Source organism: Prinia subflava, chromosome 8, assembly GCF_021018805.1.
Source record: "Prinia subflava isolate CZ2003 ecotype Zambia chromosome 8, Cam_Psub_1.2, whole genome shotgun sequence".
Lineage (NCBI taxonomy): Eukaryota > Metazoa > Chordata > Aves > Passeriformes > Cisticolidae > Prinia > Prinia subflava.
The window spans coordinates 36,726,480-36,864,966 of record NC_086254.1 but is presented as its reverse complement, the minus strand read 5'-3'; the positions used below and the strand labels follow the sequence as shown (position 1 = coordinate 36,864,966).

General features: G+C 44.9%; 4 protein-coding genes and 1 non-coding gene across 12 annotated transcripts; 2 read left to right on the top strand and 3 right to left on the bottom strand.

Moving 5' to 3' along the window:
• Positions 1–22,205: 22,205 nt before the first annotated feature.
• On the bottom strand, positions 22,206–36,187 carry NFS1 (NFS1 cysteine desulfurase). The gene is made up of 13 exons (XM_063404801.1): positions 36,023–36,187; positions 35,833–35,900; positions 34,968–35,084; positions 33,535–33,618; positions 33,079–33,231; positions 32,053–32,146; positions 29,414–29,548; positions 28,048–28,205; positions 26,544–26,649; positions 26,291–26,372; positions 24,850–24,933; positions 24,631–24,720; positions 22,206–23,978 (listed from the first exon to the last, which is right to left on the bottom strand). Exons 1-13 carry the CDS (start codon positions 36,147–36,149, stop codon positions 23,915–23,917), a joined length of 1,362 nt encoding a protein of 453 aa, XP_063260871.1. The 5' UTR covers positions 36,150–36,187; the 3' UTR covers positions 22,206–23,914.
• ROMO1 (reactive oxygen species modulator 1) lies at positions 36,168–38,708 on the top strand. Of its 2 annotated transcripts, none has more exons than XM_063404802.1 (3): positions 36,168–36,265; positions 36,811–36,941; positions 38,517–38,708. In XM_063404802.1, the coding sequence occupies exons 2-3, from the start codon at positions 36,811–36,813 to the stop codon at positions 38,623–38,625; spliced, it is 240 nt and encodes a 79-aa protein (XP_063260872.1). In that variant the 5' UTR covers positions 36,168–36,265; the 3' UTR covers positions 38,626–38,708. The 2 variants fall into 2 exon arrangements, with proteins under 2 accessions (XP_063260872.1, XP_063260873.1); XM_063404803.1 differs by lacking the exon at positions 36,168–36,265 and adding an exon at positions 36,293–36,449.
• A 1,464-nt stretch (positions 38,709–40,172) lies between these two features.
• Positions 40,173–70,588, bottom strand: RBM39 (RNA binding motif protein 39). Of its 6 annotated transcripts, none has more exons than XM_063404799.1 (19): positions 70,295–70,587; positions 67,074–67,136; positions 66,778–66,850; positions 65,177–65,226; positions 62,039–62,233; positions 58,137–58,516; positions 57,175–57,240; positions 57,015–57,068; positions 55,504–55,621; positions 54,761–54,913; positions 54,090–54,227; positions 52,487–52,552; positions 51,274–51,478; positions 50,976–51,053; positions 45,416–45,448; positions 44,278–44,353; positions 44,022–44,127; positions 41,254–41,332; positions 40,173–41,164 (listed from the first exon to the last, which is right to left on the bottom strand). In XM_063404799.1, exons 6-19 carry the CDS (start codon positions 58,394–58,396, stop codon positions 41,064–41,066), a joined length of 1,533 nt encoding a protein of 510 aa, XP_063260869.1. In that variant the 5' UTR covers positions 58,397–58,516; positions 62,039–62,233; positions 65,177–65,226; positions 66,778–66,850; positions 67,074–67,136; positions 70,295–70,587; the 3' UTR covers positions 40,173–41,063. The 6 variants fall into 6 exon arrangements, 5 of the variants coding, with proteins under 5 accessions (XP_063260869.1, XP_063260870.1, XP_063260866.1 ...); XM_063404800.1 differs by having other exon boundaries at positions 57,015–57,065; XM_063404796.1 differs by lacking the exons at positions 58,137–58,516; positions 66,778–66,850.
• A 2,121-nt stretch (positions 70,589–72,709) lies between these two features.
• Positions 72,710–72,781, bottom strand: TRNAE-UUC (transfer RNA glutamic acid (anticodon UUC)). Its single transcript has one exon. It is a non-coding gene; the product is annotated as a tRNA-Glu (tRNA).
• An 8,189-nt stretch (positions 72,782–80,970) lies between these two features.
• LOC134554265 (rho GTPase-activating protein 39-like) lies at positions 80,971–137,973 on the top strand. 2 transcript variants are annotated; one of them, XM_063404795.1, is made up of 11 exons: positions 80,981–81,126; positions 101,942–102,119; positions 109,596–109,967; positions 119,188–120,496; positions 123,071–123,617; positions 124,896–124,976; positions 131,935–132,008; positions 133,422–133,621; positions 134,601–134,692; positions 135,199–135,368; positions 135,789–137,973. In XM_063404795.1, the coding sequence occupies exons 3-11, from the start codon at positions 109,639–109,641 to the stop codon at positions 135,981–135,983; spliced, it is 2,997 nt and encodes a 998-aa protein (XP_063260865.1). In that variant the 5' UTR covers positions 80,981–81,126; positions 101,942–102,119; positions 109,596–109,638; the 3' UTR covers positions 135,984–137,973. The 2 variants fall into 2 exon arrangements, with proteins under 2 accessions (XP_063260863.1, XP_063260865.1); XM_063404793.1 differs by lacking the exon at positions 101,942–102,119 and having other exon boundaries at positions 80,971–81,126.
• Positions 137,974–138,487: the final 514 nt, after the last annotated feature.

The window sequence follows — 138,487 nt, the reverse complement described above, 5'->3', positions numbered from 1 at the left end:
ATAACAAAACAATAATAACTTATCAACAATATTTGTTATCATATCAGTAAATTCACGTTCTGTACTCAATATATCAGTAATAACTATCTCAGAGAGCTGAGATAACATTTGAGGTATGCCTTAATTCACCGGTGTCCCGGCTAGCCCCAGGTGGCACACCAGTGCTGTGCCAGGAGTGGGGAACTGCCTCGGCGTCAGATTTGCCATAGGCAGACCCTTACAGCCACCAGCTCTAGGACACTCTAGGCACCATCACGGAGCAGGTAAAGGAGGAGGAGCAGGCTCTCGGTCTGAGGTTCTAGCAGGATTGGTGTATTGCTGAAGGGTTCAGGAGCTGAAAAGAGCCACCAGCAGGGGTGAACACGATTTTTAAATAGGGATGGAACAGTGGGTGGACACAACGGCATAATCAATCAAAGTCTGACAGAGGAGGACTGCCAGGGAGGGGTTCTCACAATCTCTAACCAATGGGATAGTGAAGGGGGTGGATACAATCTAAACTGGTTAATGGGGGAAAAGTTAAAAGGCATAATACACTCATAAGGTGAAGCTTTCACCCTGAAACCCATGGGGGCACTAAAGGGAGAGTGGAGTGGGATCACAGGAAGAAACCTCTGTTATGAGACATCTTGTCCAAATTCCTCTCAACTTTGGGGCAACAGTGTTCTGTGCAAAGCTTCACAGAGTGAGGATGGGCTGGCCTGCACTGCCTGCCTGCTCTTCCAAGAGAAGAGTGAAGCACACTGGAGCTATTCAGGTCCCGTGTCTTCAGAAGTCTAGGCAGGCTGGAAGCAGCAAGGCAGGGGAGGGCAGTAATGGTGGACAGTGAGGACAGAATGACGAGCCCAGCCAGCCTAACCATGAGCATCGTCCCCGCTGACAAGGAGGGTGGCATTGAAGACGCTTGCGCTGACCCTGCAGATGGAAACAGAGGAGCTGGAGGAGGCAAAGGAAGCTGTCTGCAGCTGAGAATCTTCCGCGGCCACTCACAATTCAGAGAAATCTCAGCTGCTGGTAGAAGCCTTCATAGAAGGCACAATCAGTTTTCTTAGTGAGCCAATTTCACAGTTCGGAAACCTGTCTCAATGGCCTGCCTGCCTAGGCAGTTGTTTGCTTCCAGATTGCAAACATTAGCTTTGTTGGATACCGTCCCAAGCCAGCTCTCGGGCCAGCTCCACTACTCGGGGGTCATAGAGGACAATAGCTCTTCAGAAACACTCAGGGAAAAAAATGCTTATCTCTCAAGGGGAGGTAGAGGCAGACTTCAGTTCTTCAGTTTTAGCTGCAACGAACATCAAGGTCACCATATATCGTTACATTATTTGGGACAGCTGAAATATCGATATAGAAAACTTCAGTCTTCTTTGAGGGCATATAGCGAAAGTTTATTAAAAGGCACATCCTTTTTATACAGCAGTTGGGTACAGTTGAATATGATTGGTCATTTAGGACAACACCTATTTGTAAACATCTTTGCAAGTACAAAGTTGGAAAAACAGCAGGCGCAAAGGATTAGAAATTGTTTGGAATATCTTTTCACAGATCCCCCAGAGCATATGCCTGGGAAAGTATCTGACTTGCTTTCTCACAAGCTGCCTGATGCCTTAAGGAGTTCTTTGACCAATGTCAGCTCCCACAGTTCTCCTTTATCTAGTTCTTGCAGTCTTGGTATTCTGTTTCTCAGCTTCTTCTTTCTTATCTTAGAGCAGTTTATGTCTTAGTAACCTTAATGAATTCCAGAGGGTTCTGATAAGAATGACTAAAAACAGTTTGTCTGGAGCACACTGTGGCCTAAGCTGTTCAAATATATTGCTACAATTTCCCCTTCTTCCTCCAACAGCCAAACCCTCTTTACTGTATTTTCTACCAAGTGGGTTACCAATTTTATTATGCATGGAATAATCCAAAGCAATAAAATAATGACTAATAGTAATAACAAAGTTCCCTTTATGATATCTTTTAACCATCTATCGATTCCCCATCCCTCAAACCATTCATCCAAACCCAAATCATTCACAGTCAACTTCTTCATCGTGTAAATGTTTGAGTTTCCTGTGAATGGATGCAGAATGGTCAGAGAGGTTCATTGTCTTGGTTTGGAAAGACAGGTATTTGTCAGGGAAAACTGGAGTTTCCCTTGGAATGGAGAATATAAAACCCCCTCCTGTGGAACTGAATTTTATTGAAAAGGTAAGCTCTGGCTCATCCCTGGAAAGTGTATGGTTTATCCCAAGTCTGTAACCTCCCTGCAGTATCGTGTTTCTGTAACTCTATTGGCTGAAGAATCTTACCGTGCCCATTTCGAAGCTCCCTGTTAAGAGTGCAGGGAGAAGCAGGTGCGCTCTCTTTGCCCTGGCGACCTCTGGAGGCTCTGTCCCTTTCCCTTTCCCTCTCCCCTCTCCCTCGTCCACCTCCTCTCCCTCAGTAACCATGCCACCTTCCTGAGGTTGAACTCCAAATAAATCCTCATCTCATCAGCACCTCACCAGCTGTCTAGAGTCTCCTTGCCTGCCAGCATGCGAACACCCATGACCCTAGGACCCGGGGGGCTCCCAGGGAACCTTCCCCAGGGACCCCCCCCCCAAAATCTAAACCACAACACCCTCCCTCCAAATTATTACAATTTTGCAATTAGGAGCTTTCAGGCAAAAAATAATAACAGTTCTTTACTAGGAATATTAAATATTACAAATGCAGTAATACAAAAAAAACCACAAGCAAGCAAACAAATGAAAGTCCTAGAAAACCTTGACAGAGTCAGGAATATGACCTGACACCCTGTTGTCAGGGTGCTGGAAGCAGTCCAAATAAGTCCTCCTGGAGTGGCGGATGTGGTTCTGTTGAAGTAGAGATGATCCTGTAAACAGGTTCAGTGGTGGTGAGATGAGTCTGGTCTTCCTCTGGGAATCCAGTGGAAAAGGGGATGTCTGGGGTCTCTGTGTCCTCATTTTTATCTGAGTAGGGAATAGTTGGCTCCTCCCCACTGGGTGGAGCATCTCACAATGAGATGATGTAATGTGTCATGTCATTGGTGAGCCTTAAAGGCCCATTAACAGAAGATATCCCCCAGAGGGTGGACAAAGTTGATGAAAGAGATAAGAAACACTGCCCCACCTGGTTTTAACAGCTGGTCTATTATCAGAAGGCATCTGCCCCTCTCCCCCCTGGAGTTATAAGAGATAAAGAAAAAAGAAACCATCTCCCAGCTGCTTTCTACAGATGAAATTGAGTACACTTTTTTTTTTGGTTACATAACCCGAGACATTCATGCAACACATTCCTTCAAAATCCTCACACCCATGCGTATGCGCTAATAGCAAAACTCTATAGCAGCTCTATTTTGCAGTGTGCTGTGTCTAATAGTATCTACATCAGTGAGCATCTGATTTTAAATAGCTGAAGTTACATTTGCTTGACTGTCTAGCATCTCAACTTATTAAGCGTAGCCAAAGCTTGTGCAGCAGCCACACCTGGATTAAGGAATGATGCTATTATTCATGCTGGAGTGCCCCAAAACTCTACCTGATTGTCACAATCAGGTCTCATGCTTGTGATTGCTCTTTTAGTTCTCTTGCTATGTTCCGCTCTCCAAATTGTTGGGTTCAGCACCTCGCATATGGTAGGGGCAAACATGGTTAGTTTCCCTAAATAACAAGGCCCACTAAACGAATTACTTGGAATTGCAGGCCATGCCCTATCTCCACAGGTTGAAAATACACCTGGTGGAAGCATTCTTACAGTCACATTTTCACCTGCACTTCCAGGATAAGTCCACTTGTGGCAATATTTAGTCACATTCTGATGTTAAAACAATTTGCATCTTATTAAGGCTATTACAGGTTATGTATTAAATATGGGACAAGATCCATAAAGAACTGATTACAATCAACAAAACCTTTTAAATCCAATCATGTCACTAACACAGGGTCTTGCAGCATGAGAAAAATAATGTCCAATATCTCTAGGGGAAATTGGGATAAATGACCATTGTTTTAAAGTCCAAAAAGTTGAGACTCAGGAGAGAGTCCATTAGCTGGAAATGTTGATCTTGACATTACAGAATGTCTTTTTGGAAGCCTGGAACATGGAATAGCTGAAGAAGGTTAGTAGGAACACTGGACCATGATGATGTTGTAAGGCTTTTGTTGACAAGTTTCTAACTCTCCAGACACAGCCATTCTCAGGCAGTCCTACTTTTGCTCCTGTTCTGCTTATGAAGTCTGGGTGGTGGTGAAGTCATTTCTCTTCTCACTGGGCCTCATTTTCTCAGAGGCAATTGATGTCTGACCAAATGAATAGATGACTGCTTTTAACCTGTTGATAATAAAAACACATGCATATTTTCTTTTTAAGTTAATGAATCAATTTGGCTTTGCTGTTGTACACTCAATTGGGATTTAATGATATTTTTCCCAAATTTTTAATGTAAATATTGCATTATTCAAAATGATTTGTTGTCTTAATCTTTAATGTAACTATTGCATTATTTGACCATTCTTAAGGAGTTAAATTCCCTCTTTTTTTTTGTTTTTTTTTTTACAATGAGATGCATGTGTTTTGTTATGAATATGAAGGGAACATTAGAACAGAAAAATATATGTAGTGAAACCAGAAACTTACAGCAATTAGGAATAATTCAAATACAACAATCAGGAATATTTCAGATAACAGACATAATAATTAACACATGTGAAATTGGGTAATTAGCAATCTGTGAAATACTGTATCATCATCCCAGAGTCTGCAAAAAGCTGATAAACCTCAAATCAGTGAAGAATTGAATAATCATCTCTAGAAAATTATTCCCAAATTCACTTCAAAAATAGGTCCAGCTGTCATATCAATCTGTTCAAATTGTTAAGTCAAAGTGATTTCAGTATTGTTTTGATGCAGAAAACACCTGGGTCTGTTGGCAAATTTCTCATTCAGGTAGAGTTAAAGTAATAAGGTACTGTATTTGCTGCTTTCTATCTCTCCAGCAGCTGAAAAACTTTAAAAAACTAGAATTCAGTCAGAAAACAAAAATAACTTTAAAAAACCTATATCAACATGTTTTCAAGGCATACAAACAGAATACGTAAAGCTTCATTAAACAGAGTTTCTGTAAACAGTCAGAAACCACTCCACACTGGACGGGGCAGGGAGGGGGGTGGCTATGCTGCCAGCAGGAAAAAGGACAGGGAGGGGAAAGAAAAGGGAAATTTCGGCCACTGCCATCTTGGAGCTGCTGCAGGGGGGAAAGGTAAAAACAAACGCCGCCGCGTTGTACTCACATCCGTAGAGATTAGATTCTTAACTCTGCAGTGACCAGGCAGCAGTGGAAGTGGAAGCCATGCAGACCCGTTGTGGCTCACTCAGCTCGGCCCTCCCATGGCTGCTGCATCCCCATTTCCCCCCAAACACCTGCAGTAGAAAAGCAGAGGGGAAAAAGCAACACAGAAATGTCTCTAAAGACCGCATGTAGCAAAAGGGGGGAAAACACCGAAAACAAAATACAGAAAAGGTTGAAAAGACACAAAGCGCTTGTGGCTCCCACCTCCCAGCCCATAGCCTGCGGAGCTCTGTGGAGAGGGGCCACCAATCCAGGAGCCCGCTCTGACAGACCGATGGCTCTGTTGAAAAGCCAGCACAGCTAGACCAAGAGGGAATGGCACTGGAACTTTCAGCTCTGGAAAAGAGTTGTGTTGCAGGAAATGTGGTGCGCTCCCTTCTGTCGGAGCTGCTTTCTCCGGAAAGCTGGGGTCTCCGATCCTCACTGCCAGTACAGTCCAGAGGATTGGGACTACCAACGTTCTGCATGTGAATACCCGCATTCTGCATGTGAATACCCGCATTCTACATTTGAATACGGGCTATAGGTAAGCCAAGGTGAGTCAGAGGCAAGGGAGGCAGCAGGGGGTATATGTGGCCTCCTGCTGCTATTGTTAACTCTTCAGGGCACCCTGTAGGTAGTCCTGTTGCCAGCAAAGGAAGCGACACATCTGCCTTTTTCTCTGATTCTGCAGGCTGTGGAGCCGGCACGGGATTTTGCTCCACAAAACACCTGCTGAGCCTGTAACTCTGGCTCCGGTGGTGCAGACAGTAAAGACAATGTAACAGGTTCCTCTCCGCCAAAAAATTCTCCTGCAAATATTGGGAATGCAGCCACAGGGTCGTCTGGCTCTAAAGTGGCCACTGCTCCTGCCACAGCTGTTTTTTTCTACTTTTAACTGTCTTTTAACCATAATTATTATCTTCCACACTGTGCTAAGTCCCTTGGTTTCTTTTGACCCATTGCTCACAGCATCCCAGAGAGCTACTCCCAGCCTTTCCCACTCAAGGGTGTCGAATACACTCCTGGAGGTGGCAAAAAATCCTCTCTCCTGACCCCATTTCAGTAATCTTTTTTAAGACCTTTGGGTCATATTTAACTGCTCTCTTAGAGATGTGATAAATGATGTGGGATAATTTGTGTTTATAATGTATGTATAATGTGAAAAATGTGAGATGATTAATTCATGTTCTTATGATAAACTGGAAATTATAAAGCTGTATAAATTTATATCAGGTAAAAGTCTATGCTTCAGGAGGTTTCTGCAGCAGATGGTGAAACTGAGCACCCTGAAAATCAGGCGTCTCCATTCAGAAGGGAACAAAAGACTTTGCAGCCTTCTCAAGTATTGGGAGGGGACCTGTTGAGATGAGCCGGTATCAGCAACTCACACCTCGGGAGCCACTTTCACAGACCATCAAACAATATCACCCATATCTCGAACATTCATCAACTATAAGGATCCATAAAAACTGAATATTAACACATGGACTTGGGAGGGGAGCTCTTTTTCAATCTGACCGGAGATGAATTTGGGTTTGAATAGCTAACCAAGAAACAAAGGGAAGTATGGGGAAATATTGCCAGAGGCAGAATAAAGAGTATAAAAACCAAGCCTCGAACATGGCAAATTTGTGAACCCAGCTAGAGACACCGGCTGCCAGGTCCTGTGTCTCTGGGGTCACCCTTGGCTCAACTTTTCCCGGGAGAACTTCTGTCAAGTAAGTTTCGCTGTTTGTGGGGTTCGTATTGTTTTGTTTTTATTGTTTGAAATTGTTATAATTTGATTCTAAATTTTGTAATTTGGATGTTAATAAACCAAACTATTGAATTTGGCAATAAATTTGTCCTGGCGTTTATAACAATTTTGACGCCCAACAGCGGGGCCAGTTTTGAATATTCTACGGATCCCTGCTTCTGACCGGGGGGCGCCCCGCCGTAAAAAGCGGCCTGGCAGAGCGGGTAAGTCCGGAAGAACGAACTGGCTTTACGAACCCAGAACCCACAACAGCGAAGGGATTAGGCATTAGGACAAGCTAGCTTGGGGGGGGCTCGGGAACTCAGCAGGGGTTTTCCCCTGGAACCGCGGTATTGTTTCACTCGTAAAAATCTAAGTGCATGAAGAATCCACGCAGGAAAAGGACCGTAAGTATAGCGTGGTTGAGTGGGGGTGACCAAGTGCTTGAGAACGTGTATGTGCGTGTGAGTGTGTGTGAATGAGACGTGATTCATCACGAAGCGAGAGCGGACCTTAAGGTCGCGTTTCCGCTGCTCCCGCGAGGGACACGGCCGACCGACGGGGAAGCGATTGGAACGCGTGATATTTCGCTTCGTGTGTGAGTGTTACCCGACGGGGTGGGGGGAGGTCACCAGGGGGTCCTGAAGGAAAGAGGACGTCCCTTTTTGAGTTCGGGGACGAGTAAGCCTTCTTGACCGCGACCAGGTGGGGTCGGTCAATTTTTTCGGTGGCGGTTACAGAGCCCCGCGGTTAACCGAACATCCACGGAACGGTCATCCGTTGGATCATTAAGTTAACGGCATCGAGTTCGGAAACTCGGGATTTAATTTTTGGTATCCCATAACTTCTGTGCCACGGGGAGTATGGGATCAGATCTCAGCAGAGATCGGGAGGATTCCTTAAGGGAAACCTCAGCGAGGGCTGCTCTGGAAATCCCCCGGAAAAGTCCATTAGGAAAGTTGTTGCAGGGTTGGCAAGAATGCCCAGTTAGGAGAGGAGCATCTAAAGATCGGATGATTTATTTGTGTATGAATGTTTGGGGAGGAAAGGAGATAGGACCTAATCTTATATGGCCTGTGTTTGGTACGTTTGACGAATGGGCGTGGGAAGCTCTGTGGGAACATGTAGCGAAGAAGAAAAGGAGAGAATTTGAGGAATTGGCATATGTTCTGTTATGGTATGAGGTACGAGTAAAGTTGTATTCTGAGGAAAGGGAAACACGGAATGAACTGGACTACGGGATAAACTTCTCTCACGGCTCGGTGGCCCCCGTCCTGCCAGCCCCTACCCCTACCCCTTCCTCCTCCCCGGCCTTCTCAGTGGCAGAGTTAGCACTGCCATCCGAGACCCATGCGGAGCCCCGAGCTCAGCGGCCACTCCAGAAACCTCCCTCCCGTTCAAGGAGATTCCTGAGAGGGAATCCTGCCCCCCTTTCTGGTCCTGACCCCGCACCTCGGCCACCGACGCTAAACTATGGAGAAAAAAAGAAGAAGGGTAAGAAAACGAAGGGTGGAAGAATAAACCAGACAGGTATACACCAGTTAGAGCCCTGGCTAAAACCAGGACCCCCGAAGGAGATCTTGAAGAGCCCGGGAGGGATTCAGGGTGGGACAGTTGGTGTGAGAGCAAGAACAGCCCGGGAGGAAAAATGGGGAAAAAGAAGCATTCCCGTAAAAAATTTGACAGTAGAGCAAAACAGAAATTACCAAAGGTGAATTGGAATGTATTAGAGGATAACTAGTGGTGTTGGGAAGCGTGCAAATTAGAAACGCGAGAATTCACGTGAGTCTGCAAAAGGAGGAAAAGATAGAAAAGGGATTAAAAGGAATCTTGCTTACTCTTTTCCTTGGTGGTGGTAGATCTTTTACTTCAGGCTGAATACATTTTGGAGACTCCCTAGAGTTGTGTATTTTGCTTTAAGAGTTTTTTTTCTCCTGGACGAGATCAGCGGAGTTTTTTTTTTCTTCCTCTTTTCACTAACGTGGGAATGGAACGAAACCCGCCCCTTCCCGCAAGCGGCAGGGCGAGTCAGTCCATGGTTGCCAGGAGACGAAGGAAAGCGGCAGTTTTAAAGTGACTAGGCGAGGCTGCCTGGGGCAGAAAACCGCCCTGTAAGGCGAAATAGGAAGCAAAAATGGATAAAAGTATTGAGAGAAGAGACCAAGAATGAGAGCTATACTTATGCGTGGGAAATACTTAGGTGTTTGTTCTTGAAAAGCTGAAAATATATCTTCTTTTTGGTTACCTGTCCACTGCATGCGAGGATTTTGTGCAAATCAAAATGTTGATAGTATGGTGTATGTAGCTCGTCTATGTTTGAAACAATTGCTACATTTTGAATTCGGATTGTTAGCTTGAGCAGGAATATGGCATTTGTGTTGGCAGACAGTGTACTGCAAGGGTTTTGTGTGTTTCAGTTTTTCTTTCAAAAGGTTGAAGCATGTGGCCGGTGGAGTCCAAATTAAAGCGGCTGTTGAGAGGCAGGAAACTAAATCTTTCTGTCGAGATAGTGTTAGGATGGTAATTGGAGTCAGGATTCTAGTATTAAGTTGGGAAAGTGGTATAATTCTCTGTGTTGGTAGTTATAGGATTTTTCTTTATTCTTTGCAGTTCCTATTCTGTATGTATTTTATCTGGTTGGGAACCAGGATTCTTAATTTTAATTATTGGCTCCTTAGAAGGAGATGGTTTGTGTTGTCCCTTTGATATTATGTCTTCTTACTTGCTCCTCAATTTGGAGGATGTGAACCTTGAGGTTGCCCTGGTGCCTGTGTTTTCAGGGGTGGAGAGTAAGTGATGTATGAGAGGCAGTATTTTGTCACCGGTGTTAAGTTTGGTTGGTGTTTGCTTGTGGTCCTTCGAGCCATGTATTTAGGTTTAATAATACGCAAGAATGGATAGCAAATACAGGAGCTTTGCTTTGGGAATTAGGCATAAGTTATCTCGAGTTGCTTGCTAAAAGAGGCTAAGTTTGTGAAGTTTTTTTTGGACTGAGGTAAAAAGCAGTAGTGTTAATGTTCTGACAATTGCACTAGATAAAGCTATCTGATTACCGGGGCCTGAAGTTTACAGTGACTCCTGGCTTTAGAAAACTTTTCTGAGTCTTAAGTTCCGAATTTAAGTAATGCATGGTTTATTACAGAGTATTTTGATGCATTTTAATCATAGCTTTTGATGCCTTCCATCTAAAACAGATGAATTAGTCCTGTTGTTTTATCCACTTCCTATGATAAAAGCTAAAGGAGATCAGACCCTCAACAAAGTTACCACTCTGATGCCCCTTGTCTATTATATATATATATCCTGAGAATATTCTATAAGTGGTGAAGGAATAAGTTCTGCTCTTTGTAATATTTTCTTCTATTTGGTGTGCCTTTTTTTTCTGTCTTGTTAAAATACTCCCCCAGAATTATGGGTGAGGTCTTAAGTTTCTCTCTTAATTTGTATTAGGTACAAATTTTGCTTAAAGTTATCCTTTATTAAGTTGTACTGCTCACTGATTGTTTGAATTGGCTCCCTGATGAAGTGAAGAAGTCACTTCAGCTACTGCTGCAGGATTGTATCTTGCCACGCTGAAATAGGGGTCTGCAGCTGATCCTGTCTGTGAGAAATGGTTTGTAGACGGATCTGCACGAGTAGTTGACGGAAACTGCCCCGGTATATTAACCGGGAGTTCCAGCTTTTCGTGGATGTTAGCAATCACACGGCGTATGGAGTTCTTACACAGGAGTGGGCGGGAGCCAGGAAACCGGTGGGGTATGTTTCAAATTTATTAGTTAGAACTCCGTACTGCTGCGGCTCGAAACCCCGCCCAGTTTCTGTCCTGGGGAGGATCTGAGGAGTGTAGTCACAATTGCTACGAGGCAGTGGAATTACAAACCAAAATAAGAAGTGTCGCCATCAAGTTAACAGCAGAGCTGAAAGGTCCGATAGTACTTCTGGAATTGTGTTAATTTTGCTGATCATTAGGGGTGGCTGAAGCAAGGGTGAGAAGCAGTTGTGAAGGCAGATGCTTCTTGGAGGCTGAGTGAGAATGGCCATGGCAGGGTGCACATCGAAAATAGGGACAGAAGGTAGTCCCATTGTCTCACTCAAGTTGCTTCCTTCTTTTGGCTGTGTGTATCTGAGAATGTGCTGAGTAGGGGTCTGGAATATAAATTTGTAGTTCAGTTAATTAGCAGAAGTGCAGACTCATTGCACTGAGACTGTAGAAACTGAGTGAGGATGTGTGTAACCTTAACAGCTGATTGTCCTGGAAACTGCTGTTGTCACAGAGCATTGTAGGATACTGGGTTTTATGAATGTTTGTCTGTATACCAAATCACTCTGAATGTGCTGAGTTTGGTTCTTGAAATAAGCCCAAATTGTTTGTGCTTGTCTATGATTTTTTAACTGAATTTTTCTTTAAAAAGCTAAAACCTGTGTTAATGCTATGGGATTTGGAGTAGTCTTAGTGTTTATTGTTTACTCGCTATATATCCAGTGGACATTGTCAGAAGTATTGGTAGAATGTAAAAAGAACTGTTTGTATGTTTCAGTATAAACCTCGTTTAATAAGAAGTAAAATTCTCTTTCTGTTAATTTTAATTTTTCCTGTAACAGTACAAGAAGTTTTTTTTTGAATTTTGTATTGAGTTCTTTAAATTCTAGATAAGGAATTAAATCATTCTTGGGTGAAAAGAAGATTTTGAGTCGTATGAAGAATTGTAAATTATTCTGTATAAAAGGGGATGAGTGAATTATGAGCTAGAAAACTCATTCAAATATTCAGATTGTCTGAATAATAGTCGTAGCATGTTTTCTTCCTGTAAGGTATTTCCGGAGATACCTAGATCTGAATTGATAAATTTAATTTGAAGCCAGCTGTGAGAGAGCTTCAAGATGTTAATTTATAAAATCAGGTAGATTCTGGAAAAAGAGCGTTTTTTTGTTCATGTGACAAAGGTGTAGTCTGTGCTAACCCCTCAGTTTTGGAGGGTTCCCCTGTTTTGTTTTTAACAGGTGTTAGTACGGAAGAACATCAGGAAAGGTGAATCCGGAGCTCCAGAAATTTAAAGAGAAGGAACTCCACCCCCAGGATATCAGAAACAAATGGCAGAAGAAATATCCATGTGCTGCTCTGAACCTGGATGCCCCTGCAATCCATATATCCATTTCAAATGCAATTATTGTCTTGAAATTTGGGTGGTGCACTGCAAGTGGGGGTGGAGGCCGCTGGGGTTATGCCACAGGTGTTCTGAGGAAGAACAGACTCTGACTATGCGATTCTTAGACTGTGCCACACGTTTGGGATTGATAGAACCAGATTATCCCGGGTGGTATTCAATACACGAAAAAAGGGGTTAAAGGGAAAATTGGATCTAAAGGCCCAAGTGTTAGCCACTGAGTGCCGTAGAACTAAGGTAGTGCCGTGTGTGGCAGAGCAAGTAAAGTAATCTCGGTGGGGAGCTTTTAAAAGGAGGTATGCTGTCCGAACCACCCCGAGGGTCCGAGCAGAGAGCCCCTGCTGTCGCGAAGAGAAAAACTTCCCCGTTGTTCGGTTGCTACCCGACAGACGCTGGGCCAGACAGAGGGAAGCTTCTGCGGATCACTCTAGGGAGTGTGAACCAGGCTGTGCGCTCGGTGAAGGGCCAGCCCTGTGACATATGGCTCCTCAGAAAAGGTTACCCCTGTTAAGACACAAGTAACTGGCTGGCACTCAAAGGCAGTCAGGGACATGGGAATTGGAAAGATAGAAGAAAAGCAGAAAAGGCAAACATGGTTCAAGAATCGCTGGTGAGGTGTTTCTTCAAGGAATGAGAAACTCAAGAGAGGAATTTTAAGTAGATTTAAAGAAAAATCTAAAATGATGACGATGCGAACATGAATTAAATGGTTAACAAAAGAAAAGAAATGGGGGAATTGTGAAAAATGTGAGATGATTAATTCATGTTCTTATGATAAACTGGAAATTATAAAGCTGTATAAATTTATATCAGGTAAAAGTCTATGCTTCAGGAGGTTTCTGCAGCAGATGGTGAAACTGAGCACCCTGAAAATCAGGCGTCTCCATTCAGAAGGGAACAAAAGACTTTGCAGCCTTCTCAAGTATTGGGAGGGGACCTGTTGAGATGAGCTGGTATCAGCAACTCACACCTCGGGAGCCACTTTCACAGACCATCAAACAATATCACCCATATCTCGAACATTCATCAACTATAAGGATCCATAAAAACTGAATATTAACACATGGACTTGGGAGGGGAGCTCTTTTTCAATCCAACCGGAGACGAATTTGGGTTTGAATAGCTAACCAAGAAACAAAGGGAAGTATGGGGAAATATTGCCAGAGGCAGAATAAAGAGTATAAAAACCAAGCCTCGAACATGGCAAATTCGTGAACCCAGCTAGAGACACCGGCTGCCAGGTCCTGTGTCTCTGGGGTCACCCTTGGCTCAACTTTTCCCGGGAGAACTTCTGTCAAGTAAGTTTCGCTGTTTGTGGGGTTCGTATTGTTTTGTTTTTATTGTTTGAAATTGTTATAATTTGATTCTAAATTTTGTAATTTGGATGTTAATAAACCAAACTATTGAATTTGGCAATAAATTTGTCCTGGCGTTTATAACATATAATATAAATCAAGTTATGCCCTTTGGAATAAATGGTAAAATCATACAAGGCTGGGGGGAGGAGGGTAGACTGATTCAGGAACTGGGGAACAACCGGATTTACAAAAGAAAAGGAGAGGGGATTCGAGGCAGAGATGGGATTGCGAACGACCCAACTGTTATGAACAAATTTTCTGGTCGGGAAGAGCTGTGCCATCCCTGTCCTAGCCCCCATAGCGAGACAGCTCCATCCCCCCAGAGAAAAATGCTGAGCACCCATTAGCATATTAAATGAATTCTGAGCACTGAGAATGCAACCCCCTCCTCCTCCCAATTTGTGCCGTCACCCAGCCTTTTAGAAAAATGGAGGTTTTTCCTTTTGCAGAGAACCCCATAGCTGGGGTGAGGCTGCTGTCCCTCGAAAGCGGCTGACCCCTTCCCGGCTAGGCTAGATGTAGCCCCACACCCCAGCAAGTTTGAAGACAAAGGAAAGCTGCCGATGGCATTCTACTACCTCATTAAAATGGGAAAAGGAGCAGCTCCTGCCTAGATTGCCCTAGATTGTTCACTGTAACTACCTTTTCAGCAGGGATACCCTCTGCCCAACCAGGACAAATGCATATGCATTTGTATATGCAAATAAAACCGACCCTGTGAATCCTGGGAAGGTTTTTTTAGAGGAACTGCACCCAAAGATGAGAAGCTAGATGCAAAAGAAGAGAATTAGAGGGTGCCCTGGCCAAGGAAGGAGTGGATGCACCCCCTGGCTTGGTTTGAAGATTCACCATAACCTATGAGGAGTCTGAATGGAATGGGAACTAGCCAGCTGAAGTGACAATGGGAAACTCTTGTTTTTCCCTGAGGGTAAAGAGCTGACTCTGTACTCCAGTGACAGATTCTCCACTGCTCTGCCTTCTGATGGTTGATCAGAGAGAGCTTCTAGCTGTTCTTGTGGAGACAAGGACTCGGCACCTACTGCGGGCAGCTGAGTGAAGATCCGCAACAGTACCTGCTCCGTCGGATCACCACAGCAGCGTGAAAAACTCCGACTGGACTCTGCAATCCTGCTGATGACTTTAATAAATAGCTGATCACTTTAATAAAGAGCTGAATATTAATAAAGGCATATGCCCTGTTCTTTTCACAACCATTACCACCAAAATGGGCCTTGCTTCGCCATCAGGGACATGCATCTCAATATTCATCTCCCCACTGAAGGACTATTCAATGGACCAAACAGCAAAGATGAATCCCCATGAATATGAAGGAAAACTGAAGGGACAAAGAAAGCATGAAGTAATGCTCTGTCCTGCTAAAAGAACTGTATAAAAACTGGGCTCATGGAACTGAAACCGTGAACAGGGGGAGCTGCAGTGCGATAGCGGCCGTAGCTAAGGTTCACCCAGTGCTGATCCCGGAACTCGACACTGATTCTTTGATGGCTTATCAGAAATTCTGTCCATTTATTTTTCTAAAATTAATAAAATAATTTATTATTTTGGAATTGGCTCGGCATTTATTACAGAGAGAATAAGCTGGTGGCAATTTAGTGTGGCCTGTTCTTCTTTTGACAGTGTCTTTCCCATCCTCCCAGCTCCCTGGCCGTCACTTTTTGTGGTGTACCCATTGCAGCATATGCATATTTTTTCTGGAGACTGTTTCCTTTGAGCTTTCTTTCTCCAGAGTCCATGGAGCTGTCCTCCAACTCTTCCCCATCGCGGTCCCGCCATGGCAGTCTCTGACCAGGGCCTCCTGCCTTTTCACTCAGCAGTACCCCTTTTCAGAGTTCAAAGAGTCCTGTCTGTTTCATTTTCTCGGCGTTCATCACGTCATGGTCACCAGCATGTGGAAGCTCAGGACTTCTGGATAACCAACCAATATGATTAAGCAGAAGCCATTTATTGTTTACATTAAGCTATATTTATGCATTCTAAACTACTGTTCATGGGATCACACGTTACTTGATTGTCCTCTGTCTTGTCCATGCATTCAGCATTCACGTTTCAGGAAATATGATCGGTTACAGTCCCGTGCTTCGTGGCTCTCCTTTATCTAGTTCTTGCAGTCTTGGTATTCTTTTTCTCAGCTTCTTCTTTCTTATTTTAGAACAGTTTTTATGTCTTAGTAACCTTGACAAATTCCAGAGGGTTCTGATAAGAATGACTAAAGATGGTTTGGCTGGAGCACACTGTGGCCTAAGCTGTTCAAACACATTGCTATACCTCTCCTCATTGTCTCCTCTACACAAGGAAGTTGACATTCGCTGTATTCCATGAACCTCCTGGATTGCCTGTGCCCTGCTGGGTTCTCCCCCTAGCAGATGTCAGGGTGGTTGAATTCTCCCATGAAAACTGAGCTTGTAAACATGAGGCCATCCCTATTTGTCTGTGATGACCCTCATTTGCTCATCTTTATGGTCAGGTGGCCTGTAGCAGACCCCCACTGTGATGTGACCTGTTCCTGCCCTCCAATTAAACCTGACTCCTGAACTCTCAGTCAGGTCCTCATTCATTCCCAGGTGGAGTTCCGTGCACTCCTGCTGGTCATTGGCATAGAGAGCAACATAGAGAGCCTCTCTTCTCCCTTGCCTGTGTCCTTCCATTCCAAACCTCCAGTCACAAGAGTCATCCCAACACATCTCCCTGTTGCTAATAAGATCACCGCCCTCCAAGCACATGGACAGTTCTAACTGAAATATTCACTTTAGATGCCTTTGCTTTTTTCACTGGGTAAAGGGCAGAGCCTTGAGGAGTGGGGGGATCAGCCCAGGACCTGTCCTTCAGGGATTCTCTGAGTATAGCAAATGGGAGAGTTCCCAGCTCTGAGAGGCCTCAGCACAGGGAGGTCACCACAGCCCAGGAGAGCCCCAAGGGTGTCACTCAGGGCCACTGTTTACAGGGCCACAAGGGATGGGCTTTAATCACAACAGTGTTTCATCCTGGCCCCACTTCAGGTCAGGAACTGTCTTTGAAAGTGGGAGAACAAGAATATTATGCCATTCAGGAAAAAAAGTTTCCAAGGCTGTTCATTAAAAAAAAAAAGGCAAAACAATGAGCAGGAGCTCATTGGACAGCATCTATTCCTGGAGCAGTGTTTCTGATAAGCTCAAGAGGAGCTGAACCCAAAGGCTGTTCAAGGCCAAGGCCTAGTGAGCATTTTTCAGATCATGGTGCAGCCTGGGGTGGGGGATGATGCATCTCCATAAAATGGCATCCAACTGGTAAGAGTTGGATAGACTGAGGTTCCCATCCCCCAAAGGCTTTAACTGCATTCATTGAGGTACAGCTAGATGTTTATCCTTGGCATGACTTTATTCTGTCATGGGGGAAGTAACTTGTCTTAGTTTGAAAGACAGGTGTCTGCTAGGGAGGGGCAGGGCCTCCCTAGAGATGGAGAATTCAAATCCCCTCCCTCCAAATTATTCTAATTTAGAAAATTAAAGGGGCATTCAGGCAGAGGTATGGGGATAGGAGTAACAGTTCTTTACTGGTATATATGACAAAACAACAAACAAACAACTACAGCATTAATAATAAACAGAACCAGGAACCTTGAGGGGCTTTGTGAAACAAAGCCCCGGGCAGTCTGAACTTGGTGCCCCTGCAGGACTCTGAGAGCACCAGGCTGGAGCAGTGGAAAATCCCGGGCTGATGGATGAGCTATACCTAAAGTTCTGCAGCGGTAGCTGGAACGACAGGGATGTCTCAGCAGGGCAGGGGCAGTGTGGGGCCACAGAGTAGCAGAAAGCCTCAAAGCAGCACCGAAGAAGCGGCAGTAGAGGGACAGAGCTGGCCCAGCTCCAGCAGGGCAGGAGGAAGTGAGCTCAGAATCCCTGGGCACACGAGCAGATGATGGTAGATTTCCCAGGACCAGACGTGGTGGTGACAGTGAACTCCTCCTGCAGCAAGCAGCAGCCTGACCGTCCTCTCTCCGATGCCGAGAGCAAGAGCCAGTGTAGCTGCCCCTCACCCCTGTCCTTTACCTGCCCCCAAACCTCATGGTATCTTTTCCCCTCCGAGAGAAAACTCCCAGAGACCAAAAAAAACAAAAGGTGTAGCCCGGTGCTACACTCTACTTTGACCACTATTTTTTTTCCTCAAGCAGCCATAAGTACTCAGTAGTTAATTTCCTGGCAACTTATGGGGAAAAAATATGTAGGAAAAAATGAAATCTAACCCCCAGCGTAGCTGGACTTCACATTTTTCCTCATCTTGTCCTATAAACATTTCAAATAAACATTTGTTGTCACAGTACAACTAGTCTGTAGCTGCACAGATAAATCTGGCTGTAATAAGAAACCCAGTTTGGCTCTCCTAGTTCAATAAACAAGTCCCTAGGTGAACAATCATAGGATAGATTTAAACTCAGAGACTTCAACCAACCCCTTCCAACCCTAAATGCAGATGTATCATTGGCCAGGGAGTTGGGTGGTGTTTTAAGACCCAGACCACTCAGTGTCCAGATCCAGGAATTTTGAATTCCCTGTATAAGAAGTTTCCGAACAATAAAACAGGCTTTTTGTCTTACGATCAAGAGGACTCAAGTCATGATTTCTGTCTCCAAGCTACTGCATGTAACACATGGTGTCCCTCTGTGCGAACGACAGCCATACTGTGAGCAGAGCAGAGGGAGACAGAACAGCCCATTAGGCTGTATAAAAATATGGCGGCGTGAAGAGCCACCAAAATGGTGTGAAGAGCCGACCAGAGCATGCATGAAGAGCTGCAAACCAGCAAAAAGCTGGAAATAATTAGGAAGTGTGTGAGCAGAGCTGTCCAAAATATACAGCAAGCAGAGCTGTTTCACAGTGGAAAGCTGCAAAAATCCAGATTCCTCTTTGTAAATACCCCTGGTAAGTAGAAAACGGTACCAAAGATATAAAAGGATGGGTTTCATATGGTTTTTGTGGGACCAGAAGAAAACCCCATCATCAAGATATGGATTCTCATTTCACCTAAATGGGGAGTAAAGTATATGCAGTAGGCATTGCTAGCCTTGCTGGCATGGTCTGGGAACCACGGACTGAACATTATAAAGCCCTGGAAAATTGTTTTGGACTTGCTGGGCTGGTTGGAAGCTGAGCAGGATGCAGAGACAGTGGTAAAGATGCCGCGGAAACCACCCACCAAAATGCTGGCCAGGGATGTGGAGCAGGGCAGAGTGGTGGGTGAAAAACTGAGGGGGGAGGAGCTGTTATTTGCCAGAGCTCCCCTGCTGCCACCGGCACCAGGTCCACCCTTGGAGTGCCCAGGTCTGGCCACACCCCAGCTACAGGGACCATCTTTGGGCTCTGTGCCTCACAACACACCGTAGAGACAGCCTGCTGAAAAACCGCAACATGGTGGATGCCACATGGAGCAAGTCACTCACCCAAGATGGCATTCACCACGTGGCACAGGAGGTACCTTCTCAAGACGCTAGAGTACACATGCCAGAGGCTGGAAGAGAAGCTGGCACGCCTGCTGCCGGAGCCATCCCGGCACTGCGCTCACCCGCGCTGTGCGTGGAGCTGCCAGCGCCTGGGGCTGTGGGCTGCCGCATACCGCTGCATCTGCAGTTGGGACTCAAGAAGCCCAGGAAAAACCGAGGCAACCAGCACCTCACTCAGCACCCAAGAGAGTGGGAGACCCAGCTGGCGTGAGCGGCACCCAAGACTGTGGGACATCACATCGTGCTGGATGCGAGTGGCCCCAGACACCAGCAGAGCAAGGCAGAGGCAGAGGCAGAGACAGCAGGACAGGGGCGGGGCACGCAGAACCGCGGTACGAGAACATGGCCCTGGCGCCAGCAGTGCCATTCCCTGTCCCCCTACACGCGGCAGGATTTGCCTGGTAAGGCAAGGCTGCCATCTTGTGGGCTGGGAAAGCCTTACGAGCTGCTCCCAGCGCTACTACCCCCAAGCCCCGCTGCTCCCCGCACAGCCCACCGCAGCACACCATCCTAGAGGCAGCCCCAAGCAGCCCCCCTCCCACACCAGGACCCGGGAGCAGGGCATAGGCAGGATGGCCATGGGGAGTGGCAGGTGCCCTCCCAGCCACTGCAGCCTGCCACAGCCCATTCACCCCTGGCAATCCAAGTGTCCAGCATACAAAAAAAGTCCAAAAAAGACTACCCACAGAATTAAGACCTGTTAAAAACTCTTTTGGTAATGTTTTCAATAATTGGACACAACAAATAGTTGGCTTAAAAACAGATACCCATTCTAATGTTGGTTTCTAGGTACTTTCAACAATTTTAGTCCTATCAATACTAAACTATTTTCTTTTCAAATGTGCATTGACCTTTAAATATAATGCTGTGTAATATTTAAGGATTTTAGTTTAATTTAATAATTTTCTTCTGTATAAAATTCGCAATAATTTTCTAGGCTGTTTTTACCCTCCAAAGAAAAAAGAAGCATCCAAGTATTTACTTTCTTCTTCCAAAAATCCTATAATTTCAGTTAAGAGACTTCAAAATTCAAATTAAGTTTTGTTCTTAGTCATCTAAAACTGTGGAAGTATTTTACCTAGCTGAAAACAGGGAGATGATTCCTTTAATGGTTTTAAGTTGGTTTTTTTGTAACAAGGAGGTAAATATTGCTTTCGAAAGAGTTATATATATGTGTGCATAGTTGTAGTTACTTACAAGTTATTTATATATATCATTAGTTATTTAGTTAAAGATAGATAACAAAACCCAGGTGTTCCATGAATTATTACTGAAAGATTTCTTTTAAGGATATGATAGGGAACCCCACCCAGTCTGGGTCTCAGCTCTGGCCAAGCTGTCACCTTGACTGGCGGGAGAGGTGTGCTATCAAGCCCAGGTGTTTCTGTGCTAAAGATGAAAGCAAGGCACTTCGACTAGTTGATTTGACTTTGCAAAAGCTGAACCCCTTTTCCTTTAAGATAAACATGAAGGCCTCGTTGTGAAAAGGAGGCTCCTCAGTGATAGTAGACCCTAGGTGATAGTAAAGCATATAAGCAGTTTGAAGTTTTACCTTATTAATTTTGCTCAAAGGTCCATGTTTTGTTCCTGTTATAATTGTTAAAATAAAAAAAAAAGGAAGATGTGGGGAACAAAACAGAGAGTATAATGGAACTGATAAAGGAGCCTAGTATCTTAGGCCTGAACTGTGGGAGAGATAAAGGCTCCCTGGGGTAGAAGTGACCAAGAAACATGTGGTGAAACTTTGTAATGATTATCAAGTGACTGATGTCATAAAGAATGTATAACCAATGAGAAATCATTACCAAAAATAGAACTCTATATAAAGTGCCATACAAGAAAAACCCTATTTAAATGCCTTGTATGCTCAATAAATTTGGCTTCTGATCAGAACTCTGAATGTCCTCGTCTCTCAGTTGCTGATAGGGAGAAATGTGAAGTAAATGTGCACCTCCCTCAGGGGTCTTGGGTGCTCTCAAGTTTTTCAATCAATTCACAACATAACCTAGCAAGCCAATAGCTTGTTAGAAGCAGAAGACTGTCAGTCGTAAGACAATTTACCCACCACCCTACTTGAACCCCAAAACCCAAACATTTGGGAGACATCAGTGGCAGAAGGATGTGTGTTTTTAATTGAAATGGTTTTGAATTGAATTATTTACTGGCTTTAGTATTAAATTGTAACTTTATAACTTCTAAGCAGTTAACCTGAGACATGCTAGCCTAAAGGATTGTGATATTGATAATTTTCACCTAACAGCTCATAGAGGTGAGTGCTACAGCTCCAGTGATACATGGGAAACATGGCTAACTGGGAGAGCTAGATTTGTCAAACTGAGTAGAATGCCTCATTCAAATTAGACTCATGCTATTTTTATCATCCTGTCTCCAAGGTGCCTGCAAGAAGGATAACAAAGAACACTTTGCAATTTTTAATAAAACAGAAAAAGAGGAATTGTCACGGTACAGCCAATCTGTAGCTGCACAGATAAATCTGGCTATAATAAGAAACTAAATTGGGCTCTCCTAGTTCAATAAACAAGTCCCTAGGTGAACAATCATGGGATAGGTTTAAACTCAAAGACCTCAACAGATCCCTTCCAACCCTAAATGCAGATATATCATTGGCCAGGGAGCTGGGTAGTGTCAAGACCTAGACCAATCAGCATCTAGATCCGGGAGTTTTGAACTCCTTATATAAGAAGGTTCCAAGCAAAACAGGCTGTTTGTCTTATGATCAAGAGAACTTGAGTCATGATTTATGTCTCCAACCTATGACCCCAGGTAACAATTTTTTACTAGTATGAATGAGTTTCCCTAACCTTTGTATGCAGAATTTTAATTTTAAATCTTATCAAATGAGGTGGTCAGAATCTACAAGAATTGAGACTCCCTTTTTTCAAAATAACCACAATTTAAGCTATTCAAGTTAAAAAACCAGTAGCTCAGATCAGGCTTTGATTTTGAGAAGAATGACTCTTCAAAAGTCAAATGTCGCCTCAATGACAGCAAACTTCTAACAGTGTTGGCAGAAATGTTTACCCTTGTCTGTTGCCTAATTAAAGCTGCAATTCAGCAACTTACTGATTGTCCTGCATGGTTCACCCAAAAAGGTGCATCGAAAAAGACTGACAGTAGCCAAGTTTAATTCTTATCTGTATTTTTTTATCATTTTCAAAACACAAAGAACAATTCATAAACATATTTCTAAAACATGCTAGGAAAGCATGTTATCACATGCTTAATCCAGAAAATACATATGGCCCAAGGATGAAAAAGAGTACATACAACACCGCTAAAACATATTTATGCATATGGTAGTTTAAAAATGTGATGAAATATAAGATGCCAGCACTACAATATAAAAATTGCTAAAGCTAGTCATTTCAAATAGAACCAAGGATTAGCTTCGCATTACAAACAACTAAATCTGTCCTTAGTAACAAAAAACAAACAAGCTTCTGTAACACAATATGTCTTGTGAGATTCAGCTTCAGCTTTTACATGACACAGTTGATCCTCAGGATAAATTCCATCCCAAACTGAAGGTGAACATATTGTCTATGGAGTATACCAAATTCAGCAGTTAACACAGCATCCATCAATCAACATCCTAATTTGAGAGCTCTTTGTTTATGCACTGGAAAAAAGGCACTTTGCTGTACAGGGTTCAGTTTCTTACTGGAAAGACCACCAAAGGTAAGAAAGGAGAAACACTCATAGGAATGAATCTCATCAAACCCTTTTTAACAGATACTACCCCCAGCATGTGCAGGGAATGGACTGCCATGCAAATCTCTGGTCAGACAGTACAGTCTGTGAGACAAAGACAACTTCAGTGCCACGTGTTCTTATCTCCAGACAAAATATACTGGCTGAGCTGGGCAGACTCCTTGCAGCAACAGAAACCAAGGGCCCATAGGCAAACCAAATAACAGCAAAGGTCTCAGAACAAGGGGAGAAAAAAAAAAACCCAAGAAAAAAAACCCCAAACCCCAGACTGCCTTAAGACATTGCACTGTATTGCTCTCCCCACCACCTCTACCACTCATGCTCCCACCAAACTGGTGCTGCCACCACAGCTGACATATTCTGCCTATCCCCTCCCCCAGTCATTCAAGTCTTCTTTCCTCACTGAGAAAAAATTGCATGGAAAAAACCCAATGGAGGGGACAGCAAACTGCATCACGATTGTATCATAAACTCTAAAACACAGAAGAATCTTTTGGATTAATGCACACATGCACAAAAAAACAAGGAAAATGGGCCAAAAATACTCAATTTCAGAAAAAAAAATTTATCTATACATACAACTTATCTGTGAAGGCACATAGCCACACTGAGGCATCCCTTTCCTCTAGAGATCCAAGTGTCCTCCTATCTGAGAATTTCTTGCAGAAATTTAAGAGGCAAACACATTTAAGAGGCAAAACCCAGCTGATGTTCAGGATACTCACCTCAAACAGAACAAATTGGCAACAGGTCTGTGCTGCAAACACAACAGTGACTTGGGATGAGTTACACCGAGAAGCAACCTCTTGCCAGAATTCACTGGCCTGGAAGTTAACACACTGATTTAAATTTTCATCAGAAAATACATTTCTGAATAAATTACTTTTTACCATAAATTCCTCTGTGTCAATAGAAAAACTGTGGGTGTCACATTAGCCTGCCTTTCTCCATGATAAAAACTAGTTTCATTTTTGCTTCTTAGATTTTGTGGTCTGAAAGGGTAGTTCTCTGGTCAAATTGCAAGTGTCAGAAAACAGAAGTGCTGCATAATTTGCTCAAGATTGTACAGAAAAATGCATTTTAATCCATATCTAGTCCATGGATAGCAATGTTCTGTCAGTGCTGAGTCCATTTAATGCTTTTGAGGTCAATTCCATCCTGCACCATTTCCCAGAGAGGGCTGTAAAGAAAACAAGAAAACTGAGGGCTAGCTAAAATGCACAGGACATCATCAACAGTAACTAAATAGATTTTTATCTATTGATAAAATGAATGACACAAGGAATTAGGAGATATCTATCTGCCTGTCCTTGCCTTCTGGAAGTTAGTGAGCTTCAGGTGGTCAGCCCTCAACTGTGTTCTCAAGCAAAAATACAAGAGATGACAGGGTAGCTGCTCCACCTCATTTTCTGTTCCTACTTTCAGCATAATGCACTGGTGTCTTTGAGACTGAACCCTTGCATTTTCACTGTCCAGTTTAATCACCAGTCTTTCAGTTTCACCAGAATAAAACAACTTATCAAAACATTAACTCAGTAATACCGTCTCTGGCTTAAAATCTCCTAGGTACTGCCCTATGTGCCTACCCCACTCACATTCTTTCTCTGATAAAGGCCAGGATCTGGGAAAAGGTTTGGTGTCAGGTTTGTTTTCTTAGAAATTTGTCACTAATGTTAAAGCAGGCTCCTACCCACTTGGGGGACACTGTTGCTGATATAGAGAAACACCATCACATTTCTGAAGTAAACAATTACTTTCAACTAAATAAGTCAAATTGTTCCCATGATTATCACACCTAAGAAGTCTTTGCATTCAACTAAACAGCATCTCACCTCATTTCCCTCAGCCTCTTCACATGCTGTATGCACTTCTGCACTGTATAATCCACTTCTTCTTCTGTAGTGAAACGACCAATACCAAACCTAAACCAAAACAAAATTATTAAGGAAATGAATAACAAGCATATGGACTGGGTGGAAAAAAAAATCTACCATTTATTTTTATCAGGAAAGAAATATATTTCGAAGCATTAGAGAGACCACACCGCACACCTTATAGACGAGTGAGCCAAGTCTTCATCTGTTCCAATTGCCCGCAAAACATAAGAAGGCTCCAGAGAGGCTGATGTGCAAGCACTGGGAAAGGCAAGGCAGAAAAATGTCAGACTTGCTTAATCTCCTCCAACAAAGAGCAGGTCACTTTCCTCTTTACAACACCCTGTATCAGCTTCCCCAGCCTCCTAGAAACCACAAGTGAATACAAGCAAGTAAAGTGATATTTCTGCTACTGAAGAAAAAAGAATACAAGAAGCAGGCATTATCAAGAAACGAGAGTAATAAATTAGGAGCATAACAAAAGGAGAGAGAACACAGATAATAGACAAGAATAAACATAGAGGCAGCGGGAATGCAGATTAAGAGGCAGTTGAAGTAGAGGCTGTGAAAAAAAGACAGACAAACTATTGAGAGAAGGTAACACACCAAGAACACAGAAGAAAAAAAAAATGCTTCACAAGTTGCTGATTGGCAGCAGAACAAATAGATGAAAAACAGTGCACAGAGGGATCCAGAGCAAGATGACTGCAGTTATCAATAGAACTTCCACTTTACAGCAGTATATATATATAACAGAATTGGTTACATGCTGTGACTCAGTTTTTACAAGTAGCAACATTCCATGCCAACTGGAGAGCTGTAAGCAGCTCCCCAGTGCACAAAGAAGAGACTCAGAAGAGATCTTCACATTAAGAAGTGTTTGGCTTCAGGGACAGTCATGTGGAGACTTGTTCTTCCTGCTCATAGTGCCAACCAGTTTCTAATTAGGATATGCTGACCGCTTTGTTCTCAAAGGTGAAGGAAGGAGAGGAGGGAATTACACTCCATTCATTTAATGATGAACATCAGGTTTGTCTTGGTAACTGAAATATTACTTGTCACTCCTGTAATCAGGAGAGCTCCATAAAAGCACATGCACTATTCTTTCTTGCTTTTGCATTTAACACAGGAACTATGTGTTAAATAGTTTATCACAGAGCTGACTGAGCTTATTTAATTCAGATACATGCTAAGCCTCACTAATTGCAGTTAAAATCTGCCAAAGGACAGAAGCTGTTCAAATCTTGGTGGCCTTTAGAATGAAAGTGTCACCAGTACAAGTCAAGGCTACTCAAATAACCAGTTTGCAAGGCTAGGAGGTAGGAATTTCTGGGTTAGTTTTTGTGGTTTTGTGGGGGTCTTTTTGTTAGGATATTTTTGGTTGGTTTTTGTTTAGTTTTGTTTGTTGTGTTTTTCTTCCAGGATAAGTAAATTTGACCTTCAGTTGAAACATGTCACTTAAACATCACTGTAGAATGTAATCAATGCCAGGCTGACTCATTAACTGAATATGCAAATATGGGGCACAGAGGAGACTACTAGTTAGATTTTAACTTCATTAGCAGATGCTATTTTCTCTCAAAAATACACTGCTATCCCTCCCATACATTCCACATACCTTCCTGAGGACAGAGCCACATCTTTCAGAGCCATCAGAAGACTCTCCCCTTCCACATATGCAAAAGATAAATTGATGCATCCTACATACAAATAAATGAAATAGAAAAAAGAATCCATCAACTAAAATCTCAGGCAAATTGTCCCCTGCAAGGTAGGACTTGCATCATGTGCTCAAGTGCATTTTTCAGCCATAGCCATTAACACCAAGGAGACAGACAGTACTGGTGGGTTCAGAATTTTGTATGAGTTACCTGGATAGCGATGCTCTCGATCTCCATTCATCACCACATCAGGAACTTCACTCATTATTTTTGTAACCAGTCGTTCTGCCAGTTGTGAGATTCGCTTATGGTCATACTAGCAGAGAAACCAGAAAAGACACAAATAATAAACAGTATACAGTCTGACCTCACTCAAACTGCTTTGTGTCACCAGCTGCAAGCAGAATTCAGTAACTGGGTTTGGCCAGACAAGGTAAAGAACACAGCTGAAACTTAAACTGTCAAACTTTGCCTGCTCTTGACACTGTTTTAAAAGAGAATAACCCCTTGACTCCTAACTAGCTCCATCTTCACAAATGTTTCAAACCATTCAGAAATATCTATGTACATGAGCTGCCAAACTGACTTTCATAAAAGCACTTAGTTCTTTGGATTTAAAGACAAGTTGGGCAATGCAGAAGATGATGCATTTTATACAAGAAAGGGCACCTAGTATGGCAAGTGCCTCTTATTTCCCAGGAGCTCTCTAACTGTACCACAGAAAGACATGGACTTGCAAATTACTATGAACTCAGATTTTACAATAAGTAACCTGCACGGTGATGAGCAGTGTCTTTTTCTAGACTGAAGAATGAGGTCACTTATACCAAGAAAGCAGTAAGGTCTGGGATCAACTTTGGCACACAGAACTGGCCACATGCACACATGCAATTCATGCTTGTTTACACCTGAAAAAGTTAAAAGAAAACCAGGCTAGCTCCAACACCAGTTGGTTTTAAATTGCCATAGCTCTGTCAGGCAAGGAGGAGAATCCAGATCTGAGGCTTGTGCAGAATTCAGACTTTGCAGGCTTCCTAGCCTCAACTTCCATAACCACACAGCTCAGATGGTGGAATTCTGCCTGTCTACTGGAAAGAAGCTTGATCCTTTGGGTGCAGACATGTGGCCTATGCATCCCATTGTCACTGTAAGTATTTTTACATTCCAGCCGTAAAGAAGGCATTGGTGCCCACAAATCAAAGCAGCAGCATACAGAGGCTCAGACCTAGCAAGCAAACTTTACTGTCCAAGCTAGGAAAAAGGAAAATAAATTCTTAGTTGCAAAGCTGTAGTAAACTTGAAGTTATACTTAATAGGTACAATACATATAATAACAGACTGGGAAGTCTTATATTTTCAATATACATTACATAAACATGACAGTCATTTCAAAGATGCTGCTAATACATATGTGCATAATGGAGAAGTAAATACAAGGACATAAAAGCCATATTTCACTAAAACTGACTGTCAATTGTAGCCTTGTTGTAGAAAACTATGACTCAGACCACTTCAAGAAGAAAGAAACTTTAGAAAGAACTTACAATTACCCAAAAACATCCCTTAAGTTCTCAAAACAATCACTTAATGCTAAATCATGAGAATCAAATTTAATTCAGTTACATGGATGCTAAAAGACCTAAGGAATCCAAGACCTAAACGGCACTGTTATACTATTTTCTGGAACCCAGGACAAGTATCTTGTAGCACATACCTCCATCTCTTGCTGTGCCACTTCACATGCTGCCCCCAGTCCCACTGCTAGAGGTGTAGGCACAGTCCCAGACCGCAGTCCTCTCTCCTGGCCTCCCCCACTCTGCAGGGGTTCTAGCCTGACACGTGGGCGGCGGCGAACATAGAGAGCACCAACCCCTTGGAAGCAAGGAAAGCTGTTTTACCATATGCCTAGAGTTCTGAAATTATGAACAGTGACTCCAAGCTTTGGTAACATTCCTTATTTCCACAGCAAACACACACGTGGACACTTAACTGGAGAAAAATAAAGTGAACAAGTTCAGTATTATTTTCTAGGAAATGGTGTTTGTCGCCAGTGACCATGTTCAGGCTCACAGAGGTTCAGCCATGGGACTCAGCTTCTTCCACTCTGCTTCAGTCACTCAAGGACTCAGCTCCTCCCTTCCTTAGTACAATTCCCGTACACAACTAAAGTTCAGCCCCTTGCATGAAGTTTTTATGTGCATTCACTAATGTTCTCTTACTGACTTCCAAATTCTTTCCCTGGATTACTAGGCCAGCACCGGTCCCAGGAGTCCTTTCCCTTTCTTCTCATTAGAAAGACTCATTAGTGGCAGAAATTTTCAGCAGGTGGATTAAATGAGCCAGTTTTGCTACTCAGTCAATTTAATGGTCTACTCTCCTCACCTAGAAACCAAATTTTCATGTCTTCAAGAGCCCTGGTACACTTAAGGAGTGACTGTCACCACAAGAAGGACAGTTACAACTTCCAGGCATAACAAATGGTGAAAATGTCATCTGTCCAAAATTGCTGGTTGAAAACTTAGATCCTGTCCAGAAATAATGACTTCAGCTCTCAGCATAACTCACACAGCAAAAAAAATATTGAAAAATAAGAATTTTGGCTTTTGTTTCCGAATAGCACACATATACAGCAAATCTGGTTTCTGGCTCACTAACACCCATTGTCACAAACCAAATGGACCTTGGCAATAATAATAGCTGGATTTTTAGTATTTGTGAGTCAACTAGAAAATGCATAGCTGGATATTAACGAAGTGACTTCATTTCAATCATTGCAGCATCAGTTCTGCTTCACACCAAGCAGATGACTCCTGAAAACCCCACTGATGTAATGCTGCCACCATTATACAACACTGTTTCTTCCTTCAGTGATGCCACCTCAACCCACCTAGCATGGAAGATCCACCCACCACAGCTCTATGCTGGCAGCAGTGCCTGAGCTACTCTGAAGTGTGTCAAACACCACTCGGAACCGTTTTCTACACCTTAAGTAATTGACACTATATGACTTCACACCTTGAGTAGTTGTCTTAAGGTAGGTATGGAAACAACAATTCCCTATAAAGCGCTTCAGTGAGTACCTTTGGGCCCATAAATTTTATGGCCACTGATGCTCATTAGGTCAATTTTCATGTTGTTGACGTCCATAGGAATTTTACCAATTGCTTGCGCAGCATCTGTGTGGAAGAAAACCTGATGTGCACGGCAGATCTCGCCTGTAATAAAAACACCAAACCAAAACCAGATTATCTTAACTAACTGCTATGAACCCAAAGATTCCACCGATGGATCTAAAGTATTGGTGAATGTAAAATAACAGCAAGTTATTGAGGTATCTGGAGTGACAAAGGCAGAAATTTGGGCTGGGTTGTTTCTTTTACAGTGAAGTGGCTAAAGCTGTGCACGGGCTACTGTAGCTGATGCCTTGGCACAGGTTTAGGCAGGTAAGACTACAGTAAATTTCTTCAGTTGAGAAGTTAAAAAGTCTTCTACTGTTAGAATTGAGATTATTTCCAAACCCACACCTAACAAGTTTAAGAACAAATGGTTGCATGAAATATCAAAGTCTCCACACAGGAATGACTCCACAGCTGGACAAAATTGTTTTTTCTTGGTTCTTTTTCTTCTCAACATCCAGTACAAGCCATTCTTCCTTTCAAGTTTGTATTTGCCATGTATTTTTATGTAATTTCCTCTATTTTCCAAGTTTTCAAATTCTCAGCTTCAAAAACATTCTCAGAATTGTGACACACACACTTGTTACTACCACCTGAGGTCAGTTGAGCCTGTCACCAGGCTAAAATATATGAAGGAACAAAATAATGTATTGTTCATGGGCAGCAAATATAACTATTATTTATTTTTGTCATCAAAAAAATCACAATGCATCTTCCACAGAATCTGCACAGCTGCATCCGAGACCACTCCTCTGCACAAGAGGTTCAACATGTTACTTCACAGGATAAGTAACTCTCCTGTGGTCCAGCATGGTCAGGCCACAGGCAATACCAGGCCACAGGCCACATGGTGACAGGCCCTCAGGCTCCCTCTGCAAGGCCTTAGGCCTGGCCTGTTGCATCTGTTATCAAGGTGTTACAAGAACATACTGGGGGAACTAGAGCTGGCATTTAAACATGGGACATATTAAGGACCTTGACAATATAAGCACAGGAGGAAAAGAAGAAACAGAGCCTTGAAAAACCTTGGCAAAAATGCTGCTTTCAGTTTAATGAAGAAAGAAATGCAGCAGCTAAGCAAGAAGAATACCTTCTTGGGTGCATAACAAGATGCCTGCCACAGCCTAAGAAAACAATACCCTATGGAGTATGTACTCCAGAGCAGAGCCAAAGCCAAAATATTGTCTAAAAACTCAAATATCTTATGAAATGATGTCTTGAATACAAGGGTATGCTGGTTTTGGCTGGGGTAGAGCTAACTTTTTTTACAGTGGCTAGTATAGGGCTGTGTTTTGGATTTGTGCTGAACACAGGAGTGATAACACAGAAATGTTTCTGATATTGCTAACCAGGGCTTGCACAGAGCCAAGGCCTCTTCTGCCCCTTGTACAGCCATGCTGGCAAGGCAGCTGGGGGTACATGGGAGGCTGGGAGGAGACACAGCCAGGATAGGTGACTCAAACTTCTCAAATGGATATTTCAGACTGTATGACATGTGGTACACTTGGAGTATAGAAAGCTGGGAGGAAGAAGGTAGAAGGGGAAGATGTCTGGAGTGATGGTATTTGTCTTCGCAAGTCACCACTGCGTGGGATGGGGGCCTGCTCTCCTGGAGGTGGATGAACACCTGCCTGCCCATAGGAAGCAGTACATAATTCTTTGGTTTTCCTTGCTTGTGTGCATGTTTTTTGCTTTCCATACTAAACTGTCTTTATCTCAGCCCATGAGTTTCCAACTGTATCCCAGATCCTGCTGCTGGGGGATTGAGCAAACAGCTGCAAGGTGCCGGGTTGCCAGCTGGGGTGAAACCAGGACAGAAGGAGTATGTGTATGTTTTGCTACTGTCACAGGAAACTTTATCAACAAATCCTCTGGGATCCAGGGACCTGGAGGATCATCAGGGAGGCACCCGCTCACCCTGGGTGCTCCAACACTGTGGTTCTCCAGGGTCTCCCTTCATCTGCTCTGAGGTTCCTGTCACCTCACCTGCCAGCTCAGAGCCTGGCTCACCCTCTCCCTGCCTCGTGTTCCGGAAGCACAGCTCTTCAGTGGCCTTTTGGCCTCCAAAGGAGTTGTTCACAACTATATACGACACACTGGGGGAAGGATTGTCCAAGTGTGCTACCCACCATCCTCTCCCACTTCAAATCCTGCACATTTCTCCTCTTAAACACTAATAGTGCTCAATAAATCATAGTACATAAACTCAATTTTTCCCACTTATTCTGTACAATTTTTTCATCCATCATACAAGCCATAGAATTGCAGCTTGTATGTATCCATCCAGAGCAATGATTGCTGCAATGCTCACCATAAAGGTACTCAATTTGATTCTCATTTCCCTTTTGAAATCAGTTTTTATTTGGGACAGCATTATTATTTATTTATATTACACTTTTTATTTTGAAAATTTTATGTTATTATTTGTTCCTTAGATATTTTACACCTGATCTTTTCCATCAGTACCATTTGGGAACGAAAATATTAATTAAAATGAAGCAGAAGCAACCTTAGCTGGCATCTAGAAGCCACAGTGTACTTACCAATGTCATGAATTGGCTGCTTTACTCCTATTTCATTATTTACAGTCATTACAGAAACCAAACTTGTATCTGGCTGGAATGCAGCCTCCAGCTCCTGGTGAAAGATTCAGTGAAACAACAGTTGTGACTAACAGAGGAGCAAGATTCCTGTGCACATCTTCAATTTATCAGCAACTCAACCACCAGTCCCTCATTTGCAACAAACACCTGACAAACCCCAGGGGTTCTGACAAACAGCCCTGGGGAGAACACTAACCCATGTGAACATTAAATGCCTGTAGAAGAGGAGTGAATCAACTGCATTTCTGCATGTTCTAACCCTTTGATGCACCTGCCACCCCACTTGATTTAATAATATGTCTGAACATGTTTTGCTATATCCCGTAAATTTCTCTGAACTATTTTCTTTAATGAATTAACCACCCACAGAACAGCTTAAGCCTCTTTTAGCCAAGGTAAGGCTGGCTGTAAAGGAACCGCTCTTTATACAAAAGTCACTTCACACCTGCAGCAATATGCTCAGAAAACACGACTCATTAGTGTGCCCACAGGCAGATCCATTGGTCCAATCACACACATCACAACCCTTCTTGGCAAGTGAGGGACTGGGAATAAAACTGTTGTTTCCCTGTGCTACAGGATGTCAATGATTAACTAAAAACATACAACTTCTAAATCTCAGGGCTGCAGCCAGTACAGAAGGGCTGGCTCATGGACAGCCATAGCATGTACTCTAATCACTGAAACAATGCCTCAAATACTGGGCTTCTTAAAGGGTACACAACAGCTCCACCTGCACAGCAGCAGCTGAATGGTGGGATAGGAGGCAGATGTTCTGGTTGAGAAAAAGTGTAGGACACCAGAAAGAACAGAAAATCCTTCTCCAGATCTAACTACAATTCTCATTCTACTTTGTGGCATTTATCATCCTTTCCTCTTTTTCATCTAGAGGACACAAGGTTTTGAGCATCAATTTGAAACAAAAACCTCTTTTATTTTTAGTTTCTTCTGTCAATAACAACTTACCTTCAGATCTATGAGCCCATTCTTTTTAACAGGTAGATACGTGACGCGAAAACCTTCTGTTTCCAGGGAACGACAAGAATCCAACACACACTTGTGCTCTGTTTGCGTAGTAATGATATGCTTTTTTCTGGATTTATAGAACCTTGCAACACCCTGTCAGGCACAGTCCATGAAAAAGAAATTAAAGATTTTAATTACATAAGTGGAAGTGTTGTACTCGATGTATGCAAGACAAGCATCACATATTTTACAATGCCCTCAAAATCATGTCCTGGGCACAAGGATGTTCATTCACGTATTCCCTCTACATATGTAACAGAGTATCACAAAAAGTAAATCCAGAAATGCAAATATGTTATACTCCAACATATTAACATTTAAATTGTTGAGAGATGCATACAGTTCTTAAATACATAATTTTAACATAATAAATAACAATCAGTATAAAACTTTTACCTTAATTGCCATATTATTAGATTCTGTTGCACCGCTGGTGAATATAATTTCCCGTGAATCAGCTCCTATTAAATCTGCAACTTGCTGTTTAAAAGAAATACAAATTTGACTTGTTAAGAAAACATACAATGAATTCACTACAGCAAAATACATGAGAAATGTTTTCAAGAATACTCCCTTGAACTTAAAAAGGATTATAGCTGGTACCTATCAAAGTAATGCTACAAATAGTCCAAATATCTGCATTATAAAATACACAAGGAATCCACAGTCATTAGGAGTGGTATTAAGCATTAATCTGTTATAAAAGAAATAAAAACTTAAGTAGACAAAAGTCCATTACATATTACTTCAACGAAAATACAAACACCCCTACCTAAGATAAGAAGAATGATAAAACACGGAGTTAGTCCAATGACTGCAGCAACATGCTTGTGACTCCAGGAAACCAAAAATACTGAGGCACTTTTAAGTATTAGTTTCTGCCATTTCAGTTGCTCTAATCTCACTGTTGGAGCAAGTGCTGGCTTCTGCACCTGGGACTGGACAACACTGAGTGTGCAGACAGATTGCGGAACAAGAGGCTGGAAAGCAGCACCACAGAAAGAGACCTGGGAGTTTGGGCTGAGGGCAGTGGAACAGGAGCCAGCAGTGCCCTGGTAGGCCCAAAGGCCAGCCCTGCCCCAGGAGACATCAGGCCCAGCATTGCTGACCAAATGAGGGGCGATTGTCCTGCTCTGCTCTGCGCTGGGGTGGCCTCCCTTGAGTCCTGGGGGCAATATGGAACAAATCTATATAAGGCTATGAAGTTATTGGAGAACACCCAGAGGAGAGCCATGAAATGGTTAAGGGCCTAAAGGAGAGTCTGTAAAACAAACAGCTGAGGTCACTTGGTTTTTTCAGTCTGAAGAGGAAACTGAGGTCAGACCTCACTGCGAGGGGCAGAAGAGAGGCAGCTCTCTGCTCTTGGTGACCAGTGACAGGGCCTGAGGGAACAGATGTTATTAGGAAAATTAGGAATTTAATTTGTGTTATTAGGAAAATATTATAGGCTGGATATTAGGAAAGAAGTTTTTTACCCAGAGGGTGGCCAGGCACTGGAACAGGCTCCCCAGGGAAGTGCTTACAGCCTTAAGCCTGTCATAGTTCAAGGAGTGTTTGGACAATGTTTTCAGGTACGTGGTGTGATTGTTGTGGTATCCTGTGCAGGCCCAGAGTTGGACTTGATGATCCTTGTGGGTCCCTTCCATCTTCAAATATTCTATGATTCTCTCTTTTCCTGCAATAAATCTACTAAAGTACAGCTAACCAAAGAAGAAGCTGCTAAATCCAGCCCACAGAGAGCAGGGTTTATTTTTGTTTTAGGTTCTTTTGACCCTGAATTTCCCCAGCAGCATGAAAACCAACACAACCATGGAGAGACAAAGACTCACCCGCCTCGCATTCTCCATGGCAGCCTCACTCTCCCAGCCGTAGGCGTGGGTCCTGGAGTGGGGGTTGCCATAGTAGGCTGTTAGGTATGGGAGCATGCTATCCAGGACTCTGGGATCCTGTGGAACACAAACCATCCAGCCTTAAAAAAGGAGAAGGGAAGCCATATCTGCTCTCTCTGGACATGCCCCCTTGCCACAGGATCAGCAGCACTTCTGTTGCAGTGTCTTGCTTTAGCTTAGGCTGGACCTTGAAAACTTGAGGCTATTACATGTTACAGGTAACACAAGTATTCAGCAATTATGTTCTGTGCATGTAACCCTGATCTGCACTGAAGGTCAAAGAAGAACAGCATCATTTTAAAAAACGGAATCAGAGAACGGTTTGGGTTGGAAGAGATTTTAAAGCTTATCTTGTTCCACGCCCCTGCCAAGGAGAGAGACAACTTCCACTAGATCAAGTTGCTCCAAACCCCATCCAATCTGGCCTTTCTTTTAAGCAGAAAAAAGACAAGGTCTTAAAATGTCAAGAAAAATGTCAGATCAGTATTTTGGTTGAATTCACTTCCTGCTTCTCGCAACTGTCCCCACTCCCGCAGGGCTCGGTGCAAGCCCCTTGGCGGCTCTGCCACGCTCCCGCTCTGCTGCGCTGGGGCTGCCTATCCAGGGGGCTGCCCGGCGGATCAACAGCTCTTCCGGGGGATGCCCAGACTACCCTGTGGTGACAGGAACAGCCTGTGCCGCTACAGACGGCGCCGAACGCCACCTCTGTCCCCCATGGTAGTTCGGGACACACGCGCCCCCTCGGGCGAGAGAACCGGGAGGGTGGTTCCTCTGCTCCGCTTCCCATGCTCGGTGCGGCCCTTACCAGCGGGGTGGTGGCCTGGACATCCATGTAAAGCGGCCGAGGAGCACCGCTGCCATCGCTGGTTCGCCCTGAGTGGAAAAGAGAAGGAAAGTTGCTGTCAGGGGCCGGCAGTAAGCGTTGCGGGGGGGGGGGGGGGGGGGGGGGTGGCTGTCCTTGGCTGGACCGGAGCTCTGCCCGACTGCGACCTTACCCGGTCCCGGTCCCGGTCCCGGTCTCGGTGCCGGTCCTGATCCCGATGCCGGTCTCGTTGCCCCCGCCCGCAGCCGCCGCGGGGCTCGTTCTCCCCCCAGGGCCGCCAAGCGTCGCCACAGCAGCATGGCGCGCGCCGGTCACAGCGCAGGCGTGCCCGCCTCTTCCTGTACGTCATGGCGCGTGCCGGAAGCGGGGCCCAGACAGGCGGAGGCTCGGTGCGGCCTAGCGAGATACGGAAGAGGTACGGGAGGCGTACGGGCGAGGCGGGGGTCCGGGAACAAGGCGTGCCGGGGCGCTGGTGAGGTGAAGCGCGCGTGAGGACTCTAGTTCGCCCCCCAGAGCTCTTGCTGAGATGATGGCCACCGGTCCCTGGGAGGCGACGGCCTGAACGTCTGCGCTGAGTCCCCGTCCTGGCCTCAGTCCCCGTAAGGATGGGTTCGCTCTCCGTTCCTCTGCCTCCGAGACCGGCGGCAGCCGGGAAGGACGGGCCAGCAGAGGAGGCTCGATCAGGTGCCGCGTGCCCTGCTCACTAGGGACTGAGAGCACACAGGGTGAGGCCCCGAAACAGCCTCGGCAGCCACAGCGGCGCTCGCTGGAGTTGTTGAGGGGAAACGAGGCCGTCGTTCTCTCCTTGTCCTTCCTACCTGACAGGCAAGGAGACAAGCCTGGGAGCCAGCACAGCCTCTAGCTCTGCACTGCATGGGGCTGCTTACCAGGCCAGTTTGGTTATAGAAGTCTGTTAGACAAAGCAGTAAATCGATGTGGGTATTGTTCTTTCTTTTTTAGATGCCTGTGACCGTGGGCCCATATGGGCAGTCGCAGCCCAGCTGCTTTGACAGAATAAAGATGGGTTTCATGATGGGCTTTGCAGTGGGGATGGCTGCAGGAGCACTGTTCGGCACATTTTCCTGCCTCAGGTACGCCAAGGAAATGGCTTCCACAGACAGCTGGTAACAGGGTGATAGCTATAGAGAAATGGTCCTGCTGTGAGGTTGAGAGGGGATTGGGTCTGGTCCTGTGCCAGTCCCATGAGTGGAACTTTGTGAGTCCAGCTACTGCAGTAAGCCCTGGCCTCCAGCAGGTGAGTCTGGTGCTGGAAGGGTGTCACCTCTGGGTGCCCTGTGTGCCAGGAGGTCAGAGTTTCACAGACCTTTTCTTGCCTCTTGTAAGGGAGATTCATTGGGAAGCTGAGGTTGTGGAGGATCAGCTCCAGGAGGAACTGGATGAATTGTTTGTGCAGATGCATGTGCAGCCCTCTCATGGCCCTAAAGCTTCCTGAGCTGCTCTTTAAGCTCTCAGTGTCTACATCATAGTCCCTTTGCGTGTCCCATGCCCTGCACAGAGGCAGTTACCCAACTGACCCTGAGTCTGGCAGGAGTGTGGGTAGAGCCATGGCCAGCATAGGCACAGTCCTACTGTGCAATGGAGAGGGGCAATATTCCACCTTCCCCTATGGCTTGCCATCATGCTGACATGAAAACAAACTGTGCTTGCTGCTCTGTGTTTGCTCTGGCACTGCTGACTGGCCTTGCACATAATCTATGATAAATAGTCACTGAAGTCAGCTCTTTCATGCTTTGCAGAGCTCTTTCTGTTTGATAGTTTTTACCTGTGATCAAACATGGGCAATGATTTGGTAGCGAGGTGAAGGAGGAAAAGGCAAAAATCCTAATCCAGTGGGAATTTGAAGTTTTCTAATCTCTCTCAGTTTCCAGAGGGTAAGCAGCCATTATGATGGCAGGCAATATGTATTGTGGGCATTTAGAAGAACCAGTGAGAGTGGTTCTGTCGTACTTGAATGACACAGCTACAGTACTTCTGCTGTTCCATTTTTGAGGGAAAATCTCGTGTTTTAAGAATGAAATACATGAAATTCCTTAGACCCTAAAGTCACGGCAGTGCTAAAAAGCCAAATATTAGAGGAGATTCTTGAGACAGAACAATTCTTTTTATTTTAGCCTGACCTCAGGTAAGTGAAAACTGGAGAACAGAAACACCTTTTGAAGTTTCTAGCCCTCTTTGATGTCCCATATTAAAAACACAGAGTCAGTAGTAAGTAGAAAGTTAATTTTATGTTTGTGATATTAAAAAGAATGCCACTGCAGCTAGAGAGGATGGTAGTACAATAGCTCAGACAATTCTTTTTGTACTCTGGCAAATTAAATACTTGGACAGCATTTTTTTTCCCATATTAAGGGTATTTGGGAGACCAGGATGCAAAGCAGTTCCTGCTAAAGGTATGGCAGGAAGGTTCCACTGCAGGAAAAAATACACATGGACCATTGGTGAGGGTCACCCAAGAGCTGCTGCACTAGCACAGGGCACTGAGCCAGTCTCTGAGGAGGCAAAAGCTGTGCAATTGCACAGATTTAGACTGAAGAAGTGTTCAGTTTGCAGTCATGAGCTGATAGTCTGAAGATGTTTTCTGCTGCATGTCTGTGACCTGTCAGGTTTCAGTTTTTATATAATCCCTGTGGTTTTTTTTATCTCAGGATTGGCATGAGAGGACGAGAGCTGATGGGTGGAGTTGGCAAAACGATGATGCAAAGCGGTGGGACGTTTGGGACGTTCATGGCCATTGGTATGGGAATACGCTGCTAATCTGGAGTTTGGGAATTATCCCAGAGTGTCCCCACCCAGCCATTCCTCCACTGTACAATAATAAAATCTTTAGATACCTGGAAGTGAGAGCTCTTAATGAAACAGCACAGTTCTACCCTCTGTGCCCTGCTGATTGAAAGCATGCTTTTTATAAAATTTCTTTCTTCCCATCTTAGTCCCAAAACAATGAAAATTAATAATCATTTTTACTACATTAAAGTTCCTGTTTCACAGGTATAAGTACACCACTCAAGTTTCTCTCTTTAGCACTTGGGCAACTCACATTGCCCATGTGCATGTGGAGCTGTTCCGCTCCTTCATGCATTCCTGATTCTAGGAAAGTTATATGGTGGGTACTTCAGATTAATAATCAAATTTCTGTTATCTTGTAAAAATAGGTGGGTTGAACCTGGTCCCATTTCTGAGTTCCAAGTGTCACAGGGCAGATGTCCTCAGCAGCGTAAGGGACCCTAGGATTCAGGCAGGTCCCATGAGCTGTGCTCCCAGAAGCAGAGCCTTTTGTTACATTCTGGTTCAGCGGGCCTACAAGGTGGTCAGTGCTTCCCCAGGAGAGCAGGGGTATGGATCCCTCCTGCTTCTCACCAGCCTCAGCACTGCCTACAGCTGACCCAGGAAAGGGTTCTTGGTATTACAGTCTTCCATTACTTGCCTTTTGAAACAAGGCCTCTCTCTGCTCCTTTAGTTCTGTGTAAGGACACATGAGCAGCAGCACTACCTCAACTGGCAGCTGTACAGCCTGGATCTGGTACAACTGCCTTTTCCCCAATTTTTGAAACAGAAACACAAATTCGCCACTCAAAGCTTGTTCTCAGATGAAGCACACCTAGAGACTACCTCTACTTCTTCAGCTGTATTACTGTTCCCAGGATCCTGCTGTATTCCCAGCCCCTCCCCACCTTTTCCTTTTGGTTCCTCCCTGTCCCTTGATTAACGACAGGCCTTTGCCTTGCTGCAGCTCAAGCACAGCTACAGGCCCAGGGGCTGCAGAGCAGGTTCTCTCCCCACAATACCACAGGAACACCAGCACCATAGGTGCCTGCCCCACCATTGCCCACAGTGAGGAGTGTTCTGTTCTCCCTACTGTCTGCGCCTTGGTCTTTTCTTAGTGGTTAAAAAGGCCAGGGAGATGGGACGGGGTAGAAAGGACTAAGCACAGGTGCGGACTCCCTCTAGAAACCAAATTGAAAACCAACATAACTGGTCTCCTCCAGCCCCAGGACTCTTTAACATTTGTGAAGGGTGGGAGTGGAAGTGAGCAGGAGGGTTCATCTCTAGACTGAACCTTAAGCATGTCTGAGGAGGGTAAGAGTTGTGCCCAGATCCTCAGCAACCACGCCGACACTGCACAGAGGGCTGGGAACAGCTCCTACATGTACTCTGTGCACACGGTGTTCCACGGCTACCTGCTGCATAGAGTGCAGCAGCATCTCAGACACTGCATTGCACAGCATCTATCACCTCCACACCTAAGCACACACTGCTTAAGTCAAACTGGGAAAGCAGAGAAATAAAGCTTCTTGAATGCCTTTTTAAAGAGAATTTTATTTGAGTGGTTCTTACAAAGATTGTTGCAATATGAAAGTCTTTGATAGAAATATCAAGCTGTCTTGTCAAACACACTGAAGTAACCCAAAAATATATTTCAGAGCTCACAGAGCTTAAAAAGAGCAAAGATTATATGCAACCAGAACAAAACACATTTCTGTATTTCCTACCAATTTTCAGACTTGGCTGAAATCTTCAGCTCTGCCCAACTGCGCACATGGAAACTCACCCGGAAATGCAGAGATGTTTTGTTTGGAAACTTAGACACACCTCACAGTATTTACAAAGAAACTTTTACAGATACAATAATCAAAAGTTACCATCAAGAAATAAAACCCTTCAATCCTCCTATTCTTACTAATTATTCAGCTCAAAGCAAGCTGAGTAGCTGTCTGCAGTCAGCATTCAGTAGCTTTTTGGACTTTCCATTTATACAAAAACACTAAATACGTCCCTTCATCCAGTCTCTCTGATACTACCCTTGAGCAGATCACCCACATTTAGTGAAATGTAAAATGTTTTTGCTGCATTAAAAGAAAGGCTCGTGAAACATTAAAAATGTCATTATGTTCCATCTGCCTTTTAAAGAGTACTTGTTATCTATGAACTACTTCTCAGTTCCTACAGATCACCTTTGTCAATGTACAGGAATTACAAGGCAGAACAAGAAGTCAACAGCTTTGTATACAGTGGAAATGGCTAGTTAGGGAGAATGAACACACTGCATTTCTGCTTACTTCATTTTATTTTTAAAGATAGCAGGAAGTGTACACAAAATGACATTAAATCCTTTCCTTTAGTTTTATCTAAATAAAAGATAACTCAATCTTCCTCCAAAAAATACCTATGTACAAAACTGACTAAATTATTCTTCATCGTCGAACAGGAACCAGTAGTTGGGTGGCAGTCATAGAGTCTGGGAAAAGGCTGTGGTATGTTGGAAGAGGTACATACGCTGCTGTAATCATTTTACCTAATCCCAAGAGGAAAAAAAGTAAAAATCAGTGTTTGGTAATTTCTGTAATGGATGACTAAATGTGGGCATGTACATGCAACACTCACCTGCAAACCACCTCCCATGCAAAGCATTGACAGCCGCGATGGCAGCAGCAATGGAGGGACATTTAACATACACATTGCCCTGTAAGACAGAATAGTGCAGCCCGTGAGGAGTCAGAGACACTTCCCCAACACTGTTCCTCAGCCAAACCTGGACCTGGCTGTGACAAGGGCACACCTCCTCCACTGGGCACCCACTGGCAATAATCAATAGCACAGGATGAGCACAAGAGAAGTGGACAGTGGTACTGGCAGGCACTACTCCACTGTGGCAGTTACTACAGCATTCAATTTTTCTAAATAGGATTTTTCAAGACAGCCCAAACATGCATTTGACTGGCAGTCACTGAGCCATGGATGGCTGATCTGCTCCTGAGAGCCTTTTAGAGAGAGGATCTAAAGGCTCCTAGTCATTAACACCACGTGAAAGAGAAGAGCACAAGGGGCCTGGCTGCCCCAAGGCAGCCCAGCTGCCAAGGCCTACAAGCCACTAATCTCAACCACATATGCTTCATTTAACATGCAAGCTCACAGCCTGGATTCCACAAGAACAAAGCACTCCCCACTCCCCTAGATGGAAAGGACAAGCAGCATTTCAAGGGAGACTGATACCATAAAAATTCTCCTACATAACCATCAGCATTGTCTCTCTTTATTTGAACAAGAAAGAACTGAGGCAATAGGAAAATCCCATCCCAGCAGAGCAGAAGAGCCTGATATAGTTCCCAAGATCAATGACAGACTGAACTTCACCAGAAACATCTGAAGTTTCCCATCTGCAAATCAAGTACTGTGACTCCTTATTAAAGAGAACTGCAAGAGTCACATCCAACAACTCCAAGACACACAGATGCCCACAGTAATGTGTGGCTTTCATCTGGCTGCCTACTTAGAAACAGACCATCAGTAATATCCAAGAAGATCAATTCTAGCTGGAACAGATTTTTTTAGGATAATAGTATATTCAAAAACAAACTTCAGCTTTCCTTAGCAGCTTTAGTCAGCCTTATTAACTCTTCCCACTGCAATCTAACTCATTCCTTTGTCATGGGGTGAACCTGAGCTTAGGGGCTGGTGATTAAGGCACTAAATAATCAATTAACACACACAGCCTTGCTCTCAGCCTCCCCTTGCAAAGGCACCCAAGCTGCTTAAATGCCCAAATGAAGTGCAGGAACACAAAGCTGTGGTTTTCCTTAACACCCAGCAGCACAGGTAGGCACAGTACATGAGCCATGCACTCAGCCGGGACTGCAACTGTTTCATCCACAACAAATCACACTGTCATAAGCCAACTCCTGACAGCCTCTTCAGCATGGAAGTCTGTCTGTGACAGAGCCCTGAAGGTGCCCAGAATCTAAGCCTGGAAAACAGAATGACACAATGGAAACTGTATCAGTGGGTATTTTATATCTTGGTCACTGCTGTGCTACTATGACAAAACAGATTTCATTTTTTATGAAACATTAATTCATTACATAGCAGCATGTAGTTTCTTCTTTTAAATCTACCTGCTATTGTGAAACAATTTTGCAGCTCCGTGCGCTCAGAACCTGTATGAGGTACCTTGACAGCTGTATTTTTGGGGGTGGTGGTTCTTTGGGGGGTTGTGTAGTGATTTTTTGTTTGGTTGTTGGGATTGGTTTTTGGAGGTAGGAAGTGTTCTGGGTTCTTGGTTCTTTTGGGTTTTTTTCCTGTCAAAGAACACCTCGTTTTCTCTAAATAACACACACATTGTTGGCAAGGTTTCTGCCTCTCATCAGTCCAATGGTCCAAGATCACAGCTGTGATCTTGAAGATTACAAGATGCCAGGTAAGGCAGCATGTTGTTTTATGTGCTAGACTGCAGCTCCTATCTAACCTCTCTGTAACCTACATGAAAGGGTTTCAGGTGACATTGGGGCAGCTGCACAAGACAGCAATGGTTAGTGAGTGCCAAGTGGATCTCGACGGCAGAACAATCCCACCTAAGCACACCGACAGGAACATGGGTTTCAGTCTTGTACCTTAGCATGGAACACAAGAGGACACTTTTAGGGTCTGATGGATAGAAATTAACCCAACTGTGAAACCATCTGAAAACGGAACTTCTATTTGGGCTGTGAATTCTTTTAAAAAAGGGCTCAAGATAGTTTATCTATTTACAGACCTTCCAGAGTGTATACATTCTAAGAGCTGAAATACAGAGAAGAGGTAACTAGTCTGGGGATTATGTAAACAAGGCAAAGTTAGAAGAAAAATATATTCACCAGTTTAGGACGCAGGCATGAATCTTGAATTGAGTCAGCAGCAGCAGTCTTTTTCTTCCCTGTTCTAACTACAGGCCCTCAGACTGCCCACTGCAAGTCTTTTAATGTCATGAGTGATCACAACCGTGTTTAAGCATGGGATGAGGCACACATTTACCTGTACACCGTAATTCTGTTGGAGCAAGAGCCCTTTCTGCTGAAGCCTGTGCTCTAAAAAGAGGAAACTGAAGTCCCTTGACATGTGGAAAAGGCACAGTTTAAGGGACATGGCAGACACCTGAACTGGTCACTGCTCTTCTACAGGAACTTCAGCTGGGTAAACAGCACCAGAAAGCTGCTTGTACATGTATCCAAGTTACACACAAGGATTCACAATAGGAGGGAACCACCTACATTCTGCACAAACCAAGAATTTAGGTACAGTTTAGGAAAAGCCCCATATTTGTAATGCTCCCCCTAAAAAAAGAGAGCAAGAGAACTCCTAACATCTGCTCAGTGTGTGTCCCCCAGAAGCAGGCATACCTGAGCTGAGTTTTTGTCAACGTAGATGTGGATAACTCCTCCATGTTTGTTACATTCCTCAATCACATCATCTTTAATTTCTGTGTCCCAGCCAGCTTCTTCTTCACTGTACAGGGAAGGAAAAACAGGAGAGAGATATCATTCAGACAAAATCTAACCCCAAAACCCATTAAACACAATCCTGCAACATTCTGATTTCTTTGTTATATGTTAAAGTCATTGACAAATGCCAAACAGACAATTACAAATCACTTACGTTTGAGGATTAAACATGTTGGAAAGCTGGAAGCACTGTGTTGCAAGTGGTTGCACAGAAGCAGCTGCAGCCAAAACTGTTGTAATGGAAAAAAAAACCCATCAGCATATGTACGAAGCCACTATGCATAGTTCTAATTTATTCAGCATAATAGAAACAGCTCTGACTAAACAGAAATTGAAGGCAGAGAAGCAAAACTCAGAACTAGACACTACTGATGATAGATACATTTCAAGTGATCAATACAAAAACCAGCACATTATGAATCACAGTTGAAGCTGAAAAGTGAAAATATAATTATGTACATTGATTTGGGCAGATTTTCTATTTAAACATTAAAAGGCATGCATCTTCATTTGCATCTAAAATGTCTGCCTGAGTTGTATGTCAGCAGCACCTGTAATGTTTTGCTTGTCATGGAAGCCGGGCAGCAACTCAGGACAGCCCTACCCCAGCTGACTGCACAGCAAAGGACAGACACCTTGGGGAATTCTTAAAACCTGTTGTAAGTATGTTGAATTATGCTTCACAAGCGTACCTGCACTTTCATTCCTTGAAAATATAGATTGTACGAAATATCTGACAACTGAAATTGCTCTTTCCCTATAACTGTGAAATTACTACTTGTCATTTATTGCTGCTCATCACCCTAGTAACATTGTATTAAACACTGTCCCACAGGCTGCCCTTCTAGAGGCTTCAGGCTTCTGTCAATGGAGCTGCAGTAACAGCCCCCTTCCCCATACACTTCAGACATTAAGGGTTGTGCAGTCAGACAATGAGCAACTCAGAGACAGTAAACCCAAACTCCTGATTCTCAAATGACCCCTTTAAGGCAGGGAGAACACTCCTACCCAACCACAAATACCAGCCCACACTGGTTTTCTTGGATTAGCACATGGCTGGGGAATGTTACCAACACTGGAGAAAAATGCTACAAAGAATTTTCAGATAAAAAAAAAAAAAAAAAAAAAAAAAAAAAAAAAAAATTTCAATCACAGCATGATTCCCCACAGACCAGTCAACTAACAGTACACAGTTTCTCAAGTATGGGCAAACCCTATACCAGAACCATTTCCCCTACAGACACCTGAAATAAAACCCACTAGGTTAAAAGTCAAATCAAATGCTAGTTTACCTTCATTCTGCTGAGACAGTCTCGTTTGTAAATCTAAAGAAAAATACAGAGAAGTTCATTAGTATGCTTGCTAGCATCACAATATCATTACCTGCCAGCCAGGTTGTTCAGTTTGTATTTCTGTGGTTAAGAGCTTATTCCAGTATTACTGTTCCTCTCTAGTTTTAAGTAGTTTCACTAATTTCAACTTCTCTACTGGAATATTCTGTACTTGACAGATTCCAAGACCACAAAGCATTTTAAAGAGAAGCAATACCTTAAAAGGAGACATGACCATGTCCTTTAATTCAATGTATCATTCCCAACTTGCTTTTGCTGTGATTACATATTTTACTCCATGAGAAAAAATAATTGCAACAATTCTGACACACATTAGAGGTCTGACATCTTTACTACCAGAAAGCAGTTAAGCATACAGCTATCCAAACCTGACATTCTTAAAGCAGTTATTGAATTTCAATTTAAGCAGAATAGAGCTTCATCTTGCTTTCTTGATAGGCTTCATCTTGCTATCCTTTCATATAGGTGGCATAATGATACAAGTAACTTCGGTATTTTTCAAATTCAAAACGTTTTTAAGTTCAGAACATGTAATTTGCCTAGAAAACATTATCTACTTGTTTAACAACATACACTTGTCTCAATTCAAAGTGACGAGAGCAAACAAATACCGATTTTCTAGCCATTTCCAAGTACACGATTTCAATACCTGACATTTTTGAACTAACAGAAAACCTCAGAATTCAAGAACTGTAAGCATAAGCCCCTTCAATCATGGTTCCATTTAAGAGACACTAGATGTGAGAAGACTGAAGCAAACCATCACCTTAATTCACTCACTCAGCATATACCAAAGTGATGAGCTTCCAAGCTTACCTGGAAATACCTGAAGGCACCACGTATCAACATACTTTTCCCCTTTCTAATAAAACTTCATCCACAACACTGAAGAACCAACAGGAATAAGTATTTTTTCTCTAGATTTTCCTCATGTGCTTTTTCAAGTGCCTTGCAGATAAGAATACATACCAAGGACCATACTGAATGAAAAGCAAGAGCTGGAAGGAGCAAGGCTCTGAAGGCTGAGTTGTAAACACAACTGGCTGTGTTTGGCACGTTCTCCATCCAGATCTGAACACAAAGTCTCACCTCCACAGAATGAGAACTATCACAATAGCAAAGGCTGCCTTAGCCTGTATTCTCTGCAAAAACTGATTTGTTTTGGCCGTATCTGTAACTAATTGCCTAGTTAAGTAATACTCAGACTCTTTTGAAAAAAAGGCGTTTTAAAGAAATCTGCAAATATCTGAATATGTGAAAATATCTCTCAATTTAGATGGGGACAGACAATTTTTCCGCTGCGATTCCAATCCATCATGTCCAGCTGAAGTTGTCCACGTGGGCCAGCCTGGGGCTCTACAGCCAAATGCTCCAGAATTCCTGCACCTAACATGGTAAATCTGTACATATCATCAATGCAAATTCTGTCCGGGGCCAACTAAGATCTAAAAACAGCAAAGTCAGCTACCACTGTCTTGTGCAATGGTTTCGCAGGTTAATTATTTATCACCTTTGAAACATAACCAGATCTTTTTATCAGCTAACTGGATTCTCTTGTTGCAAATGACTGAAGAACAGTCCTTTCCTCTCACTTCTAAAATTACTCAGAATTAAGAAATTCACTGTCACTCTTCACTGTCATGTTTGCCTACACACAGTTTTAAACAGTATGTAGAAACTGAAATTAATACATCTATCAAATTTGGATCAAAGCAACTTTTCAGTATGTTTTTATGTATCACTTGTAAGAGCAGCAAGCTTAGCATGATGGGAGTACATGTTTAGTGTACAGAGGAAGTAGAAATACAGACATGTCCAAAGCATTTTGTGTCTTGAAATCAAAAGTTTATTTTGAAATCCAGATGGCTTTAAACAGGCCAAAGCCTGCCAAGTATTGCCCTGTGTCACAAGTCATTACTCAGAACAGAGATCAAATGGAGGTCCAGGACAGTAATACCTATCTTTTCCTCTTTTGCAGCACACCATCTCAATTTTTTCCATAAACAGGTAACTCCTTTCACAACTCCTTTGTCCCACAAAGCATTAGAAGAACGCTTTAAAATTTTAAATTTCATATGTTCAGAAAGAGAACAGGGAGTACACAGCTGCAACTGTTCAGCTTCAAATTCTTTTTCCCGCTGGAATTTTCTCCACAGGAATAATGGCCAAATTCTAAAGTGTCTCCTAAAACTAATTCTTTACCTTCCCTACTTCAGTCTGATTGACTGCCTCTTGATCATGGATTACGGGAAGTGTTTGTGGATGCATACATCACACCTCAGATGCTCAAGGTGTACTTGCCTCTAGGAACACAGTTGATATTTTAACAATACATCATGCTGCCAGGTCATGTATCTGGCACTCATGAACTGAATTATTTAGATATTTTTCTCCTCCTTGGCCATTCTTCCACTGCTAAGCTCCCAGACTATGTGACTGGAATTCACCTCTGAAGAGGTGAACAATATACAACACCCCAAGAATTTCCTGTCAACAGCACCTATGCATTTATTCACCTCATTCCTACTGCTGAACATTTTCATTCATGTAAATATTACACAAGACCAGCCCAGTATCTGAACTTTGGCCTTAACAGCAGCCTCCAACTTTCCAAGCTTTCACCTACAAAAAAATCATTCTCTCTGAACCAGCCTCTTGACACACCTTGTACTTCCTATATTCCCACTTCTCCAGTTTAATAATTTCCAAATGACAGGAGTCTAAAGATCAGCAAGAGACTGCTCCTCCTCTGCCCAGAAAAGGGAGGTTTGTCAAAGACTGTTGGTCTTTAAATGCAGTTTCTGACAGTATGCTATACTTTCACAATATTCTCCAGTTTACCCTTCTTTAGTATGACTTCTGAAGGAGCAAGGTCTAGTCAGTAATGGGACCAGAATCTGGCCAGACATTGTTCTTCCTTTCTTCCTTCTTAACTGTACATAATTTAGAGTTACATGTTTCAGCTATATACCGTATTATGGACTTAAAATGTTTACTGACAATATCAGAGATGAGACCTTATGTTTCACATATGTATCCCATCACTCATTTCATGGGAGTTTTACTCCTTTGAACAGTTTACATTAGCTTCTTACTTTTAGCTTTGTTTCTACCTTGGGAGCAATTTTCTTTTTTTTTTTTACGTTTGAACTACATATTCCTAGCTTACCTTCCTTAAATTCCAACTTTATGACCAGTATCCCCACTACAAACCGAGCAACGAAATACACAGAAACATCTTAGGAGTAGTTTTTCATTCACCTGAGTCCCACTTCCTTTTTTTTTTTTTTTCCTTCAAGAGTTGATAAAACTTCATCTATTGCTTTCATGACTTTTACAATGTCTAACTCAATCTGACTGTTGGCAGACAATTATTAATTATCTTTTTATCTGTTTCCCAAACTAAAAATACTGTTTTATTATCAGTCCTTTTTCCTATTCTTCATAGGCCGTGTGGTCATTTCTTTTTTCTTTTGAGGTAGCTTATCACCCAGGTTTAGTGTGGCGTTCACACTAACACGACTTTTTCTTTCTGTAGAACACAGATCCAACAAAGCATTAGAAAAGTGAAACACAAGAAATTTTTCACATCCTGCCTGTTTTAACACCCAAGTTGCTCAGACTAAATGACACAATTGCCCTGTGTCTTTAACTGTCAGTTACACCTGTTTCTGTATCCTTCCATTTAAATGTGAGCAACTCATGATCCCTCAAGTCAATGGTAATTTCTATTCTCATCCACAGAATCTTCATTACTTACCAAATTGAGTTTAAAATAGCATCCCCTCTTCATGAGTCAGTGAGTGTTTGATGAAGAAATTTGTCGGATACCACATCCAGGAATATCTGGGCCCCACCATTATTACTAGCAATTCTTCTCCAATCTGTATCGGGGAAGTTAAAGTCTCCCACAATGACATAATTCCTGGTAGTAATTTTCTCTAACAAGAGTAAAGAGATCTTTAATCCATAATCAAATCTCACTTTGGGGATAGCTCATGACTCTAATGGCAGCAAAAAGCTTTATCTTTTTCCAAAGTTACTTAAGTTGCATGTCTGCATTATTCCTTTTGTACAATACAAGTGAAAGGAACAGTGCTACCCTACCACCTTTATTTCTACAGTTGCTAAACTTGCTAACACCTGTATTCAGTCTCATCATTTATTTCTCCGCAGCCATGTTTTCTCATGCCGATTCCATACTACATGAACCATTCAGCTGCGTCAAACATTTCTGGCCATGTTCTTGGTTTAGCGAGCTTGGATTTTTTTGACCTTCTTTGTTTCAAATGCAGGGGAGGAAAATGACCAGTATTTTTTTAAAACACTGTTCTAATTTCTAATTGCCTGCATGTGTTTCCACTAGACTGCCACACCACTTTATAATCTGCATTAATGTTGATCTAACTTCAGTGGTGGTTATCTTTCCTTCTCCTTCTGGACTAGGTACACTTTTTCCTCTCCACTGTACATTTTTCACCCTTTGCAAACAGACAATTGACATTTTTCTGTCACTGGCCAGTTCCTTTTCCTTCCAGGGGCATATGTCTAGAACAACTCCATTATACTCTTCTAGCAATTGTCTACAGCTTCCTATGAATGCTCCTCTTAAGACTGCACCTGACCCTCAGTAATATGATTCAGGCCTATCTTTTAAAGTCTGAATCATTTCCATCACAAGCTCTGCTGGAAGGCAAACAACAACGCCACCTTTTTTTGGTACTTTCCTGACACTTCCCACCCATTCCAGCATCAGGTTATTTGTGACTTTCAGGTCTTTTCTACTGCTATGACTGCTTCATATCCTTTGTTCACAGTATTAATCAAAAGTAGCAAAAAAAAGTAACCTTCAGGGAGATTACTCACTGCTCTAGTACTCAAGACCCCATGAATCATTTGTTTTCCAGGTTTTCAGGTCAGCTATGAACTAAGCAGCAGCAATCATATCCCTCAGCCTCATTCCAGCATACCCACCTGCAGATCATACATACAACTATCACCAAATCCAAGCAACGCACACATATTCCCTGACATAAAATGCCTTTCCTCACAAGGATGTACACTGTAAAAACACTGCTGCCACCTTTGTGATGCATCCTCCATAAAGTCCTAATAATGTTCCTGCCCCTTGTACAGCTCTGTTTTCCCAAAGAGGTCGATCCCCTTCCAATTCTGAGCCTGCCATCTTTAACAGTCAACACTTACACTGCAGTAAAACATACAAATCCCCACTAGCACAGAGAATAGTGAAGAGATAAAGGTCTGGGATGAAAAACAGCATATTTGGAAAAAATATGCAAAGAGAATCACACCCATCCAAATTGTGATATACTGTCAGTACTTATTTGCTTACGGATTTGAAGTGTTCTACAGCTTGTAAAACATGCTGCAATACCTGTATTCTCATTTTAAAAGACCAAAAAACATAGTTAAGTACCTCCTGTCTCAAGATTATAAAGTAATTTTAAAAAATACATATATATAGGTCATAATTTCTTACCTGTCACAGCTCCAAAGGCCAAAGATCCACTCATCTGCAGAGCCTGCTGTGCAGCTGGAGGAATCTGCAAACCAGTACCTGGAATAGAACACAGAAAGACCTTGGACCCTTTCACTCAGTCAGCGATGCAGTAACAGAAGTATCAGAAATTTTCCTGTTGTCAGAAGATAAAAAATAACAGGCATATAAAAATGTCATACGCTTACGCTAACAGTTCTGTGGAGTGTTTTAATTTAAATTCTGCAAACTTCTTCATACATCAGCATTATCCAACATTGTTATCCAACACTGCACACACCTTCTGCAAGTCTTGCCATCAGCTGAAGGCGACCAGTTGTTCCCAAGTCAATTCCAGTCCGTTCCAACTCATCACTATCCAAAAATGAGCTAGCACTGGAAGCATCAGTACGCTCAGTTACGTGTCCAACTTTCATTGGCCTCCCAGCCAGTTCAAATCCATTGAGTTGTTCCAGGGCCTTTTTGGCACACTCAGAGTCTGAGAACTGTAGATTGGAAAAACACAAATTCAGTAATACTTGCCTACAGGATTCAGCAACGCTTCTACTGTATGTAATATCCACAATTAGGCAAATAGGAGAAACTCTAAGATAACAGCAACAAGCTAATGTAAATGTGCTTGGTATTTTTCATTTAAACCAAACACAGGCGTATTTTGGTATTTACCTTCTCATAGTTAGGTACTATATATTTAAATATATTGTTGAAATTACAGCATCTAGACACTGCCATCAACAGAAGTCATGGCTGTGGTTCTCTTTTGAGAGTGACACTCAATTCCTCTGCAACCATACAACTGCTATGGTATTACTGGTTATTCCTAACAGATGTTCTGCTTTATGCTGCGAAACATCAAAAGAAACATACAAGCATTTTATCAGTGTTAAAACCGTCAAGTATGAACTATATAGTAAGTTTGGTTTCATTTGTGTCCACATGCCAGAGGTCCCAGCCGAGACTTTTTTCCCCATGACAAATTGCCAGGTCAGTCAAGAAACTCAAGTTCACAAAACTGTGTACCTGAGGGTAAAGAGGAAAGATGTTTTCAACTGAAAGTTTCAGCCTCTAAAATTTTATTTCCCCTAAAAAGCTCAAATTCAATTATTTTCAGCTATAAAGAACACCAGTCTTTACTAGTGCCTTTGCCTGCAGAAGATAGCACTTGCGTTTGCAGGCACTGACTACAGAGGAAACTATTCCCATGTAAACACATTCATTGCTTATTCACAATACCCAGACAACTGTCAGAAACAAAGAAAAAAGCCGGTGCTGCATCCTGCAACATGACACTTCTAAAATGGGATATACAGAGTTATCAAGTAGCAATTTAGTAGTTCCTATTCCTATGTAACAAATTTATGTTTAATTTGTTTAGATTGCTACTATATAACCATCTAGATATACACAGGAAGGCTCATATATAGAGATATTCTCCTACACGGGAAGGTTACACTCAGAAATTGTCTTAAGAAACCCCACAATTCTAGTCATACCGTAATGAATCCATATCCCTTTGAGCGTCCGGTTTCACTGTCCATCATGAGCTGAATACTTTCAATCTAAAGATAAGAATAAAGCTATTTATTATCAGACATTTTGGAACAAGCCCCAAGATACCAGAACACAATATGAAAACAGTCCAAGTCAAATACACATACATGAATGGGAAACTATTATTTTTTAAAAGTAGTTTCTCATTCCTTCCTCATTTCAAAATAAGTATACAGTCAGCTCAATAGGCACTTGGATAATAAGACAGAAGCAGGTAAATATAATGGTTTTGAGCTCATCTACAGGTAGAGGCTTGGTCCCAATGCAGAATTCTAGCAAAATGAGCAGGCATACATGATCAGATTGTAACTGAAACATACTGATCATGGCACCTCACATGCTGAGAAACTCTGTTTTACAAACTAAGAAAAGCAGTATGCATGACTGATTTAAGAAAAAGCTGCGTATTTTAGTAACTATTGGTACATGGAAACTCCTAGAAGTTTATAGCTACTGAATTTAGAACACATCACTGAGTTACCCATTAGCCATAAAGCAGCATTTGGAAGGACTGGAGTATACAGAATAAGAAGGAAAGCTCTTCACAGGTCTCCCATACAAGCCTCCTAAACTACCTTAATCCTACTGCCAGACCCTGATGGCAAAAAAAACCCAAAAAACAAACCCAAACCACCAGAAGAGCAACCACATGGATTGAAATTTAATCAACTGTAGCAATTTTCCAGGGGTTTGCACAAGAGATTTAAAGGGATATTCATACTGAGTCTAAATAAAGCATGTGAAAAGCATTGCTATTACCTGTATGAGGCAGAGTTCATATCCAAAGACAGTAGGCAAAAACCTCAAACATTAACAGACCTCTTTTCACCCATTAAGAAGCATATCGAATATCTAACTTTTCCCCTGTCTAAATGATATATATCCCAGCACAGTAGGGCTAACATACTGTGACTCCACAGGAAACTTCAGGTTGTATCTGCTCACTTCCATATTTTTCTCTCCATAAACTTATTACTGTGCTGAATCCTGCTGCCTCAATGCTCAGGAGGTAAGAATGGGCCCAAGTCAGAGTTGTAAAGGACACACTGCCAGTTCATGGTCTTAACATCAGCTAAAGCTGCTGCAAAAAGTCATCAGAAACAGATGGTAGATAGTACTATTCTCAGAGACCTCAGCCCCAGTTCTGTGTTTTGTGCTTTAACACATGAAATGGGGCTTCCATTCACAATCCTGGAAAGGAAAGATACTACAAGTTGCCAGAGAAGGACATAACAGAGAATTTTTGTCTGGTTTCAAGGGTTTTTTATCCTGTTCTCTTATTTTAGGTATTCATTTAATTCTGAACTTTCTAAGACCTGCTGTTCAAATCCACTGGATATCAGCACAAATCCAGTTCTCATCTGCTCTCCACGATTATCCACATACCTAGGCCCGTGGATGCATAGGCAGAGCAGTGCAAGAAAGCCACAAGTGTTTTGAGTGTGAGTATGAAGCTGAACTATCTTCAGACGCTGCAAGTGCTCTACAACTAAGCTAGGGTTTCAAATAAACTATTCTAATACAACATGCCAAACTGAAGTTTACCCTGCCAAATGGCTCAAAGATTCCTCGAAGCATATCTTCAGTTATGTTGAAGTGTAATGATCCCACATAGAGCCTCATAGGACCAGCACTGCCCTTCTGCAGATTATTTGCCATTGCTGCTGCTCTGTTTTTTTCTGCCTAAGGAGAAAATAAAAATTCACCTTCAATAAGAAATTAATAAAAATTCCTAACATAAGAAGTAAGTATCTCTCAGACCCAAACTAGAAGATTCACCAAACATGCAGAAGCTGCTGCATGATCTGCTGTCTGTTCATCAGACTTGAACTTAAAAGCTACAAAACCCAAGACTGTGACCAAGTACACAGATAAGAGATTCCAAAAGCCTTCAAACTGAACTTCATGCAGAATTCTGGCTTCTACCTAGTAAATTATCTGGAAAGCACACACATAATATAGCCTTTACTTCTGTAACACTATGAACAATTTCTTTACTATTACTTGCTTAAGATCTGTATTTTCTTAATGCCTTTACACAACTTTGAATCTCTTATCTATGGGAAACAAAAGTCCATTATCACTAGGCTTAAATAATCATCGTTGTTAAGGTTTTCCAAACATTCAGTGGTAACCAAATTTTCAAACATTAAGTTTCTCATCAAGATACAGGAGGCATAACTGCATAAATAAAAATTAGGTTTACAATTCCTTACCTGTGATGCCTGTACTATGATAGGTACACCCAGGACTCTCTGTCCAGTCAGTCCTATTGCCAGGGGGACTGAACTAACATCAACAAATTCAACGTAAGCAATTCCCTTTGAACGTCTGGAATTTCTATCCGAAATCATTCGCACGTCACGAACCTGAAAGACAAGAATAGAGATGAAAATACTTTTAGACAGAAAGGAAAAAACCTAATGTAGCCTATTCCTCAGACACGTATTAATACTGAGATTTATTTGCTAAGCCAACAGCTTTAATTCTACAGCAGCATACACCTTTTTTTAACAAACATATTCCAGAGGCAATCCAGCATTAAAGCTGCAGTTTTGTTTTTGTATATGACAGAACTTGCAGCACTCTAATGGTTTACACCAGAGCCTTACAGCTGATAGAACAAATAAAGTTTTTCCAACTTAGTTACATGAATTTTCAAATTACACTATAACTGACAGACCTATCTGAAAAAATAAGAAAATATGAAAAATTAAGTCAGAATTGCGTCAACACGTTCTGTCTCACATCACATGAACAATGAACTACTGAGAAACTACATTTTCGTGTTCAAAGCTTTTAATAATTACTTCATCACTAATCCCTATTTGCACAGGTATAGGAAGCTCCAGAAAGCCACATGCTTACCATTCTGAAAAAAATACTGAACCTATACTCAAGTTGTACTAGGACAGCTTGAGCCAGAATTCAGAGTGATTTTAACCTCCCTATCAATTACCTTCCCTACTGTAGAGAAAAATTCTTCCAGGTCTCTTGGTCGAATTCTTGCAGCCAACTGCATACAGAACACTGTGCGAGCATCCCTCTCTTCAGGGGTAAGATTATCAATAGGTTCTCTGCAAAGAGTAAAGTTCAGTTAGAAAAATCAACAGAATTAAGATTACTCATCTCTGGACCACACATGAAACATTAAACAATCAGTATTTCACAGTCTGATGGGAAAAAAAATGCCTGCTGTATTAAAAAAAAGGCAGAGTTAAGAACTGAAGGGAATACTAAATATTAACATGGTAAAGTTATAACAGGACTAAGTACCTTATTTCAACTGTGAGTATCAAATATGACTGGAAAATTCCATTTTATGTGCAGAAGCATAAACTAAACAGAGGTACCATTTTGCTACTGTCCAGAACTGGCACCAGCTACCACTATAGAGCTTGCATGTTCTTTTCGTCAAAAAGATGGAAGGACAAGAACACAAAGGCAAACAGGGTGAACTAGCACAGACCGGCTGTGCAAATGCTCAGAACAAGTAGGCTAGGCTAGGCTTTGCCAACTCTCATCCTGCATTTACCCAGTCACCTTCGAATCACTACAGCTACCACATAAAACAAGACTGACATCCATGTAAATAGAACCCCCAGTCCTCATTTCATAGATTCAGCTTGCTAACCCATAAAGAAGTATGAATAGTCAATTATTTGATCCTTGACACATTAAGAACTAGAATAATTTTATTTAATACTGAATTGTTAGCTGAAATAAAATGCACCATAATGCATTTTTAATACTTTAACATGTTAAAGCTTCAAATCTAAACAAATCGGACTTGTACTCAAGTACAAGTTACACAAGAAGTAGCACAGTGGATCCTGGACTGAGTTTCCAGCCATGTAGTATGTATTTTTATTAAAATAATCACATAGATATTAATCACAGAGAAAACACAATAAAAATTTAAACCAAATTATCTCAGTAAGTATGTGTCAGTCATTGAAAAACAAAACGAGATTGGTTAAATTTAACTGCATTAATGTGAGAGAATAATCTGATTAGCAGCTATGTAAATCCTATTCCCTTAAATAAGAAGCCCAATGGATAAGCAGCTCCAGACTGCAGAGGCATATAGCCTCACAACAAATAACACAAATAAATACCAGACAGCAAAACAAAGCATTTGTACTCTCCCATTCCATACTCTAAACTACTAAGTACAACTTAGCAGAAAAGCTAATTTAAATCACCATTAATGGGGAAAAGATTGAGAATACAGAAACACAAAAAACAAATCAAGACTTGTTTTGCAAACTGATATTATTTACAACCGTTTATGACATGAGAGAAAGCAACATGATCAATGCTCTTCTCTCACTGGCTTTCTGAATGAATTCCAGCATCACTTAATGAGTGTAAGCTGGAGAGCAAGTAGTCATACATTCATCATCGCTTTTCCAACTTCAACTGGACAAAAACAAACAAATCCAATCACACGTAAAGAGTCATACATACCTAACAGGGCTTTTGTCTTTTCTGAAAGGACTTTTGCTTCTGGAGCGACGTCTGCTAAAAAGAAAGATCAAGGAGATTATAACAAAATCTTCCAATATACCACCCCTGGTTCTAAACAAAACCTATGAATGGTGCAATGAAAAACAGAAAAGTCAAAAACCTTAATTTGATGCTGTGAGGCAGACCAATCTTCCCTCTGATGGCACTGTTGAATTTTGGGCCAGAACTATGGCAGAAGAAAAGATAAGACACCTGAGTACTTGAATTCAAGATTTCTGTACTCACATTACACTGCAAGTGCTCACCCACCCTTGCGTCTGAACTTGTCAGCATTTCCATTAGCAGCACCCACAGCATGCATAAGATTATAAATTGGTTATCAATACATGCAACACTTCAGACCATAAGGCACCGAATATGATCCCCTCGCACTTTCACCTGCATCACAAAATCCCAGAATACACAGGACTCTTCCATGAGCCAGTCAGTCACGGCACATTTGTATGTGCAAACTATTCCAAGCTACAGTTCCTGTTATAACCATTTTCACCTGTTTTTTTGTCCACATGCAAGTTCTACATACTGATGACTGCAAAGCATAATATTCATGGCCTGGAACTCAGCCTCAGAGCTGTATGTCAAGTGATGCTGCCAGGATTACTTTTTTAAGCATAACATTTCCAAATCAGAAGTTCCATGAAATTTAAAGTGCAAGAGCAAACTAAAGTGGCTCCATGCAGACACCTGCAAGAGACACACTTATTAATGTTGTCTCGGTTCTCACCACTGAAGTGCTGCAAATATGTAAATGAGACTTCCTTAAAATTCCTAATGGCCATCAAACCACAGAAGCAGTGAACCCAGCAGCCAGCTGTATACAGACACGTAACCACAAAAGGAATCCAATCTCTTGACTGAATTGAATTTAATACTCCAGGCATCACAGAGTCTGCTAGATCAAATTGTAATCTGCCCTGTGCTTCCATGTTAAGGACAGTCCTCTTGCTAGTTAATGGGGTACCCAGGAACAAACTGTGACACACACAGTAAGATTCATCCTATCATGTTCTCCCTGAATTTGATCTCCTGGTAGAGAGTTGTTCAAAAGGCAAAGAACAACACCTGTTAACATTCTTCCTGTATCTCCACCAAGCGCAGAGGCACTGCTGCACAGACTGAACGCTGTGCACTGGGCTTTGGCTTTCCATCTGTACACAATTGATTCTGCTGTGGCTACAAATTGATGTGTAACACCCTGAAAGACACGGCGGGCTGAAGATATTAAGTAGTCTTTCACTAAATCCATTTGGCCACGCAATTTGTCTGAAAAACGTCTTCTTGCTCCTCAGTGGAGCAGTAATGCTTATAGTTAAACTCAGCATCCACCACAAGAAGGAGGATGCCCATTTTTAAACATGTCATGACACAGGTGGAAGTAGTGGGCCAAGATCCAAAATCGTGCTGGCCAGGTTAAAGCAAGGGAAATATGGCCCTGTACAACACTGGAAAAAAAATAAAGAAAAAGACCATTTAGAAACTACTTATTAAGAGAAGATAACTACTTATTAAGAGAAAATAAGACATAAAACACAGGCAACATGTTGAGACAAGATCACTATTGATCAAAACCAGACTTTTTTTGCCTAGAATAAATTACTCCATTTCCTGCTCAAGTCCAGACAAATTATTGCTGGGACTGTCCATTCAGGGTCTTCAGTATCTGTGGCACAACTGCCAAATCTGCATCTGGAAATACTGGTACTAATTTCAGAAGTCACCTTCTTATCACACATGGGATTACCTTGCACCTTCACATCTGACGTAAAACATGGTGCTCTCCATTTCAATGCAAATACAGCCAGACAAACCAATTACAGCGACTCGAGAATACTAACATGCAGACCAACTAAACAATAATAAATAATTAAGATGGTGAGTTTTCAAGGAAATGGTTAAAGAAATATTTTAAGTATTTGTCTAAACCTAATGAATAAGAAAACCAAAACACAAACAACTGAGAAGTAACAGTTTTCAAATACATGCACAAAGCGGGAAGGGGGGGGGGGGGGAGGGAAGAGAAAAAAAGGCCAGGGGAAACCCACCACAACTCCAAAAATCTCCATTTTCACTCTTGACTAGTACTATTTTATTTACAGAACTCCATGAGGGCAACACTAAGAAACCCCAGACCACTGGAACAGACCAAACAGAAAGCTGCCTAGGGCAAGGTGAGAGCCCAAATTACCTTCTCAAAATCCCTTTTCAATAGTATTCTCAATAGTGTTTTTCTAAGGAGACTTGCTTGTAAAGCTGTAGATCTCAAGTAAAGATTCTTCTTTGCTTCTATTGTCTCTACAATTGTTGCCCAGTTCCTGCTAACCTGTATGGAAGCACCATGTCATAAGCCATTAATCTCTATGTCTAAGGAGTCACCTTCTTTGTAAGCCAAAGACCCGTGTGCAGCCAAAGCACACACTTTCACAAAACCTACGTGATGCCACGTGGCCCAACAACGGTCAGGTCAGAAGACAGCCTGCAAATTATCAGCTTCTGCGTGTTCATTCACATTCAAGACTCTGACAAACAATGTCGGACAAGGCAAACTTTGGCTAACAAAGTCCAACAGAATCACAAGGAACTTCCAGTCATCATTGTAATAAACCTGTTTTCCTAACAGCTTTGTCTAAATTCTTGGTTTCAGAACAGAAATAGGATGGTCTAAATGACTTCTACTGTGTGTTAGCAGCAGCTGGGATTTGCCCAACATAATAAACAAGACCACTCAGTCAAGTTCTTTCTCCTAAGAGATCTAATGATTGATATGATACACCTATGTAACATTCAAGGGACAACATATGTGAAAATAACACGAGAAAAAAACCCCTGTGAACACTAAGCAGTGCAGTCACCTAATTTTAACCTAATTTTTAAAAATTCAAAGCATTTAACCACAATTTCAAGCCTAAAGTGAGAAACTCAAGGTTTGAGCCTCTCTGTGGCACTCTCTTCTCCTTTTCTTTCAGAAGTACCTATACTAAACTTTTTTCTCACTATTGCTGAGATGCCTCCTAACTGCTCCCAGTCCCAAAACCATCTCAGTTTACAGATACCAGCTTGAAAATGAGCTTTTATAAAGCTCATGAGAAAGACCACAAGGAGGACAAAGAATAAAAATAAGATAAAATAGAAGCCATAAAGCAATTTGATCTGCATGCTGCAGTCAGCAACAACCCTGTCAGCAGTAACTCCAACCCAGAATCACCGGAATAGCCCCACAAGGAGAGATTCTAGAAATAAATTCTCCAGCCAGAAAGAGTACTCTGACAATAAGTGTCAGGATAGCAAAACAGACTCCTTGCAACTACTTACCTTTCCGGCATAACATATCTCAATTCATTAAAACAGGCATGGGTTATTGTAGTAACATCAATATTTTCAACCTCTACTTGCAGAAATTATTTTGGAAGACCAAAACACTGGAACTCCCAAATTTCTCCAGGTGGAAAACTTTCTCACCCAGTGACAACAAGAAAAACAAAGAATAAAACCCTTCAACATGGCTGGAACCATGCAGCAACTCCCAACTACAAGACGAGACAAAAGACATCCTCTCCACACAACACTGCACTGGAGGGAAGGAGACCAGCAGGCTCCATATACAGAAGGCTGAAGTGTTTGATCAAGGTCCTCTATACCTTGAGCCACAACAGTGGCATTGGCATAACCCAACCAGCTACTGTAATCTTACAGGTGCCAAAGAGTTGTAGGGAAACAACTCCTCACTGCTGAAATCTACAGCTGAAGCCCAGAGCAGTGTACAGAGGCTCTGAAGCAGGGCTGATATATTCTGATCCCCACATACATAGGACTGATGATGCACAAGATGCCACTGCACCTTAGAGGACCCAGGAACTGCAATAGGTTTTCACACTGAAAATGTCAGCATCCAGGCGACTTAGCACAAAGTGAGATCCTGAGACCTCAGGAGGTTTTGTTTGCAGTCCTTGAGAACAAAAAGCCCCAAGAGAAACATTCATGTGCACAAAACTGCGCAAGCCTACAATTTATAAGAAGGTAAATGTCTGCTGCTCTAACATCTTGAGAGATTTCTGTATCATGGATGGCATTACATGTCATGATTAAAAAAATACATCCTTTACAAATGCCTTCTTTTTACATGATCTTGCATTCCAAGATTTGACAACAGTTGAGATGAGACCCAGACAACAGCATAGACAAAGAGCAGCCTCAGGCAATCAATGACAGTCAAGTACACCATCCAGTTCGAACTGTGTTTCTGCAGAGAGGCAGTGGGAAGCAAAAGGGAGAGCTGCAGTACAAACAATCAGAAATTATACTAATGAAAAAACATCTTTTGAGAATTGATTTACAAATGCCTAGAACTACCTGTTGCTGAAGTTCTATGAAGCTAAATATCTGAGAGGAACAAAAGAGTTCTTGTCAGCCTCTAAACAAGTCTGAGAAAAAAAAGCAGGGCAAATATGCAACACATGGGCACTGCTAACACAAGATGCTCCCAGTATGGATGCATAAACATGGAGTATGTTTTTGTGAATATCCATTTATGAAGGTAATGTTCAAGAACAGCAAGACAGTAAAACTCTCTAGTAATACAAAAAAATAAAAGAAGTATGACCCTGTAACCAAATTAAAAGATTACTATTTGTTTTCTGACCATTAAACCACCAAGTTCATATACTAAAAATAGTTAGGACATGGAGAGAATTTGGTTGATACATTGATTTTTTGATAAACTCTGTTTTCCAGTCAGCTGTTCACATTCTTTCACTTGCTTTCCCATGTTAGGCTAAGAATGAAAACTAGAAGAGGAATATTACTGTCCTCCTCTTTTTCACTCTATTTCTTGACATTCTTCAACCTTAACCTCTCACCTTCTTTTGTATGATAATTATGGACCAATCTAGAAAGCAGAGTGTCAAACTTTAACCTTTCACATTATAACACTGAAGCAGCACACATGCAATTCTGAACAAATAACCTACTAGGGACTTCTATAGCGGCCTCTGAATCTGCGATCTCTGCTTCTAGACCGGCTGCGTCTGCGTTCTTTGCTTCTGCTCCGTTTCCTTTCCCGGCTTCTGCTCTTTTTCCGTTCCCGATCTCGGCTCCGTTTGCGTTCCTTACTTCTGCTCCTCTTTCTCTCATGGCTTCGACTTCGGCTCTTGCTCTTTTTCCTCCTGACAAAAAAGAAGCATAACTTCAGTTGCACACATAATTCAGTGTTATTTACCCCACATTCCACAGTTCCTCTGATGTCACAGACATTGACAGGGAAAGTTTCGACCTGCTGGTACTTATACTTCTTTTGTTAAATGGGTGGCTAAGCATGTCACCAATCTTCTACCATAAGCCACATGAAGCCTGCAACAGCACATCTTCATTTTAAATTTTTTAATGGCCAGAGAATGCTTTCAGAAGAGCAGAAGAACTAGAAACCCATTTCCTGTGTTAGACCTAGTACATAGCAGTTGCAGTACTTCATGTGGCATTCAAACACACTTGAAACACAGAGCTTCATGATTCTAAGAACAAATTATATAGCAAAGTAAAACAAAACACAACAAAAATAGAAAAGAAGAGGCAAGTCTGGGGGAAAGGAAGGTTGCTTCCCATTAATACTCTCAGGCAATAATATTTTACATGCTGCTTTAAGAGTTTAGCTTCCTATTCCTACCTGCTATTCCTACTCATAAGCCACTTGCTTTTTAAGTCTATGGCTTGCGTTTTGGGGCAAACTGGTTCTGGTTTGGGGCAAACTGCAGATTTTTGTAACTTTACCAATTTACTTCAAAAATTGAATCTTATAAAACCTATATGTCAATTATACATCATATTTGAAAAAGAGTGAGCAACTGTTCCATTATTGATTTGGATTGTTCACAATTTTTTTCCATCTCAGCCTCAGACCACCAAGGAGTGGTGGTCTCCTTAGAGTATCCTAGTTTCTAAAATATATCTGTAGGTATACATAAGGCACGTTAAACAGATGCTCAAGCCATTACCTAATATAGCAAAATAATCAACTTTGCTGCTAAACTTTAAAAGTTCAAAACACCCTTTGTCACTAATCTTTCATCTTCCTCCTTATGGGCCTTCTGATTGCATATATCATCTTTTCTCAACACGGTCACTCACACTCTCAAAAACTCCTCTAAAAAAGGGCATGTGGATTACAAAAAGTTAATCCCTGTGGCTTTCTATGGCTATGTATAAACTAAAACTTCTAGTTAGTTTCAATTTCTGATATTAAAAAATCTCTCACCTACCATATCTAACTGAGCCTAATTACTAATAGCTTTTGCTCTGAAATCTCCACCTAGGAAGGCCCATTCAAACTATCTTAGTATTTACCTCTGAAGACAAATATTTGGCAATTACACTTTAAACACTAGAACATTTCTTTTTTTTTCTTATTTGTCACAGGCCATTAGTTTCTTTAACATTTTTGTATGGACACAGAAGATGCTGCATCAAAACCTGGTATTCAGAAGCTTCACAATTTCTGATAGTTCTCTATTTCTGGGTGGTGTCATCAGCATCACTTAACCACATTTCCTGCTGAAATACAGTTTGTGATGGTTAGGCACACACTGTCCCTCTCCTCTAGGATCCATAATTTACCAACATTTCCCCAAGATATAACCCTAAAACACTCACTATTAAAATAGCTCTGAAAAACACTCCCTGGAGCTCACTATACTGGCCAGTACCAGTAACTAATAACCGCAGCCACTGTTCACCAATGACAACAGCTATTCCCTAACCAACAGAAGGAACCTGCTTTGCAGGCAAGGACTCCCAGCAGTCCAGATCCATGCTCTGCTTTCAAGTCTCAATTGAGCTGGATCTACAGAGCAGACATCTAGTAAAAACACAGATCCTTAATTCTTCCAATTAGTAAAATGGACATTCAAGTATGATTTCACACTTACTACAAGTTGCACTTTTTTTTTTAAGTTGCTGATGTTTGCTGTGGATTTTCCTGACAGTTTTAATCTTATTTCAGTATTTGCCCAACTGAAGGAGATAAAATACCATTTGGACACAATTTATTGTTTTAAAGCGAAGCAAGAAGTCTTGTAAACTCCACATACACCTTTGTCTTCTGTAAAAGAGTACACTATCACACATCACAAAGTACTTCTTAAAAGATTATAGGGAACAAGAACTGTATCAAAATGAACTTTTAAGGCTTAAAAATATTGATAGCAGCTGCTTTTGATGGGGTTGTAGAGGTCTCAGTATTTAGCATGAAAATTATTTTCACAGTATTATTTAGAACACAAGTAAAAGGTATGATCAATTTTAGATAATTTGATTCCAACCTAAGTCTGGCCTTGGAATGGGATTAATTTTCCCAAATATTTATGGACCTGAGAAGAAACTTTCTTTGGAGTACTTCAGCATGTCAACTGCATGATTTCAGAAGGTGACAACAGCATACATGCTTACCTCAGTGCACTTCTGTAATACACAGCTAACTTGTTGCTGTTTAGTCAACTACCAACTTCGTAATTGTTCTTTTTACATCAATTACCCCTTCATCAAATGATGCTTGTAAGGTAAGGAACTTATTTTACAGACTTAAAAACTTTTTGGGTATCAGCAGGTGTTCGCACCCTAGAATTATGCTTCCTGAACAAGGTGGACTTGTACTCTTGTTTTGTAAAAAACTTAAAATATAAATTTAGATGTTTTCAAAAGGCAAGGATGAGGAGAATAGAGCAAGGCGATTCAACACCCTCTACCTTTTCAAGAAAGCACCAGTGTCTTTACCTACTTTTAACTGCTCCAAATCACAATTTCACAATTCTACAACAAATAATTTTTAAAATGCAAAATCCATTGCACAGTTAAAGTAACAAAAAGAATTTAAATATGCTGAACATACCACGTCTGTATTTTTATCTGATGCTACATGAATGTTTCCGCAATTTTGATTACATCAGTTGCAAAGGGTATTAACTACACTCTCAAACAAAAGAAAATTTCCAAATAGCTGCAAACTGCATATACCAAGCTTTTTCAAATTATTTCCTTAAACACTACTGACATGGATTCACAAGTTCACAAAAATCAGCAGCCTCTACCCAAGTGTAGGAAACTGAGAAAATACTTACTTCTTGCTGCGTTCTTCATGGCCATTGGCACTGCTCAATTTGTTCTCATCCTAAGCAGGGTTGATAGAAGAACATCGTGAGGACGAAGCGGAAATATTTCAAGTGGTCAAAGGGTAATGGGAATAGGAATAAGAAAATAAAAAACAAAAATTTTAATACTAAATTACTTGTTTACAGTTTAATGTGGAAAGCTTTAGAAAATTTAAGTAGGCATGTTTTACCACTTTGCTGCTTAAATTTAAGTCATACAATTACAAAATACAAGACTTACATCATTTAAAAGTGTGCATTAAATTGTAGATACTTCCTTACATGTTTTAGAGAGCAAGTTATCCTGTAGAATTCAGCACTCAAGTGGCTAAATGTTATTTCTATAAAATTTAAGAGGAAGTCTGAGGTGTTTGTGAGCCCCTCTGATTAGTACCAAGGCTATATCTCTGCCTAAGCCCCGTGGCTACACTAGCAGCCAGCCACTATGGATTTCCTGTGACCGATGCCATTCCCGAGATCTTCACTCATTTTCGTTGAAGGGTTGTAAGAGCTTGATGTCACCTCTGTCACACATCTCGCCCTGAAGCAAACAGGGATTCACACTGCTTTAGTAACGTCGACTCCCAAGAAAGCCATCAATAATCCACCAGTCCAGCCTAAACATTCCCTATTTCCATACCTGTTTACATGGAAAATATCCATGTTAAGCCAGGACACAAGAATTTTAACAAAACAGTTCACAAATTTCTCTTCAAGATGTAAATGTAACTGCTAAATATTACATAAACTAAATAGACCACTTAAAACTTACAAATGCTCATCCAAAATTCATGACACGGTTGTAATGAACACTGCAAAACAGACTAACAATAGCTGCTATATAACTTATACACTGACTTTACAGTGTAATCACATTGGTTACATCAAAAGTACAATTCCTAGGCAACTTAAACTTATATACATTTCTTTCAAAATCGGTGCTAAATCATGCAGTCTGTTAACACTTCACCACCACCTGGTGGAAAACAAAAAAAGACAGTATTCATTTGCTGCTGGTTTAAGTGAAAGACATCACTAAGCTAAATGATAAAAATTTCACAGAAAAATTGACATTTCCTAATTAAACAACTAAGACAGAAGAATACAAGAGCTTATATCAGAATGACACTGAGACTGTGATACTGTCTTTTACTTGCTAAGAACATTCTATTCAGGGATCCAAGAATTTCTGTAAAATCGTTCGCTCAGCAATCGATTTTCATCTGCCCTGTTGAAAGATTAACCGCCAGCAGCCTCCTGCATTAAAAGCAAGTCCCACTCTTCTCACACTGAGCAGATTGTTCAAATATTTACTTGCTGTGGGACTGGTGAAAAGGTTATTCTTGGAACCCTGCTGTTTTTCCAAAGCACTGCATTCACCTTGTTGCTATACCAAACTAGACTTCACAATTTTAGAGGAAAAGTTTTAGGATTTTGGTTTCTGGGGGTTGTTTTGGTTTTGTTTAGATGGTTTTTGGTGGATTTCTTTTGTTTTGTTTTGATTGTGTTTGGTGGATTTTTTTTTTTAACCTAGGGGACCACGGTACAGCGATACGTCACTCAATTACTACCTTATGATTGACAGTTCACACTGGAATCAAAGGTGAATTCATGGGAGTAGAGGTGAGATATCGTTAGGCAAGTCTACAAAGAGAGATAGATGGGCATTTATTCATCACGCTGAAGTGAAACTACTGCACAATATAATTACATTAACAGAATATATTAACTTGAAAGTTACATGTAATGTATGTCCAATAAGATAAATCATGAGGGCTCCAGGGATGTTAGTTTACAGTTCAGCAGTAGTTTCATGGATAATGCTAAATTAAGGTGAACAGGACCTCACTGGCACATTTTTTCTCACCTTCTTGTAAGGAGCTTCAAGCATTGCTTCAATATCAATATCATCAGCCATTTTTCAGGACACCTGAAAGAAGAAGCAAATTCCACCTGAGTTGGAAAACACCCTTGCACTTTATATTCCAAAAGCTTTTATTTAAGCGGACATCACTGCATTGGCTCAAATTCACAAAACAGTATTTTGCTGGTTATTACCAACAAAAACTGGAATGAAGTTTTGCACTGTGAAATGATAATGAATGTGTGCAAAGTAATTATAGCTGCAAACAACAAAATGTGATTGAACACCATTAGCCAGAGGAAACCCCAGAGGTATTCCACCAATTTCTTTCAAAACAAAGAGCACGGCATATTTATGACACAGAAACGCAGCTCTGGTGGCCATCTTGAGAAGTGCTAGAGCTTGAGCAAAGGACAATGAACAATCAGGCAAACATGTTAACAGCTCCTAGCCTTTGCCACCATCCTTTACCAATTTCAGCATGTGGACATCAAGGTGCCTTAAGAAATGCAGCCTCCTGCATAACAGGGGTCATCGGAAAATGGTTATGATTCCAGCACTAAGAGCTACTAAAGCATACACAAAGTCCATCCAGTCTGGAACTTCAGGCCTCAAAACAAAAAGATCCACCACACTACGTAACACTTGACATTTTGGGTCTAGCTACTCCTCTTATTTTCCAGTTTCAACTCCTTTATATAATTTTATGTTCACTATACTCTGAATCACTTTGACACTTGATTTCCTCTCCCTATGCAGCTTTGCTATTAAGCACCTCTTAAATCTCTTGGCATTAAACTTAGCTATACAACTTCTTCAAATCTCTTGGCTGAAGTTTCTCTTCTTTTTCTTTCTTAAGCTCAAGAATGGCCAGTCCTCTAGATCCAAGTCTGACAGCCCAACACCAAGGATTTGTATGTGCACAATAAAATGGATTTTTAATCATACAGGTTAGTTCTTGCACCTTGACTACAGGCACTGTTGCAGAACTGTGCTGTCTAAAGCCCTGGGCAGAACAATGAAAATGCTCAAACTTGTCAAGATCCTTTACACTGGTCACTTAAAATGTCGTAATTGAAACTATTTTACCAGAGCTGCAGCACATCAGACCCTGGCTCAAGGATACATTCCAGAAAAAAACACCATCCTCAAAAGCAGGATCACAACACTGGAAGCTCACACTCAATTACTTAACTGAGGCACATTAACCTCATTTTCTGATTATTACCTGTTGGGCTATAGTGCTATCACTTACAGATATGTCTGTACTTCCTTTAAGTGTAATGGCTCAATTTTACTTCTTACTACCGTATTTATAGTCAGCTTTTCAAGACATCTATATACATCGCACGTGATTTAACTCACAGCTGTTATACCAGTATGACATAGAAATTGCACATCAGTGTAATTAAGGGCCATGAAAAAGTCAAATCCAGAATTCTACAAAAAGAATTCCCACCGGTGACAACTCCCACCCAAAATTACATTTTCAGATGTGTAATTTAGCCAGCTACACTTGGGGAGAAATTCTTCATCCTGAAGAGGAGTGGCCATAATAGGGACCATCAAATCCTGAATGGCATGGAAAAGAGCAGAGAATGACTACCACTGCATTCACCTAAATAATGAGTGAATGAACTATCATCCAGTGGATTCAAAACAATGGTCATTATTCACAAAGCATTTAGCCATTGAATTCACTGCTGAAGGGCACTGTAGATCCTAACAAAGAAAAAGAAGCACATGTAATCTTAAAAAAAAAGAACAAAAAAACAAAAAAAACCAACCAAACAAACAAAAAAAGTTTAAAGAAAATGGTTTTCATTAAGCAAAGGCTTGCCTCGTGACCCTGAACCACAGCTAACTGACAACTAAGGGCACAAAGAGAGAACTGTCAATTCGTGACTGCATTGTGCATTCTTTTTTTGGCATTTACTGCTGGCCACCATCACTGACAATCTCCTGAGCTGCCTGGACCTTTGGCCTCACCTCAGCAACCTGTACCCTTTGTACTCTTTACAAAACACTTCCACTGGCACAACACCATGTTAACAGAGTACCTTCTCTCTCTGTGTAACACAGTCCTGTTATTAGCCCTGCAATGCATACATGTAATGCCACATATAAAGTTGAAACTATTTTTTGAAAAAAACAAACGAAAACTCATAATAATTTCAAATTACAAAGAAGTCCTGACAGATTTTCAAGTATCTTTTATTAAACACCGACGCTCCAAATAATTTTCCTAAAAGTCTTTCAGCTTTCTCAGAAAAGCTACGTATGACAATCTGGTTTGTAGAAGGGGCAAAAAATAACAAAACCACCCAAACAAGCAAACAAAAAAACACCAACAAAAAACCATCTCAAACCACTAAAACAAGAAAGGAATGAACTACATTTCGAACTTTGTGGATCTAAAGAAAACGTAAAGGGACAGAAAATTTACTGCAACCGAGTTCGTCACTATTTTGAAAAAAAACACTCTCTTTGTGCTGTACTGCATTACATAAAAGGAACTTTAAAAGTTCTCGTTCTCAAAAATATTTGTTTTAGAAATCCAGTGAATGACAATTCGACACGTTTTGCTTGTAGTGTCCTGGAAAAGCACCATAAAACTTTAAGGGGTACTCCGACGCCTCAGAAGGGGAGCTCGCCTCTTAGCAGGACCCATATGTCTGCAGGCAGGTCCCCAGCCAGAATTTCCACACGCTCCTGACACAATCGAGCGGAGTGAATTCGGTTTCTCAGAAACAGTGATGCCCAACGTTGCCTGCTCCGCCGTGGCTGCCCTCCCACCTCGCTCTTTCCAAAGACCTCCACTCCCGCCCGCCTGCAGCGGCCAGTGCTGCCCTTTCCGCCCGTCTTCCAGCGCCCCGTCTTCCAGCGCAACCAGCCCCGTAGCCGCTCCCGCCCGGTCCGTCTGCACCAGCGCCATCGCGGGAAACGGGGAGGGGGGGGGCTGGACGGGGGGAGCCGGGGCGGGGCAGCGCCATGCCGGGGGCAGCCGGGCCTGCTCGCGACGTGGCCACGGGAATAACCGAACTGCACGGGGCCAGGCCGAAGATGGACGGGCGCTCTGGCCCCGGTGAGTGGCAGAGCGGCCCGGCGGGCAGGGCCGAGGTGGCCATGGCGGCGGGAGAGGCGCAGACGCCCAGGCCGCAGCACTCCCCGGACCAGGCTGCCGTTCGCCCGGCGGCGGGGCCCGGAGCTCACCCGCGAGTTACCTGCGCCGCGGGCAGTGCGATCCTTGCTAGGGCCCCGAGGTCCGGCAGCGGCGGCTCCGGCGTCACTGCGCTGGCGGTGGGGAATGGGCCCGAGGGCTCAAGTACCTTCTCCAGGCGTCTGAATCTTAAATGGACGGCGGCGCTCAGGCAGCCCCGGGGAGCAGGCGACCAGGGACGGCGAGGGGCGGCCAGGGGCGGCGCGGCCGTGAGTCGGTCCCGATGCCGGTCTGGCCCTGTCTATGGCTCCGCGGCTGCTCCCGAAATGGCGCCCGGCCGCTCGCGGCTCCGCGCACGCACAGGGGTGACCAGCGCACCTCGCAGGGGCTCTCGCGAGATGCACGGCCAAACAAGCCCCTGCACTCCCGGGCTCGCCGCCTCTCGCGAGATATCGCGCCCGGAAGCAGTGGCTCAAATGGTCGCGAGATTTGTATAGACAGGTGGGCTTGTCACGCGCCTTTGCGCTCTCGCGAGGGCTCGCACGCCCGCCCAACGCCCGGCGGGAGGGGCCGAGGGGGGAGGCTGGGGCCGCTGTGGTGGCGTTGCGACTGCGTCCAGGGCCCGGGGCTCAGCGGGACTGCTGCAGCAATCCCGAGGCGCGGATGCCTGCGGGCTTGTGGAACTCCGATGCGTTCGGAGGAGCGGTTCCTTCCCTGGCTCTGAAGAGCCGTGTCCCAGATCCTTCAGAACATTCTGAGCCCCATGCCCAGACCTTGTCATAGGCTCTTGCTTTCCAGCAAACTAAAGTGGATTAGATTATGACATCGACAGGACGGTGAAGTTACTGTGTTCCTTCACCGGAGATTGTGCTGACGTGATTGTTTAATAGGGTCTGTGGTCTGATCTTCGGTCATTTGGGTGAGGACTTTATGTGGTTCAGTCAGATTAACAATGTCGGAAGGTGTTCGGCCTTACCCTTCTGCCAGAGACTGCACCTCCGTTCATGGGCCAGCAGGGTCTTGCAGATTTTTTAACCACTTCAATCTCAAGTAAAGCGATCTGTCAATGACCTGCCCTTCTGGTGCAGCTTTTGGCCCAAGCCACTGCAGATTGCTGGAGCCTTAAAGCTGGAAGTTTAACTCAGAAATGAAGTAGTGTTTTATGATGAAAGCCCCTCTTGTCTCATTAACAGTGCTTTGTTTCCTTCAGAGCTCACAGAATGGCTCCTTTGTATTTAAATTTAATAATACATAGTAAGTTTGGGGCAATTGTTCAAGGTAGGATGGATAACATTAAGTGTGTTTCCTACTGGAATCAGCATGAAATAAATTGTTCCTGGAGAACTTTAGGTTATTTTGTTGTTGTTCTACTAATCTGCAACAATGTAGAGAGAAATTCTAAACAAACTCTGCCTCCTGAAATGGTAATTTTTCTGAAAATCCCAGGCTACTGTCTCATTTAATGTAATTTCTAGCAAAGTTTCTGAAATGTTAATAGCAGAAAATGATCCTGGGGCCCTTGCCCAGAGTATCCAAGTCTTTCTAAGATGAAGTGGTCAACTAGTATACTTTGGAATTTTTAGGAAAAACGATCTGTTTAAAATTAAAAACAAAGCATGATGATAATAGGGTTTTTTCAAACCTAATAATTTCTGTACAATTTGGTTGTAAATAAAATTACTAGTCTTCTCACAGACAAAACAAGGTTTATTGTATTTGTTCTCATGCACTGTTTTGGCTGCCTGTCCCTTATCCCTCAGCTTTCAGTCAGCCACCACGTCTGGTCTAACCACCTCCATGTTCCTTGTTCCCTCATCTATTAATTGTGACTGAAGTATGTGCATAGGCACATTGGTGGATTTACTTAAGGTTTTTCTCTGTCATCATTTGCCTATGGAGCCAGGCTCTGGAAGGAGTACATAGACATGGGGTTTTTTTTGTCTACTCTACTAACACACTCCTTGCCCTTGGCTGGTTCCCAGGCAGTGTGGGAGAAAGGACGCACCCCCACGCTTGCAGTACTCACAGAGAGGGTGAAGGTGGCTAATGAGGGGTCTGGAGTAGCAAATAGCTTCACAAGCTGCATGTCCAGCGCTGTTAGCAGACTCATTAGCGTATCATAGCAATGCCCTGGCCCATTGGCTGTCGACGTTCAGCTCCACAGGATTGTTGGTGTGGTCACTACCCACTTGGCTGGATTCACCTCTGGAGCTGAGGGGAAGCTCTCAGTAACACACTTCCAAAAAATGTTTTTTTGTTTGTGGGATGGCTTGAAACGGAGGAGAGACTGGCCCTGCAATGCTGGGGCCTAATGCAGACGTATCGCTGGTGTTCCTTCCTCTAAACCTGGCTCTGTACGCGCCCCGGGGCGCCAGGGTTGAGGGCGGGAGTTTGTTTGTATTTGTAGGGGTAGGAGGGATCACGCAGACTTAACAACCAAAACGCAAGTTGGCGAACGAAATGAAAAACGCATCCTGCGTTCCCACACCGGGAGTCGAACCCGGGCCGCCTGGGTGAAAACCAGGAATCCTAACCGCTAGACCATGTGGGACTGCATGGTGAAAGTGGCTGCCTGCAGCAACTACTTGCTACATTGCTTCGTTCCCGCACTGTGTCCTGGCCGTCCTGTTTTCTCTCTGCACTGCCTGCCCACGCTGCCCGCTGCTCTCTGCCCCCTGCACGCTGACCACTGTTCAGTAGTCGCTGACCTCAGCCCTCACCGTTAGTCAGGATCTGGGAGTGAGGTAAGGCACGCAGGGCCACTCCCTCACTTAGTTAAAAGATGAGGTTGGTGGTTGACAAAACTAGAGAAGTAAGAAATGACTAATAGGAAGATGAACAAATTAAGTCCAGCCTAAAAAGGCACAGAAACTTGGTAACAGCCACCGATGTGCTCCAAAACAAATTTGAGCAACCACAAAAGCAGGCAGAACAACTGCACTACCCGGTTTGCCTGAGAACAACCTTAATCAGACACTGGTACAAGGCAGGTAACAGGTGGCACACTGCAGTAGCTGGCCATGGATGTGCAGGAAGAACTGACTATTGAGCATGTGGAGGAGTAATGTTGGATGTTGAAGAAACTTCAGAATCAATGTGCCTGAACCATTTTAATCTTCCAAGATGTAACACTTTCCCTATATGTAGAAAATTCACACCTAAATAGGCAAAGGAGAGAATTAGGACTAATGTAATGAACAGTAGTGGTGACAGTGATGTATTTAGGAAGTCAGAGTGGCTACCAAGGCAGAAAACATAATTATAAACAGTGTCCAGTTACCCCCACACCGAGTGAGTAAATGTCACATCAGCATATCATATGGTTGCTATCTTTAGATACCAAAGGCTTGATTTTTGGAGCAGCTGGTTGGAGAACATAAAAGAAGCAAAGGTTTAATGCTGAGCTGTGTGAGGGGCTATTAGATCATGCATAGCAGTGAGTATAATGTATTTAATCTGGTGACATTGAAAGAACAACATCAACGAATTCCTCCCTCAAGAGCTTATTGAGAATGAATAAACCAAAAGGATAACATGGTTGTAAGAAGCATGGAGTTTCTAAAATTACTCAGAACCACTGTATCACCACAAAGAAAAAACTATGGCTACAAAGCACCACAAAAAAGGCTATGGAAATATTAAAATACCCTTCAAAACGTGGAGATGGTGTAGACCATGTCCATATACCAGCAGAGAAAATCCTAAATAGGTTATAAACTATCAAATTAATCTGACAGTAACTACACAACGTAGATTTGGGCAGATTCTGTTTCCTTGCATGGATCCCAACTGCAGCCGACTGACCTCCATGAGGTTGCTAAAGACATGGGCAAGGACTGGCTTGCTGATGGCCAAAGGACCCAGCTTTTTTGGCACGCAATAATCTTAGTCCGTCTCTGACATGAGGAGGCAATTTGCTCCCCAGGGACTTGACACCACTGGTGGAGGGATTTGAGCTTCTTCCATGTCCTCAGCTTCTCTTCTAGTTTTAGTACTGGATGAATCTCTTTCTCCTTCCAGAAGGCCTGGTGATATGTCAATATGAGCAGCAATGCCAGCATCTATGCACCTCCACTTTTGCTTGCTTAGGAATTGCATGTGAGAGAAGGGTGAAGGTTTTCCTTTGTCAAACATCCCTGAAGATGGGGACCTGGGGGAGGCAGAACTTCAGCTTCATTTCAGCTGGCCATGCTCGTGCTGTTATCTCATCTGCCTGTGAAGCTCTTCTCAGGGCCCCAAGAACAGTAACAAGCCCTTAGGCCAGCCTCACTTAGGGCTTGCAGGCCCAGCCATGCCCAGGAACCCCAGTTCAGATTAGCCCTGGACCCTCAGTCCCCATATGAGATGTGCTTGTCTCTAGGGCACCAATTGCCTGATCTGCAGCCTGCCTGCCTGACCTAACCTCAGCTCTGCCTTGTTACTACAGACCTGACATGGGTCTGTCCCTGGTCACCATCACCTCATGCTGATCCCAACCTGCAGACTGACTGTCCAGGTTGACCTCAGACCTGCCTCATCCCTATGAGCTACTCAACAGCCTGGGCTGCCCATGAGACACGGCCTCCTGCAGATGTGCTATTCTGGGGGTCTACCTGTGGGCTGCATGGGGTGGTCCCCTGAGACACTGCTCTGGTGTAATCCCAAGTGTCTTCTGTCTCCTCTAACAGCAGCTGTTTACAATGAGCAGCCTTAGAGGAACATGGACAGAGATGCACAAGTTCAAGCTGTCAGCACCCAGCCTGAGTTCACAGCACTCAAATTAAAATATAAGAATCTATTGAGTTGATGTGCTTAGTAGATCTCTGAGATGTTTAAAAAACTAGCAAAGAACTGCTTTCAAAGGGGTTTGCCTAAAGCTGAATACCTGCATGCTGAGAGGAACTCAGCTTGCCTGACAGAGTCAGTGCAGCCCAGGACATTGAGCCCTGCAATACTGACAGTAACAGGTTTGGAAACTTCACTTTCCCCTGCAGTTACATGGTAATGCAAAGAATTTGTTGATGTTCCCACGAAGTTCAGCAGGAAGATGGCGGGTCCTCAAACCCTTGACTGTATGAGAAAGAATACCAGATAAAGAGTTATAACCTACTTCTAGTGCTCATTATAGGATTTCTGGTTTCAGTACATATTAGTAAGCAGGTGATGTGCAGGCAGAGCTCAAGAAAATACCTGAGAGCAAGAGGGATTGAATTTTAAAAAATGAAATCTTTTTTATTTTATTGAAATGATACAGTAAGAAATAACAACATGCAAAAATTTCAGTTGAGGACACCTATAAACAACAAAATGGAAGTTTGTGTATGTGTGTGTGTTAGTAAAGAGGAACAGGAATAATGGGATGAAGCTGAGAAAACTTAGGCAAAACAACTTGGTGGGATTTCAGATGAATGTCTGAATGGTCACCTAAGAGACAACAAGGCCAGAAAGAAATACTCCCAGTGGCTACTCTACTCATTCTCATCCCAGTGCTTGCCAGATCATCCATCAGTCCAATACAGGTTCCTAACTGTCAAAACATCACTCACTTTTGTTCCATGCCAGTTTAATGAGCTGATGCAGTTCACCCAAGCTCAGATGAACACCAGAATCAGGACTCAGAGCAACAAGAGAAGCAGGACTTGTTGCATGGGGGGCCCTTGGCTCAGATCAGCCATTTCGCCCACTGCACCCTTCTTTCTTATCCAAGGGCATGTCAGCATTGTATCTAATGCCCTTCCCCTCTTGGCAGCTCTCCTCTCAAAGGACACAACTCTCCTTTGCTGTGGGGAGATGTTACCCCTGCTATATAATGCCATGGCTGTGTCAGTAGCCAGGGAGCCACGGCAACAGGGAAGATGGCAAAAACCTTCCCTGTATGTTTTTACTCACAATCTGTTTTGGAAAGCAGGAGGGGAAACAAAGAGCATTTGCTGCTCCATCTGTTTCCATGTCCCATGCTGCACGGTTGGGTTACAGCCAGCTGCTGCATTGCCAAGCAGTAATGCGATAGCACTGCTGCGTACTCTGCAAAGGAGCTAAAGATGGTAAGGCAGAAAAAATTAGGACAGGATGATTTTTAAAAAGCCCCATTGCAGAACACCTGGCTAGTTATATAAATTTACATCATGCCTGGTACAAAAAAAACCCCAAAACACAACAACCTGCTGATTGGTGCTTAAAAACATGTACTTTTACAAACAGTCAAATATCTTCAACTATCTTTTTCCAAAGGACTGTCCTGGACCATTCAATATCATCATCTTCACAAAACAGACAGGATTAATGAAGAACAGGGATCTTTTTTCCTCATACTTTCTAAGACCATTTGGCAGAGAGATGTCTCACAGTACATAATCCAAGGAACTTCAGCCATCAACACCTGCACCCAAGTCAGCCTGGCTCCATTCAATAAGGTCTTTGAGACACAAGATATAAGGTGTCTGTGCTGAAATACTGGGGAAATCACCACATATGTCTGCCCAGCTCGAACCTCTAGCTCCCTGATATGGAGTTATAGACGTGTTGGTTAAGAGGGGCCTTTGGTGACATTAGCCCAAACTCTTGCTTGAAGTAAGACCATCACCAATACTAGATCAGGTAAACCATGGCTTTGCATAGCCAAACCCTGAAAATCTCCAAGAACAGAGATCTCATCACCCATCTGAGTGAACTGTGCCCACCAATCAGCCCAGCACTTTATCTTTGTTGCAGCAAAGAGCTCCCCATGGTGAGCCCCTATGTAAACATTTGTAGGAACATCTAGGCAGTAGTTTGACCTGTTTAACACAGGGCTTTCACAGAATGTCTTCTGGCTCCCTCATCACAAGAGCACACTGAGCTGCTCCTGCTCCTGGCCCTCCTTCCAGCCATGGGGGCTTGGAGTGCTGTCTGCAGGAGAGGATTACAGGTGAGCTGGAGGCAAGGTGACAGCACAACAGCTCCAGACTCACCATGCAAGAGGAGCAGACAGTTTGGTGTCAGTAACCAGGGTCAGCTAGGGTCGAGTGACTGCTGACCCAGTGAGTGGACCTTGGCACAAGCTTCATTGCAGTACAGCTGAAGTGAGGTCTAGGCTGAGGACCTGAGCTCAAATGCAGCTCAGGAGTAGCACGGGGAATCCTCAGTTAAGCATCTCCCAACTCATCCTCCCACCATTTGCTGGTGCCCTAGAAGGTGGATCCAAGGCTGTAGCTGCACTGGGGCAGTGCTGGTTGTAAGCCTAACCACACAGACCTTGCCAAGCATTTTAGGCATCTACTGCCAGTATCACCAGTCTCTCAACAAAGGGTTGTCAGACCTGACTGGAGCTGTTACTCCCCTCCTTGCTGGACGTGGAGACAGTTACTGTGGGTCTGGTGCTGGACTGGTTCCAAGCTGTGCAACCCACTTGGTAAACACAGGGAGACCAAGGGCAGCGCCTGCTGGACAAACCTCAAGGGCAATGTTCTGGCTGCGCTCACACCTGTAGTATATCTTCACAGGGATTGCCACATCTCTCCATTAGCCTGGGACATACGAGCAGGACAGCAGCACTGCAATACTAAGCCCACCATAGCTTTAGCATCACTGGTTCTTCCACACCCCCACATGAGGAAGACCTCTCATACCAGGACCTCCACCTGCCATTTCCTGATGTGGAGCACACTGCAACTGTTTGACCAAGTATGAGCATCAGATGACCAGCTTTACGAAAGGGTTACAACTCCAAATACAGTTACTTCCACTTGGGAGCAGTATCTGAGGAACAATTTGAGCATGATCTCAGGGAGCTGCCCCATTTTGCAGTTCTGCAGTGACAATTACACAGTATATCCTACAGCCAAGAACAGGCATCAACAAGATGATTTGGCCTGGAAACATTGATTGTACATCTCTTACCTCATCTTACAGTAGTCTGGTGTTCACAGCCTTACAATTTATGAATGCTGTTTCTTCATTTATTAGCAAAAGAACCAGGGCCCTCTGTTCTCAGAGACACTGCAATGTCTTTTCCATGCTCTCAAGTTACTTCACATTCACCTCCTGCTGCCACTTTTGGTGTGTTGATAACAGCTCTTGTGATTAGTGGACTTGATCTCCCAAGTATGTGTTACGGTGACTCACCTTTATCTCTGGAAGAGAAATGCCTTGTGTTATTGCACCAGGTTCCACTAGCAGTTTTCCTCAGCCCTTGACTGAGCTGTGAAAGGCTCTGAAAAAGTTCCCACAAAGGAAGCTTTTCCTTTAGCTGCTTCATTTTTCCTGTCTGGGATTACTCACCCCTCCCTGAGTCACTTTGTGCAGAGCTGGCTTTTGTGCCAGATAATTGAACCCCTATCACCCATCTTTCCTTCTCCAGCAGTGGGGATCTCTGCTCCCAAGAGTGTCCTTGATGTCAGCAGGTACATGACCCTCCTCTAGTGGGGAGGCTCTGCCGTCAAGGTGGCTTCCTTGCTCTGCATTCTGATGCCCTCCTGCTGTGTGACTTTGTGCAGGTCAGCACGGAGCTGCCAGCTCATGAGTGGGACTAATCTGAGATGTCATGTCAGTCTGTCCTTTGTGTCCTTGAGAGCCTCCAGTTTGCCCGTTTTGGTCTAAAGAGAGATGGGATATCTTAGTGCAGAATAACATCCCAAGAATTTGAGCTGCAGCAGCCAAGCGATGATGTTTAGGTTCTTCAGCAAGGCTGCCAGAGGTGGAAAACAGCCTATACATTATCATCAAACCCTGAAATATGCAAAATAAAATGAGAACATTGGGAAAAAAAAAATTGTCTGGTCCCTCCTGCAGCAAACTTCCCACTTACTGTGTCAGGGCACTCATTTTTGGGGGCCCCAAAGTTGGGGTTTCTGAAATCTCCCATGTCAAGCTGTTAAAATTCTTACACAGTAAGTCTGTGTCTACAGAAGCCCTTGAACAGAGACTATGAGGCTGCTATAAGCATTTTCTCAGTATTACTATTCCCCTGAGGACACATATAGCCTGTATTGGGAAAGGTAAGCAATTATCTGCATCTCCACAAGGAGGGATGCCAATTTATTCATGGTAGAGCTACACCAGCAAATTTTTGTTCTCAACGCAGGCCTGGTTCAACTCTTCCTTTCCTTCCCTGCCAGCCTGTGCCTCAGTTCCTAAACTTTGCAGTCCCACAGAACTCAGCTTCTCTGGCCTGCTTTCCCAAAGCACCTCAGGCATCTCCAGCAGCTTCACAGCCCCTGTGGGGGCCCCATTCGCCAGCGGCCCCCGGCTGCAGGCACACACTCTCCTCCCCTCTGCCCGCCCCCTCCCCACCCCGTAAGCACAGTGCAACTGTGTGACCAGCTCACAAGAGCAGCGGCCATGATCTCACTGTCTCTCTATTTGCTATTTTAAAATGCAGTTGGACTTTCATGGGAGTCTTCAGAATAAGTTACCCTCAAGTTCTCAATAGGCCAAAATGCCATTTACAAGAGAGTGTGCAGTGTTGCACTGGGTGGGACCCTGACCATTGGCTTGCATGGGGTCATTAATAAGCTGAATGGACTCATTTCTTACTGTTGCAGACATTTGGTCCCTAGTGTGGCATGGGCCTCAAATCACTCTGTTAGTGGCAAAATCCACCAAATATCTGTCAAGTCTTGTGCCCCCAGTTATTGGGTCTGAGGAATCCGGGAAACTGAACCCCCAGGATTTGCCTCTAGATGGGATTGTTCCTATTCTGGAATAACAGGATTCCATAAAAGATTCCTTGGGAGTAGTGCCACATTGCAGCAATGACTGAAATAGCAGGAGCTCTTCTGTGCCACCATGCCAAATGATGTACTCCAAAACAGTGGCTGACAGAAGCTGCCCTAGCAGGGTTGACCTTTAGAGCACGGCTTGTTTATTCAGACTACTTATACTGGCAGAGGAACAGGACTCTACTTTTTCTTTAGGTCTCTGAACCTATGCTGTTTGTATGCTGCTGGTGGATCTGTGCACCTGCTAGAGACACAGAACCTGATGTTCCTGCTCAGCTTTGACCAGTCTGTTATGTGCTCAGGATAGAGAAGAAACAGAAAGTCCATAAAATCTGCCCAGACAAAGTTGCTAGGGCAAAAACCAGAACACATCTGGGCAAACCGAGAGCATGGCAGCTTTACAGCTCGGGCTGACCCAAATGTCCGCACCCTCCCACCTGGAAGCAAGGACAGACAGCTCAGCATACAGCATGGGTAAAGGAACTTTCCTCTCTCGGTGCTCTAGGCTAGTTCAAGTCTCTCCTGCCGCTTTCCATCCACGCTCTTGGAGGATGTCGGGAGCAGCAGAGGGCAGAGCAGAACCAATAAAGCCCCATGTGCCCAGAGAGGCGGGAGGCAGCGTCTGTGGAGCACGGTCCACCGGGGCAGCTGTGATACAGCGACGTGCACAGTCTGTACCTGGGGCCCGCAACAACAGCGCTGCCAAGGGTCCCCAAGGCGAGAGCAGGATGTAACCTGCCTGACCACGGTTTTCCTCATAAAACGGGCCACGACCGCTGACTTTTGCAATTGACCTGTAGCTCAAATAAAGCTTCAGCGGCTCCAAAACAGATGTCCCGGCTCGGCTTCCACTCTCCTTGTTTTCCACTCTTCGGGCCGGAGCTCCGCGACGCCAAGGTTCGGTGGACTCGATCCGGTTCCGAAGCGGCCGGACCCGCCACCAGAGGCTACCCCCGACCCGCAGCTCCGCCACTACCGCCAGCCTCTTCTGTCGCAGACCGTTCCGTTCCGTTCCGTTCCGTTCCGTTCCGTTCCGCCCCGCCCCGCCCCGCCCCGCCCCGCCCCGCCCCGCCCCGCCCCGTCCCGGCACAGCAGCTCCCGGCAGAGGGACCCGGGGAGCGGCCGGGGGTCCCTGGTCGGGCCGCACCGCCCCCGGGCGGGGCCGGGATCGGGTTTCACATCCTGCCCCGATCGCGGGCAGAGCGGCCATGGCGGAGAGGTAAGTGCGGCCGCTGCACACCTGTTGAGCGGCGAGAGAGGAGAAAGAGGCGTTGCCGCTCCTGGGGCAGTGGGCCTGGGCAGGGGCCGGGAGCCACCCCCGGCTCTGGTGGACGCGGGGTTGGGCAAGCCGATGCAGCAGGTGAAATGCAGCTCGGCCGTGCCGAGCCGAGCCGCCAGACTCGTGTGGGGCAGTGATCTCGGGCCGCCTCCCGCCGCACCGGGCTGTCTGTGGGGGGAACTCTCTCTCGCACCGTTCTAGCTCCCGCCAGGGCCGCCACCTGGGGCCGAGACTGTGCTGTTTGCGGCCTCCGAGCAAGGCCGGTGGCCGTGGGCTCGGCTGAACGGAGCCGACTCGGCCCTGGCTCGGAGTGCTCCCTCCTGCCCGGTGCCGGCGCCTTCCCGGAGGCTGCGGCCGGGCTCTGTCGGGCGCCTCGCAGGGGCGGCTTGTCGGGAGCACACCATGGCTTTGTGTCCGTTCCAGCCCGGGCTCGCTGGCACTGGGCTGGGTACTCCCGTAGCTTGCTCTCTTTCGCTTAAAAACTAAGTGCTTTTACAGAATGACAGTGAAAGTACTGTCGGGCGTGGCTGTTGTGTTGTGACCGAGAGAGGGTTCTGTACTCTCCTGGAAGTGGGTAGGGAGCCAGGATCACCTGTTGGTAGTGAAAATGGAGGGCCAGGTAGCTAGGCCAGTTTCCCAGGCTGCATCCGGCTTCCGACAAACGCAGGCAGATTTTACGGCTCCAATGAATAACCCCATTGAAGGAGAATTCCTCCTGGTCTCTGCACCTGGGATCATCGGCCAGAAGTGGTTAAATTAGGTTTGGTTATGCCTGGAGGAACGTGCAGAACCTGGCAGAGGCGCCATCCTCACTGTTGCTGATGCCAGTTGCTGTTGTGCTGGTTTGCCAGTGGGTTTTTTTCATCCTAGGTTAAAAACTTGACTAATATAAAATTCTTGCAGTATGACTCTCTCCAAGGGTACCAGATTTCAGCTGGATTCTCATTCTTGTTTGGTGGAGGAGAGCTGCACTGGCATTTTGCTCAGTGCCTCGTTGACGATGTAAGGTGTTTGGAATAATTTTTTATTTCTCTTGGATTTGAAGTTGTTTTATTTGTTTTTTGTTCTGTGTCTCCTGCAGCAGACCAGGGTTTGAGTTAGTCTGTAAGAAGCGTCTTGTGAAGGGATAGCAAATCCTATTGAAGGTGGCCCTAGAATACCAGAATTCAGCCAAAGCAAAATGATGAGCACAGCAGCATTCTCTCATTTTGCCAGCAGCAGCAACTCACAGCAGCTGCCTCAGCCTCCCTGCTTGTGACAGCCAAAGGTGCTTGGAGATCAACACTGCAGGTTCCTCATTTTGGGGTAAACTCTAAAACCTTACAAAATCTTGTGGATTTGAGGCTATCGTTCCACTAGCAGGTGCAGAGTACAGAGCTTGTGCTAGATTTCACTGTATTTTACCTATGTATCCCTGACTGACTAACTCATTAGTGCTTTTGAGTTTGGTTTTTGCTGGGTTGATGAGACAATTCTTCCTATCATTTGGATGGAGGCCATTTGGAGGTATGATGAGATCCCAGCAGATTACAGGAATGCAGATTCAGAAGCCGGGATTTTGGTCAGATAGTTCACATGCCTTCTGTATTCACAACAGGTTTGCCTAGCTGAAACAGATGTCTTGGCCTTAGCTAGGAGAACATAAGCTACAGTGAGATCTCAGTCCACAGGTCTGGTGCATTTTGAATTTTATGGATTTTATAGTTGTCTTTGTGATGCTAAAGTCTGCTTTCAGCCTGATGCTGACTGGATTTGCAGCAGAAATCCTCATGAGAGACATGCATGCGTAATATGCCATGCAGAACAGGGCTCACAGAGTGCTACCCTGCTTTAGGAACACACAAAAAAAGCCTCCCATTCAACTGATTTACTCGATTTCTAGAAAATGTAATGTGCTGTGGTGCAAAAATGAAAGGAGAGCCTGGGATTCCTGTAGTGAGCTGCCTATTGGGTAAGAAAATCTTGTGGATTTCATTGTTTTGGTGTCTGAGCTTTAAGGCATTTTAAAAATCTTTTTTGCCATTCTTTTGGGTCTGCCTTCTCAGGAGTGGGGTAACTCCCTGATAGCAATCAGGTAAAGTTTTGTAAACCAGGGAACAAGGGTTTTTTTCCCCTTACAGTCATGAAGGAAGAATTATTGTTGAGGGACTGTGGGAAGAGCTTTAAGATACATAGAATCAACTTTAATGGAATTACTTCTGTAATTAAAGGTAACAAAGCAGAAACAGCTATAGGATTCTGACTTCTTTGGCCCATGAGGGTGAGTTGTTTTTTTCCGCTGGCAGTCCCATTTAATAAATACTCATATTCATTAACTCTTTTTTTGAAGTCATGTGTGTCATATCTATATTTCCTGATAGGTAAATGCTTTAGTAATGATACTACTTGGTTGCCATTTTACTTATGGAGAAGAAAGCTTTTCAGTTTGGACCTGCTGTTTTAGCAGCATGTTTTTGGCTGTTTGAATTAAACAGCCACAGGATGAGTGCAGGGGGAGATCTTCCAGCCCAGAAGATACTTAAGAACCCAGAAATACTTAAGGTTGCTGAAGTCATGTTAGCTGAGTGGAAGGACTGGGAATGATACTGAATATGCTTGTTCAGCAAGAAACCTGCTGTTCTGGCTGGCTATTTTAATTTGATTAATAGAAAGTATAAGGGATTGATGCTTTTTGTTGTGATTACAATGATTACTCTTAATTTTGTTATTGAATCTTGAGTTATTTTAGTATAGTTTGTTGGTTTTAGTTAATTCAGGTTAATTCAGGCTTTGTGTTTGCATGAATACCGGTTTCCATGTTTTTTTGCAACGTTAATTTAGGAGTGAGTGAAAACTTGGACACTTCATCAGCCTGCCCTGAGCTGCTGATGGCCTCTGTGTGTCTGAACTCAGCCGTGGCTTTGCAGCAGAGGGGTCTTCTGGTTTCGGCAGGGCATCCAAGCCTCTCACTGTTGTGCAGTGCAGAGCCCTCCACATCCTCTGAACTGGGTCTGTGTGTCCTGTTCTGGATTACCCTCTTCTTAGCTGGCTTAAATAAGGCCATGAATAAACATCCTCTCTGTAGCTAACTTTGACTGCAGGACAAGCCTGTGTCCCGCAGCGGGTCATCACACTCTTGTCTGCTGGATGAGCCTTTTCCTTGGATGGGCTGGATTGTGGTAGTTCATTTGGCAGTAAACGACCTGGGATAGCAAAGGTCTCTGTTAGCTCTGTAAAATCAGTGGAAATAAATGCAGGTGGGCGAGGTTATCAGCAAGCCTGACCTGTGTCGTACACTCACTCCTGTCATCACCACTCCTGTAAACATACCGCTGAGCTGGTAAGCTTACCAAGGAAGTTTCTTTGGAATGAAGTGGTTTAGAAGTGACTGACTTTTAAGTGAAGCTAGGAGTTTGTTTTCCTCCAGTAGCTCTTCTGGCAGAAGCAGAAGAGGGGCTGTAGAGGACAAGGTGGTTGTCTTGTCTGCTGTCACTGCCGAAACCTTTTTAAGCTGCTTCCATCAGCAGGCCCAGCATGGCCCAAAGCTAGCTCCTAAGGGGCTAAGCCTTCCAGTGTTTGACTATGCAGATAAAGCTTGGTCTTTGGTAAATGCCTTCAGACATATTAGAGTCTTCTGATGGAAACTAAACAGAAGTTCAAAGGAAAGGAGTGTTTTCTCCTTCTTGTAGTCTTTTTCCAGCGTTTCCGTTCCTGCTGTACTCCCCAAATGGCTTTCTCAGTGGATGATGCAATTAGGAGGAGATCCTTGCAAGCTTTCAGCAAATAGATAGGTCAGAAATTGAAATGTTCCATTTAGGCTCTTTCAGTCCTTTCCAAGTGGAGTGCAACTCTTTGTGCCTTGTTGTGAAGTGTATATGCTTGTGTTTCTATAAAAAGTCCCTCAGGCAGATTGAAATAGTTCAGGAAGTGCCTCTTATTTGTAATAAAAAGAAGTTCCAGAACAGGCACTGGGATTTGGTTTTAGCTGGATTCATAGAAGGTTTCTGAGTTCTGCTGTCATTACTTACATATTTGATGTTAATTCCTGCCTTTGACAAGGAAGGCCGTTCCCATGTAGGAAAGACAGCTTTAATGAACAAATAATTTCATGTGCTTTTAAGTAGCTCAGCCATGAGTATCCATTGAATCAAGCTGTCTGTTTGATGGGTTTTATACTTTTCATGAGGAAGAGTAATCTGCTTTGGACAGTTTCTTAAAGCAGTCAGTTCTTGGAGTGGCAGGAAGACTAAAGTAGCAGCTATGGGGTCCATCTGGCTCATACATCTGAAAGACACACGGTAGGCCAAGAGAAAATTCTTTTGCATTTGGTTTTTGTCTCATGGGATAATGGAAATAACATTATTTGGCATATATTCTCTCATACTAACTACTGTTCCAAGAGTTTGAGGTTACTGCTATAAGGATTAAGTGTTTTTTTTTATTTCCAGTTAAGTGTAGCCTAGTAAATTCCAGTGTAGCTGGTGTCAGCTATCTTCCAGCTACTCTCCTAAGCTTTTTTCTTTTTGCGTTGTCAGCTGCCATTTTTTGGTTATGCAACTCACACAGCCAAGAGATATTTGGAAAACTTAAAATGAGGATGCTGGAGGTCCAGATTGTTTGCTTGCAGCAAGGCATGGGAAAGGGAAAGGACTCTGTGATTCCCAGGCTGAGTGCTGGCATGGCAAGGAGACATGACCTCCTCCTGTTACATGCTTCAGGCAAAAAGAAGGGGCTTGAGATGGACAATTACCAGCGTTAGAAAATTCTTCCTGAAAAAAACACACTGACAGACCAAAGTGCTGGAGATGCTGAGTTTTATGGTTTTTTGTTTTGGTTTTTTTTTTTTCAAGATCCTCTGTCTCTTTGTACTTTAGGTCTTAAATGAAATTCCAGCAAGGGGTCTATGCTGCATAGTGCTAGAACTTCTGAAACAAAGAGGTCTTAATAAAATTATTTGCTGACATCTTCATAAACCACCAGAGGTAAATAGTAGTCTGGTTTTACAAGGAGGGTGTATTTTCTTACCCCTCTTGTGCCTAGCTTGTATTGTATTCTGCTTGTGCCCAGCTCCCTGAGCCATGCTCTTGCTGCACTTTGCTTTCTCCAGTGGCAAGTGCTTTGACATGGGTGAAGTGAACAGGGGAGCACCCTGTGCTCCCCAGACTTGCTGAGTGTTCCTGTTTCAACTTGAAGCAGAGCAGTCCTGGGCCTCTCTAAACCAATCTTTTTCTTAGCTGCAGGGTTTATGATCTACCAAAACCAAATAAGCTGAGCAGGAAGGGTCCCCCACACAAACCTGTGCTAGGTTCACTTGAGTATGTAACTTTGCAGCCGTGCATGGCAGCTGTGGGACGCTGCCATAAGGCACTTGCTATGACAGATGGGGCTGTTTCTTACCTGGACAAACAAGGTTGCTGCTTTTTGGCTGGAAACCTGTTATAGAGGCAGAAAAGAGTCAGTGTAGTGGGATTTTGTGTCATCATGGACATCATGAACTTGTGGCCCAGGGCCAGGTGCATTGTAGCAGGGATAGCCTCTTTGTTCTGTAGATCTGTTTTTTCTGTTTGCTTTTGCTTGTGTCATTCATCCGGGAAAAAATAAACAAAGAGGCTTACTGTCTCCATCACTTGTGTTACCAAGAAAATCTCTGCACAATGCTGCCTGATGAGCTGAGACTGAGCTCAGTAAATCCCCTTTAACCACATGGAGTTCATCTGTCTTGGGTTTTTCTGACTCTGAGGCAGAACAATGTGTTGTTTACAAGCAGCCAGGGCTCAGGTTAGAAGGATGAATCGGTGTAAAATACTTTCAGTCACAAAGGAAGGTCAGAGCAAAACTTACAGGAGACTTTATAGCTGAATAATTAAATACAGGCCCAGGGAATGCAGTGGATGAGCTGTGCTGTGTAGTCTTGCTTGGAAAGGTTCCTCTGCACTGACGGGAGTGGCTGACTCACATATTGTTGGAACCCCAACCTGCCCACTGGTCCTGGCCACCTCACCTGCTCCAGCACCTGCTTCTCATGCCCCTGCTAATCTATTGGCGCAGTTGTACCCCACCACGTAGTCTTATCTGCTCTAGGCTTGCCCCTCTATGCTGTTGGTGCCATGTGGGAAATATCAAGTGCCAGGTTGTTTCCAGACATGGAGTAAACTGCGGGTGGCCACTGTGATCTAGGCACTGTGTCTTCCATAAAGGTGTTTAAATAGTAACCCAAGGTTCAGCTGTTAGTTTCAACATGGTCAATTTGCTGTAAAGTGATAAATGCCATATACGGTCCTCTTCTGGTCCTGCACCCATTTCTTCCTTGTGTACATTGTAATTCTTTGATAGTCCTTTGTTATCTACAGCTATCCAGCTGTGTATCAACTATGTTGTTTAGCTCTTCTTGGCTCCCTGAATTGAGTAGTTATGTTTGGGATTTTTTTAGTAGACCTTTTAAGTATTGTTCTAAGCTAGGGTGAGAGGAGAAGCTCTAAGTGTTTTATGAATTCTTGATCATCACCGATTGACATGAAGTGAAGCAAAGAGGGATAGTGAAATAGCTGTGAGCTGAGGTGCAGAGCCTGGAGTGTAGCCTCCATGAGGAATGTTTAATGTAGGCCTGAGGACAGATGTGTAGCATGTTGTAATGGGGAGGTATATTATCTTAGCAATTTATACCCTTGTAATACAATGAATAATCTGGCTGGGATGTGGCTGAGTTGTATTTAATCAGCCCAGTAAAAAGAGTGTGAAGGAAGTAGCATTGGGGCTTAGAGGGCAACTTTGTGCTTGAGTTTGTGCTCTTGGGCTTTCATCTGCAGTCCTGAGTTAGAGTACAAATGGCCAGAGAACTGCAGTTTTGGCTTGGAAACTGCTTAAGGAGCTTGCCCCTGAAGTAATCTACTCTAATTTTCATTAAATTTTTAATGAGATTTTTTAAATCTCTAAAAATAACAGTGAAAAGCAAATATGCTCCTTTTTGTACAGAGGGTTTAGAAGCTGCTGAGGAAATACCTGATGGTGGAATGACAATCCAGCCCAAGTTCAGTAAAGCTGTCATTTGAGATTAGTCTAAAACATGGGTTTAAGATTCTGGAGACTTCCAAAGTAGAAGTCTGTTTTCAGATGGCAATAAGCAGAAAAAATAAGAAAGACAGTGATGATCTGAAGGTGAATCTGTGGAGCCAGCTTTGAATGTAATGCTGTTGAAGTGACTTTGGCCTTGAATTCAAAACCCCGCTACAGGAGGGAGGCTGGCAGAGAGATATTGTGGGCAGAGCTTTAGTGGGGACACTTCTTTGGATTGATTTTGTTCTTGAAACAGGAAAGACTGTATGAATTTGACAGTGAGGGACATATCAGTGATTTCAGCCTCTCTGGCTCGCCATAACTTCCCTAGGAAGGTGGCCTCTCGATGTCCAATGGCATCTCCCCATCAGCCATCCAATGCTCTAACAGCTGAGCACTTGTGTGCTTAAACTTTGTCTTGGAGGGATGAAATCACTCGCTGTTTTCTCTTTAGATAAACAAAGCTGCTGCTGAGCTGTAAGAGCTGTCTGTGCATGGGGAAAAGCTTTTTGGTAACCTGGTATTCAGTGAAGTTGTACTTGCTGCAGAGCTACAGGGAAATTTCACCTTGGGCTGCTTTGTCCACCCTGCTCTTCCTGGAGCAGGAAGCAAAGACTTCAGGTGGAAAAGAGTGAACAGCATGGTGATGACCATATGGTTTAGCTTAAAATGCAAAAATTAACATCTTCCAGTAGCTGTTGTTCCCATCCCTGCCTGGCCTGGATGGCTTGAGTGGGGTGAGCTGAGCTCAAAGGTGTTGATTTTGAGCTTCTTTGAAGTCTCACTGGGGAGGAGCAAAGTTTTCTATTTTAGAGTGTCTCCCGATACAACGTGCATCTTGTACTCTGGATGGGAAATAAAACAGCCACTGCAGCTGGCCCAGATGGCTCTGTTCCCCTGGTCTTGCCAGGGCATGTGGCACCAACTCCGAAGTGGAGTTGGGCCCCCAGGAATGGCCCATGGTGGACCCTTGGCACAAGCAAAGGAGGGCATGCAGTTAATTCCTATTGCCTTCCTCAAGCCTCTGCTGTTTGCAATGGTAGCCATTTCTTCAAGGAAGACATGCGAGTAGTCAGAGAACAGGCAGGTTTGTCATGGAACTTCCAGCAGTGCAGCTTTCTTGCCCTTCAGATTCCATCTGGACCTGGCTTAAACCCAGAGGTTTTACTGACTGCAAAAATTTGAGGGACCTTACATGAATTAAGAGTATTCCCCAGAAGTTACCATTTTGAGTCTGTTTCTTAAGGTAGGAACTTGTACTGCTTTGCCTATAGGTCTATGGCTGTAAACCCTCCTGAATGGTGTGACTGTTTGCCCTGGGAAAGGCAAATGTGAACTGTGGCATAAAGAGCTTTAACAGAGTGTTAAAGCTCTTTAACTTTAGCAGAGTGTCTCTGCTAGAGCTTGGATTGCTCTGTTGGTCCTCAGGGAAGTGCAGCCTGTCATTAGGATAGGTAGTTTGTGGGCCCATGGACAGAAAGCAATATCGGGGTGGCTGACTGTGAAAACTTGGTGCTGCTACAGGGCACATTCAGCCAGCCCATTCTTGGATGCAGCTGTGTCACAGCAGAGCTCTCTGTGCTGCTTAAGATACAGGACAGTATTTGGCTTCATCTTTCAGCTTCACACCTGCTAAGCTGTGAGAGAAGATGAGAAAAGGAATGAACTGGGAGTTGCAGTCCTCATTTTTACTGTGCTTTGGGCAAGAATTTATCCATGTTTTATTTTTTAGATTAAAACCTGTTGCTGACTGAACTTGTTTTGCAGTTTGTTAGCCATTGGGCCCAGCCTCTTGTCTCTTGCACATCTCCTACCAAGGTCCTCCTGGCCTCAGCCTTGGCTATAGCTCTGCACTCAGTTGTGCTGAAAATAAACAAGGGAGAAGGTCCAAGCTGTGGCAGTTCCTTGGAAGGGAAATGCTCTTGGAGGGTGCTGGTCTCCTGGAATCTTGGCTGCCCTTTGATGTCATCCCGTATTCCTCCCAGGAAGGAGAAGCCTTGACCCCTCTACCCATCACCTGGTGGGTACCTCAGGAGGTGCTTTGTGTAACATGTTTCCAGCTGAAAAAACATCTAGTTTTGGGTATTTCCAGTTTTCTGAAGACTGTGAAAACTCAGTACATGTGTGCCAAATACTTACAATAATGCAAAGCCTGGAGTTATGATGGAGTCTTTATGACTGACAGCATAAAAATAAAATAAATGAGACTTGTCTGCCTGGCCCCAGAGCTGGTGTTTACTCCTGAGTCTGCTAAAAAGGGGCTGTCTGCTGTCTTGTAAGAGAAATGAGATCTGTTCCTTGGCTAAAGAAGAGCTGATAGGAACAGTGGTGGCATGGAAATTATTTAGTGATGACATTACCAGCTCCGAAGAAATGGATACCTCCACCAAGAACAGATTTTTTGTTTGGACTTTTAAAGAGAGACACAAAAAAGGGGAAATGTGCAGGGGAAAGAAGGACAGTGGAATGAGAAGGATGTTTACCAAAAAGGGGAAGCTATATCCAAGCAAGACCAAAAAACCTATTTCAGCAATTACATGTAAAATCAAAATAAGGTGGGCTAGATTAAGACTTTTGAGGAGTGACTTTACCAAATATGATTAACTTTCAAATGCATCCGAAGCCCTTTGGAAACTGGCAGCAGAAGAGATTAAAGTGTGAGAAGGACAGAAGATAAATCTATCACAAAAAAATCTAAACTATTTTTGGCCATCTTGACTCCTGTGGAGAAACTTTGTAAACTACAAGCTTGCTACAGAAGAACTGTCTAAAAAGTTGTCTTGCATTGAACATCAGTAGAAAAAGCTTTAGAGCAAATAGAGGAACTGATAAGAAACTAAGGAACAGATAGCATTTACTCAAGAGTGCTAAAGGATCTTAAATCTGAAATTGCTGAGATACTTTTATGTGTATCCTGCTGCTAAAGTGCCCTTGTTATCACATAAATTTGTGGTGGCAAATGCAGTGGCATTTTTAAAAGTTGAGAGTCTTGAGGAAGTTGGGGAAGTAGCTCAGTATTTGTCCAGGTGCGCTGCTAGGTGTCTTGGTTTGAAAGACAGATATCTGCTAGGAAGGGGGCAGGACCTCCCTAGAGATGGAGAATTCAAATCCCCTCCCTCCAAATTATTCCAATTAAAAAAAAATTAAAGGAGCTTTCAGACAGAGGTATGGGGGTAGGAATAACAGTTCTTTACTAGTATATATGACAAAATGACAAACAAACAACAACTACAGCATCAATAATAAACAGAACCAAGAACCTTGAGGGCTTTCTTTTACAAAAGCCCAGAGCAGTTTGATCTGGGTGCCCCTGCAGGACTCCGAGAGGCCGAACTGGAAGGAAGGAAAAGTCCCGGGCTGGTGGATGAGATGAGGAGCTCTGCGCTGGCAGCTGGAGCAGCAGGGGTGTCCCGGCAGGGCTGGGCAGTGCAGGGCTACAGAGTAGCAGGAGAGCCTCAAAGCTCCGAAGAAGCAGCGGCGGTGGGGGGAGAGGCTGGAGAAAGCGAGCTCAGGATTCCTGGGTACAGGAGCAGATGACGATAGATTTCTGAGGATGAGGCAGAGGCAGAGGGCAGCCTGACCATCCTCCTCGGCGCTGAGAGCAAGAGTGCCTCCCCCTTCCCCAGATCTGTCTTTTTGCCTTTCCCAAAGCTCATCATCTCTCCCCTCTGAGGGACACTCCCAGGGACTCAAAAACAATAGGTGTAGCCTTGTGCTGCCATATCCCTCAAGTACTCCTTTTGTTCTGACTAAGTAGTCATCAAGGCCTCTTGGAAACTTATGGGAAAAAATTCTGTGAGAAGAAAAAAAAAACAAATCTAACCCCCAACACTGGGGAAGGGCTGTGAGGAATAGTTAGGGTTCTATGGACTATTTGGTCTGACCCCTGTGCCTAAATCTCTGCAATGAAGAACAAGTTTATCTTGTTCATCAAGACATCTTCTTTTGAAGGCATGGCCAAGCACAGCTGCTAGGAGCAGTGTTAGCAGAGCTATTGTGAAGGCAAGCCCTGCCTCTGCTTCATGGACCTGCTGGAGGTGAATGAGTATGCTGGGAGCACAGCCATTAGGCCTCATGTATCTGTGTTTTCAGACAGCCTTTTGCAAGTTTGTCTGCCAAAGGCTTTTAAGAGAGTCACCGCGGGCAGGGAGGATCTTGTTATGGACCGAGACCTGCTGAAAGCATAGACTGCAAAGGGTAGGGCTTACTGGTAATTTTCCAGCCTACTGAAGTCAGCAGCAAGGCCCAAGAAACTGGTGCTGTGAGTATTTTGCACCTTATGGGTAACCTCAGGTGTAGAGGGGTGCAGTGACATTCCCAGGTTTGCAGAGGATCCTCAATTCCTTCAGTGGGTTGAATAGCTCACCGAAGCTGAGGAAATCCATAAGAACCTCACAGAACTGAGGAAGTGGACTAATATGTGACAGATAAGCTTCAGTGTAGGAAGACATGATGAACAGGGAAAAATTACTTGTACTGGGGTACTCAGCCTGGAACTAGTGGTTATAGCTTGAGAAGGAGCTTGGAGTTATTGACAGTTCTCTGAAATCATCAGTTCTGTCTGTGATGTTAGCCAAAGAAACCAATCAGTTTTGGTCACCATCAGCAAGGGAGTTAATACCAAAGCAGAGGGCATCAATTTGATCCTCTCTAACACTTTGTTCATGTCTTGGAGGCTGCATGCTGTTCTGATTTCTGCACTGTGAGAAGGCCAGTGGTGTTAGAAAGACTGCAGTGAAGATAAATAAAATTACTAAGGGACAGAGCAGCTGCATGGTATGCAAAGTCATGAAGGTTTAAATTTAAAAGATGGGGACAGTGTTTCCCCTTTTTATGGATTAGTTGAGTTTTTTCTACCAAGTCTTGTGGCCCTAGAACTATAGGCACTTCATGAAACCTAGAGGAGATTGGTTTATAGCAGATAGGAGGAAGGCCATATATTTTACACGATCTGTGATGAACTTCTGATTTCAGTGTTCTTGAGGGTCGTGGATGCAAAAGACATCATCAGGTTGAAAAAGTATTTGGGTAAACTTATAGACAGCCAGTCTGAAATAGTTACTAGGAAGAACAGCCAGCCATGTGCCTTTACCATCTGAAATACACATGTGGATTCCTGAGCAGTGAGGGAGAAGATGGAGAAAGGGCATGACTAGGCTTATGTGTTTTGCTTAACAAATCTATTTTAGTGTCTCACCTGTAGGCAAAATGGAAGGGGCACTTAGTTTTACCAAAGGTGCATGTCTTATGCTCTTCAAAGTTTCTAGAAACCAGTATTAAGTGGGAACATGAATGGCTATGACATGTTAGGGAAGAGCCAATATGGCTTTTATAGACCTACACTGAGCTATGTGACTCCACTGGTACTTGGAAGGTGTTTCCAAGTACATGGCACGGGTGATCAGGTGGGGTGGTCTAGTAGACCTCACTGAAATATTTCAGCACAGGGCATCAAGGAGAAGTTCATCATGGGTGAATAAATGATTAAAACATGGCTGTAAAGATGAGGAGTACAGAGGAGGAAAGTCCTGGTGGAGCCAAGCTGGGATCTCTGCTGCTCACGGTGTTTGTACCTGATCTAGAAATGGGGATGAAAGTAGTGGCTGGGGAAGAGCAGATGAGGGAAGAAATCCTGAGCACTGAAATTCAGGAATGAGTTGAGGGTAACAGGTGGTTCTGGAAAGTATTAGCACCCTGTGTATGCTCCGTGCTTGGCAGTGCTGCAAGATGGGAAGAGGAGGCTGGGAACTGCAAAGAGGGAAGCAAAGGACAGAACAGCACAACACTATTGTGGTCTGCTGCCATGTTGGATATTGAATGTGAGGTCATCCCATCCTGGATGAGGCCTTGCTTTAAGTGCTTCTACAGTTTTTTGCTCTTATTTTTTTTATCAGTAAAAAATACTATGTATTGGGTACATAGTATTTGGCAGATGAAGACTGTCTAGATGGATATCAAATAAAAAGGCCAAGTTGAATGTGGTCTCGGTTTCTGCCCCAATCCATCAACCATGCCATTGCAGAAGGACCAAGAGTGGTGCCTGCTTTGATGTCTTCCTGAATTTGTCTGTTTTTTGCTGTCTTCCTTGCCACTGCTGAAAGTGAAAAGCTCTGTTTTGGACTAAACACAAGCTAATAAATGTCTGGGTTTTGGTGGGAGAAAACAAAAGGAACTTGTTATGGGCACCAAATCAAGACATGTATTGTTCTCACCCCTCTGTTCACTGTTACCATGTATAGCAATTACTGCCATGGCAACACATATTTTCATGAACCAGCCAACCAGCCAAGATCTTCCAGGGCTGCAACATAACTTCAGATACTTGCTCATTGTGATGCTATTAATAACTGTGCTCCCCCACCACCACCCCATCGTAGCCAGGAAGCTGCTTCTTCCTTATGTACCAAGTGCAAGGAATAAGCTCCTTTTAAATCAATTGTGGGGAGAAGTGACACTGCGGATTTCCTGTATTTTTTTTGTCTGGAGATCCTGTCTAGTGCTGCCAGCTCTGCAGCCACCCACTGAGCTGAGCTGTCTCTTTTGTGCCATTTATAAGAAAGTGAAGTGTCAATTTTCTTTTTAATTAATTTTCTTTTTCTTTTGTTTTTTTCTTTTCTCGCCTTTCTTTAAACCAGGACAGACAGATGACACATATTTACTCCTCCAGCTATGCAAAGTAGCTTAACTGTTTATTTCAGATTGACTTGGTCAAGGGAAGAACCTGGCACAAATCAAACATAATCTGGGCCAGGTTCTGGTCTACATAATTTCTTTACTTATCTCCTGGTTATTTAAGCAAGAGAAACCCTGAGTATTTAAAATTGCAGCTCAAACTGTTCTTGGCACTAGTTGAACTTATGTGCATAGCATGCCTGCATGAATCTCCTCTGAATTGGAACTGTGTCAAAAATACCATCACCAGGGTGGTGTTTTGGCTCTTTTTAAGGAGCTGTGAAAAAGGTGAAACCTGGGCTTTTTCTTAAGATGGTGGTTCCACTTGAGCCTGAGCATCTGTGAAGGGCTGCAGTGGGTTCAAACTAGGGTCATGAGTCTGTCCCCAGCTCTGGTTCTGGGTGTACATAAGTCACAGCTGCAGTACTCCAGTTTCATCCCTCCAGAGGAAGGAGTAGTTTCGCCAGACTAGTCTCCTCTGCTTCAGGGAGTTCACTTTTTTTCTTCTGAAGTGTAGCTATTAACTGTAAAAGCTCCCTCCCCTTCCTCACCAACTTGAAAGTTTTTTTGCCAGTCTTGAAACTTACAGCTTTGGATATCGCTGTCTTTGATGTTACATTTTCCCTGATATCCCTGACCTGCTGGATTGATAGCCCTACTGTCATTAACTGAGAGAAAAAGATATAGTGAAAACAGGGAATTCTTTATCCTAGCAACATCCTTGGGGAGGCTGAAGAAATGAGCATATGCTCTGCAAAAGGTTTGTCCAAAGCAAGGAGTAATTGTGATGTCCACATGTGACTGCATCCTTCTTTTATTACTGGTCTCTCCATTTCTTGGGAGAGTCTGTTCAAGGTAATACCTCCAGAGGTGCTGCCAAGGGCTAAGTTTTCCTGGGGAGACAGCTGCAGCCCAGCTGTTTTTTCCTGGGTGTTATAAATGCCAATCCAATTTTCTAATTGAAATATGATTTGGTTTATTAAAAATCAAATTACAGAATTATCGGTAAAATCAACAAGCGGAGTTACGGTGACGATAACTGGGGATCGTCAGAGGGTGAACTGGAAAGCAGCCTCTATCGCACTGCAGTCCGCCAGTGTTCACGAATTGGCCCCGTCTGGGGTCCAGGTTTTATACAGTTTATTTTGCCCCTGGCATAAGATTTCCCCACAGTTCTTTGTTTGCCGTAGGACTGCTGAATGAGGTTTCCTATGGGAGGGAGAAGTGTCAATTTCTTTCTCAGGTGGGGGAATGGAAGATGAAATTTTTGAATGGACAGGCCTTCCACTCCAGTGATCAGCAAGGTGGTGAAGCTCTGATGACTCTGCTGCCTCTGGGAGGAGAACTGATTGCTTATCTTAATGTGTCCTGCCACAGTTCGTCAATTTGTGTCTGGCTGGAACTAAGGTTACATTCCACATAACATATTTACAGTTTGTATTTATGATTTAACATACTATAATCCATAAGAACACGAATTAACCCACTAGATTTATCACACTGGGCATCTTCAAGACTGAGACTTTCTGAGAGCCTTTGGTGATTGACAGTTATTTGCCACAAACTGCCTTGTGGACTCTTGGGAATCATAGAATATGCTGAGTTGGATGGGACCCATCAGGATCACTGAGTCCACCTCCTGGCCCTGCATAGGACACCCCAGTTATCCCATCCTGTGCGTGAGAGCGTTGTCCAAATGCTTCTTGAGCTCAGACAGGCTCGGTGCTGTGACTGGTACCCTGGGGAGCCTGTTCCAGTGCTCAGCCACCCATTGGGTGCAAAACTTTTTTCTGATATCCAACCTAAACCTCCTCTGACTCAGCTTCATGCTGTTTCCTCAAGTCTTGTCACAAGAGAGGACTGGTCACAGGAGAGAAGAGATTGGTACCTGCTCCTCTGCTTCCTCTTGCGAATGTGTTGAAGACCACAATGAGGTCTCCCCTGTTTAATCCCATCTTTGTTTCTATTACATGGTGAGAGCAAAGGCGAATTTGGGGCTTTAACTAATTGTGCTTTGTTTTGTGAAGTCTTACATCTGCAAGATTGAAGAGATGTTCAGCTTTAAAAAAGCTGTGGCTACATTTTAAGGCAAGGTCAAGCTCCTAAGTCCTGGTTTCTCATTAAATCAAGCCAGAGCTTGTTAATGACAAAGCACTGGAACTATACATTACTTTGGTTTACTTGGAGTTCAAGGTGTTACTGTAGTCACTGCTGGTCTTGCAGATGCAAGTGTGTAGCAGGCAAAGCAGAGGCTGAAATACAGCTCATGGGAAGTAACTCCTACTCGCATTGTAATGTAGAGACAATCAGGAAAAGAATGTCAGTTTGGGGCAACAATTAAGTATGCCTTTCCTTTTGGAGGAAGCTTTTTTCATGGTTTATTACATCAGAATAAAAACAATATAAAATAGTCAAACATGGGTTGTGTTTGTCATCCCAAACTGAGAATTCACTCAGGGATAGGTGAGCTTTCCAGAGCTGGAGCTGTTCATAGAGCAGGGACCCATTTGCCTCCGTGTGGGGCACGTGTGCAGGAGGGGAAGTTCTGGGGCTGCAGGAGAGACCAATGCTGTGGGTCCAGTGCATTGGCTTTGCAATATCCTGACTCTGTTGTGTCCAATATGCTTGTTGTTCAGCAGTTCCTGTAGGCAAAACAAATGGAAGGACCTCTTTTCCATGTGATATTTTCTTACTTACTGTTTTATAAAGAGTTCATGAACCTTGTGCCTGAGGTTTTCAGCTATTTACCTACTACCTCTCCTTCTTTGACAGAGGAAATGGGTGTGCTTTGGGCTAGAGAAAATGATGACACTGAAGTGGCTCCTCCGCACAGCGTCCTGTTGGGATGAGCTTCCTGATGGCAGCTCACAGTACGGGAGAGAGTTGTTTGTTTGCAGATGGTTCTTCCTTTGACTTGCTGCCAACCTGCTCCTATTCTTTGCCTTTGACTTGCAACCAAATTCCTCTGCCAGTCTGGTGTTGCAGTGGTTAACTTGACTCACACATAACAAACTTGGACAGGTAATACTGTCAAGAGCCTCACTGCATTTGTTCCTTCATGGTTTTTTCAACAGAGTTGGCAGATACAGCTGCAGCTGAGAGATTTGCTGAAAAACAAAACAGCCTAAAAAAGTTTTGATGAAACTGTTATATTTTTTTGTGCTTTTATCCCACGGTGTTTTATGGACTCTGCTGTCTGGGAAATGACTTGGTCTCTTGCTGTGGCAGTGTTGTGCATGAGTTTTCAAGGGACCATGTTTTTCAGCTCAAAATACCTGGCAGTCCTTTAAATGAAGAGAGAGAGGGACATTATTTTGCTAACGTCACACTTCAAGGAATGTACCTGCCTCAGATTCATAGCTTTGCTGAATGGTGCTTGAAGACATTGTGCTCCATAATCTGGCTGTTCATAGGGCATCCTCTGCTGGCATCTGGGATGACACTGTCCAGTTATGCATGGCCTGGTGGTGCAGGTTCTCCACCCTGTAATTACAGTCTTTGTCTCCTCCTGTTCCTAACCACTGCCAGCTCATGTGCTGCCTTTAGAAAAGCTAAAGTTATCACGGTTTTTTATGGTCTGGTGGAGTTATTTTAGGTCAGAGGTGGGTGTGTTGAGAGGTCCATAAGTCCCCAACTGCATGCTCTCACTATGGTGGCCATTCAGTCCTGAGGACCTGGCTGATGGGTTTCCCTTTGCAGGTTCTGGAAGTTTCTTTTCTGTTCCTATCTTTCCCCTCTTCACCCTCTGACACTGTTCAGAAATCTCTGTAAACATTTTCTTGTCATTGCTCAGTGTTGCCTTCTGCAGCAAAAAAACATCCCTGTGTGTGATGCAAATGAGCCTTGAGAGCTGGCTATTTACGTTGTTCTGTTGTGGCTGCTATAGGCTCTCTATTCCCTTCAGTGAAGATGGCACAAAAATGGTTGTTCTTTTGCCCTCCTGTATGGGGAAACTATGCTGCACTGCAGTGTGTTTATTTCTATGCAGTACCTGGCATCACTGAACCCAGGATGATCCATGTATAGAAATGACAAAGTTCAGTCACTGCTCCGTCCTGCTCCTTGCACAGTGTGCAGGTTGTGGGTTGCTCCCAAGGTTATGGAGTAATTGCTGGGTTTATGCAGTGATGCAGCTTTTCTAAAACAGCTTCTGACTGTAGAGCCTCCTATTCCCAGACTGCTTTCCTTGACATGCCGTCTGAGGCAGCAGCTGCTGTTCTGGCTGCAAGGCCTTTGTGGCCATGCTGGGAGGAATCCCTGAAATTCGTAGTGGTGACATAGGAGGTCGTGAAGAGTAAATCTCAGTCCTGAAGCAGCTGGGCAGCAAGCTCGATAAATCAAAACCTTTGTCAGTAATTGTAGGATGACAGGGCAGTGGGTGCTGCTGTGTCCTTGAAATAGCAGGGTGATGTGACATTACTTGCTTTGGCCCAGGGAGAGCACTTGACATATGCTGCTTCTCCAGGGCTCTGGGCTTTTGCCCTACGTCATTTTGGCAGGTACGACTTCTTCACCTCATTCTTGCAGCTTAAGAGCATGATGCTTTTCACCCAGGGTGCAGCTTTGTCAGCACTGGGAAATGTCATCCTGCTTAGGTCCAGTTTACATCTGTGGAGGTGTGGGGGTCTTACAGGTCTGTGGAACCATGTTCAGCCTTTTAGTCACTGACCAGGGTTTCAATCAGCAGGTAGTGCTAAGCAGTGCTGGGGCCCGTTCAGAAGATAGGAGACTCAGGGGTTCTATCTCCATCTTTTCCTTTGGTTTATATGCATCCCCCTTAAAAAAACCCACGAACAACCCAGGCTTGGTTTTAGTGTTTCATTCATGCTGGAATGCTCTTAGCCTCTTTGAGTGCCGTTGTGGGCAGATCCTGTATGGCTTGGTGCCTTCCAGACACTCTCAGAAGAGGATGAAGCTTGGGTCTGCTTCAACTGGCATCATTTGTCTTGGCTTAATGTGACCCAAGGAGACATGGAGAAAATAGATCTATGACCTTGGGTGCCTGCCTGCACAGATTTACATTCCTGTAATGATGTGGCTGGTGCAGCTGGCGATGACCTTGCGTGAGTCCTGCCCCCTTTGGTAGAACCCTGTACAGATGGGATGGCCGTGGTGATGCTCACTGAGCCATACTTGCAGTGTGCCTGCACAAATGGTCATTGAAGCTAGGGGCATCGCCATGGGGGTGATGGGAAGGCATCAGGCTGTCTCCTTGGGGCTGAGCCCAACATGCTGCCATGGGGTAGCACCAGGGGTGGAAGGTAGGCAGGATGCATACCAGCCATGGTCATCATTTATTGCTGAACTGGCAGGTTGTCCTGTAGTGCCTTCACCTAAGCAATTGTGAAATACTTCCTGTCTAGGATATTGATAAAATTGAAGTTTTCCCATGTAAATCCTGTCTGTTGGGGACAAAGTCTAGTTATGAGTATGTTGAGATGGGATACAGTCACTGTCAGGTGCAGTGGTGCTAGTATCAGTCTCAGTCCTGGTCCCAATCCATTGACAGACCTGGCCATGTATTAGAGTCAGCGGTGTAATTTTGGGTCTGGTCTGGCAGACCATGGCAAAAATAAGCAGGATGGGAATGATGGAGTGCCTGAAAGTAGAACTTTAATGGTGGTCCGATCACAAACTCAGCGACTGCATGGTTTGGGAGGCAGCATCCAAAGACCCAGGGCCATGCTTAACTTAACAATATATAAGGTTATCTGGGGGCAGGGGTCCAGTCCTGAACGGGAGACAGAGGCCTGACTTTATATGTCAAAGGACCAGAACCAATGGAGAACTAGGACTAGAGACATGACCTATTTTGGAATGATGCCATCAATGTCCTAATTTCCATATCCTGCCTCCTATGGTCTCAGGTTTCTGTATAGGCTACCTGGGCTAAGGTGTTATCCATCTCAGCTAGCTCAGTCACCACAACTATGTGTCCTGGGATTGATGCAGCCTAAGGCTGTGCAGGTAGGAGACCAGCACTGAGCTGTGCCATGTCTCAGCTCCCTGCCAGGGCACCTTGTGTCCCCTGGGCAGAGGCTGTCCTGCTGGCACTGAGCTTCCCCCCACAGCTCTGCCTTCCAGCAGCTGTTATTTGGATGCAGCTGTGGATGCATGTAGCACATTTTGGAAGGAAAGGGGATAAAAACTGCCAGGTTTTTTTCTTTTTTCTTCTGCAACTTGTTCTTAAATGCTCAGCTTAAATTTCAAAAGGAAAAATAACCCTGCTGAAGCTTTCATTGAGCTTAGGAGGTGCCACTGTATCTGGGGCAAAACAGAGCTTTGGGGAGGCTGTTTAAGTAGTGGAGTTTTGGGCTTGTGCTCTGACCTGCAAAATGAAACTCCAGCCATAATGGCAGGAGTGATCTATGGTATGCCATGACAGCAGCTTGGGGGTTGGACAGGGTGTCAGTGCAGGTCCTGTAGCCCAAGGAAGCTGGCTCACTTTTCTGATGTGGCCTGAGGCTCAAGCTCCACAAATGATTTTGCTTCTCAGCATGTGAAACTGGGGCAGACAGGCAGGAGAGGCTGACTGCCAGATGTGTGTCCCTGGCCAGCCTGTGGATTGTTGCAAAGAGTAGAGGGAAGCACCTGTGAATTTCTTGATGCTGAATACTTTTTGACATGTCTTCTGCCTTCTCCTGAGGCTGCAGTGGCCACAGCTGGTCTCTAGCTATAATACAGCCCAAGGTGCTCACCCTCAATGACAATTTGGGGGCAGAGAGAAGGCCTCCAAGGAAGCGGCAGGTAGACTTCTGTTGTCTCTGACAGAGGAGCTGCAGCAGGAGCCTGTGGTGATTGTAGTCCTCCAGTGAAGAGCTGTGCCCAGTCTGCATCGCCAAGATTTTTTTAACAGGAGTGGATTTCACTGCTCCTCCTGCCCTCACGTGCAGTTTCCTTTAGTGTTGGTTTGAGCAGTGCCCTGGTGCCTGTGTCTCCAGTACACGACCTCCTCCTGCTCAGAGTGCCGATCCAGCAAGTGCTTTATGTTTTGTCTCAAAGCCTTGAAAACAGGGATGTTTTCTGTCCCTTGGTCTTCCCTCTGTTGCAGAATTCCCCGTCCTGTGAAGAGGAGGTGAAGAATGGAGTGGGAATGAGCAGCAGTTCAAGCTCTTCCTGTCCCTTTGGAGTGTTCTCTGTGTGGCTCTGGGGAGTGATTTCAGGACCCAAATCAGTCCAAGCCTGGTGTGCTGCACTTAGCACCAGAGGGATGATGGAGAAACATGAAGGTTAGTGTGGGAGTGTCTGTGCTGCCCTCCCTTCTCCCTGCTGACCTACAGGGCTCTAAGGTGCCTGTGCATCCATTTCCTGGTTTAGGGCAAATTTGGGAGGAAACTTCAGAATGGGGTCCCTCCAGAATAGCAAATGCAAGTGGCCCCTCCCACAAATGATTCGGGAAAAGATTTCCTTGGAGAAAAACGGGAAAAACAATTTATTTAACAATCAAAGTATCCACAAGCACAAAAACAATTGAATAATATGAAACAATAAAACCTTTTGCTGTCTGAAGAGATGGCAAACCCAGAAAGTCCCTGTCGTAAAGTGTAGCTCAGCTCATGCAGTCTCTTATCAGTCCCTCTGGTGCTGGAAAATACCAAGGTCCAGGCCCCAGTGGGCCACAGGTATGAGATCCCGGTGTCTCTCTGGGTTTTTAGTCCAGGACAGGTTTAAACACTCCCAAGAAAAAGGAAGAAAAAACAGTCCAGGAAGCTTCTCTGCCTCAGCAAGCTAAAAACGAACTAAAAGCAAAGGAGATCTCTGTCCCGCTCGCTGTCTGTGCTACAGACAACGCAGTCCAGGAGCAGAATGGGGAGGAGTGAGTGCAGTTTCTGAAAACAAACTCCGCTTCTCTTTCTCCCCACCTCGCTCTTGGAACCAGTCTTAAAGGTACAGAACATAATATCCAACATAAACAGAGCAGACGACTGGGGATACAAGCATCATAAAGTCACCCTAAGACAATCCATCCCATCCAAGGCTCAGGTACTGGTCTTGGGTTGTCAGGCCTTATGCCTTTGAGATTGTTCTGGATTTTATTTTAAGCTGATTATTATTGTGGCGTGGCTTGTCATGGTCTCTGTCCTTCCTTATGCCCCTCCTCTCTCCTTTTACAGAGACCCCAGAGGGCCCATCTCATCTGTGTCCCAAAAGTCCTTGTTTCTTACTTCTTTCTCTCTGAGACAGGATCTTGGGGGATTTGCTGGTAATTTTGGTGTTGCCCTAACCCGCTCCTGTAGAATAAGCTACCCCTTTGCTATCTTTTCTGCTCTGGATTTGGGGTGAATCGAGAGGCTAATAGCAGCAAGATGGAGCCAGCAATGCTGGTACCTGGGCTGGAGGAAAGTTTGGGAAAGCCAGGAGAGAGGCAAGTGCCAACAGAGTCTAATCAACCAGAAAGCCACCAAGTTTCCCATCTGACATCTTCGTCTTTGAAAATACCACCTAGCAGAAGGTTTAGGGCTTTGGTTGTGCTTGGTGGAGGGGTTTTTTGGTGTTTTTTTGGGGAGGTGTTTTGTTTGTTTTTAATTAAAAACACCAAAGTAATGAGATGCTTTTTGTGGTAAGATCTTTTCCAGGCTTTCTTGTACCCCTAACCCACCCAAACTATGGTGTTATTCTCTCTTGTCAATGCAGTGTGTTGCCAGGCTGGGCTCTGCTTTCAGAGGCCTGCCCGTGTTCTGCTCGTGCTGGAGCTAAGTGTATATGCTCAGGCTTTAAGCAATCAGTGTTTGTTCTGGATTTTCACAGTGTCATCTGTCTCTGGCAAAGCAGAGGCTGGTTTGCTTGCATAATGCTTATTTTAAGGAGCAGGAGAGTTTTATGAAGAGGCTGACATTATTTTTTACTTCCTCTATAATATTTGTTAGAAGGAGATATGTGTAGGAGAAAGATGTTGATTATATGTATATACACATATATATACATATACAAAAGTATATATGTATGTGTAGGAGAAAGATGTTCGTTTGGGGTACTTTTTTCATCCTAAGATGTAAATTACAGCTTTTCTGGACTCAGCTAAGAGACAGCAGTGAATAAAGCCTGAATTGTCTAATTCAGCTGAAGGAGGATTACCATAAGAAGCTGATGCTAGAGACCATCTGGAGGCTCTCTGCAGCTCTAGGATAGAGATTTTACAGCCTTGTCTTGGCTTTGATATGCAAATCTGAGTGAATCGGAGCCACCTGGAGGTTGCACTTGGTTTCTCACCGTCTGTACCAAGTGAATTTTTCTGAGGTCACTTTGCCTGTTGTGCAAAAGGTGAAGGAGCAAGTGTGATTGTCTTAAAAAAATTCTGTGGTGATGTTTGGTTTCTTGAACACAGCCCAGGCTGTTCTTCACTTATCCAGGAGCCTGGACCCACAGAGAAGCAGCAGTAGAGCCTCTGGGATGGTACCCCTCCCCATTCCTGAACTGGTTTGCCATAGTCTTTTAGAGGACTCAGGATGGTGAATGTATCATTGTCCGTACAATGAAAGAGGATTTGAACTCGTCTCTGTGGGGCAGATAATTTCAGATACCCAACCCCATCACCCCAATTGTTTGCTACAACAAGTAGCCCTGCACACACTTCCTTGCCTTTGGCTGGTATCACACTATGGCCAGTCTCTGGGAATTGTACTTCATTCTGTGTGTGATGGACAAACTTCGTTCCTCCTCCCCAAGGAGGACCTGTTAACAAGGCACTTAGTTTTGGCATTGGCACATCGTCAGCTGGATTATCTCTGATGATGGCAACAACTGGCATCTTTGTCTTGGGTCTAGCTTTGAGTATGCTGCAAGCCTCCATTGAGGGCATTAGTCTTGAAACATCCCACTTGGTATGGAGCCATGTTTGGCCAAGAAGGACTTATCCCCAGCTCTTTGCAGGGCTCATCCCAAAGAAGGAAAGTGAGGGACGAAGGTGGGATCTTGGCTTGAAGTACAGAAATCCAAAAATTACAGAGCACAGAAGAGAAATGGGAGACCAAGTCATAAGAGGTCTCCTTGTAGCCACACAGAGGGGTTTGTTGACAGCATGGTGTGAAGCTCCCAGAAGCAGTTGATAGCACCAAGGCTATCCGTGGTGCTCTCTTCCCCTTGCTGGATGTTTGCCTTCTCAAACTGGTGCTGAGCAGCTTCCACAGGAGGGGCTGGAGATCACATCAAGCTGATCTTGAGCTGAAAGCTCTGGCTAGGAAAACATCTCTACTGTTCTTACCTTTTTACAGCCTTGAAAAGAACTTGTGGTATCCCAGGACTGTACTTGGCTGCCTGGGCTGTCTTGTCACTTGGGTGATGGTGGCGGGAGAACGACCTCTCCTGTGAGGGAGTGGCTGTTTGCCTTCTTGGGGTTCCTCAGCTCTTCCTAGAAGTGACTCTTCTCCTGTATCTGGTCCTGCTCAATTCTCTGTAGTTAAAAAAATATTACTCTTTCCTATGCCTCCTATTATGCATTTACAGTCTTTGTGAGAAAGATCTAGTCAGGGGATGCTTGCAGATGCCCTTTCAGGATGAAACACTGTTTCTTAAAAATTACTGTTATTATTTTTTATTCCGAGACTTTGCCAAGCAGGAGTGGCAGCCAGGAAGAACTCAAGCTAGTTTTGAAGGAGCAAAGTTTGTATATGTCCATCTCCTGTGTCCTTGAGGCCTTGACAGAGTGCAGCTCTTATCTGTACTGTCTATGACAACACTTCATAAACAAAACAGCTGCCCATCTGTGAGACGAAGCCTTCAGATGGGACCAAATCTGCCTGCCTACATGAGATGTGATTATGTACAAAAAGCCTCCTCCTGCTTTTTGCATGCCTGGTGCACCATCCTGTTCACCCTGCTACTTGGGGGCCCTGCCACTCCTCCAAAACATCAGCATGCTCGAGGCACAAACCTTCACAGCAAGGGGGGCTTTGCTTGCTGGAGTGAGCAGCTGGAGCAGTGTCCTGTTTCCCAGTTATGAGGTCTGGAAAATATTACTTAGGACACACAGGAAGCTCCTGGAATTTTTAACAATACAGGAGGATGCACATTGGGAATGTGGATTGCTTTTGGAAACGAGTGGTGATTTTGTTGAAATCCCTCCTCTTTGCAGACTCTGGTGACTGTGTTAGTCCCCAGGAGCCATTGTGATGCCAGCAGGCTGCCTGTCCTGTGCTCAGGCAGCGGAGGGCTTTGTTCTGGGACTGCAGATGGGGCCTGCCGGCAAGTCCTGTTTGAGGACACTGGGTCCCAGTAGCTGAGATGAACCAAAACCACTGTTGTGATCCTGCTAGTGGGAGCAGGCGCTGCAGTGCTAGTGGGAGGGGGTGCACACTCTGTGGCTGCTGCATCCCTCCACACTTGGAGCTGAAAGGACAGGGAAAAGTGTTTTCTAAACCATCCCCAGGAAAATTCTTTAACCTTGTAAAGTGGAATATGATTTTTTTTTAATGTGTGTCCAAGTTGCAGCCTTATCTCTGCAATCCTGGGTTTGTCATGTCTTTCCAGAGTTCCTGATGTTATGTTTGAGGTTTGTGTGACAGCCTGGGTCTGACCCTGTTCCAGGAATGTGCTCCTTGCTTTTCCTCTTCTTTCTTTACATGAGTGTTATTGTACCAAACTCTTTAGTATTTCAATATGCAGATTTCTTTTACCTTCTTAAGCTCCACGTCAGTCATCCTCAGCCCCTTAATTTTAAGGGGAGCAAAGAGATCACCCATCCAAGTCATCCACTTAAGTGTCTTTGCACACAAAGATAAGTGTAAGCTTGTTAAAACAGAAAACTGTAGTTAGCAACATACACCGGGTTATGGCCAAGTGCTATGAGAAAAACGTATTGTCAATAGCTTGCAATTAACAGAAAACAGCCGACCTCTCCTCTCTGCTGAGGAGCAGCAGTGTGGGTACAGCCATTGGTGTTCCAAAGCTTTGCTAACACATTTGCTAACAGTGTTCTCTTGAACATTAAGCCTGATGGTTCGAGTGACTCTTGATCACGCAGGGTCTTGCAAGGTGTTTTGTATTTTTTCTTCCTTGCCAGGCAAATCCTCCAGAACTGTCTCTGGTCTTTCTCCTGGGCTCATCTCCATGTGTGTTTTTGTGCTGCTCTCCTCTTCCAGCCCTTCCAACACCTACTCTCCTCCTCTTGTCCCCTCCCAAGAGTGACAGGACATGCCCCTGGGTCTAACTGTCCTTCTCAGTTCTCTCTACCCATTTTCCTATTGTCTGCCTGTCCTTGTGAAGCATTCAGGTGCTCTTGGACACTGCTCTCCTTGCATTGCCTCAGAGCTGTCCCTTGGATCCTCCATGCCAGTTCCTTGTCCTACCTGCACTTTGTAGTTGCTCTCATTGTGCTCTGCTCCCAGAACTGCTGGGCTCTGCTGCTACTCTTGGTTTTCTCTTTATATCCTGTTTATGGATGGTTCCTCTGCAGTTGCTGATGACCTTGATGATCTCAGTGTTTTCTTTTTTGTGCTTGCTTGCAGTTTGATATTGCAACTACAAGGGAAGAACGGGGCTGATTCTGCAATTCCCAACCTGTGCCATGGCATGGGGTGCTGGTATGACTGTTGTGTTGCACCTTAAATTAAATAGAGGAACTGATGTTGTTTTGACCCAAAAGCAGCAAACCACAAACCAAATGTTTTCTGAACACAAGGTTTTCTAAGTGGGATCTATTTGCAAGCACATTCTTGGCAGCGCCTTGTCTGGTGATGGTGGGAGACCAGCACGAACTGGTGCAAAGGTGGTGTGTTGTGTTCCCAGATCCTTGCTAGTCAATGCAAACAGTTGTGATGGTGGTAGTCTGGGGTGGGTGAGTACATCTGCCTGAAAACTGACCTATGACACAAAAGAAGTGGTCTTCACCCAGATCAGCTTTCCCAACCAGCCTGTCTGCAGTAGCCTGACCATCAGCCCTCCATGAGAATGCATGGAGGTCAGCATTGCAGAGTGTATGTGCCTGGTATTGTGGCAGGGGAATCACACCTTTTCAGAGAGTTCACATTTATTTTGTATTGAAATGACATTGTACCTATCAGTTTTGAATCCTCAGAGAGTTGAAGAATGGCCTGCTTTTTATGGGTGCATGCCAGACTGCTCAGCATTGATTGCTGTCAATCAAACCCACAGTTTTCTTAGCAGGGAGGTGCAGTGGGCAACTAAATCCTCACCTAGACTTGCCTGGTGATAGGAGACATGCTGACCTTCCTCCGAAAGCCAGAACAGGGCCAAAGACTGGACTGCCCTGCCAGGAACTGCCTCCTCTCCCATGACCATACCAGCAGGGCTGGGCACAGGAGTCTGGGCTGCCATTTCAGGCACTGCAGTGTGGCCACCATCACTCCTGACCCTTCTGAGGACCTGCAGGCTGGCAGCTGAGGCTGTGAGAGGCATGCAGTGGGATCTCCCTTCTCTTGCTTTTGCTATGGGAATGGCTTCTGCTGTCGTGCCTTTGCTGGAGAGCAGCTGGAGGTTGTGTCAGAGTGAGCCCCTGGGCAGGAACAGGTTTCAAGGGGCTGCATTGGACCTGTCCTCATCGTATGGCTTTTATTAATTAGAGTAGCTTTGATTAACTAGAGCCTGCTTCCTGCAGCCTCCACCAACATTGGGATGGAGGCCAGGCTTTGGGGCATGGGAGCAGGAGCTGAGGGACACGTTGTTTTTCAGCATGTTGAGCATACAGCTGGGTTCAGGATCACTTCAGGCAGCATCTCTCCTTTTGGAGGGAAACCTTGATGGATTTGCACACCCTTCCTCCATTTACTTGGGTGATCAAAATGGTTTGGGCTACTGCATTGGGGAGGCATTGGCTTTGCTGAGCTCCTCAGGCCAGCTCTTTAGGGTTGGTGTGTCAGTGATAAGGTTGATGTGCCATGTATGGCACATGCAGCTGTGCAGCCCAACACCTCTGCATCAAAACCACTGAAAACTACAGCACTGCCTGCCTTGCTCTCACTGACTGGGCCAGCATGGCTGCTGGTAAAGGACCCTGGGGCTCAAGGGGTTCTTTAAGGCTGCAAAAGGGTTGTGGATCAGCAGGGCCTGTCCACTGGGTCACATAACACCCTGCTGAAGGCTCTGTCCCATCAGCCAAGGGGGAGGGGGAAGAGCCTGCAATGGAGATGGTCTCATCTGTCAGTCATTCCCCATGTATATCTTTTGGACAGACAAGTGTGGGCTTCAAGCAAGGTCCATGGGACCCAGAGGTCCCTTCCAGCCCCACAACATGTGAGGTCTGCAGGCAGGCACTCACATGGAGCAGGCTGCCCACATTGTTGGGAGCCAGGGCTTTGGTCTCCCCAGGTGGAACATGGAGCTCTCAAAAGGAGCAGATCCTTCTCTGCAGATACTCCCTGCTCCTGGAAGTCACGTCCCCTGCACATCTCCCAGGCACTGGCATTCCTGTGACTGGGCCAGCCCTTGGGGTGAGTCATGCCAGCATCAGCAGACAGTGCTCACTGCCCTGTGGATTAGTCCTGGGCTGGTGAGTGGGGGGTGAGGGGGCCAGGCTGATGGAGATGACCTCCCCTTCCCTGTGGCAAAAAACTACTCTTTTGTTTCAGCCCTATCTCAAAGCCTTACTCTGGCTTCTCCTAAGATCATTAGATTGCTGAATAGCCCCAAGCAATGCTTTGATCTGCAAGCAGGCTGCCTGGCCCAGTGACAGCAGCTCTGTAGGATTCTTCAGACAGCCTGTTTGCTTTGGGCCTCTGGCCCAGACTAATGTGGGTCTTGTGTCCCTGCAGCTCGGACTGGGTGGAGATCATCGAGCCCCGCTCCCAGGAGCGGATGTATGTGAACCTGACCACTGGTGAGTGCAGCTGGGAGCCCCCTCCCAACCTGAAGGTGCGCCAGTCAGACCAGAAGCAGTGGTGGGAACTCTTCGACCAGAACAACAGCCGCTTCTACTACTACAATGCCATCACGCAGCAGACAGTGTGGCACCGGCCCCAGGGCTGTGACATTGTGCCCTTAGCACAGCTCCAGGCCATGAAGGGCAGCTCCCAGCCTGACTGCTGTGGCCAGGAGCACCGAGGCAGCACTAGCAGCGGTGGCAGAAGCACTCCGATCCAAATGACTGTCCTGCAGGAGGTGGAGAAGAGGAAAGATCCTGCCAGGTAGGGGGAGAGCTTCAGCCTTCTCTGTTTATATCTAATGGGTGAATTTAGCTGACAGGCAGGCCCTGTTAGACAAGTTGAGAACCATGCTTCCCCAGGGGAGTGCTGTGTTGCCCCAGGAGGATGCAGCACTAGGGTGAAGGACTGCCAGGCCCCCAATCACTGCCATGTGCCCTCCTCTGCTTGGGAGACAGCTGTCTGTTTCAACCACTGCCTGAATGTCCCCAGCTTGGGCCAGGCCATTTTTGTGTGAGATACCATAAAAATACACATCAAAATACAATCTTCGCTTTGGGCTCTAAAACAGAAAGAGGGGACAGGCAAGAGTGTCATGCAGTGATGAGAATTCTCTCAAAAACTTGCAACAGTTCGTTGGGGTGGCATAGCTCCTGTGCTGTGGGTCAGGCTGCTTTGGGGTGAGGGTGAGCCCATCTGGTCTGGCTCGTTCCTTTCCCACAAGCTCAGCTGCTGATGTCTTGCAACTTCAGCCAGGGCAGGAAGTGGGGCTGCAGGGACACAGCTCCTGGGCACAGTTATTTGGTCACATCAAGCCTGAAATAAAAGACCAATAACAAGATGCTATTTTGTTTGACTAAGAGGGTTTTTTTACACTCAAACTAGTCTGATAGCAATCAGGGATTTTTTATTGTATTGGAACCATAATTTCAGCTTCAGTTGCACAAAAGTATTCCTTCCCCAGTTTCTGTTGGGATGCTGTCTGGGGCTGCTCTGCCTGCCTCCTGCTCTGTCTGGGCATCATCCTGCCCTGGAGGATGCCATACTAGCAGCTGGAGAGGCCGTGCAGCAAGAACAGTTGTCTCATACTGAGAACTGACTTGAGGGCTAGAGCAGTGCTTGGGTGAGCCTGACTCCTGCCATCTATGCTGGGATGCCTTGTCCGGGTTATGGACAGTGCAGCAAGTGTTAGCACCTTGGGGTTTGGATCAAGGCTGGCTCTCTGTGTGCTTAGTGCAGGCAAGGATAGAAAAAAAAAGCCAAGTTTATGAAAACCACATAGGATGGCAGTTCTGAAAAGTATGTGCACGCTGAAATGAGACTTGCCACATGTCTGCTGCTCCCTTCAAAACACTCCTGTATTCAGTGCAGATCTTAATGGTGGCAAGACACATAAAATGCACCAGAAGGAGCCCAACACTTTACTGGTGCTTGTGATGCTCCCTGTGCCTCTTGCCCCAGAAGCAGCCCCTCTAAGCTTCATATCCATCCAGAGAATGATCCCTGCCCTGCCAGGAAAAATCCAGTAAATGTCTTAAGCTGTACCTGAGTAGTTCCCAGTTCCCTCAGGTCACCCCCAGTGACGACAGTTGAGCCACAGGCACATGGGATTTGACATGAGACAGGTGACTTCTCTTCCCTGTCCGTCCACAGCCAGGCACTCCAGGATGGACACCATCAAAACTACATTACATGTTTCCAGAGAAGTAAGTGTAAGAGCCCCGATGGGGTGTAAGATATCGTGAGCTTCACAGAGTCCAAAGTATTCCTGACTGTGCTGGTTTTAACACCAGCTGGAATTAAACTTCAAATAAGCCTCCCCTTCCACTCGCCATATCTGATAAGGGAGAGACAAAAGCAGAGATTATGGGTTGAATTAGTAATTTACTGAAAGCACAAAGCAGTGGAATAAGACACGCACAATAACAACAGCAATGTTAATAGCATTAGTATACAAAACAAGGAGGTGTTTTGCCCACAAAAAGTTGTTCACCATTGGGAACAAAACCAAGATGTCAGATGCTCCTTGTAAGCCGCATCTGCATGGCTTTCCCAGACAAAGGCAATATGGTGGCCATTCGTGTGCTGCCCATGTAGCCACTGGGAACAAAGGCAGGGTAGTGGGAGAACTTCTGTTACTAACATTTGCTACTCCCAGCCAGAAACCACAAAAAATAGTGACAAGCCCCCTGAAAGCTGGATGGTCCAAGTTGGGTCATACAGCTGCTCCACTGGGCTCAGTTCTGCACAGGTGCCTCTGCCACCATTTCTATTGCTCTGCTGCACTAGAGGTCAACCCTGCAGGTCACTGCTGCTTTTTTGTCCTACTGCTCAAATGCGCTCTTTTCCGCTTGGTTTGGCTGGGTTTGGCAGGGCTCCTTTCTGCTCAGCTTGACGGGCTCAGCGGGTTTGGGATCATTCCCACTGCTGGACTATTCCCTGTTGGTTCAGCACTGGGATCCATTTATGTTTTCATTGCTGTCCCTCTCAACACTGCAGGGGGATGAGGGCCACTGAATACCAAACCAATATGATTTCACCAGAAGCCATTTATTGTTTACAATACAATTCCAATTATAGATTCTAAGTCTACGGTCCACATGGGCACACACCTCTCGGTTGGCTAAGTCGTTTGTTCAAGAGGCAGGTACATCTCCTTCAGGACATCTAATTGGTTAGGGTTCATCAGCATGTTGTGCCTCCTTTATCTAGGTTTAGCATTCTTGATCATCAGATTCTCAGGTTCTTCTCTTCTTATTTTTAGCCCTGTTTTTCTCAGTAACCTTGACGAATTCCTGAGGGCTCTAATAACAAAACTGCAGGTGGCTTGATAAGATTACTCACAGTTTGGCTGGTGCATCAAAATGGCCTGTTATGCATTGCTACACAACACCATGTTCCGTAGCTGTGTACCGAGAAAACAGATGGGGAACTGGCAGGAGAGCAAAGGGACTGAGTCCCACAGGGGTTGATGCTGACAGTCCTTCCACTGGAGTGAGAGGCAAAATGGGGTGCTTCAGGTGGGATGCCTGGCTTTCCCTCCTGAAACCATGGCCCCAGCCATGATGTGCATGGTATAGAATAACAGCAGCACTAAGCTCTGGCCCTGTCTGCAACTAAGACACTGACTCAGTCTCTCAGGAGGGAATATGGCTTCCTGTGTTTTTGTATGGGGAGCTGGTGTGCCTCTAGGGAAAAATGATGTCAGTTTTGACCCATCCCTCAGTTCTTCAGCCCTCTCGGTAGGGAAGACCTCACACAGGTCCCCTCCTATGGAAGGAAGGGGCATGATGCAGTGTCGGCAAGGGTTTGCTGTACCTTTCCTTGCCTGCCAGGGTAGCATTACCATCACTGCTGATTCTCCTGCAAGGAGGGGAAGTGGGAAGGAGTCCTCCTTTGTTCCATCCCTAGCTCACGTTTCTGCAGCAATCTTGGGGCACCTTGAGCCTGCAATGAATTGAAGGGCAAGTGCTGAGAAAGGCATGAGAGCAGCTTGCTTGGGAGCTTACAGGTCACTTGGATATGCGAAGCTCTTTCAGATTACAAGGCTCATACCAGTAAGCTGACAGTGTTTGCGAAATGTAGTTTCTGGGAAGCAGGAGACTAGGCATGGTTTCCTTGCACATATATCATGTGTCCTCTCTAGTGTGAGCAAGGGTTGTGTAACTGGTTATAATGCAGAGTTTGATTTCCCCAGTTGAGCCTAACACCCAAGGACAGATTTCTTGCCTTTTGCTAGCTTGTAAAATGGGGAGCAAAGAGCTGAGCCAGAAGCAAATGCTCTCAGGTGGGATCTGATGCCATTGCTGAGATGTCTGGTATACTAACAGCATGAGCACACTGAATTTTTCAGCTCTGTTGTTCTCCAAAGACAACCTCAAGCACGTCTCTCTCTGCTCGGGAGAGATGCAGCTACATAAACAGAGGATGAGCACACTGAGTGCTGTTGGTAGCATTTGACATTTTATATGAAATGTATATGACACTGTGCCTAAGACAGTTTTGCTTTTGTCTCTTAGTGCCAGTGCAAAAAATAGTGTTTTTCTTTCCTTCATGTTTGTTATCCTATGATAGATGGAGAGGCCAACAGAGACCAGTGTAGTCCCCAAGATGGCCCTCCTGCAAGCCCATGCCATAAAGATCTGGGTGAAAGGATTTTATTTTTTTAGTTATACTTTGTGGTTGAGGTTTTTTTCCTTTTAGTAAACTGAGTTTTACCGCCTTTTCACTCTTGTGCTTTCTATCAGCACTGTTGAATTGTTGTGCCCCCTGCCACATCTCAGTGCTGCCAAACCCTCAGCAGCCTCAAGAAGAACAGAGAAGCTCCTCAAACCTTGCTGCCTGTTCTCTTTGTCTTCATGCCCATGCCACTCCTCCCTCACTGCCCCACAGCTTGCTGCTGCTCTTCCAGCTCTCTTAGTGGCTCGGAGCACCTTCTCTTGAGATTGGCCTTTGGCCTCCCCTGGCAGCACAGGAGGGTCAAACCCCTAGGGAAATGGCAGTTTCTTGCAGTGGGGTAAGGCTGCTGCCATTGACCATCTCTGGAGCCTCCTGGGGAAACTCCTCTGCCCATGCTCTTGCTCCTGTGTTGTTTTTCAGCTGTGTTTCTTGGGGCTGCCCAGCACAGTGCTAACTCTACTTCTCCCTTGCTGCACAAGGACACCAAACAGCACTTGCCTCACAGCTCCAGACTTTTCCTGAGCTCTTGCAATGCTATTAGGAAGCAACATGGACTCTCTTCAGGAGAAATGATGGCCAAGTTATCCTTTGGCACACTGGAAAGCTCTGCAAAGGATGGACGTGTTCCCTTCGGTACTGTGAGACCAGCCTGGGACTGAATGCAGCATTTTGGAAGTTTACCTTAAGGCACTGCAGCCATTCAGTTTGCTGAAACTCCAGGGTAATGGGTGAGAAAGGGCTTGGTAGAGGGCCAATGCCTGAAGAAGGCAGTCTTTCTGAGAGCCTGTCTGCTGGTCTGCAGCATTTCAGCACACTGTAGGTCAGGACTGTGAGCAGGCTCTGCTGTCCCCAGCCCTGCTGTCCATGTAGACCAGTCCCTTTACTCCTCTTGCCCTGTTTCTCCTGGGGTCAGCAATGGGAATTTCAGAGTGATTTTTCCAAGGTTCTGTTTGCAATAACAGGATATCTTAAAGTCCTACACAGGAAAGCCACCTTCCCTAGGAACATTCTGTCCCACAGAATAGGAAGGTGAGGGTCCTTTCTGCATGGGCAGCAGGTTGTGCTGCCTATCCTCTTGTCACCCACCTTTCCCACAGCTCAGCATCCTCGACTGGGAAGGAGCAGGGGCTTGGTCTTAGATTGCCAGGAATATATGCTGGAAGAGGAGTGAGAGGGAATATGTGATGAGAAGGTGGCTGTAAGAATACCTCTGCCTCTTCCAAGTCTGGTTTGTCTTCTCATGGGCTCATGTCTTTCAAGGCACAGCGTAAGTAATTCCACTGTTAAGTTTTAATAATCAAGCATGAAAGACCATCAGAATCCCTAATACAAGTTTGTTTCCATCTTGTGCAGTTTGCCTTGGGGTAGAATATGCAAACTCAATGTTCTTTGCACAAGTCTGCAGAGTTTTTGGTTTGGGCAGGTTGTATCCCTGCCTCTAGTGTGGGATTTGGGGGCAGACCAGCAGTGCTGCTGGAATATGAACATCCCTGTTCATTCATTCACCTTTGTCACAGCACCAGGAAAACAACTACTAGAAAGGACAGCTGAGGTGCAGGGCCTTTTCTCCAGGCTTCTGGGAGGGAGAAAAACAAACAGTGGGGATCTGGAGCCTAAGAGCTGCTAGATAAGCTGGGCCTGCTGGAGGTAGGTGCAGGCTGGGAAAATCAATGTCAAGTTGAGGCCTTTCTATTGGAGCTACTTGAAAACATTCCTCACAGGAGCAGTCCTAGGGGTCTCATTAGGGTCTCTGCTGCTGGTGGCTGAAGAGCTTGGCTGAGAGGCTGCATAGGGACACTTCTCCACCATTGGCTTTGCCTTTTGTCATGGTTTTGACCATTCAGAAGAACAAGACTGAATCTTCATGCTGGGAAGTGAGGAAGTCCCTGTTCTCATCTGCTCTCCAGCAGCCTGGGGATGGAGTTGAAGGAAGTTGTATCCTGACATGGCTCCAAAGAGATCATTCATGGCTGTGGAAATGGCCTTTTCAAGAGAGCCTTGTGTTTTCTGTGATGATGCTTCTTTTTGTCACATCTCTGGCAGCCAGAGAGGCTGGAATTGGCATGATGTGTCCACAGTGAAACTGATGGGTGAGGTGGGGTACAGCACACATTTATAAGTTTCTGTTCACTATCACATTCCTGGGTGGGGGAGCATGGTGACCCTCGGTGACATTCAAGTGACACAGCTTCCCAGTTTCCTCTGGCCCCTGCAGGGTATCTAGGTGCTTTGTCTCTTACCAGTGTCCATGGCATTCTAGCTGTGGCAATCCCACATGTTTGTGCTTTTCCTCAAAAATAAGAGGTGTCAGTGGGTGCCCTTGGTGCTGGGCTCTGCCCACTGCAGGGGTTTGCAGCAGTCCAGAGCAGGCTGCGTCCCAATGTGCACTTTGACCTAGGCCTGAAGGAGGGAACATGTTTGGACATGGACTGGAAGTACCAAAATCCTGCTGCAGGGAGGCTTGCTGCTTGTGGCAGAACCACGTCTTCATTGCCTTGCTGTGGTTGTCTGTCCAACTTGTCTTGCTGTCCTGTCAGCTGGGCTAAGGGCAGGTGCAGAGAGAGCCCTGTGCCAGTGCAGAGCTCCTGCCACTCTCCATCATATCCCACCCATGCTGCCAAGTCTGTGCTAAAGGCCCAGCATGTCTTCCTGTCCTGGGCAGGCCCAAGGTGAGGGATAGCTTCTTTGTTACCCTGCAACCCAACAACTGGATACTGCTGGTCTAGATGCAATGATGGTTAGCTAAAATATGTCCCAGTCACATACTTGTGGCCTGCCTGCTGAGTCAGGAGCCTGTGGATGGTTCTGTCCTGCTTGTTCTTTGCCAGTCTCTCTTCTGTGCCGTGAAATGCACCACTGGTACAGCCATGGGGGTGTCAGAAATCCTCATTTAAAAGCCTACCAAGTGTTGCTGTTCTGGTTCTTCCTGTTAGGCTCTTCGAGGAAGAGCCAGGTCTTTAGTAGAGCTTGGGATTGAGACTGGAGCTTGGCTGTGCACAGGAGAGATGCACTGATGCGAGGAGAAGGCCCTGTGTCCCCCAAGGAGGGATACCTGGTGGGCTGTGGAGCTGGATATCCTCATGAATGCCACTCTCATCTTGCCATTACCTCTGCTGGTTCCCTGTGTGCATCCTCGCTTGACACTGTTGATGTTCTCTGCATTGCCCTGAGACATCATGCCCCAGGAAGAAGCATGTGGAGGATGAACCACTGAGGGCTAAACAGGAGTAGGAGAGCAGGAGCTGTGCTTGGTGGTGGCTTGGGCAGATGGAGAGAGGTCAATCCCTAATTCGTAGGTGTGTCCCAAGCTGCTCTTGGCATAGGGCTTAGGTCAGCACTGGGCTGCTGGGCTATAAAGAAAAGGAAGGTGGAGGCTGGGAGACAGGCCTTCCTCATGGCAGTTGCATCACCATCCTGAAGCCGTGTCAGGAGCTTCCTTAAAATAAAATCCTCGGTGCCTCAGTGGGAGATACTTACAAGGTCCCAGAGTAAGAAGCGGCCCCGGGGTGCAAAGCAGACAAAGACAGCCCTTTCTCAACCTTCTCTGGTCACACCTGGGTAGTTGCACAAGAGAGCTACCCAGGTAGCTCTCTCTCCAACATGAACTCTGTTGCAGGAAAGGAGCCAGCCCTGCAAAGGCAGAGGTGTGGCAAGTGTGATCAGAGTGTGGTGAGACCTTTGGACCCTGGCCAGGGGTCAGGCACTGCACCCATAGCAGGGCAGTGCCAACCTCATCTGTGCCACTCCCAGTGCCATTGTGTCAAGGTGGGATTCACAGTAACGCGTTGCCAACAAGAGAGCGTGTTTTGCCAAAAATGCGGTAAGCAGGGAAGGAGCATGTCACCCCTTTAGGAGGGCAGTGATTAGGAACAGGTGGGACAGAGGATGCAGGGGAAGGTGACTGGAATGCACCAGGTGAAATAGGACACCCACAGTGGGGCAGGTGTGTCCTGTTGGGCTATGGTGTGGGGAGAGCAGGGGATGTGCAGATGCAATGGCAGGATAACTGTGGGTCAAGGACAGGCAGAATACCACAGGGAAGTATGCTGAAGGAGGAGGCTGGCACCTGGCCAGGTGAAAGGGCTCTGGAGAGCAGGAGCAGAGAGCAAGAGGGCTGCGGTGTCCATATGTCTTAGGGTTTGGCAGTGAAGGCACAAGAGAGCCTAACATTGGTGGGAGGCAGCTCTGGACATGCAGCAGAGGTCAGTGTGTCTGCCAGCACAGAGGCCATAGAGGACAGGTTAGCAATGTGGAAGCAGGAGCAAGGTCAAGATGAAAACAGAGCAAAATAGCTACAGCATCTCCTGTCTCAGATGGAATACATGCAGTACGCCCTCAGGTCTTACCCAGTAATGGCTGGTAGTAGATACATGGAGGTGGGGCACAATATAAAGTGCCCCAATATTCAAGTGGACCTTCCTGAGGACTGTGATGCCTTGGAAAACCTGGAAGCTCAGCTGGTTTAATATCCTCTCCATTCCATTTTCCTCAGAGCTCAAACACAGACTGGCCATGGCCACAGCCTGACAGCAGGTTGTTGTTACACTGTAGAATGTACCCTAGGAACTGGGGTATTGCACTGGGCATGTTGGGTTGTGGTGGATCCCAAGTACCACCACAGAGGATACTCCCTGCAGAGGAGGGTTTCACAGCCATGAGAGCTGAGCAGGGCCAGTTGGTGTGGCCAAGGGAACCAGATCCGAGTGCATCTGGACTAGATTGGGTGGAGGCTTGGCAGGTTGTGTGGCAAATGTAAGCTCTGAGTGGAGGATGGTCACCTCCATATACTTCCCATAGACGTCATAGGTTTTTCCACAAAATAAATTCACATCTGGAAACTTAAATAAAAAAAAATAGCATGGTCTGGAAGGACTGTCATTGTAGTTGGATAATCTGAATGCAAGTACTTGGGATTATTTTCCAATTTAATACCTGAGTTTTATGTTCCAGAATAGCTTGCTGATCTTCAACTGGTTGTTCTGGGTGCTATGCTATCTGCTGAGCCTTGAGAAGCATAGGTTGTGTCATATATTAGTGCTGCTGATACCAGACAGATTATAGTATTATGAACTTGTTTCATCCTGTTGTTCTGCTCTTCATGATTTAGAAATTCGTTATGTGAATAACAATGTTTTTCTGTTTCAGCAAGGGGGATCTCCAGGAAAAAATAACTTGCTGATATAACTAGTTGGGGAATATTCAGGCACTTTGAGATGATCAATTTGGTATTTGGGTAAACATAGAAAGTACTTTAGTAAATATAATTCCTAAATATTTGTGTGTATTTGTATTTCTCTTCTTTTAGGGAGACTCCTACCCACTGGCAGCCTCTGCCAGGCACAAAAGCAGCCATGTTGGTCAAAGTGAACAGTTTGAGGCAGATGCAGAGCTTTTCAAGCAGTTCTCTTCAGCTGCAGGGTACTCCAAAGCCCAACAGCCCAAAATCTCTTCCCAAACTAGCTACATATGCTCAGCCTCAATCCACATCCCAGAGCCCTGGAGCCACAAAGCAATTGCCTGCTGGAGAAACAAAGCAGTCTATGCAGATCAAAAAGACAGAGAGTGGTGGGTTTTGCCTGGTGCTGATGAATGGTCCTACTTGTCAAACACCTCCAAGGAGCCAGACAGGAACCCCCCAGCCTGCATCCCCCACATATGCCTCTCCTGCACCTATATACGATGAACCATCTTTAGAGTTGCCAATTTATGACGAACCACCAGTAGATATGGACACTGAAAGCATTTGTGTGAGTGGGATGTCTCTACGAAGGTCACCAAGCAATAGCCTAAAAAAGCAGCTGCAACCAACCAAATTATTGCAGCATCCCAATATGCAACAACAACAAGCTGCAAAGAAGCACACAAGAAATCCTTCTTCCACTGAATACAGCCCAGCTGGCAGAGAATACATAAAACATATGGTGAACATTGACCAATCTGCCAAACTCTCCCACTCTTCTGCTGCAACAACTAATACCTCCACTAAACTGCCTGGTCAGCTTGCTTCAAAGGACAGCTTCAAGCAGTCTTGGAGGGTCTTGGAAGCCAATGTCCTCAAGAACATGGAATTCCACCACAGTCGGCAAAACAGCCTGCAGATTCAGGAGTACTCAACCGGTATAAGCCATCAGGATTCTGGTTATTCAACTGGCCCTTCTCCAAGCTTGAGGAAAAGGAAAGGAAGGAGGCAAGGAACAGGTCAAACAAGACCTGGCTCTGTGGGCAGCAGCAGTGAGCTCACAGCTCTGAATGACAGAGTAATCGCTGAGATGCGTGCTGTGGTGGGCAGGTCAGCAGCTTGCAGGGGAAGCAAAGCCAGCCTGGATGCTGAGAGCCTGGAGAACGGTGTCCCAGCAGAGAGCAGCAAGGTCAGGTTTCAGTCTGACCACTTGAAAAAATGCATCAGCCGGAGCTCCAGCGGTGATGTCTCAGCCAGCAACAGGTCTCTGTACAGGCAGGACCTGGAGATTAGGGAAGCCTTTCCCATCAGTGTGGCTGCCACACAGGACACAATGAGGCAGAAGAGAACTTTTGAGAAAATAGATTCTTTAGAAAAGAACTTGACCAGCCAGACAAACTTGGCTTCATCAGGCGCTGCATGCCATTCCTCACAGGTACCTCCCCATCTGTGCCGTGTTAAATTTTTTTTTTTCTTTGCTACACTCATCATGCAGAGGCTGCTCCTGTGGGGGATTTAGTTCCAGGGGGGTGCTGCAGGCAAGACACGTCTGTTTCTGCAGAATAGCAAACAGTTCATAAAGCTTCACAGCTTTGCAGGTAGAAACCCTATTTCAGGCCAGTGGTTTAAGAGGAAGGAGAATTGTGGGATGGGGCTCATATCCAGCAAGCCCTCAGCACTGTGAGTAGTTCTGCTCTGTTATTTGGGTAAATGTGCTTGCCTGATCATGTCACTGTCATTCATGTCCTTGTGGATAACCCTTCCCTCATACATACTTTCTTCATTGGAATGGTCTGAGTTGGTGAGTACGGGACATAAGCATCAGGATTTGTATAGTCACATGGCAGCAATTCCTCTTTTTCTCTGTCTTCTTTTTCTAATGGCTCCTCATATGCTATTCTCCCTCCCAGTTCCTGAACATAGAATAGCAACATTTAGACAATCGGTGTCTGTGGCTCTGGCTTTTTGTTCAAAATAGCTATTTTAAAGCCCATCAGTGTGCCTGCATAAGGGGAGTAGTTTTTCTCTCTAACACAGCACTTCTGCAGGATTTAGTTTGTCATCTTTTTTCCTATTTGGATTCAAAGGAACCTCCTGCTTCCTGATTTTAGTTCCGATTTAATTTCTTTGTAGATAGTTTTACATCCCCTGAAGCTTTTGCGCTTTTTCTATTTGCTCACTCTTCTGGTTATTTTGCTCCTGTTTTGAGCAACCAGATTCTCTGTGTCAATTTGATGGGACAGAGCTGATAACCATCCTCCATGCTGAAAATGGTTTCTTTTTTTTTCTGGTTTTTCTCCTGTTTGCTGGTATACAGTCTTTCATGAAGAAACTTGGGAAAGCTCCTTGATTATTCCAGATGGCTCCAGCAGACCTGTGAAGTGTAACTTTTCTTTGAAAGCCAGGCTGACACCTCTCTGTTCTGTCAGATTTATCTGTATGTGTTCTCTTTATTGCCAGTTTGGATCAATAAGTGCCTTGCTTTCATCTGAAACTTTTTGGAAAACTATCATGTTCCCACATTTGCCACTTTACAGGCACAGAGACACATCAAGTTCACATGACTCACATATTACTATTAATATTTCAGCAATTTCATTTCACAGCCTCTTTAGACTTGGTAGGAAACTGGTCTCCAGTCTTGTGGCTGTGTTGCACCCTGTTGCATTGACAGGAAGAGCTGAAACTTGATTATGCACAAGAGATGATGGGTTGGGGATAGGCTGTGAATGGCCTGGAAAGTGAAGAAAAATAATTCATATGTGGTAATATGGAGAAGCAGAAGATGAAAGGAGACGGATGTTGTGATAAAGACAAAGAGTCAATAAATTAAAAAAAATATTCACAGAAATACTCAAGAGTCCAAGTAAGGAGGGGAGGAAGTTGCAGAAGATATGGCAGCAAAATCACTGCCTCACTCAATAGCATCAAGTGAGTTGAGTGAGCAGTAATGTCCTGTGCTAGGCTTGTGTGATGGAGAGGAAAATCAGGAGATAAGGAAACTCAGTATCGGAGGAGGGTAGGCAGAAGTTCTGGGACAGGCTAAGCAGAGATGGCTGTATAGTGTCAATACAAATATAACAGCTGTGGAGTTGTGTGAATGAGGTGTGAGAGAAAGCTCAGAGAGTGCAAAGGAGAGAACACGAAGCCTCCTGAACCTCAAGATTGTGTGAGGAGGTGACTCCTCAGGAAGAACATGCTGAAGGAGCAGGTGGGGTGATAGGAGGAAAACCAACTCCAGGCAGGTAAGGTGGCTTGAAGGAGACCGAGGATATGGAGATGGCAGAGAACTGCAGGTGGGGATTTTTAGTCAGTGTGTTGAGTGAATTCAGAGAGGGTGAGAAGGTAGAGGAGTAACTCAAGGGATAAAAAGAATAAAACAAAAAACCAGGAGAAATTATTGTGCCCCATGCTGGCAATGAGAGGTGGAATGGGATGTGTGCTAATCCCATCATCCACACGCAGGGACATGTGGGTGTGAGATAGGAAAGGGTTGGACTGCAGAAGTCTCTGTCATGAATTCAGATGTTCTTCTATACTAAGAAGGAAATGCTGACTTGCTCTAAACTTCTAAGAACTAATGTATATTTTGGGGTTAACTGTAGACCAGTGTCCCATCCTCCTCCTGGGCTCCTGGAGCTCCATAGGAACTGAGGGGTGAGGAGTGCAGAGATACTTGGTTCCTTGGTGTGTTCTTGGTGCCACTGAGCTATGCTGCTGTTCTGGAAATCAGCTCACCTGCCTGCTCCCATAAACTCTGCAATAGCTGGGACACTCAGCCCTGTTGCTCCACATCCCAGCACTTCCCTTAGGGACAGCATTAGTGTGTGGCTGTGCCAGCCAGGCTCTTGCAGAACTACAAGTGTCATCCACAAATTCTACACCAAGACATGCGTGTACAGACTCACCACTGTAGTTGCTGGCAGCTTCATGTCTCACTGTGGATAAATTTCCTAGCTGGGTAAGGAGTCACCTAAGATGCTTTTAACATGTCTGTTCTTTTTTGCAGCCTGAGACCATAGAGCTAGAGCCCAAACAGGAGGGCAGCAGCCAGCCTGGTGGCTGTGTGGGATGCCATTTCCCTTACAACACCCTACGGAAGCCCATCTCCCAGAGCAGCATGGCAGATTGGGCTTCCAAAAACCTGAACATGCACACACAAGGCATTTTCCGACGAAGGCTCTCCATCTCCAACATGCTGTCCTGGAATGGTGGCTCCATCAAAAAGCCAATGCTCATCACTAGCAACCGGACCATCAAAAAAGAGGCATGTGAGATGTTCAAACTGGTGCAGAGTTACATGGGAGATCGTCAGACTCGTATGGACCGCAATCACGTGGCGTTGGTCACGGTCACCAAGTGCTGGAGCACACAAGGGTTGCGGGATGAGCTCTACATACAGTTGATCCGGCAGACAACAGATAACACGTGCTACCAAAGCCTGGCATGGGGCTGGGAACTGATGGCCATCAGTCTGGCCTTTTTCTCTCCATCACCCAAATTTCAGTCTTACCTGGAAGGTTACATTTATCGCCACCTTGACAGTGATGAAAAGAGTAAGTGCCTCATGTACCTCCTCTGTCTGCAGCAGCATCTTGGTGGGTTGTGCCACATAGTCAGAGTTGTCTGGATTTTAAAAGTACAGGTATTCCCCAGCTAGTGCTGTGGGCTCTGTCAGTGAGAGCACAGCGTGTTGTCTGAGTTCACCTTTCATTGGTGGGATGAAACTGCCACCAGCTTGTGTCTGGCAAAGAAATATTAGCCTCACAGAGTGCGCATCTCACCTATCAGCACTGAAATGAGCTGATGTCAACCCACCAAAGGCAGAGCTTTTCTGGGTTCTCTGATGATATAATTTACTTCTAAGTTCCTTGAAGCCGGCAAAAAACCAGCATTATTAGTATCTAACTTTTTAAGGGAGCCATTTCAAACACTGAGAATAGGCCTTGGCTGTTTGGGGATCCTGAAGAACGTAGGCTTTTAGTGTGAAGAGATGCAATTTATCTGTCTTTCAGAAGTTTGGGGACCAGTCCAGCTTATATTCTGTTATTATCCCAAATTTAAATTGCTATAGAATCTCTGGGAGGGGGTGGGGGGTGGGGAGATGTGAAGAAAAGAAAAAAAAGCTAAGTGCCAGCCTGGAGAGTATTAACTGATGTTTATTGGCTTATTTGTCACTATTTCAGCTGCACTCACTGTATCTTGTCCAATCTCAGGCCAGAAATGAGAGCGCCTATTTTCCCTTGATCTCTAGGGACTTCAAGCTGTGTTTGAAGCCCCCCTAAGTGTTCAGGGTAGCTATAGGAGATCTGCCTCAGCACCCCTCTGCCCCTGCTCCTGTGAGAATGCTTGTGACAGCAGAGGTTGGACCAAGGGGCAAGTGCTACACGGGCAATATTTGCCTTTATGATTGTAGCCTTAATGTGGGATTTCTTCACTGAAGTGCCAGGTGTGCAGCACTAGTTTAGGTTTTACAAAGATCCTCATCCCTTGTCACTTCTGTCCAAAACCATTTCCTCCAGCTGTGCTTTGCCCAGAATGCAGGCAGCAAGGAGGAGTACTCTGAGATATTGAGAAAGTGGTTCTTTTGCTGGTATTTAGGCAGCAAGTTTATTTAGCTATGAACTTTTCAACTGTTTGGCCATTTGGAGAAGCTGAGTGATGTTCTGAGCCCCTCATTCAGGTTCCTTGGAAGCTGGCTGTGGTGCAGGACCTTTCCTCAGGTAGAGCTTCTTATGCTGCAGTCAGGCTGGCTGCCACATCTAAGGGCAGTTCTGGATTTTGGTATTTTAGTATACCACATTATTAATCCAGACCCTCTTCTGAATTTTCAGTTGCCCGGCACATCAAGGATCTGAAAAACAAGAAGATCACAAAATCCAGGAAAAAGAGGAAACAAAACACAGAGGATGAAGGTAGGGGAAGGCATAGGGAGCCAAGAGAGATGTCTGCACTGACTTCAGGCAGGCGGCACTGCTGAGCTCTGGTGAAAATCAGACATTTCTTTAAGTACAGAGACTTGGATTTGGGAAAATTTATTTATTCGGGGGGTGGGGTGGGGCGGGACAGGGGCGGGGCTGGTGTGCAAGGTTAGACCAGAGTGTGGATCAGCAGTGCCGGTGGCAGCTGGGCTGCATTTGGGACAGGTGGGGGCCCTCGCAGTCACAGCTGTGCAAATTGAGGGATTTTAAGTCAGATGTAGACCTGGGGCTGTAATTCAACTGATCTGTGCATGCCACAGAGTTTCCAGGAGCATATTCTGGTGCTAGAAGCCCTATGAGCCAGTGTGTTGAAAAGAACCTGGCTCAGTTGTATTAATGGATTTTGTAAACCACTGCCTAACCTGAGACTCTTCTGGGAGGGTGCTGGTACCTGGTAAAGGACACTGCCTTTCTCTCTCCAGAATTGGCTTCACTTGCCTGCACTTTCTGAGCTCTGCAGCCCAGGGCTTGCCCTGGCGTCTGTGTGGAATGAACAAGAGGTTGCACATTCCTCTGGACTCCAGTTCCACATTCCTCTAGTTCAATTGCTGGCTGCAGGATAACACTTTATCTGGCTAAATTCTCACTAGACGAAGTCCATTCAATACGTTTTTTATATTGCTTTTGGGAAACTTGAGCCCTCTCTTGAATTCCTCTCAGGCAGCAGTTTATATCAAGTGGCTTCAGTGTTTTTAATCTGTGAGACCTGGAGTCCAGCTTCCTGCATCCTAAGCCCTCCTTGACACCAGCAGACAGCTGCTCCCTATGGTGGCTTCCCTGTGTCATTGCTGTGTCATGAGGCAGTTGCACATCAGGGCAAGGACTGAGGACAGCCCTGGGTTGAAGCTTCTGCACTGTCAGTGTTCACTATTTTTCTGTTTCTGGTGGGATTCAGAGCAGAGACCTGCAGTGGCACACAAGGATTATATTTCTGGAAGGGATATGTGTTTTTTCTTTCCTGTTCAGGCCATTCTGAGCCTTTGAAAATTCATTTTGCTTGTGCTCAGAGGGACTAAGCCATCTTTATGAGACAACTCCATGGAGATTGCTCTATTTAGCAGGGAGTGCTGCCTGTGGGCAGAACAGGCCTTTCTGTGCAGTTACATGTCTAAATTGCGTGTGCTGGAGGCGTGCTTAGGAAAACAGATATAGTTTTAACCTAAAAACAAATGTTAAATTAAAAAAAAAAACCAAAAAACCCCACCAAAACCCATAAACATCAGCAGTTAGACTCTTTGTAGGTCCCTTCCAACTCAGAATTTTCTGTGTTGCCTCTGACACATATTTTTATATATATATATATATAATGTTATTAAAAAGGCATGCCAGGATAACTTCATAAAGTTTCCAGAAGGAAGCATTTGAATGTCAGCTGTGCCTATGTGGTCTCAGCTGGGGCTCTGGTGACAGGTCATACAAATCTTTCATAGAACCGTGGAATCATTAAGGTTGGAAAAGTCCTCTAAAGAAATCGAGTCCAATTTTTCCCACAACACTGCCAAGGCCACCACTAAACCTTGTCCCCAGGTGCCACTTCCATACATTTTCTTAATACTTCCAGGGATGGAGGTTCCATGACTGCCTTGGGCAACCTGTGTTCCAATGCCTACTTACCCTTGCAATGAAGAAATTTTCTTTTATATCCCTTCTAAATGTCCCCTGGCACACCTTGAGGCTGTTCCCTCTTGTCTGTCTTCTGGCCCAGGAAGCAGCTTTGGCAGGGACCAGGTTATGAGTTGTTCTGTGGGGGTTCAGCAGAAGAGGCAGTAGACAGCTGGCAGCTTGCCCAAAACAGCTTTTTTTGCAGTGACTGATAATTCTTGAGGACTTTTCCTGGAGACTGACCTCAGAATTGCACCTGGAGTTAAGGGGAAATCTTGTAGGAACGTGCCAGGTTCTCTCTGCTCCTTGCTGGAAAGGTCAGGTTTTTCCCTGGAACACCTACTTCTGTTTGACCAGGCCTGCTTTCCAGATGTGTGAGGGGTAGGTAGGATGCACCTGAAGCTGCAAGGCTGTTGTGAGAAGTTTCTTAGTGGCTCTGAAATATTAAGATGCTTATGGATGCCATAGCAGCAATTTAGCAGAAATCCATAAGGAAATCAAATGTAGTGACTTCAGTCAGAACTGAATAGAAGATAAGTAGGCATCTATGTAACTCTTTCAGTGAAAAGTTGAGTTGAAGCGGTTGATTCTCCACACATGCACACATACTTCCTTTCAGTCCAGAAGCTCATCTATGAGTAAACATTTACCATCTGACATATACCCAAAGAAAGAATTCTGAAGTTTCCCACACTTAACCTCTGCAGTCTTCATCTTCTAGATTAATTCTCTGTGAGTAAATGAAATATTAATGTGATGCAAGGTCTTTTCATGCATAACCTGTTGGCAGGCAGAAGAATAATGGTAGGAATAAATGCTGTGTTTTCAGAAGGAGGATTGCCTGCTGATCCCGCAGGAATGTAAGCTGGTATTTGGGTTTATACAAGGAGACAAATCACGAGCTGACGGCTCAGTGTTGATACAAAATTATTCAGGGCTATAAGAATGAAAGGTGCAGAGGGATCTGGTGAGGGTGATGAGCAGAGCGATGAAGCATCAGAGAATCACAGTTTTTCACGTGGGGGAGAGGTCCCTGACTGCAAGTGCAGGTGGAGGCCCCAGTTGAGCCACTTTGAGGAGGGAAAGACATTTTCAAGCTTGTATATGAATTTCCAGAAACACATACACATTACTGGGAAGTGGTCAGAAACCAAACGAAGGATCAGGACTTTGTAGGAAAGGGACAGAGAGCACAGCAGCACTTGGCTGTAGTTGTGCTGTGTCCACTCTGTATGTCCTGCCCAGAATCCGTCCAAGGCTGATGAGTGTGGCAGGGACGGTGACATGCGAGCTGGACATGGAGGAGGCAAGAGGGGAGACAGTCAACAGGATGAAAGAAACTTAAGGTTACCTAGGGAAAGGAAGAAGAAAATTTCTCACTGTGTGCCATAGCAGCAGAACGGAAAGCTGCCTGGTTTTGGTGTTGGGCAGCAGGCTCAGGAATGCTCTGTCATGAAGCACAGAATGGAATCCTAAAGAGTCAAAGCAGGGTGGTGTGCAGATTCAGAGCATAAAGAGGTTTAGAAAGGAATGGGACAAATTCAAAGAAGGGAAGTCTGTCTGTTGGTGGTCAATCGTCGAGGTACAACACTACTTTAGGGTATCACTCACCTGCTGTTAGCTGGAAGATTTTTGAAGGGGGATACTCATTTTTAAGCTATCCTGTATCTGTTTCTTATCTTGGTGACAGGTGCAGGCTGCTGGCTTGTCTGACTGATGAACATGGCATTTCCCATATAGGGAATGGTGATCAAGAATCATTGTTGTGATGTAGAAGTGTTGCAGTGCGATATGGGGGGTCCCTCGGGGGCCCCCTAAGCTGTGGGTTTGTTGGTGGCAGCAGGCAGGCAATGGGACTCTACACGGCTTCTGGGGGTGCCAGTTAGAGGAGGATTTATTGGGAGTTCCACTCCGGGGAGCAGCATGGTTTCTGAGGGAAAGGGGAGGGGGGAGAAGGAGAAAGGGAGCAAGGGAGCAGGAGCAAGAGGCAGAGAGCAAGAGAGAGGCTTTTCGTCTCCCTGCACAGCTTAAGAGGGAGATTCAAAATGGGCGCAGAAAAGGACTTGGGCCAATGGAATTACAGATACACGATACTTTAGGGGAGGGTTACAGATTTGGAATGAACCGTACACTTTTGAGGGGTGACACAGAGCATACCATTTCACAGAAATGCAACATAGAAGGAAGCACTGGTGGTGTGAGAAAGAGGAGCTAAAGCAGTGCTGTAAAATGGGGGAGCTGGGCAGATCTAAGCCAGGAGAGCAGCAGTGCTGGTGCGAAGCACAGCTGACCTGCTCAGGAGCACCTACCCCTGCGCTAGAGTACAGTGAGATGGGATCCTGCTTTGAGAGCTTGCTCTGGCTGTGTCAGGCTGAGATCCAAGAGGCTGTGATAAATCAGAGGAATATCCAGACAACAACTTCTCTAGTGCTAAAATACACATCGCACGGCCAGGTTCTATCTCCACACAGTTTGCTGCATTTTTAAGACTTTTTTTGTGGAAAAGCATTCAAGTCTGTTCCAGAAGGTATGTTCCTGCACGTTTCCTGTCTGGATTTTAACTTTTTCTAAAAGGACATGTTCTTTAAGATGCTACCCACATGTTTCTAGGCTGGCATGTGGAGAAATATATTCCATTGAAAACTATTTTCCACTCTGTGGGCTGTTAGTAGTTGTCTGTTCCTGAGCTCCTGAGGCTACCATGATACCACAGGGAATAACGATCTTTGATTTCTCAGATTCATGATGTGCTCACAGAAGTGGAATTGCCTTCAGGATTAGCCCTTTCTAGGTGATGCAGACAAAGCTGCCCAGCCCTGCACCAAGAGGCAGGAGCTGGGCTGTGAAGGGAGTACCTTGCCCACATGCTTGGAGATGTCAGCGTGTATGATAAGCTCAGTGTTGGGAGTCAGTCTCTAGCTGAGCATTTTGAAAGCAGCAGATGGTTGGGACAGGTTGCTGATTTGGAAAAGCTGAGGCTAAAGCAAATTCTACTCCTCTCTCTCATGTTCCTTGCTGCAGCTCAGCATGTACCTCCTGGCCTCTCCATGTAGCCCATCCCACTCTGCACATGCCCTGGAGGCAGGTGCACTTGTGTTGGGGCAGGTGGCTTCTACTTTGGAGCAGGGAGGATGCGTGGGAACCATTGGTCTGTGCCCTCTGGGGTGAGCACTGCTTGCCCTGTTCCTCGGGGCTCCTGCCTCTTCTTGGCCACTCAGGTCTTTGGACAGTAACTCCTACATCCTCTTGTGCATACAGCAAGTTTATTTTTCAGTTGCTTCAAATTTGGTCAGCTTCATACGTGACCTCAACAGACCCATCAGGTCAGAGGCTGCAGCATGGTTGTCATGGGAGCAGCAGGCCTCGCTGCAGAAAGTGCTGGATGCAGGTTTTAGGCTTTTCCCGGGACCGGGAAGCTTCCTGGGAAAGTACAAAACAGGCTTCAACTAATGTGTCTGACTGCTGCCCACGCATCAGCCATGTATAATCTGCAAGACACAGTTCCTTTTGCAAACATTGTTAAGCTTTTAGGGTGATTATGTGTTTCATGGTCTAATTACAGTGTGAAAAAATATTTCTTATTATTAGTTTTGAATGTGCTGTCTCCTGCGAAATTGCTGGGATGCAGAGACACAGTCCAGCTTCTTTCCCTTCCCCTCTGAGCAAGGCGACACCTCGTTTCGGGGTGTGTCTCACATTGGATAGCAGAAACTGTAACTGGGACAGTGAAGCATCACAGGGCTTTTTTGTTTGTTTCCTTTAAATCCTTAGATATTCCCAGTGTAAGTCATGCCTAGGATTAGCAGGATTTTTGCTTACAGTGAATATTTTACTTTAGATATTCCCTAGAGAGAAATTCCTAAAACTGGCTTTCTTTCCCAATGCCTGTGGGAGATGGGAACGCTGTTGTATCTCCTCTGGCATGGTTCCAGTGGTGTAGAGACACTCTGCTCCAATTATGAGGCAGATTGATGGGGGCAGGAGGTGCTTGTTTCATCGAGAGGAGCCAAGAACTGTGGCTTATCTGATGGCTGAAAGGACAACACATCTCCCACCTCTGGGAATTGTTCTGCTTGGGAAGAATCTGTCCCCCTCTGCACTGAGAGGATTTGAAGATCTTCAAGCTCCCAGCCAGCGTACCTAAGCCGTAGGATGTGTGAAAGGCTGATATGAAATGCACACATCTGACCAGAATGTAGACTTTCACAGCCACGAGTATTTGAACTGTACTTCAAGCTTTGGGCCTGACAGGGAATCAAATAGGCAGTTCTATTCACTGCTTTCAGTGAGCAGTTTTGGGTTTTACTTGAACAAGAACAAAAAGCCAGTGGTTTTGGAAAAACTCTCTCAGCAATCAGTGCTCCTCTGTCATTGCAAACATTTTTCTTGGTGTCACAGGGAAATTAGCTGTTTGAATCATAGCTGCACTTGCCTTCAGAGTTCACAGAACCAAGCACAAGCAGAGCAGGTAGAGTGCAGCAGATTTTGAGGTGCAGTTCCCAAGCTTTGGTGTGTCCCATTTTCCTTGTCTCGCAGAGCATGCCTGTGCTGCGTGGTACGAGCTTGGGAGAAGGCTGCAGGCAGGAACGTGAGGAAGCCTTCTGCTGGTCTTTGGGAAGATAAGATCCCATCACCTCCCCATGCCTCTTCTTGTGTCCTGAGATCTGAGGTCACTGTTGATGCTGGTGCTGCCTCTCTGTCCCCCCCACAGCTTTCTCTGCTGCTCCTCTCTCACTAGCAAAGGAACTGAAGTTCTCAAATAATAGACAATTGGTTTCAAACACTCTGAAACCTTCTCTGACAGAAGGCTGACTGTGTTCTGTGGCTATGTTCTGGCAGGATGTAATTGCCTGGCCCTGTGTCTATGAGGCACTTAACCCTGGCTGTGCCCACCAGGCAAGGACCCAGGCATGTGTGTGTACCGAGGCTGCGAATGCTGCATGGGTGCCATGCGTGGAGGCAGGGAGTCAGGATGGGGCAGGTGCACTCCAGGTGCAAGAGGTGGAGATCTGCAGGAGCAGGGATGGGAGGTGCAGAGCTATGAGCCTTCACTCAGGAGATGAATTTTTCTAAGCCCGAGCACTGGCTCAAACTGACACTGCCTGCCATGGGACTAGGAGGCTTCAGGGAGCTCAATGCGAGTTTGGCAGTCCTGCCCTGCTGCAGTGGGCTGTGCATTGACGGGGTTGCTTGTGCCAGAATGAGCTGCTGTACCGGAGTTCTCTGAAGGGGCTTCAGTGTGGGGTGCATGGCGCTGTGGGCTGACCCCTCATTTCCTCTTTCCCACCAGGTCTGCCCATTAGCACCTATGCCAAGTACTGCTACCGGAAGCTCCAGAAAGTAGCCGTCACTGGAGGCAAAAAGGTGAGCAGCTGCCCTGGCTGCAGGGCCTGAGGGCTCCTGAGGGACTCTGGTGGTTGCCATTGATTCAGTGATGGGAAATGGAGGTAAAGTGAGTGAGGGAGGCTTGCTTGAAGTTCATCTCCCCATGAATGTGTGGGAGAGGGCTGCTGTCCAGGTCCTGCCATCCTCCTGGCAGATAGCAGTGCCTGCTGTGAAGGCATCTGCACAGCTGGCTGCTTCCTGGCCTCAGGGACAAAGACAAACCAAACACTTACCTGTCTCCAGGGTAAAAGGAGCTGTCTGTGCAGGGGATACCCATAATTTTGTTTCTTCAGGTGAGGAAAGATTCTCACTTTGCACTGAGAGCTTATATGGGCTGGATCTTGCATCTGGTTCACTGCAGAGTTGTTCATTCCCAGTTCAAACTGTCCTATAGCAGAGGTGGCTGGTTCAGAGATGAGTCTATGCTCTGCGTTGTCTGAAAATGTTCCTCTCTTCCCTCTGCACGGTTCTGTGTGTGGCCATGAAAGCTGGTAGATGGCCTCAGCCTGTCAATTCTAGGTCCCTGAGCCAGATCTGGTCACGGGGGGGGCGTTTTTTTTGGAAGTTCCTCTGGGGCCTCCTTGCCATCTGAACCTTGCATAGGGAAAAAATTAGCTGAAATACCTTGAGAGAGGTGAAGCCTTCTGGCATCCTGGCAGGGGCAGGACAGTAAACCTCCAAATACACGTTGGACACAACTGCAGCCCTGGCTACTGGCCCTTAGAGGGCTTGGTGGGAGCTTCCTCCTGTTGTGTTCTCCACTTGGCCACAGGTTCACTGCTGAAGGCCACCGTGCTGAGCAGCTTGTCACTCCTGCGACAGCTCTGCGCTTTTCCAAACTGCTGCCACAGAACATTCAAAACCCCTTTTAAGTGTTGATATGTGTCAGAAACAATAAGTACCAATGCCTACTTTTCATGTTTTAGCACTTCTGAGAGCAGAACTTTCCCTGGAGTTGGAAATACTTGGAATTCCCATCTCCAAAGGACTGTTTTTCACCTGTCCAGTGGCTAAGCACTGAGGTGGAGTATAGGTGCCCTCTGCTGACCTCACCACAGCCAGGGCTGGGCTCATCTCCGCTCCATACTGCCTGCCGCAGCAGGTGGAGCTATAGCTGGAGCAGTGCCCTTGCTGTGCAAAACACAGCAACAGAATCTCTGCAAAACCAGCCCAAACTCTCCAGAGTGGTCTCCTCTGCTTCTCTTGGGCCTGATGAGTAGAACCACCCCTGATTTTAAGCAGCAGAACAAGAACCATGCTGCCAAGGAGGTTGATGAGGTGACCTCATGCAGGGTCAGCCTTCTCTGTCCTGGTCACTCACTGTCCCCATCCCCAGGTCACTCTTTCTCTTTGGGCTGGCCATGGGTGGACTAAGGTTTTCTCTATCCTCAGGGCCTCCGAAAACCAACAGTGGAAGAGATAACACATGCCAGAAATGCCATCCTCACACCATCGCTCTTCGGCAGCTCCCTGGAGGAAATCATGCAGCGGCAGCAGGACATGTACCCAGGGAACAAGCTGCCCTGGGTGCAGACACAGCTATCACAGCAGGTCCTTGCCCTGGGAGGGGAACAGACTGAGGGCATTTTCAGGTGAGCTTTTGGGGTGCTGTGCTACTTTTAAGCCACCCTCATGTCAGTCCTCAAAGCCAAGGAGTCAAGATTGACTTCCACATGCTTCCTTGTCCCTAAGAAACACTTTGCTGTGGACTGGACAAAATCTGACTTTCCTTCAGGTTCAGGAATCACCTCTTGAAGTAGCATTAGCCAGTTTGTATGTGTTAGCACTGAGGGGACTGGTGTAGGTATGACTTAACTAGATCGGTTAAGTCATATTAATTTATGACTTAACTATATCAGTTAAGCTGCCTGGGGACAGCTCATCCCAGGCACAGCAATGAGCTTTCATCAGATTTGTCAGTGGTGGTTGGCCAGTGTATGGGAGGGAGGAGCTCTGGCATCCTGGCAGAGCACCTCATCTAATGCAGCACATCAGCTTTTGTGTTGAACAAGACACAAGGAGTCAAGAGAGACACAGAATCTGTATGGTGAACACAGGGGATTCTGCTTTGGGTTTGGGGTTTTTTTGTTGCTTTCTTTGTGTGTGGTTTTGTTTTGCATGTAAGATTTGAATTCGTTTTTCGGTAGCTAAACTTGATTTAAGATAGCCATTAAAAGGCTCAACTTTGCTAAGGGTAAATGTTTGATTGATAGATAGAGGTGTGTATATATATATATATATATATATATATATATTTATAAAAGCAGCCAGAGATGCTGCTCATCTTTGGTCTGAACACGCTGCAAAGAAGCCCAGTTATAGAAAATAATCACTCCTGAGGACAGCGATATCTGAGCTAGTGGGAACCCCCACTTCAAGACGGTGTATAAAAGTAGGCACCCCTTTCTCTCTGAGGAACTGCTGCTGTAGCTGCCACTGATGCCTGAGGCCTTCTCCCTGCTCCCTTCTCCCTGAGGCCCCAGAATCAGCTTCAGAGCCATGCTTTGCTGGCCAGCTGCCCCACCAAGCACATTGCTTACTCTCAAAAGGACCTTTTCTGTGTCTCTGCAGGATACCTGGTGACATAGATGAAGTCAATGCATTGAAATTGCAGGTGGATCAGTGGAAAATCCCAAACAGTCTCAGTGACCCCAACATACCAGGTATAGGAATGTGGCAGGTGTGTTGCTGGAGCCTCAGCCATGGTGCAGTGCGGAGGGGCAGGTACAGGAGCAGCTCAGTGGGTGTGCTGCTGCTTGGGAATGTGTACACAGGCTGTCTGCAATGACTGGGATTTTGTTCTATGTCTTTTCACTGCCTTTCCAAACACTGCCCATAGAGGAAGCTTTGAGAGTGGGGAGGAACCTCTGCCTCTGATGCAGTAAGGCTGTGCAAGCTGGGCAGAGTGGTGGGAGTCCTTCTGGTCTCATTGTCTTCTTCTTTAGGCAGCCCCAGAGCTGCTTCCAGGAGGAGCAGGTAGGTAGCAGGCAGTATTTCCCACTAACTGGTCAGTTTGGGTTCCTGAGCATTTCAGATCCAAGACTGAATTAACATGAAGCAGCACAAGCACAAAAATCCCTTCTCTGCCATCTCTCTCACTGCCAAATTTGCCCCTGAAGGGAGTGGGGAAGTGATCAGAGCTGTTCTCATGCACCTGCTTTCTGCCCAGCCTCTCTCCTCAAGCTCTGGTATCGGGAACTGGAGGAGCCTGTGATCCCACAGCAGTTCTACAAAGAGTGCATCAGCAACTATGAGAACCCTGATGCTGCCGTGGCTGTGGTGCAGCTTTTGCCGGAGCTCAACAGACTGGTGCTGTGTTATCTCATACACTTCCTGCAGGTAGGCAGCCCCCACAGTCCTGCACTGGGGCCAGGAGCATGTGAGGCACAGTTAGTGGGACAGCTGTGGTGGGACCATCATAGGACAGCTGTGGTGAGACCATGGGCACGGTTTTAAGACCTCTTCTCTGTATTTAAGGTGGATTGATGGAGGAATGTTTGCTGGCCTTGTTCCTTATCAGAGCAATAAACCCTGTTCCTGTTCTTGTAGAGCCTGGGGTTGGTTTCCTGTCTGGCAAGGTTGCTGCTCTGTCAGTTGTGTCAGAGCACAGTGCTCTTCCCTGTGGATGTGTGGCACTTGGGGCACTGTCCTTAAGGCAGGCATTATGTCTACTCTCCTTCCACCTTTTCTTGGGCCAAGTTTTTGGACTTTTTTGCCCTTTTCCTCTGCTTCATCTGAATGTGTTCTTGCTATCTGCAGATCTTTGCTCAGCCATCAAATGTGGGCAGAACCAAGATGGATGTGAATAACCTGGCCATGGTGATGGCCCCCAACTGCCTGCGCTGCCAGTCCGATGACCCTCGCATTATCTTTGAGAACACGCGCAAAGAAATGTCTTTTCTACGCATGCTGATAGTGCACTTGGACACAAGCTTCGTTAAAGGGCTGGTTTGAGCCACTGGCCTCTGGGAGCAAAACATTGCTCTGGGGAGTTGCTGAATACCTTTAGTCTTCTCATCTTCATGTAGGTTTCTTCCATTGTCCTTGCTGTTGTCACGCCCTGGGTTAGCCCTTAAGCATCTCCCAATATATGACCATGAGAATTGGACATTTCTGGAAGGCTTGGTTCTATTAGTACCTGGAAATCCTTGGGCATGCCAGGTCAGGTTTAGCAGTTCCCGGCCTTTCAGTGTTTATCAGAGAGGGACAATCCTCTTCCTGAGAGCCACAAGATTGGTTGCTCAGTCAAAGGGCTGTGACGTGTGAGGAACTGCTACATGGGGTAGTGAGACTCTCCATTTCCCTTCTGGAGGCAGAGTTGGCTTCAGGTAGGAGAAGAGCCCTCCTGTGCTGTGGCATGAGCTGGTCCTAGGAAAGATGCTGCCTCATCAGGAATAATCCTACTACTATGGGGGCAGCCTGGTTCACCTCTGCAGACTGTTGGCTGGAGGTGTCAGGGTTGTTCTGACATCCCACAGTGCTGTTGGTAGAGGGCTATGAAGGTGTGGAGGTTCAAGAGCTATAGAGCTGTGCAGCAGCATGTGAGACCAGCCCTGTGCTGAGTACCCACCCACACCATGGTGCTAGGCACAACAGGAAGGCCACACACCTGACAACAAACAGGTAAACAGTCACTTTAGCATCCTCTTAATGGAGACCATATCTTCTGGAGCAGTGACCACAGTGGCCTTGCAGCTTCTTTTTGCTATAGACAGCATGAGCTGACACCAGCTTTGCTGAGGAGCACCTGAGCCCATGCTCAGAGCAGCCTTCACAGCTCCACCTCCCTTCCTCCAGCTCCACATCCTTCCCAGATCATTCTGACAGGAATACCAGTTTAACCCACCCTTCTGGCTCAGCCCAGGTCTAAAGAAAGCCCCCAGCAGTCAGAAGTGCTCCTGTGCTCAGGTACACCCTTCCAGGCAGAGCAGCAGCAGTCCTGGGTGCTTGAGAAATGCTGGTACTGCCTGTATGACTGTGGTACCTATGCTCTTCCTTTGAGGTGTTTTCCTTGCTGGAGGCAGGTCTGCTGCAAAAAGGTATGTTTTAGGATTATTCATGCAGTGCTAAGTCTGTCATTATCATGCAAGGTTGCATTTGTGTTTCTGCATCCCCCTCCCTTTCCAGTGGGGACCTGGGATCATCCTCTAGAGACTGCAGTGGGGACCTGACCCCTGCCAACAGTGAGGTTTAGAGCTGATGCCTGAATCAGTACCATTGTGGGCATGAGGTACCATGTGCAAAGAATGCCCTAAGCCTGTTGCCTTGCTTAGGGCTCTGTCTGAGAGGGTTCCCAGAGCCTACGTTCAGATGATTTTGAATAAACTCCAGAGCAGGAATTCAGTTTGTGCCCAGCTGAATAACGGTTCCTCGTACAGATGATTCTGTGGTCCTGTGGGCCAGGAAATCTTGCTCCCTTGTCAAGATTAGCTCTGTCAAACTTGCCCAAGAAATCTGTTTCCTGTACACACCCATCTCCATGTTTTGATTCCACTCAGCTTGCTCTGTCCTTCTGCAGTGCTGAACAACTTGTTCTTCAGATATGGAGCTACTGCTTGAGAAGTGCAGAGATAGGCAGAGGTTATGAGGTCTGACATGCTGTCCTGAGATTTGAATCGCTGAACAGGGCTGTCCTGTTCCCTGCCAAGGGCTGGAGCAGCCATGTGGCACCTGCCCTCCTCTTTGGGCTGCAGGTGCCTGTGTCTGTGTCAGGCTTTGCCTGCAGCCACTGCGTAGGTGATCCATGTTACTCCTTTCACTCAGCTTGGCAGTCAGTCAAGCCATAGGCACTTGCTGCTAATAAAAGTGAATGCTTCTGGCCAGGGTTGTAAAACATGCTCATAAAGGACACTGGATGTTATTGTCTTTGCCAACAGAATTGTAAATACCAATCAGTAAAGTAGCCTTTCCTCTGTTCTAATAGTAATAAATACAATCTCCATGGCTATTTTGTGAATTGTCTTTTTTGTGAATTTCTGCAGCATGATTACGTCTGCATGCACATTTCAGCCTGAATGTCAGTGCTCTTGAGTAAGATTTGAGAATCAGCATGAAATACGCACTTGTAAACCATGCTCTGGGCTGGTTCTGTTCTTAATTCTCAGGCAGCTACCAAAGGACACTTAATTAATCTTGGAAGAGAATGGGTTGAAACAGGTAAAAGACAATACTGCTTTACACATATCTTATGGAGCCTTTCAGGATCATAAAGATACGAGAGAAGTTTATGGGGAGTTGGAGGGTAAGAGGGATATTCTGCTTGTGTCGCTCCTCCAGCAGCTGGGAGTGCTGCAGATGGACTGCAAGAGGTGGCTACCTCTGCATGGTCCCCTGCAGGGTCTCTGCTGACGGAGAGGTGAATAATTGGGCTGTTAGACTGACCTGATGGAGACATTTTTATGTTCAGACTGGCGCATTCTCTCATCTTTCCTCCACTGGTAGTCCAAGGAAGTGCTAGG

Excerpts from the sequence above, each read along its gene's own strand:
- LOC134554265 (XM_063404793.1), top strand. Across the intron at positions 133,622-134,600 it reads CAGACTGAGGGCATTTTCAG|GATACCTGGTGACATAGATG; the intron begins GTGAGCTTTTGG and ends GTGTCTCTGCAG. Across the intron at positions 135,369-135,788 it reads ATCTCATACACTTCCTGCAG|ATCTTTGCTCAGCCATCAAA; the intron begins GTAGGCAGCCCC and ends TGCTATCTGCAG.
- NFS1 (XM_063404801.1), bottom strand. The coding sequence starts at position 36,149 with ATGCTGCTGTGGCGACGCTTGGCGGCCCTGGGGGGAGAACGAGCCCCG. Across the intron at positions 24,934-26,290 it reads GTGGCTCTGTCCTCAGGAAG|TGCTTGCACATCAGCCTCTC; the intron begins GTATGTGGAATG and ends TGCCTTTCCCAG. Across the intron at positions 24,721-24,849 it reads TTGGCTCACTCGTCTATAAG|GTTTGGTATTGGTCGTTTCA; the intron begins GTGTGCGGTGTG and ends GTTTTGGTTTAG.
- RBM39 (XM_063404796.1), bottom strand. The coding sequence starts at position 67,124 with ATGGCTGATGATATTGATATTGAAGCAATGCTTGAAGCTCCTTACAAG. Across the intron at positions 62,234-65,176 it reads CATGAAGAACGCAGCAAGAA|GAGGAAAAAGAGCAAGAGCC; the intron begins GTAAGTATTTTC and ends CTTTTTTGTCAG. Across the intron at positions 55,622-57,014 it reads AAAGACAAAAGCCCTGTTAG|AGAACCTATTGATAATCTTA; the intron begins GTATGTATGACT and ends TACTCTTTGCAG.
- ROMO1 (XM_063404802.1), top strand. The coding sequence starts at position 36,811 with ATGCCTGTGACCGTGGGCCCATATGGGCAGTCGCAGCCCAGCTGCTTT. Across the intron at positions 36,942-38,516 it reads GGCACATTTTCCTGCCTCAG|GATTGGCATGAGAGGACGAG; the intron begins GTACGCCAAGGA and ends TTTTTATCTCAG.